The following is a 113,690-nucleotide window of genomic DNA, read 5'->3' on the forward strand; positions in this document are numbered from 1 at the left end:
CTGGAATCCTGCTCTCTCTCTCTCAAAATAAATACACTTTAAAAACTTAAAAAAAAAAAAAAAAGACCTGGGATGGTGTACAATAGCAATCTGCACTAACAGAATAGAGAATTAAAAAACCAAAAATCTCATAGACATGGAAATTTCCTATGTAATTGACATGGCATTCCAAACCGCTGGCAAAAGATAAATGATTTAGTACATGATGCTTGTGGAGACTGACCCAAAAGGTGGCTCAGGTAGGCGTTAGCTCATCCAACACCCAAAATTCTCCATCAGATGTCTCCATTCTTTGATATTCATATTTTCTTAAATTAATATAAAGTGCCATGCCGACTAACACAGAGGCTCACATCTTTTCCAGTAATATTACTACCCTAAGACCCATACATATAGAAATTCTAAAGTCACTGTTGGGTGTTTAGACATGCACATATGTACGTATGTATGTATGTGTCCACAGAAAAAGTATTTGCATATTCACAGTAAAAGATCTGGACTGAACTAGTGGATGACAACCCGAAGGGGCAGAGTAATGAAGGGAGGGTATGGTAGAGGCTGTGAGTTGTCCCATCTCTATTGGTTCTTTGTTATGGCACTGATTCTTAGCTCTGACCCACATCAAAGTCACCATAGAGCTTTTTTTAAATGGGTAATCCCAAGCCCTGCTCCCAAAGATGCAGACTTCATTGATCTTGAGAGAGGGCATGGTTTTTTGTGTGTTTTTAAGTTTCTCAGGTGATTCTATTGCATAGCCAGCTTTGAAAAACACTATTCTATGACAAAGTTTTGTCTGGGAACACTGCTATCCAACTGATATATTTCCCAGTCTCCCTTCTAGTTTGGCTTGGCCACGTGTCTGAGTTCTGATCATGAGCTGTGAGGAAAAGTGATAAATGCAATACCAGGTTGTGCCTTTAAGTTTCTATCTATCTATCTATCATCTTTCTTTTTCTCTCTCTCTCTCACTTTCTTTCTTTCTTTCGTCTCTATTTATTGAGAGAGTGCAAGCAGGGGAGGGGCTGAGAGCAAGGGAGGGAGAGAATCCCAAGCAGGCCTGGCATGGAGTCCAACACTCACGACCATAATCAAGAGTTGAACATTTAACTGACTGAGCCACTCAAGCGCCCCCAGGTTGTGCCTTTAAAAGGAAAGAAACATGTCATTCTCCTCTTCATTTTTCCCTTCTTCTTGTAGGTTGGAATATGGATATGACAGTGTAAATGGAAATAGCCATCTTAGACCAAGATGGAAGCCATGAATTGGGAATGGCAGAGCCACAAGACAGGAGGAACCTGGGCCCGCAACACAACACAGCCACCATATCAGCCCTGGATTGCTTACTAGTAGATTTGGTTGTGAGAGAATTAAGATTCTACCTTTTTTAAGTCTCCGTTGTTTTGACCTTTGCTAAAGCAACTTAATGTTTACACAACCTAATGTTATATAATGTTTATAATGTTTACAAAATGAACTTGTTTCATTTCTTACTTCCTAGGTTTCTGTATTGTTTGAATGTTTTAGAACATGTATAATTACTTTAAAAATTAGAAATGTACATATCTATAGATAGAAAGTACCTGGGTCAAGGAGAGAATAAGAACTGCAGACGTCAGATACTGGTTTTCTGATATCCCAAAATATTCCAAATTATTTATACTTTCATACACAGAAAATTGACAAATATTTATTGAGGACTGGTCATATGAAAGAAACTAAGGTTATATGAATAACTATGTTGCTGTTTTTAAAAGCACCACATTTACTTAATTTACTTATGAGTAACAAATTAATTTCAACAAAATAATACCATCTATACTTTTCAAGTAATATTGTTAATCTAAATTTCATTGGTTTGAAGTTTTGTTTGTATTTAACTTGATAAAATTTGTTTTGCTTCACAGCTGTATACAAGCTATAAGGAAAAAGACTTAGGGTTAGAAAGAGATTAGGGTCTAGACCTTCCCACTAAATGCCTGTGTGACCTTAAGCAAGTCCCTTCCCCTCTCTGGGCTTCAGTTTCTCTACTGGCAAGTGAGAGTGATGGACCCCATGATGTCTACAGAATCCTTCCCTGTCCTGAGATTCTTGATTTTAACATAGGAAAAAAGCCCTCCTGAAGTCCAAGTGTCACATTGCCCCCTTCTGGACCTTTGTAACATTCACCTGAATGAGATTATTAAAAACCCATAAGCCTACATGATGATGCTGAATATATTTTAGTCCAACTCCTTCCCCCTCACAAACAATTTAGAAAACCCAGTTTGAGTATTTTCCAATAGAAGTAATAGAAGACGAGCCAGGAAAGAGATAGGGCAAAAAGCATTAAAGGAGCAGGTGCAGGTGTTGATATGGTGGTGGGGGTGGACTCAGGACACAGTAGTTATCTCCATCTCTTCTCCCAATATAATAAGTGGTATTGGCTGATCTTTATCAAATGCCTACTATGTGCCAAAAACCAATTTTTTAACCGATTAAAAAAATCCTTCCAACAATTCTTCCAGCCAGGCCAAGAACATCTGTGTCCTGAGCGGCTCCTGATTATTCCCACAATTACGCCCTTTTTCCTCTAAGTCTTTCCCATCCTATGAAGATGGTTCCTTTCTTATTTCCTTCTAGAAGCATTCTTGACTACTTCATACGGCCCCACCACTATCCTGGAGCACTTGAGACCTGCATCTCATAATCTGGTCCTTGACTTCATGATTTTTCCATCTCGTGGGAGTCAAGCCTTCCCACAAACTCTCCTTGACAGCAGGGTCCATGTGCAGGGCATCACGTCCACCCTCTCCCATTCCCCATCACCTAGAACAGTGCTGCTCGCATGGGGCTTGACTCACAAGATGACTATCTCTACTGCATCCTCCAACTACTTCCTCTGTAGAGGAAATTGCTTGTACTTTGGGTAGCAATCGCTCATATTTACTCTAAAGTAGAAAGATCAAGCTTCTGATTTTCTTCTCCAAATGTGCTTCTTTCACATCTTGGTAAATTGCAACACATCTTTATAGCTGAAGCCAAAACCCTTGATTCTTCTTTTTACCTTATGTCTTGTGTTCAATTTGTCAGCAAATCTTCTTGGCTCTACCTTCAAAATATATTCAGAACGGGATCATTTTATCCCATTATTACCCAAATCACAGTCATCCCATTATTACCAGAGTCCAAGCCACAGCCGGGTTTAATTTGATTACAGTTGTGGTCTTTACAGCTGGTTTCAGAGCTTCTGTCTTTACCTGCCCCCTGCCGACCCCCAACATGGTCTGTCTTGAACACAACATCTGGGAAGATGCTTCTAAAAGATGTCAGATCAGGGACGCCTGGGTGGCTCAGTCAGTTAAACATCTGGCTCTTGATCTCAGCTCAAGTCATGATCTCATGGTTCGTGAGATTGAGCCGCCCCATGTTGGGCTCTGTGCTGACAGCTCAGAGCCTGCTTGGGATTCTCTCTCCCTCTCTCTCCACCTTGCTCCTCACTGGCATGCACATGCTCTCTCTCTCTTTCTCAAAATAAATCAACTTACAAGTAAATAAATAAAGGATGTCCAATCACTTCTCCATTCCAACCCTTTTGGTGGCTTCCCTTCTTCCTCAGAATAAAAGCCAAGACCCTTAAAATGGCCTTCAAAGCTCTGTCCAAGGTGGTCCTCCCTCCGGCATCATCTCCAGTCTCCCTTTCACCTACTCCACTCCAGCCACACTGGCCTTCTCGCTCTTCCTTGAGGGTATCAGGCCTGCTCCTACCTTCTGCAAACTCCTCCTTACCCTTTAAGGATCACTTTAAGTATTACCTCTTTCAGGAATCTTCCCCCCATCCGCCCACCTTAAACCTGGTGGAGTTCTCGTTTGTACTTCCAACATCTGTGGCTAGTACTGTGATTTTCTCCATCTTTTTGTACTATTATGACTTCTACATCAGACTGTTCATCTCATCAGATTGTAAGCCCATTAAGGGTAGTAATTGTGTTTGACTTATTTAAACTATATTCATAAGAGCTACAGTAATCAAGATGGTGTGTAAGGATAGACCAATAGATCACAATAAAGAGTCCAGAAATTGACCTACACATACATGGTCAGTTGTTTTTCCACCAAGGCACCAAGCCAATTTAATGGGGAGAAGGAAGTCTTTTTTTAACAAATGGTGCTGAATCAACTAGATGTCTGTGTAAATAAAAGTTGAACCTTGACTTTTATCCTATACCATACACAAAAATGAATTTGAGATGGATCATTGACTTAAAACCTAGGACCAAAAAGTTTCCGGAAGCATACACGGGATAATAAATCCATGACGCTGAAGCAGGGCAAGCTTTTTGGACTAGATACAAAAAGCACAAACCATAGAAAAGAAAAAATTTGGTTAGTTCGACATCATCAGACTTAAAATTTTCTGGGTTATCGAAAGATACCATTAAGAAAACCAATAGAGAAATCACAGACTACACTAAAAATCTAGGGCTCTAAACAGCATCTGGCACACAATACATGCTCAATTAAGTATTTGTTGAACACATGTATAAAAGACCTGCCTCCTTCTTGTCACAACATACAGCTATCCTGACAGGTGCAAGAGATGTCAACACTCTGTTGAGTGGGCAGTGCCGGTTAGAGGGAAAATCTATCCTACTGGAGGGAAAGAAAAGTTATCAAGGCTATTTATCAGTTGAGATAAAATGTGTCAAGTCAGCAAACTCAAGAGCTTGTCTACAGGTTACAAGGACCTGTAGTGAATCACACAAAATAAGGAGTCGGTAACTGCAGAACATTCACATGAGTAAATTAGCTAAAAATACAGGTGGAATTTCACCAAATGGAGCAGGAAGCATATACCTCCTTCCTCATTGCCTCAGTAATGCCAATGATGTTATAATGAGAACTAGAGACACTGAAACTAGCACATGATGGTGAAGCTACCAATGTTCTACCTAGAGGAAGTGGAGGAGTTTTATCAACAAAACAAGGGGTCAGGAAGGAAAAAAATTTCATTGGGTAAAAAGGGTTAAATTGATCCTATATGCTTAAGAAACTGCTTCTGGGCATGGCATAGACCGAGGCTAAACATACATTCTGGTTTGCATAAGACTGTCTAAGCGTGTCCTGATGCAATTAACAGCAGCTGCTTTTTCACTCTCAAAAGTGTCCTTGTTTCCATATATAATATGATCATCCTACTTATATGTGGCATTCCTTCCTCTTACTTTGTTTGTTTTCTTCTTCCTCTTATTTGGGTAGTCACTGAGGATAAGAATAATCACGTAGTTGCATATCGGTTGTATTATTTGTTTTACCTGTTAGCATCACTCTCTGGAAGGAACCTCAGGCCAAATGAGAGTGAGTGTTCATTCTGATGACCAGTGTAAGACTGGGTTGAGCAACTATACAAGCTGGTGTTTAAATTGCTTCCCTGCTCCCTACTCTAAACAGGTGAGCTGGGCAGGGGGAGTCTTCAGTGTTATTATATAGTTCTATTTTATTCCGAAAAGCACCAACTTTTTAATCAATATTTTAACCCACAATTTAATTTAAACCACAATATATTATTCATCGGGACTCTCTTTTAAAGACATGGAAATTGAGGCATGGAATGATCTAGTTAAATGACTTGTTTGGGATCATAATCTGGGGTAAAATTATCAGATGAGACTCCTATTTATGATCAATTTATTTTCAGTTCACCCTCACCACCATCATTCATTCAACAAACACGTATTAAACACCTATTATGTGCCATCAACATCTTCTCCACACGATGCGTTATTCAGGACCCTAAGTCCTGGATAGTCACTGCATACGCATGGTCTAACATAGGCAATCTGTTGCTGAGAAAAGAATGTCAGGTGCTAATGTTCAATGTTTGAAGTAAGTTCCATGCTTCTACTAAAAAAAAAAAAAAAAAAAAAAAAAAAAAAAAAAAAAAATTGACCAGAAGGAACCTGCAGTTCTACAGTAAGACAAATCTTTTTTTTTCAAGTTTATTTATTTATTTTTGGAGAGAGTGAGAGAAAGAGAGCACAAGCAGGTGAGGGGCAGAGAGAAGGACAGACGGAATCCCAAGCAGTTTCCGCACCATCAGCGCAGAGCCAATGCAGGGCTTGAACTCATGAACTGTGAGATCATGACCTGAGCTGAGATCAAGATTTGGACACTTGGCCGACTGAACCACCCCGGTGCCCCTGCAGTAAGACAAATCTTACTTGTACTCCCGATTTGTACTTTCGGGGTCCAAGCAATAGTGGGTTATGGAGCACTTTGATGGGCAGAGGGAAGAGGTTCTTACATCCAGTAATGGAAATAACATTCAACCTTTCTACTGTATCTTTGTAATCTAAATATCTTTTGTAAGTCTCAAAACGAATCCTTCAGGGGCACCTGGGTGGCTCAGTCGGGTAAACATCTGACTCTTGGTTTCAGCTCAGGTCATGGTCTCACAGTTCGTGAGTTCGAGCCCCATGTTAGGCTCTGCGCTAAGAGCATGGAACTTACTTGGGATTCTCTCTCCCTCTCTCTCTGCCCCCTCCCTGGCTCTTGGTAGCTCTCTCTCTCTCTCTCTCTCTCTCTCCTTCTCTCTCTTAAAATAAATACATAAACTTTAAAAAAGAATGTTTCATGATGCTGCTCTTTTACATGATAAAACCAACTACAGTCTTTAATTAGTATTTTGAATGGCTCATACATTTACATTAACAGCATCACCTTTGGTGTCTTTGATTCCTGAGCCAATTGATCTGCCACAGCTTTGAAATCTCAGACAGCAATCCATTCATATTAACCTAATTTGAAAATAAATCAACTGCTTTCCAGCCCTCTGAATTATGAGGGCTCCTCTCTGTTCTGGTAACCTCTGGAATGGAGTTGGTTTTTAAAGGTAGAAAACAGCTCTTTGCCATAGTAATCATTTAACAAAATGAATACATAAGAAGAGGGTTGTTTCTTCTTAACAGCTCAAGCTTCAAAATCAATTCATATATACATAAATGGCTGCTACTAAGAAAATTTCTAGGTAGGTAGCTAGGTACTATGGATAATGGGAACTTTAAAATTGCATTGAAATTTACTAGATGATCTCAATTAACTATTGTGGTCTTTGTTTAATAATAATTGTTACAGCAATAATAATAGCTAGCTCTTATATATTACATATTACATGGTAGGCAATATCTTATGTGCTTTATGTGTACTAAAGATTTAATCTAGAAGTCTGGGAGGTAAGTATTAATATCTCTACAGAAAAGGGAGGTTTAATCAGCATAGGGAGGTCATCAGGCAACTCTACCCATCTGGGATTCAAACCCAGTCAGTGAGGCTTCAGTCTTGGGCATCTTAACCACTATAAAGGGCTATATAGTTATTTCCAGAATGTTCTTACAACAGTGAAGTACATTTTTTTGTTTAGGGTTTAACATTTGGCATAAGGAAAGTTGAATACGTTGTTATATCCATCTCTAGTCTAGTACAAAGCAGGCTTTCAATAGGTGTTGTGGGTGAATGAATGAGTTAATTAAGTCTAGAATTATCATAGGCTTCCTCTTAGTTACCTGTCTATTACCAATAGTTTCCTTCTTCCTCTTCTTTTTTTTTTTTTTTAATTTTTTTTTTTCTTCAACGTTTTTATTTATTTTTGGGACAGACAGAGACAGAGCATGAACGGGGGAGGGGCAGAGAGAGAGGGAGACACAGAATCGGAAACAGGCTCCAGGCTCTGAGCCATCAGCCCAGAGCCTGACGCGGGGCTCAAACTCACGGACCGTGAGATCGTGACCTGGCTGAAGTCGGACGCTCAACCGACTGCGCCACCCAGGCGCCCCTCCTTCTTCCTCTTCTTATTGCCCACCCTCCACCCTACCAACTTGGTTAATGATAAATTTATCCTGTCTTCCCTCTGCTAAGTCCTAACCAACAGGCTTGTACTTCTCATCTTTCAGTGATCGGACATCCTGCTGAGAACACACAAAGGCAGCTGACAATCCAGGGGGGTCTGTCAGCCCAGAAGAAGCACCAGGGTCACTGAGAAGAAGCAGAGATTGTCCATTTGGGGAGCACAGGGACTTCTAAGACTGAAACTCTCTTGCCTCATCCCCCAAGATCTGCACCAGCCATAGGATGCTTCACTTATTCATTCAACATTTACTGAGCCTCTCCCAAATGTCAACTGTGCCCGACATCAGACACATCAGACACATAAGACATTGAATGAGAAAGACATTGTCTTACTTTTTACTGTGATCACTACCTCTCCCACAACAGCTCCACAATCATGTAATCTTATTCTCTTAATCTCTTCATTATTGATCTCCATGTCTTTTGGGGATGCTCTCTCTCTCTCTCTCCACTTAGTACCTGCGTGGAGATCATTATTCATTCATTTATGTATTAGGTGAGCACCTACTATGTGACAAAGACTGTTCTAGGTGTAGGGGATATGATAATGAGCAACGTGGAAAGCATTTCTGTACTAACGGGGTTCATAATAACCTCCAAGACTATCTATTCATTCAAGACTATCCTTCATTCTTTCAGTTTCCTTAAAGAACATAAAATTACATAAAGTAACAATTACAACAGTATGTTGCATTTTTAACACATACAGATGTAACAATTATAACAATAATAGCAAAACAAAGGGGAGATGGGAATGGAGCTATAAAGGAGTACAATTTCTAGACCTCACTGCAATTATGTTAGTATAAATTTAAACTAGGTTCTGATAAGTTAAAAATATATTTTAAGCCCTAGAGTAACCTTTCAGAAAATAACTAGAAATATATAGTTAAAAATCATTAAAAGGCAGAAGAATATGCAGAAGAATGAAGTTAGACCTCTACCTCACGCCGTAAACAAAAGTTGTCTCAAAATGCATCAAAGACCCAAATTAAGAGCTAACACTATAAAGCTCTTAGAAGAAAGCATAGGCATAAATCTTCACAACTGTGGGTTAGGCAATCATTTGTCAGCCTGTGACAAAAGTACAAGCAACAAAAACAAAAATAGAAACTGGTCTCATTGATTAAAAACTGTAATGCTTCAAAGGATGCCATCGAGAAAGTGAAATACAACCTGCAGAATGGAGGAAAAAAATTTTTTGCAAATCATGTATCTGGTAAGGGACTTGTATCTAGAATCTAGAAATAGAACGCAATAATAAAAAGATAAATAATCCAATTAAAAACCTGCAAAGGACCTGAATAGACATTTATCTAAGAAGATACATAAATGGTCAATTAACATATGAAAAGATGCTCAACATCATTAGTCACCAGGGAATGCAAAATCATAGTAAGACCTCTTCACACCCACTAGGATGGCTAGAATCAAAAAGACATACTAAAAAGTGTTAGCAAGGATGTGGAGAAACTAGAACCCTTGTATCCTGCTGAGGGGAATGTAAAATGGTTCAGCCCTTTGAAAAACAATTGGTCAGTTTTTAAAAACAGCTGAATATAGTTATCAGCAATTTCACTCCTCGGTATATACCTGTAAGAAATGAAAACATATGTCGACACACAAACTTTTATACAAGTGTTCCTAGCAACATAATTCATAATAGCTAAAAAGTAGAAACACCCAAATATCCATCAACTGATGAAGGGATCAATAAAATGTGGTATATCCAGATGATAGAATATTATTATGCCATCAATAAAAAGAATTGAAGTACTGACATATGCTGTGACATAGACAAACCTTGAAAACATCGTGCTAAGTGAAAGAAACCAGTCACAAAGGACTATATATTGTATGATATGATGTACGTAAACTGTTCAAAATAGGCAAATCTTTAAAAAGAGAAAGCAGATTAGTAGTTGACTGGGGTTTCGGGGAGGGGTTGGGAATGCTGTTAGGCAGAGCAGTGTTTCTTTTTAGGGTAATGAAAATGTCCTAAGATTGATTGTGGTGATGGATGCACAAGTCTGTGAATGTATGAAAAGCCATTGAATCGTATACTTTAAATGAGTAAATTGTATATTTAAAATATATCTCGGGGCGCCTGGGTGGCGCAGTCGGTTAAGCGTCCGACTTCAGCCAGGTCACGATCTCGCGGTCCGTGAGTTCGAGCCCCGCGTCAGGCTCTGGACTGATGGCTCAGAGCCTGGAGCCTGTTTCCGATTCTGTGTCTCCCTCTCTCTCTGCCCCTCCCCCATTCATGCTCTGTCTCTCTCTGTCCCGAAAATAAATAAACGTTGAAAAAAAAATTTAAAATATATCTCAATAAAGCGACTAAAATACACTTAAAATAATGAGAGGAATTAAAATGTTACACTAGGAAATATTCACTTAATGCAGACTACCCAGCCAGCTGCCTCCAAATCTTTTTCCATAACTACCTCGACCATGTTTTGGATTAAATATCCTTCTGCTCCCAGACGATTCGTGTTCTCTTTTCGGCCATTTATATCTCTACCTGTAACTTCCATTCCTGTTCACATTCTTAATAGCTATCTCCCCTTTCTTGCCTACAGGTCTTTGCCCAGACTGTCTAAATGCATAGAATAAAGAATTATGCAATCCTGGAATGTTAGAAATGGAAGACATCTCCATGCTCTTCTCTCCCACCTCTTCATTTCAGAGATGAGAGGACAAAGGCCCAGAGAGGTTATATGACTTGTCCATGGTCTCCAAAATACTTTGTCCTTGCTCACCTTCCCCCAAAAGCCCTCTTTAATTAAGCAAATGTTTCCTTATCTTTCTACCCAACCTCTGATACTTTTCTTTACCGCATTACTCACAGGTATCAAATGCATTGATTACAAGACATCATTCACATTTAAACTCAAATCTTGCATACCAGAGGATAAAAGCAATTCTTTGATCTCTGTAGCCACTACATCTGCTCTCAGCTGCTGCAGCTTTTCATTTGTTGTTACGAGGAACAATTCAAAATTCACGGGAGGCTGGCTCCTATGAGCTCCAAGTTGACTCCTGGCTTGGACAGCCTGGAGAAGACATAGGGATCAACTCCCTGCCTGGTTTCCATAAAGGACACCCCCTCAACTCACCTCACAGAGAACCATTCTTAAGGTCTTCATAAAAGAGCACTTTAGTGCATATAATATATGGCATCTCTACATTTTTAAATGCTCTCAGGAAAGAAAATGGTAACAAAGGGCATTTACATTTCTTTATCCATTTATACCTAGAAGTATACCAGGATCAAAGATTAAGTTGCTTTTTAAAAAACAAATAAGTATTCATCTTGATGGGAAACAGAAAAGCTTCTAGGGGGGCAGGAAATTCATAAATCATGCAGTCATTCTGGACTTTACATGAAGAGAAAATACATCAAAACCCCACTGGCCTTTCATCTGAAGGGAGCCTGATACATAATGATGTAAATCCATTAATGAACATGAGTTGTGGAGTCAAAAATCACACAGGCCTACCTGGCTTGGAAAAGCAAAATAAACTGCTCTGAAAAACAGTATGGAGGTTCCTCAAAAAACTAAAAATAGAATTACCCTATGACCCAGCAATTGCACTACTAGGTATTTATCCAAGGGACACAGGTATGCTGTTTCGAAGGGGCACATGCACCCCAATGTTCATAGCAGCACTATCAACAATAGCCAAAGTATGGAAAGAGCCCAAATGTCCATCGATGGAGGAATGGATAAAGAAGATGTGGTATATATACACAATGGAGGATTACTCACCAATCAAAAAGAATGAAATCTTGCCATTTGCAACTATGTGGATGGAACCGGAGGGTATTATGCTAAGCGAAATTAGTCAGAGAAAGACAAATATCATATGACTTCACTCATATGAGGACTTTAAGATACAAAACAGGTGAACACAAGGGAAAGGAAGCAAAAATGATATAAAAACAGGGAGGGGGACAAAATACAAGAGACTCATAAATATGGAGAACAAACTAAAGGTTACTGGAGGGGTTGTGGGAGGGGGGATGGGCTAAATGAATAAGGGGCACTAAGGAATCTACTCCTGAAATCATTGTTGCACTATATGCGGACTAACTTGACTGTAAATTAAAAAAAATAATAAATTAAAAATAATTAAAAATTTAAATATTAAAAAAAAAAAAGGAGAGTCAGGGCCTTCCCACGTCTGACTGTGCCTCTCCTGCTCCAAGAACTGCTTGGCACAGGCTTCTGCACAGAGGACCTTCGTGATTGAGGAAGAGAAAGGCAAGTGTAATTAGAGACACTTTGTTCCCTAGAGCGGCACCGTTTGGGGGCTGATTGAGGGAGTGATTACACAATGCTGAAGAGGCAGGTTAAGTGCTGCCCACCAGGGAGCCAGGAGGCTTTGGAAGCCAGTTCTGAGAATTACATACTGTTCCATAGTGCTTGCTAATTGACCCGGTATTTCTGGATGAAAAAATTTCCCCAAGGAGAGGTGTTAAAGTAGATAATGAGGATCTCTCATCTCACAGAGCAGTTCAGAGGCAGAGTTTGAGCTCTGGAGACTAGATATTATTTCAGTGCATCAAATGGCAAGAAGATCACCGATTGAACACGAAACGATTCGGTAGGTGCATCAAGGTTTCCACTGTGATTCTCAGCCCACACGCCGCTCTCCCGGCCCTGTACTACCTTAGTTGGAATAATTTTATGAATTATTTATAATTGTAAAGATAAGGCATGTATAGGCGAACAGCCATAAGGCCCACGAAAGGGCACATTTCTGAGAGCTTCATGAAAATAGTCACTCACTATTCACTGAAGCAGGGATCTAGTCATACATAAGGAAAGATATCTGCCAAGTGCAGGAAAAGTTCTGGACCCACGAGTTCCCAACCGTTGACAGTGAAATGAAATTGGGCTGAAGGTGGAGAATCCGAGGAGCTCTATCATATTTTACTCTATATACTTCTGCGTGTGCCGTTTTTACTATGATCACCGCAGAGATTTTCTTGGCCTAGGGGCTAAAAATATACGTTTATCTCTACCAATATCTGGAGGTTGTGGCCTGTCTCTGATGACCATGGATGTAAAAGTGACTCCTCCCCGATATGGTAAACCACTCCCCCCACCACGGACTGAGATGGTCTAGTCCAGTACTCCAAAGTCGCGATTTTTAAAAGTTTGCAATTCAGAAATAAGATGGCTTAGAAAGAAATGAAACCTGGCACCACATTAAATCAAGTGGTTGAAATGGTGACATTGCTTGTACAGAATAGATTCCCAAACAGAAGTAGACACTCAAATATTGGTGATGAACATACATGACACTTAGGGAGCCAGTATCCTGCACAGGGCCTGGAAGACCATGGAGAGGGAGCTAATCCTCTATTCGAGAAGGCATCTGTAAATATTTTGTTGTTTGTTTCTCTTGAAGCTGGGGCTTTGGGAATCCTGAAGAAAACAGTGCAATGAGCCCTGGGCCCAGGATCATGGGGAAAATTCTCTTCTCAGTCCCTGATGCTTTGGTATATTCAGGAACAATCCCAGAGATATATTTAGCTGTTGCCTGGGGCTTTGTTCCCAGACAGATTTGGGGGCTGGGAGTGGGTGGTGCATGACGCTGGGAGAAAGACGAGTCTCTGTCAGGCGGCATCTTCTCTTTTGTGCCACTGAGCAGGAGTCCCAGAGTGAGTAAGGGGACCAGGTTACCTCTGCGTGGAGGAGCACTTGCCAGGGGAGGACAAGCGATGGGTGAGAGGATTGGGAGGCCCAGCTGAGCCCTCCTCTCCTGAGCCAACTTGAGTCAGGAGCCTCATGACAGAGCTGTGCTGAAATGGTGGTTGTGTCGGAGGCTGAATCTGGTCCTGAGGATTTTAAAGTCTGTGAGGGTTCCCAGAGGAGGGCATTTTAAAACACTCTTTGGAGCCTGGACGAAGTGCGAAACATGGAGGGACTCTGCAGGGGGAACAGATGTGAGAGGTGTGCCTGCCTCAGAGGGGCAGTAGCACTCCAAAGGCAGAGCTTGGCCAGTACCCTGTGGGCCCGGTCAGAATCTAAGTGCCATCCCAGGTTTCTCTCTTCCCTTCACCTAGTCCTGTAAGCCCCCCCCACTTCAATACCACCCCAGTCCTTTCACCCATCAGCCTGACTCCTGAACGACTGGATCCCACAGCAGATGGAGAGGCACATGCAGGGACGAGCCAATAAAATCTTAAAATATTTTGAAATTTTATCTTTTTCAAGGCATCTCAATAATCATCATAAGAAAAATCAGAACATGCACTTTATTAGGCATTTTATGGTTATCTTTGCCTAAATTCTAAATTGCATGTTAGGCTGATGAGGGCAATTGCCCCCTAATGGTCTAAATCCTGCCCTGGACCTAGCTGACTGAAACAGCCTCCTGACAGCCTTTCCTGCATGCTGTCTTTCCCAGCTCCACTCTATCCTCCAGGAAACCATCTGCAGGGGCTTTCTAAAATTTAAGTATTACTGCTCTGCTTAAACGAACTTCACTAAAATGAATATGGAACAGGGGCGCCTGGATGGCTCAGTTGATTAAGCATCCAACTCTTGGTTTTGGCTCAGGTCATGATCTCACGGCTTCGTGGGTTCGAGCCCCACATTGGGATCTGTGCTGGCAGTGCGGATCCTGCTTGGGATTCTCTGTTTTCCTTGCTCTCTGCCCCTCCCCTACTTGTGCTGACTCTGTCTTTCTCAAAAGAAATAAGTAGACTTTTAAACAACATTTAAAATGAATATTGGGTGGAATTCAATCTCCATTGCATGGTCTAGAAAGCTCTTCGAGATCTGGCTTTTGACTTTATTTCTAGTCTTATTTCTCATGTCCCCTGCTCCCACTTGCCCCACTCCATATGCCCTGATAGGATTCAGGGCATGCTACCCCAAATGCGGCACCTTGATATATTGAGTATTTTAAGCAGGAGAGTCCGTTTGACTTCCTTCTCCCCTGAAACATGCTATAAAATCTTCAGGTGAGGGGTGCCCTCCCTGTACCTGAAGAAAAGGAGCATCCTTATCTCTGAAGACAAGGGGCACCAGTTAGAATCCTAACAATTAGGCCTTGCTAAGCTTCCCCCAATTTATACACTTACCTCATACAATGGTCTCTCCTTATCCTTGGGGGATGTGTCCCAAGACCCTGAGTGGATGTCTGAAACCACAGAGACTACTGAGCTCTGTGGATACTATGATATTTCTTATATGTGTATATCTATGATAAGGTTTAATTTATAAGTTAGGAACAGTAAGAGATTAACAGCAATAGCTCATAATAAAATAGAACAATTACAACAATATGCTGTCATAAAAGCCATGTGAATGTGGTCTGCCAAAATATCTTATTGGACTGTACTCACCTTTCTTGTGAAGATGTGAAATGATAAAACGCCTGTGTGGTGAGATGAGGTGAATGATGTAGGCGTGGTGACCTAGCGTTAGGCTACCCTTGACCTTCTGCAGATAAGACAGAAGGAGAATCTTCTACTTCGGGGCCCCACTTGACCTCAGGTAACTGAAATCGTGGAAAGCAAACCCGCGGATAAGGGGGGACCACTGTACTCCTTGACTTATCATAGTGTTCCTCCACGACTCTCCACTCCTCATCAAACCCAGCATAAAATACTCAGCTCTGTGGAGAGGATGTGGAGAAACGGGAACCCTCTTGCACTGTTGGTGGGAATGCAAATTGGTGCAGCCGCTCTGGAAAGCAGTGTGGAGGTTCCTCAGAAAATTAAAAATAGACCTACCCTATGACCCAGCAATAGCACTGCTAGGAATCTACCCAAGGGATACAGGAGTACTGATGCATAGGGGCACTTGTACCCCAATGTTCATAGCAGCACTCTCAACAATAGCCAAATTATGGAAAGAGCCTAAATGTCCATCAACTGATGAATGGATAAAGAAATTGTGGTTTATATACACAATGGAATACTACGTGGCAATGAGAAAAAATGAAATATGGCCTTTTGTAGCAACGTGGATGGAACTGGAGAGTGTGATGCTAAGTGAAATAAGCCATACAGAGAAAGACAGATACCATATGGTTTCACTCTTATGTGGATCCTGAGAAACTTAACAGGAACCCATGGGGGAGGGGAAGGAGAAAAAAAAAAAAAAAAAAAAAAAGGACGTTAGAGTGGGAGAGAGCCAAAGCATAAGAGACTGTTAAAAACTGAGAACAAACTGAGGGTTGATGGGGGGTGGGAGGGAGGGGCGGGTGGGTGATGGGTATTGAGGAGGGCACCTTTTGGGATGAGCACTGGGTGTTGTATGGAAACCAATTTGTCAATAAACTTCATATAAAAAAAAAAATACTCAGCTCTGTTTCTGTAGGTCTTCATTTCCTTGTAAAGGCTCCCATGTTGCATCAAACTTAGGTTAAACACTTGTGTACATTCTTCTCCTGTTAATCTTTGTCAATTTACTTTTCAGACCCAGGCAAGGACTCTAGGAAGGTCCAGGAGCACTTTTCCTCCCCTACAGCCCTATATTTGAGAACATCAAAATACTTGAGGTCCCACAAGCATCCCATGCTGCTTCACGCCTCCACGCCTTGGTACATGACGTTCCTTCTACAGGGACTGTTTTCTTTAACCTGTTCCCCCTCGAACCTTCCAAACTCTACCCCACTGTGCAGTCTTCCTCGACTCCTTTAAGTCTGTGGTACTCTCAGAGTATTTCATGTGCCTGTCTGTGCACATCTGTCTCTTGTGTGAACATCTCTATCTGTCTAGACAATAAGGGTACTGAGGGCAGGGAGGATGTTCTATTCACTTCTCTCTCTAAATAGTGCCTGGCACATCATAGGTACTCAATACTTGTTTATGGAATAGATGAATGAGTAAACAAATTAAAACAGAGTTATTTTGTTGGTAAGCACAACAATTATTTTAAATTGTTTTACAAGAGATTAATTCCATCCTTTTTCTTATTTCAATCATCTAATGGTTAAAATTCTACTTATTATTCAAACATCTCTTCTCTTCTCTTCTCTTCTCTTCTTCTCTTCTCTTCCCGATACTTCAGGCAGAACACAGCTCTTCCTCTGGTATTTCCCGCACGAACTCTGTGTTTTCCTTGAACATCTTCACATTCTGTCTAGTGTTTGTGCTACTTGTGCACATATTTGTCCTCCCTACTGGAATGTGGGGTTCCATGGGGCAAGTCCTCAATCTTATTAACTTCAGGATTCTGGACACCGAGTACCCAGGAGGAGTTCATAAATGCCACGTGAATTGATCTGAGTTGTGCAGATATTTTAAAGGGTAGTGTGGATCCCAGAAGATACAGAAATAGATATTTCTTTCATATACTTCTCTGGTGGAAAAACAACAGCAACAGCAACCACAACACTAAAACAACTGTTCTATGATAAAGAAAATATAAAGGCAAAAAAAAAAAAATTGAAAACAACCAAACAAAATCCCAAAACTGTTTGAAGTATCTTCTCTTGAAACAAGGGCACATTTGTTACATGTGCCCCCAGCCGGAATAACTCTGGCTGGAAAATTTCTGAAACATTGTGGGTTTGGTGAGATGCCCTGTTGTTTTTCTAGAACATTCTAAGGTTCCCAGTGAAGCACACCTCAAATGTGGGTAGACATTCCTAAGAAGGCTATTTGAGTTGGAAGCATCAGAATGTTTACAGACCAGCATTTGCTCCAGCCCACAGACAATAAAAACAGCCCAATTATGGCTTCCTTTTGGAAGGTTAAAATGATCACAGTAAGAATAAAAAAGGCTCCATATTCCTTTGTTTTTATTTTTAGGGTGTGATATGTTAGCAGCCTCCAGCAGAATTTGCTTTATTTTAAAGCATGCGGAATAATCCCTGCTCTATTTTCAAGACCTTCTCTGCACGTCTCAATTCCTCCAGAGCAGTTCTGCAAAATACACATCCATGCACTTGCCTTTTGCCCTTCTCCCCACTCCTTTCCTTCTTTATGTTTATACTTCCCCAGGGGAGCCAAAGCCAACACTAATTAGCAGTGAATTAAATCTTACCTCCAGGACACCAGAGGGTCAGTGTTTACCCAGGGTTCCAAGGCATCCCTGCTCTCCTTCCCACAGGCTCAGACTCATAGTTAAATATCCAGCCCTGAAGGGAAGTTCTGAGATCAGAATCAATTATGCAATTTATTCCTAAAGTTTTATCTTTCCTATCATAAAATATCTTTTTCCTGCTGGGGTAGTTTTACCTACCTAGCTTGCTAGGACTGGAACACATTGGCTCCTTACCTCTTTCAGCCTTTAAGACCCTACTGAAATATGACCTTCTTCATGTTTTCTTTGCTCTACTTACCTAGACAATTAGTTGCTTCTTCCTCAGTCCCACTGAGTTCAATCTTGATATTCCCATATCTTATGTTCCATCTTGATATCCCACATCTTACGTTCTATCAGTTCATATTCTAATTGTATTTTGTCTCTCTAGACTGATCTCTGCTGCTTATTTATCTCATATCTTCAATATTCCCCAGCATCTAACCCTAGGATATGAGAGGCACCAAATAAATATTTTTTAAAAGAAAAAGGATTAAGACATAATATATGAAAGGCACTGTAACAGAAACTTGTAAACTGCAAACTAATAGCACCTTTTGAAGGACATTTGAAAGAAGCCACACTTTCAGTTGGTGTTAGCATAGTATTGTTAGCATTTTATTCATTCTAACAGTGAAAAAATAAAGGTACTTCTTTTAAGTGTTTACACTATACCAGATACTGCACTCTGTTATGGATTTAATCATTATAACAAACTCTGTTTGATGATATTAAAATTCCCGTTGCACTGATGAATAACTAACATTTTAGAGAGGTGAAAGAATTTGTCCAAACTCAAAGAGCTGGCAAGTAGCAGGGAGAGCAAGGGACCCAAGCCTACCTGACTCCATTTGCTGCCTCTATTTGCTGTATATTACTGTGGAACTTAATGCTCTAGGGAACCAGCAACCACCACGAAGTCCAGACTTGGGCATGACATGAATCAGCCATAGTAGCGAGGGCAGGCAGGAGAATCAGAAAGGAGTATTCTTTGTTTTTGGATAAACCACTGGGCCCGATCAACATCAGTAACAGTTAATACACAAATTAATTTTTTCTTCATTCCCAGCTTCGTAATGGGCTTATCACCACTGCAAAGTAGCCAAATTGACTTGATGAAACGCTAGATAACTCTGTGCTTTTGAATGACAACCTATAGTGAGAAAGTTCAAAATGGGTCATGATTATTATCATTATTGCTAAATGAGTCCAAATGCCTCAAAGGAGGTTATAAATAAATAAGAGCAATCCTTGCTATACATGTACACGCCATAGAAAAAACAAGCTATACTTTAAGCTACAACCACAACTCAGGTCATTTTGGAATAGAATACCGATTGAAAGTTTGGCAGCCTCTACAAGAAAGTGAAATTATAAGCCAATTTCACTCCCTAACCATAGATATCAAAAATGTAAAATAAAATAGTAGTACTAAATCAAATCCAACAATATATTTATAAAGGCATCTCTCAATAAAATGTCTCCCAAGAATATAAGCCTTGCTTAACAATAGAAGATGTACGAATTTTATTAAGCACATAAATTAATCAAAGGAGAAAAGCGAAAGGGTATCTCAGCAGGTGCAGAAAAAGCATTTGCTAAAACTGTACACTCATTATTAATAAAATATCAGCAAACTAGGTGCAGAGGGGAACTTGCTCAAACAAGTTAAGTCTATCTACCAAAGACCTATAGCAAATATCTTTTTAAGTGGCTCAATATTAGAAGCAGTCTTGGGGTGTCTGGGTGGCTCAGTCAGTTGAATGTCCAAGTCTTGGTTTTGGCTCAGGTCATGATCTCACGGCTTTGTGGGCTCAAGCCCCACACCAGGCTCTGCGCTGGCGGCATGGAACCTGCTTGGGATTCTCTCTCTCTCTCCCTCTCTTTCTCTGCTCTTCCCCCACTCATGCTATCTCTGTCTCTCTCAAAATAAATAAACTTAAAAAAAAAAAAACAACAAGCTGTCTCTTCCTACAAAGTCAGGAAGAAAACAAGGATGCCTTCCAATACTGCTTCTATTCAATGTTTATTGGAACCTCTAGCCAATGAAAGAAGACGATAACTAAATATTGAAAAGAAAGAAATAAAATTATTCTTATTTTCAGACACATATTTTAAACATAGAAAATCCCAGAGTCCCTACTCAGAAACCATTAGAACTAATAAGTAGGTTTAACAGTGTTTCTAGACACAAGATTAGTGTAAATCCAGTAACATTCGTATTCACCATTAATACTCTGGTAACAATAAAGAAATAATATATATTCCATTGACAAGAGGAGCAATAAAATTCCCGAGAAACCTAAGCATAAATCCAATAAAGGAGCTGAGAGAGACATAAATTAGGAAAATTATGAAAGCTTATGGGAGAACATAAAAGAAGTTCTAATAAATGGAAAGACACCATGTTTAGTAAAGGAATGCTCAACATCATAAAGATGTAAACTCTCCCCCAAACGAACCTATAAGCCTAAGGGATTTCAGTCGAAATCTCTACTGTTCTCTGTTTTTGCGTGGTGGTATGCTTAAAACGGTATATTTGGTCTTTTGTTCCATGGCACCCACGTGCAAACAGACCTGTTTGAATTTCACAACACAGACTGGTACTGCAAACATCTAAACCTTCTAAAAGAGGTATGAGCAAAACTATTACATATGGGTGGTTCAGAAGAGCCGCAGAAACCCAGAGTTTTGAGCAATTTTGGACAAGGCAATGAGTTGTACTGGGCATGGAACTGGGGGGAATCTTTTTCAGCATTTCCATGAATTAGCTAAAGCAGGAAATGTTCAGCAGATGATTGTAAACCTGACAAGTTGAAAAGTTGAGATGGGGTGTCTGGGTGGCTCAGTCAGTTAAGCATCCGACTTTGGCTCAGGTCATGATCTCGGTTTGTGGGTTTGAGCCCCATGCTGGGCTCTGTGCTGACAGCTCAGAGCCTGGAGCCTGCTTCAGATTCTGTGTCTGCCTCTTTCTCAATCCTTCCCCCACTCGCACTCTGTCTCTCTGTCAGAATAAATAAACATTTTAAAAAAACTAAAGAAAAAAAAAGTTGAGAAAATCAAAATCCACCTAAGGAAGATTTCATAAAAGTAAATGAGCTTTTAGGAAGGGGGAAGATAAGGTAGGAAAGGAAGTGCCAATGAGGTCTTATAAGGAGAAAAAAAACTCGAAAATAATTGCCAACCACACTGAAGGTGGTCAGGGATGGGAAGCGTGGATATCAAAATCCAGGGTGCAGTTACTCCTAAAAGTGGCAGAAGGACATTGGAATGCTTAATCTCTTCAGCTATTTGATAACATTATTTCCCATGAGAAAATCTAAACAAAAATTGGTTGGGTTGACTGAGCAGGCAAATTATCTAGGTTCTAAATCTTTCATTTCAAAAATAAAAGTAATAAGGACCTAAGGTTGTAGAACATTGGTGGTGTCATTTAGAAAGGAGATACAGTTTTCCCCCACTTTCCAAAAGTAGAGGGTTCGTATGAAACCTTTCATAAGCTGAAATGGCAGAAAAGTGAAGGAGCCATTACCATTCATTTTTATGGGATTTTTTTTTTAGCATTCTCAGACCCCCAAAATACCCTTCTTGGGCTTTTCTAATCCTTTGGGACACGTTTTGCTAGCAGATGCTCAAAATAAATTGCGACAAAGCACAGATGCTCACAGACAACAGCTCAAAGCTCTGTGATGCTCGTGTGCCCAGTGTAGTTCCCGAGGAAGGAGCTCGGTGTGGCCTCTGCCACTGTTCTGGGTGTACTGCCCCCATAGAGGCTCACGGCAAAGCTGATGCTGAATGCATGTTCACTTTTTGCCTTTTTTCATAGAAGCCAAAATCTTCTGCAGATTTCTCTTGGTGAGTGAAAACAGGTACCGATGGAGGTTTTTTGGTTAAAGCGGGATGGTGTAATGTGAACTTAGAAAAGCGGGGGATACCTATAAGAGCAGAATGGGAGTGGGAGGGCTGGAGTTGAACCACCAACAGCACACTGTGTCAAAACTATTAACCTGTGATGTGCTGCTAGAATTTCTCAGAACACAAACCCAGGGACAGGTGAGTTACGCCTCACGGCCACTCTGCTCCTTGGACCAGAGATGTTAGGTCATTGAACGTGTAAAGAATTCAGAACCCGGAATAAAACAAGTCTTTTCCTCCCATGTCTTTCTTTCCTCCAGCCCATCAAGTACCACTGACCTTCCATGCTGTTTAGGAAATGCCTTCCTTCTGCCAAAAATGAACGGCAAGTTGCTTGGCTGGATGGATATTGATGCGCTTTGTGACCTCATGTCAGTTTTCCTCTGCAGTCTTACTTCTTAACACATCCTCAGACCAAAGTGACCTGAGGCCACAAGCAGATTGGCTGTTTCCTGGTTTCCCTTGATAACCCAAACACACTCATGGACTCTTAGGAACACAAAGTAGAGGACCCCCCACGATTATTTCATCTCTCACTTTGTATATGAGAAACAGATCCAGAGAGGAAAGAGACTTACTAACTGGTGGCCAGGGACAAAACAAGAAACAAATTTCTTTAATTTGTTTGTTTCCACATTGTCAGCCCAACAGAATATATGCATTTGTAAAACAAATTGTTAGGATTTTAAAACGGAGCTGAGGGGAAAAAAATAAACAGTTTAGTAAATAGTTTTATTTTAAATCAACTCGAAAGAATATTTGGAAGACACAAATATTTTCTCCTGATTAAGGAGGGCTTTATTACTAAATAGCCCAAGGTCACACTCTACTACATTCTCCACAAGAGAATAATCTAGAAGATAAAATAACGTTTCTTCTCATATGCAAAATTTCTCTGATAAATTTTGTGACGGCAGAAAAGTATATCTGCCTTAATATGTAAGTGGCTTTCTATTCTGCATCATCAGTCCTCAAAACACTCCTAGGCCAAATCAATATCGTAGTATTGTATCCCATATTACGAAGTGGCATCATAGGCATTCGCCACATGTAATCTTGGCTTATTATTTATCGTATGGTTGCCTTCTATCTTATTAATAAGTACCGTTTAATAAGAGCCTACAGTAAATAGCAAGCGCTCAATAAGTGGAATAAACATAGCATTTGTCATTCAAACCAAGACACTTTTGAGCATAGAAAGGGTTGCTATTAATAATCACACTGGGACAACAGGTGCAAACCAGGGCTGTCGCTGGCAAAGTGGGACATATGAGCACCCTATCAATAAGTGACGAGCCACTGCTGGCTGGCTCACTCAACATCTTTACTAACTCTTTTCTCCCTTCCTCGACTTCTGCTATAGAAGCTGGAAGGCCCCCGTGCTCTTTCTCCCCGACAGCTAGGGCTGGCCCGGAGACACAGTTCTGGCAAATGGGACCTTAGTAAGGGATTTTCGATATCTTATGCTTCCCGATAAAATGGCATGGTTGTAAGTGGCCCAGCTCCTTTCCCTTTCTTCCTGTGTGGACCTTGTCTGGAGGTTTCGTAGCCAGCTAAGCACACTGAAATGATAACCATGACAGCGAGACTTCGGAAGAATGGCAGAGCAGAAACTAGGCATAGCAATAAACTAGGTCTCTGATGGCAACTAAAACAAAGCTATCAATGGCTTCTCGCTATATATGAATTGTGTCTTCCCCAGGATTCACACGTTGATGCCCTAAGCCCCGGCGTGTTGGTATTTGGAGACAGGATTTAGGTTTAGATAAGGCCACAAGGGTAGGGCCCCCACGATGGGATTCGTGTCCTTAGGAGATCAGGGAGTTCCCTCTCTCTGCCATGTGAGGACACAGCAAGAACGTGGCCATCTGAAAGCCAGAGGCAGTGCTCATCAGAACCCGAGCGTGCTGGCACCCTGGTATCGGACTTCCCACCTCCAGAACTGTGAGAAAATCAGTTTCTGTTGTTTAAGGCTCCCATTTTATGGTATTTTGTTATGGCAGCCTGAGCAGACCAAGACACCTATCTCGATCTCTTTTTCTACGTGAAAATAAACCTCTCTTAGCCAAGCTAATAAACCTCTTTTTATTCCTTGCAGCCAAAAGCATCCTTAACTTAGAATAGCTACTATTATTTGGTTCCAATTAGTTGATACAGATTTTCTTTAATCCTTACAACCGCCCTGAAAGGTGCCTGCAATTTACCCTCATTTTTACGATGAAGAAACTGAACGCAAGAAGGACTTGATAACTTGTCCAAAGTTGTACAGGCAAGAAATATCAGTTGGATTTCCAGCTCAGGCCTCTCTGACCTCAGAGCCTGTGCCTCACACACAACAGATGCTGCTGCGTTACCTGGTCTCACGAGCAGGAGCCGTGAGTGTCGCAGGCAATCCCCCGAAAAGATGTTGCTAGAAAGAAGAAGGATGAAAGCGAGATGATTCTCCCTGACCTTCTTGCCACCCTAAGCAATGTGAGGTCGCTACCTTCACACTCTATTATGGAAGATTCTGTCAACATCAATGAAATGTTCAGTTGAGCAAACATTATTTTTAAGTGCCTGCCTACTTTATGCCAACCGTCTGAGGTGCTCGCCAAGAGCCATGTGGATGTGAATAAGTCATCCGCTGGCGGGACAAAGTAGATACATAAACAGACCAGTTAAATGTAATGGACAAAGCAGTTGGCTAGAGATGCGCACAGGAGAGTGGGTGCTCAGAGAACAGCTAGTGTGTCGTGAATGTGTAGGGAAAACTTCCTGAAGCAGATGAGGCCTGAAGGCAAGCAAGTACTAAGGTAAGGAAACATAGGTGAGGAAAACAGGGAAACGCGGCATCTAAAAATGTATTGTTGGGGCGCCTGGGTGGCTCGGTTAACCAACGGACTTCGGCTCAGGTCATGATCTCGTGGTTTGTGGGTTCGAGCCCCACATCGGGCTCTGTGCTGACTGCTCAGAGCCTGGAGCCTGTTTCAGATTCTGTGTCTCCCTCGCTCTCTGCCCCTCCCCCGCTTGTGCTCTGTCTCTCTCAAAATTGAATAAACGTTAAAAAAAATTAAAATGTCTTGTTGAATTTGAGGCATTTATATAAAGGGTGAGCAAATCTGTACCTCTTCGCTTTCTACACCAGCTCACGAACTGGTGGTGTTGATTATGTCCGAGGAGTATTTGTCTAAACAAAAAGCTCAGAAAAGTTTAAAAGGCTTTATTATTTTTAAAATATTTATTTATTTTGAGAGAGAGTGTGTGTGAGTGCATGAGCTGGGGGGGAAGCGGGGAGAGAACCCCAAGCAGGCTCCACACTGTAGCACAGAGTCCGATGCGGAGCTCAATTTCACAAACCGTGAGATCATGACCTGAGCTGAAATCATGAGTCAGATGCTTAACCGGCTGAGCCATCTAGGCACCCCAAGTTTAAAGGCTTTAAAAGGAATCCTCATGATTCAATAAGTATGATCAGAGTGTATTTTGTTAACCAAGAATGGAACTAATAGTCTGTATTTGAATCGTTGTCTCCGTGGGCAACGTTCACAAAATAATCTAGCATTTTGCACAAAATCTCGAACAAAAGAATTTTAAGTCACTGATCTGCAACTCACTGAATATTCTAGCAGTGTGACAAACAGGTTTAAGCCAAGAGCATCCTTACTTAGCATTGCTATATAGTAACCTTTGAAAGTGTCATGCCCTGTTTTCTATAGATATTAACCAATGCAATTGTTTTAGAGCTTTGGTAAATCTTTTTGACTTTCCTTGGCAGACAGCAGCCACCAGACCACACAGAATGGTTCTCACGTGGGTGTTATGTGCTACACAGAGTGATTCTTTTTTTTTTTAATTTTTTTAATGTTTATTTATTTTTTAGAGAGAGAGCTAGAGAGACAAAGTGCAAGTGGAGGAGGGCAGAGAGAGAGACAGACACCCAGAATCTGAAGTAGGCTCCAGGCTCTGAGCTGTCAGCACAGAGCCCAACGCGGGGCTCAAACCCACGAACCGCGAGATCATGACCTGAGCTGAAGTCGACACTTAACTGACTGAGCCACCCAAGTGCCCCCAGAAAGGGTGATTCTTAAGGAAGCCTGAGTTTAAGCAAGACAGAAGTACTCCTCTAAATGAACTGTTAAATGTCTCCGGCCACAGCCAGCCACCCAGTCCACACTCTTCTGAATAACATCTTTGCTTCCTGGGATATAGTAACTCTCTGGCATGTGCAACATGACAGAACACAAAAACGCCAACACAAATTTGCCTCCATGCTACATGCAGTGCTCTGAGGAGACACGAATCCTCACTGGGGCTGCTCAAGGTTTAATTCCAAAACCGTGAAAGAGTTGCTAAGTGACTGTTTCTGGCCACACGTGTCCTGTGTGAGGAAAGCAGGCAGGCGACTGTCACGTACTGTGGAAGAGCCAAACTGGGTCAGATCTCTCAGAAGGAGATGGGGAAGATCAAAGCAGGCCGGACTTCTGGAAGTGTCTATACACAGAAGCTTTCTCACTGGCTTCCTAGCCTCAACTAATCACTGAGGCTGCGAGGAAAAACCAAAACATCAGGCCATTTCTCTTGGCCTTTGCTGTGCATGTGCCAAGATCCACACCTCCCAGCTTGGTGGCCCTACTGAGTCATGCCTCGCTACTTCCATTCAGGTTCTTGTCCATGCCACCCCCCACTCCTCCATCATATTTTCACACGAGTATTCCCTCATTCTGCTGAATCCACACTTTTCAGGTGCCATCTCCAGAATGCTTTTATTGCGTAGGAAAAGATAAGACCTGTCTTAGTTGCAGGGGGACTTCTCAAATTCATGATGGGAGGAACTCTCTTTACACCTGCCCCAAGCCTAAAGGGTCCAGAAGAAAGGGCTGGCTTCCCAGACAATTAGTACTTATTGAGGGCCTAATTTGTAAGGCTCTGTGTTAGGATCAATACAGAAAAGAAAACAAATATGTCATACAGAGAATACTGACTATCCAACAACAAGGCAAAAAGCTCAAAACATAAAGATAAATGAAAAGAGCAACAAATAAAATTGTATGTATGGTATCTCAATTTTTTTTCTTCGTTTTTAACTACCAAAAACAACCCTCTGAAATGTTAACCATGATAATCTCTCTAGCTGGGATTATACACAGGATTAGAGAGAGATTTATACATGATTATTTCTTTCATTTTAACATTTATTTCTGTATTTTTGACAATAATACTAGCAACAATGACATTTATTTTGTGCCGGGCACCATTCTAAGAGCTTTACATGAGCCAACTCATTTAAGTCTTACAACAATCCTAGAAGGTACCTGCTGTTATTATGCCCAAAAAAGGGAGGCACAAAGAGATCAAACTATGTGCCCAAGGTCACATTTATAGTAAGTAAGTCACAGAGCCAGGATTCAAATGCAGCAAAGCTATTTCCAGAATTAAGACTTAACCCCTATGCAAATGTATAACTATTAGGACTACATCAAAATAAAGAGCGTCTACACAGTGAAGGAAATAATCAACAAAACTAAAAGGTAACTCACTGAATGGGAAAAGATACTTGCATATGACACGTTCAATAAGGGGTTAATACCCAAAATATATAAAGAACTTACACAACTCAAAAAAACACAAATAATCTGATTAAAAAATGGACAGAAGACATGAATAGGCGTTTCTCCAAAGAAGACATCCAGATAGCCAACAAACACATGAAAAGATGCTCAGCATCACTCATCATCAGGGAAATGCAAATCAAAACTACAATGAGATATCACCTCACACCTGTCAGAATGGCTAAAGTAAAACACAAGAAACAACACGTGTGGGTGAGGATGTGGAGAAAAAGGAACCCTCATGTACTGTTGGTGGGAATGCAAACCAGTACAACCACTGTGGAAAACAGTATGAAGGTTCTTCAAGAAGTTAAAAATAGAACTACTCTACAGTCCAGAAATCACCCTACTGGGTGCTTATGCCAAAAATACAAAAACATTAATTCAAAGGGATACATGCTCCTGTATGTTTGTAGCAGCATTATTTACAATAGCCGAATTATAGAAGCAGCTCAAGTGTCCATCAATAGATGAATGGATAAAGAAATGGCATATGTATATACAATGGAATATTATTCAACCATAAAAAGAACGAAATCTTGTCATTTGCAATGACATGGATAGAGCTAGATAATATACTGCTAAGTGAAGTAAGTCAGTCAGAGAAAGACAAATACCATATGATTTCACTCATGTAGAATTTAGGAAACAAATGAGCAAAGAAAAGAGAGAGAGAGAAACCAGGAAACAGCCTTGGCATAGAGAACAAACTGATGGTTACCAGAGGGGAGGTGGGCAGGGGGATGGGTGAAATAGGTGATGGAGATTAGAGAGAGCACTTGTGGTGAGCACTAGGTAACGCACAGAATTACTGAATCACTATACTGTACCCCTGAAACTAATATTACACTGTATGTTAACTATAAAATTTATTTTTAAAACTAAATAAGACTTAACCACTATTTCTTGCTACCTGTGGAATATATATTGTTTTATAATACATAGTTTATAACAAAGAAGTAGATTATTTCTTTATAATAAAGAAAAAAGGTTTAAAGAAAGGAACAGAGGAGAGCCTGGTTTGCTCAATGAGCTAAGCCTCTGACTCTTGATTTTGGTTCAGGTCATGATCTCATGGTTGGTGGGTTTGAGCCCCACATAAGGGCTCCGTGCTCACAGTGCACAGCCTGCTTGGGGTTCTCTCTCTCTCCTTCTCTCTCTGCCCCTCCCTCCCTCTACCTCTTTCTCTCTCTCAAGATATATAGGTAAACTTTAAAAATGAAAAAAGAATATATGACAAAGTAACCAAGGAGAGAGGAGTCAGGGCAGAACGACTTGAGGCAGGGCAGGTGGGGATCCCGGCGAGCTGGCCTAGGAGGCGGCCGATGACCACACTCTGGGCCTTCATGTGCAACAACCTGTTCCGCTTCGACAACATTAACTTGGATCCACCTACAGAAATGTAACGGATTCCTTTTTACTTACAGTACCTCGCCCACTGGCCAGGGTATTTCATCATTGCAGAGACACCTGGTGGAGAGTTAACGGGTTAGATCACGGGTAAAGCAGAAGGCTCCGAAGCTAGGGAAGGAAGAATGGCACGGGCATGTCATGGCTCTCTCTGTCCCCCCCCCCCCAGAATTTCGACGCCTCGGTTTGGCTCCTAAACTTATGGAGTTATTAGAGGAGACTTCAGAAAGAAAAGGTGGATTTTTTGTTGATCTCTTTGTAAGAGTATCTAACCAAGTTGCAGTCAACATGTACAAGCAGTCGGGCTACAGTGTGTACGGGACAGTCATAGAGTACTATTTGGCCAGCAACAGGGAACATGATGAGGACGCTTATGATATGAGGAAAGCACCTTCCAGAAACACTGAGAAGAAATCCATCATACCATTACCTCATCCTGTGAGGCCTGAAGACGTTGAATAACCATGGGCAGTGGTTCTGAGGCTGATGTTCCAGATATGTTAGGGGCAATATTATTTTCACTGGATGATCCTGCAACTCTATCGGGAGAAAAGTAATCATTTAGGTCTTACTTCAAGAAAATACAGGTTACAAATTTGAGTCTCATTGTTTCCTGTTAGCAACATCGTGCCTACTAAAGCAGTTCAGTGTAATAAAATTCAATCAAAAAGGCAGCTAGGTCAGATGGAAACATTTCACTATTTTGGTTCAGAATATTCACTCTGTGTTAAGGGGAAAAACATGCTCCAGTCTCCTCCTACATTCTGTGCCTGACAACCACTGCTACATATATATATATATATATATATATATATATATATATATGTTTTATATTGTCTGTTAATTGAAGCTTTAAAAGCATATGTGAAATGTACAAATCTAAGATGTATAATAAAATGCATTGTTGACCCTAAAATAAATAAATAAATAAAAGGGACTCCGGAGAAATGACTGCACACTTAATATCTCTGGATTTGTTGCCTCACATGCAAAACAAGAGGGTGAACAAGTCTACATTCTAGAGAAATATTTACCTTGCAGGTCACCAATGGTTGGCATGGAGGATGCCTCATTATTTTAGACTTGGCCATCACATCATTGATTAGTCCACAGCAAATGTACTGTCGCTGTGCTCTAATTTAATTGTAAAACCAACATGTCCCATAAAGCAAATACACAAAGAATATAAAAACTATTTGTAGAGCTAAGGGTATGACCCTAACGAATGAGAGCACTGATCATTGTTAAAAGACAAAAAGTGGTAAGAAAACAGAAATGGAATGCAGGATGGTCTGGCAGCATGCATGATTCCAAAGAGCAGCAACCAAGTATTCAAAACTAAATATCTTGAGTTGATGCAATCAAGAATAATCAATATGTGACAGTGAAAAGTAACCAATAAAATGGAATGATTTTCCAAGTATGTCTATATCATTAATTCCCCAGAAGAGCAGGATACAAGTTCCTCAGGACCAGTAGGTAGATGAACATAATCTGTAGAAAGCAAGTTCATATTTAGTGAAACTTCACAAAACAATGAGAGAATCCTACAAGGTTCCAGACAGAAAAAAAATAGATATCATGACAAGAATCAAGAATCAGAATAGCATTGAACTTTCAGCAACATTGAAAGCTGAAAACAATTAACTGATACCTTCCAAAATTGGCAGGAATTAATTTCAAGTCAATCCTACACCCAAGCAAACCATCAATTAAGTGCAAGAGTAAAATAAGGACATTTTCAGACATGCAAGGTCTCAAAATTTTATTTCCCATAACTCTTTCTTAAGAAGCTACCAAAGTGGGTGCTTCAGAAAATGAAGCAGTAAACTAACACAGAGGAAAACCAGAGAACAGAGAATGGGGACAAAAAGGAAGTGAAGGGAAATCTCAGAATGCTGGTGTATGTCAGGACTAGGAAAGAACTGGTTCAGACTGGGGCTCCATTTTGAAGAGCTGGGTGGGGGTTGGGGGGCCTAGAAGGATCTAAGGACTGTCTGATGCATTTCATTGTATAGAAAATACCAAGGAGAGGTGTTTTACAGAGCCATTAGAATATTTGATAAGAAAGAGCCAGAGGTTCTTAAAAATTAAGCAAGTAAAAAACAATTATTTTCTCCACAAAAACTTTTTATTTTTTTATTTTTTGTTTTCAACGTTTATTTATTTTTGGGACAGAGAGAGACAGAGCATGAATGGGGGAGGGGCAGAGAGAGAGGGAGACACAGAATCGGAAACAGGCTCCAAGCCATCAGCCCAGAGCCTGACGCGGGGCTCAAACTCACGGACCGGACGCTTAACCGACTGCGCCACCCAGGCGCCCCACCACAAAAACTTTTTAAAGAATGATAATAGGAGATGGCAACAATAGAATGAGACTAGTTTTGTAAACAGCTGGTCCTTTCAGCAACCGAACGAAAATCAGCCAATGAATTGAGGTTTTTTTAGTCCTTAGAGAAACACCATAATGAGACTCAAAAAATGAAGGTGGATTTCACGTTATATTTTAATTTTTAAATTCTTCAAAATGAAACTACGTATTTGGCTATAAACATTAACCTACTAAGACGAAGTATTTTTTTTTCTTCTTTTAAAACTGTAAGTCTAGGGGCTTCCAAATTTCCCAATCATGTGCCATCAATGTACAAAATTGATTTTATAGGATTCACTGCTCAGGAATTGTGGATGTACTGTATAAAGGATTATAGTTCTTTGAAGACACCAACATTTGCTACTGAAAAGTATCTGAATGATGCTACTGCTTCCCCCAAATTAATCTATCTTAATTGAAAACCTCAGGCTAAATCAAGAGCATAGAGGGCTCTATGGCCTACATGTAGTTATTACTGGGAAATTTAGATTTCATACAAACCTGCCTTTATTTTAAATGCAATGTAGTTACTAGAAAAAAACACACACCTCAAACTAAATATCCAATCCACATTTTTTCCTAACACAGAAGAAGGCCTCTCTAAAGGTTTTTCCAAGCTCACCACTTAACAGTGGTCAAGCCAAAAATAAACCCAGGAGGCAAATTCAACAGCGCACAAAACAGGAGTCCATGGAGAGCAGGACTTAGCTTTTCCTCCATTCACCTCTTTCTGGGACCCCCACCCACATTCCCCATCTCCTAATTAGAGAGCTGATTAGGACTCCAAATTATAAAACGCTAAATGGGGAGGGAGATGTGGTGCAAGGCCGGGATTCCTTTAACACCAGACACTCCTCCTTCATGCTTCCCCCCCTTATTGCAGCAGCTGTGGGAAGAGAGCTGGGCCAGCGGGGCTGATGGGCTGGAGGGTAGTGTTTACACTCAGTTGTCTAAGAAGGAAGGTCTGTGTCACAAATTGCAAACTCCGGAAAGATACAATTTGAAAACAACATGCTTGGGCTTTAGTATTTTAAGGAAAAGAAACAAGTATCTTATAAGCTCATTTATTATTACCATGGTGACATGAGGGGACGTGAGGAGATCTCACGAACAGTTCCTGGTTCCAGCCAGGCTGCGCATCAACGGCGCGGGGCAACTTCTTCGGTTACCATGGCAACCAAAATTAGAAGTGCTTTTTGCAACACTAACAGAAACCATCTTTTGAAGCGCTTCTGTGAATCACATTGAATACTGATGATGCAAGCTTGAGTGATACATATTTTTCAAACATTAAAACACACACACACAACGTATTGCCATACACAAATACTCCTTTTAGATCCCGCGTTGAAATCTTGACTTAACTTGGAATAGATTTTTCGGTCTGGTTTTGTTTGTTTCCCTTTTGGATTCCCGCGGACTCGAGTGCAAACGCGATTTGTTTAATTTCCAAACTTGTCTGAATTGCACGAGTAAGAGCTTAGAATGTGGTTCATTTGCTCCCATTTTGAAACGGGATGAGAAGTGGGGTGGGGGAGGGTGGGTCTAACAGAGAACCCTCTTGTCTACTAAACTCTGGAGGACGAAAACGCGGGTGGGGGGGGTGAAACGGGGGTAGGGGGTAGGGGGAGGAGAGGCAAGGAGGGAGGAAAGAAGAGGGAGGGAAGGAAGGGAAGGAAAAAATGCGGAAGGCTGAATCTTTGCTGACCCAAGAGCACCTTTATCTGTTACTTTGACCTCTCCATCTGCCCAGGTGTTATGTCGGGAACACAAAAGCTGATCAGAAATGTCATTTTACAGACCCCGTTGCCATTCTTTCCTGGTCATCCTGGAGCTCCTAATACTCCCGAAGGGACATCCGGGAAGAGACGAGGTTCCTCCTTACTCGTACAGTCTTTAAAAAACCACGATTCTTTAGGGAGCGTCGTGGTGTGGGGTGTGGTGGGCCACAGCCGTTCGCTGTCAGCGCCCTCTCTGCCAGTCCGGGTCACGCAGGTCCCCACCTGGGCTCACGTCCTGGGGCTCGGGTCCCCGCGCCAGGTGCGCGCCGGGCCGGGCGCGAAACCGCCCTCCCGGGCTCCCGTGCGGGCGCGCACTCCGACGCGGGGGCCCGCACGGTGCCGGGACGCGGGGACACACGCGCGCGCAGACCCAGGGGCGCCGCACACTGCACGGGCACCGGCTCGCCTGCGCCTCCGGCTACAACGCCCTCTGCTCGCGCTCGCCCCCGGGAGCGCCTGCCCTTCTCCCGCGCCCAGCTCGCGCCCTCGCCCCTCCGGGAGCCGTGCCCCCTTTTCCCCCTCGGCTTGCCGGGGACGGGCGCTGCTCGCAGCCACCCCCCCGCCCCCCGCCACCAGGTCAGCAGCCTGGGGGAGGAGGGGCGGGAGGGGTGGAGGTGCTGGCTGCGAGCCCCGCGGCCCTCGCTTACCTTCGTGGCGAGCCCGGCTCGCGGACTCGGCTGCGCGGGGCCAGGAGCTGGGGGCGGTTGGAGCTGAAGCGGGCGCGGCGCGGGAGGTGCGTGGGTGGCGGGCGCCGCGGCCGCGCGGGAGGCTCCCTGAGCTGTCAGGGACCGCAGACCTGACCGAAGCGGCCCCGGCAAACCCCGCCCGCTGGCCCCGGCCCGGGCTCTGCAGCGGGGACAGAGGCGCCCCGCAGCGTTTCCCCGGAGGACCAATAGGGAGCGGGGGGCTGGCCCGGGGGAGGGGGCCAGGGGCCGGTCAGGCTCCGGGACTCGGGCCCGGACCTCGTAGGCCGGTTTCTATGGCAGCCAGGAAGGAGGGGCTGGAGGGAGGGGGGTGCGCGGCGCGGGGACACCCATCGCAGACACTGGAGGAGGGGGGGAGTTGGCCCTCTCACAGAGAGAGTCCCTCCCACGGGATGGATGAGAACCGGCGACACAGCCAAAAGAGGGTTGACACAGCTCTCGTCCGCTCACGCCTCGTACTGAGCCTCTCGAGCTTCTTGATCAAAGGTTTCCCGTGTCCTTGGTAGACCGGGACCCAGCAAGCTTACCAACAGAACGGGGTTTCCAGCAAACCCACCGTGACAGCTCCTTCGGGTGAGTCTGGAAGGGTTTAGGCTCTGCAGAAAGAAGTGCTAATGCCACCCTCTGCCCGGATCCCTCCCATACAATATATCCAGTTCCTATGGTGTCATTTAGACTGTGAGTCCCTAATCTCTTGCCTACTCCCCAGCTATAACCCTCCGGCTAATGGCAGGTGCCAAATATTTTTACAGTTTACAAACAAGGAAGCCAAGTCACTGAATTGAGTGTTGAGCGGAGAATGCGATTCACAGACTAGCAAAACCCGTAGGATAACTAGAGGTTATCCACTGAAGTTCAAGTCCTTCATTTTACAGAGGAGGAAAGTGAGATCAGAGAGGTCATTTAACAAGGATCACACAGCTTGGTTAATGGCAAAGCCAAGACCAGCACCCTAAGTCACAGCTCAGCAAGCACTCTTTCCACCTCCTCATGCTCCCAGATTCTGTCTTCCTGATTGCCAGGGCAATATTTATGAAAGCAAAAGTGTAGATGAGTGAGTTTTAAATCTATTTATGGTAGAAATTAGGGAACCCAAAGATTCCTTGTTTTGCTATTTGCCAGGCCTTATTATAAATATTTTCAAAAGAGTAACTGATTAAATCCTCACAATAACCTTATTTTAGGTATTATTACCATCTCTTTGGACAGATGAGGAAACAGCTCAGAAAGGTGATTTGACTGCTCAGCTGTCCAGTGCTGGTGCTGGAATTCAAACCTAGGCAGTCTGACTCCAGAGTCAGTGCTTTTCTTCCTCACGCTGATGCCTCTTTGTGTGATTGAAGGGGCCAGGAACAGGAAGAGGAAGAAATAAAACCTTGGACAGCTCCAGGGACTGGCCACTGAGATTGGCGAGAAACCAAAACAACCTGGAATGTTCGCTTCCTTGTTTGATGAGAGTGGTTATCTACTTTACAGGATAAAAGTTCTCTGTGAGAAAGGTTTTTCTTTAAAGGGAGGCCCTTTCCTTAAAAGATAAGAGGCATTTTTTTTTTCTTTTAAGAGCAGTCTTTAGTTGGATGGCTTAGTTGGTTAAGCATCCAACTCCTGATTTTGGCTCAGGTCATGATCTCCCCATTTGTGAGTTCCAGCCCGGCATTGGGCTCCGTGCTGAGTGTTGGAGCCTGCTTGCGATTCTCTCTCTTCCTCTCTCTCTGCCCCTCCCCAACTCATATGCACTCACACTCTCGTTCTCTCTCAAAAATAAACTTATCAAAGAGCAGTCTCTAAGATAGCACATGCCATCAGTTTGTTTTCTTTCTTTCTTTTTTGAAAGATTTTATTTTTATTTTTTAAAAATTTTTTTTCAACGTTTATTTATTTTTGGGACAGAGAGAGACAGAGCATGAACGGGGGAGGGGCAGAGAGAGAGGGAGACACAGAATTGGAAACAGGCTCCAGGCTCTGAGCCATCAGCCCAGAGCCTGACGTGGGGCTCGAACTCACGGACCGCGAGATCGTGACCTGGCTGAAGTCGGACGCTTAACCGACTGCGCCACCCAGGCGCCCCGAAAGATTTTATTTTTAAGTAATCTGTGGTCTGGAACCCAGAACTCGGAGATCAAAAGTCACATGCTCCACTGAATGAGCCAGCCAGGTGCCCCTTGTTTTCTTTCTAAAGCAGGGTAAGAGTTTACATGTTTAAAAATGTCATATAAAATACTCCCTGAATCCTATAACATGACAATACACAGGATAGGAGTTCATAAGGAAACTGCCTGGAAGCCAAGAACTTCAAACTCACAACCGAACATGGACTCTCTCATAGACCCTTGCATCATGCCCCCATGGAGTATCGTAGATACTAGATTCTAGTGGCTTGGAAGGTTACTGAAGACCTGAGGCTATCACAGAAAAGGAAAACTTCAGCATCAGAGACGACTTCTAAAGTCCATTGGCCAGATTCCATTCCAGAAGCCTCCTGCACCCCTATTTCTCCTGCAGCTATTCTGCTGGGGTCTACTCCCTTTCAAATCAGAACTGTTCCTTCACGCTTTCCTTTCCCTTGAAAGTCCTGGGACCCCAGTCATATAGGACTGACTGTTCATTCAGTTCCCTCCACTTGAAAGAAGTGTTGTTTTCTCCTAGAAAGGGCCATTCAGTAGGTTGATTACAATGTAACAGCATATAGAAGTTAAAAATTGTTGTTTTGAAGAGTATGGGGAAATATTTTCAACATATTAAATGAAAGCAAAAGTTACAAAGCAGCATGATACAAATTTGTGATATGTTTGAGTAGAAGGAAATACATTAGATATTGGTAATGTTTTTTGTGAACTGGTGGAATTACAGGTGGTTTAAATAACCTTAATATTTTCAGCATTTTTTCTTTTTTCTACAATGGACGTATATGTCAGAAAAAAATATTTTAATGTCAGAAAAATATTACTTTCCAAAAGAAAATACCTGTAAAGTCCATTTAGTCTCGGTTTTCTAAACCCTGCTCCATTGTGTTGGCAGAAAGTAGTCCTGGATGATTCTAACCCAGGAGGTACTTGTTCTGTGCTTTGAGAGCCTCCTGGCAGTGGCTAAAAGTTTAGACCTTTGAGTCATAAAGTTACACCTTGACTCCCAGCTCTGCCACTCATTAGCTGTATGAACTCTTTAGTTGCAAGCATCTTCTAACCTCAATTTTTTCATCTGTCCTCTGGGAATTGTGAGAATTAATGAGATAAAGTTACTGGCTAACAGTTTAACTAGGTTGTCTTAACCTGGAGTCCATGGGCTTGGAGTGGTTGGCGGGAGGATCCCCCACTGAAAGTGTTTAAAGTATGCTCCTTTCATCACAATCTCTAAGTAGTTGGGGCCCCAAGCAGCTCCGCGCTTCTTCTAATAACTGCTTAATAAGTGGTAGCTACTTTTGCTATTTCAAGTTCTGAGGGATCGTTCCACATTTGGTACTATTCTAGGGCGTATGGGGACAGTCTACTCATTTTCTGGATATTGTTACCTGGTACACTGCATCCCTGCTGAATGTGAACCTGGGCTATTCCTGGGGTTGGACTATTCCTACTCTCCTTCCTCCTTTCCTCTGATAGGGATATTTGACAAATCTTGGGAGAGGAGATAAAACAAAACTTTTCTAAGACTGCATAGCGCTGTAGAGCTGGATCTGCAACTCAAAAGGCATATGTGGTTCCAGAAAAAAAAATGTCTTTATCCTGTTTAGGATCTGTGTGCTACCTAAATCTGATAATTCATGTCTTTCCACAATTCAGAAAAATTCCCAATCTCTTTGAATATGACTCCTCTCCCATGTTTTACCTTTCTTTTAGGATTTCGAGTTGGACATTATGTATGTCAGAGCTCATTCTATCTCATGTCCTTTTTCATGTTTTCCAGATTTCTACCTTCTGTTTAACTTCTTTTACACTCTGGTAATTTCTTCAGATCTGATATTTCACGAATTCTCTCTTGGCTGTAATTGATTAGCTGTTGAACCTGCACACTGATTTTATAAGCCTTGTCAGTGCAAATACAACAAGATCACAAGGTGGAAGCATGAGAATGCCAATTTCATCATTTCACAGCAGGGGGTCAATTGACAGTTTAAAAATGAATCACAATCAGTATTTATTGAAATCCTTTGTCCTTAACTTTATAAGAATCTTTTAAGAACTAATATTTCTTGGGGCGCCTGGGTGGCACAGTTGGTTAAGTGGCCGACTTTGGCTCAGGTCATGAGCTCATGGTCCGTGCGTTCGAGCCCCGCGTCAGGCTCTGTGCTGACAGCTCAGAGCCTGGGGCCTGTTTCAGATTCTGTGTCTCCCTCTCTCTGACCCTCCCCTGTTCATGCTCTGTCTCTCTCTGTCTCAAAAATAAACATTAAAAAAAATTTTAAAAAAAGGAACTAATTTCTTGCAATAAAGATTTTTCTGAGCTTTACCATTTTATTCTGCTTATTTGTTAAATTAAGCAAAATAAAACTGAAAGAATTAAAACTAGCATGGTAATCCTGCTTTAAAAAGTCCTCTCTGCATCTCCCTCTATCCTCTTCCTTTTCCTTCTTCTTTTTCTTCTTCTCCTTTTCCTTCTCTCTCTCTCTCTCTCTTGCTCTCACGTGTGTGTGTGTGTGTGTGTGTGTGTGTGTGTAGAGATAGATATTCATATATTCATGTAATGTTAACAACAGTTATTTCTGGTTAATGGGTCTTAGAGTAGATTTTTTTACTTTCTTATTTCCTAAAATATGTGAATCTTTTACTTGTATAGGTGTAATTTAATATTAATAACAAAATGAAAAAAGAAAGAGGTCACAAATTTCAGTGGCTGAATGAGGGGCCACTGCCCCTGCCTCTGCCAGTCAGCTTAAATTCTATCGATATTCTTGGTACTTTATTTAATTCACTTGAGATCTTCCTGCCTCGTCATTTAGTCTAATGTTCAATATTGAACTTTCTTCCATAGGTAAAATACAACAAATAGAGAAGAAAAAGAAAGAAAAAAAAAACTGTGATCTTGAGAAATTTTCATTAAAATGTAATTTTCACCATGAAATTTGAGTCGCTGAGATTCTCACGGTTGTAGCAATTTTACTCCACACTTTTCTTGACCGTGTAACCACATACAACAATTAGTGTAATATGTTCTTATAATTGGCACTTGGGTATTACTTACTATTGGGCAAGGAAGAATAGTTTAAGAGCCCCGGGCCCATTGATACTTGAGCAAAATTATTTTTTATGAAAATTTATAACAATCAAATTTGAACTATTACCTTTGAGTCTTTAGTTTTAAATAAGCCCCATTTTAATTGGGCCAGGGTTCTGAACCCATAGTATTCCCTCCATAGTGTTTCCTAGCTGTGTCTAATAGATAACTATTATTTTACAGGACAGTTTCTGTCCTCATATAGGCAGTTTACCAGACCGCAAAACCACAGCTAATGATCAGCTATTCTCTTAAGTGAATTCATATATTGGCATTTACTTCTCAACAGATATTAGCTAAGATTTTGTGTCTAAAGTGTATCTGAGTTACCCAGAAGAAGCAAAGTATTCCTAGTCCATTATTCTGACTTTCTGGCTTTTAATTTCTTATTATTCTCTAACATTTCTTGTCTTTGTGGCATTTTCACTTTAGAAACAGAAAAGCAACGATTTATTGAAAATAAGCACAATGTTCTTGCTTGAAATTGTAAAACCTAAGACAACTGCCTTAGTCCAGTCCATCACATGAATGATAAACATGAACAATAGTTAACAGGATATTTTTAGAGTAGCACCTGACTACACCATAAAAAAAAGACTGTCAAAAAGGTCCATTCCACTGGCTACTCATCTGTGCTTTCTTGAAGTGTCCTATGTCTGCTGTTCAACTGATGGTGGTTCCAGGACTGAGGGTATTAGTAGTACCCAGGAACTTGTTAGACATGCAATTTCTTGGGCCCTAACCAGACCAACTGAATCCGCAACTCCAGGTGTGGGATCTATCAATGTGTGTTTTAGCAAGATTCTGACGCACACTAAGTTGGAGAACAATTACCTAGACAGTATGGTCTCAGGGCAAGGAGTCAGCAAGGAGACATCAAAAGACAATTCGCAGGGCGCCTGCGTGGCTCAGTCAGTTGGGCATTCCACTTCGGCTCAGGTCATGATCTCGCAGTTTGTGAGTTCGAGTCCTGCGTCGGGCTCTGTGCTGACAGCTCAGAGCGTGGAGCCTGCTTCGGATTCTGTGTCTCCCTCTCTCTCTCTCTGCCCCTCCCCCACTTGTGCTCTGTCTCTATCAAAAATAAATAAAATGTAAAAAAAAAAAAAAAAAAAAAGACAACTTGCTGCACGTATCTTGCCAGCTTTTCTGATCTCCTGCTCCCTCCACCCCAAAACCTATCAAGGGCTGATGTGGATTCCAAAAAGAAAATGGATATTTAGCTTTTGCTCTGTGCAATCCCATGTTGTCAACCACAAAGAGATCTCATACAAAGGTAACTGTATTTTAGTGATCAAGACTGTGCCTATGGAGTCAATTTCCTTGGTTTCAAATACTGGCTCCATTCTTTACCAGCTGTTTCTCATCTCCTCCTTCTCTTAATTTCCTCCATTTATATTTACCTCATGAAGTCATTGAGATGATTAAGTGTTTGACATATACTAAGTGATTCATAAATGATGCTTTTAGGTTCCAAGATTTTTTTCTATCCTGGCCTATATTTTGGTGCAATGCCCAACAAGGTGGGTGAATAATTATGTGTGATATTAGGTTTTAGGAAAGGTGAGAAGAAGAAAACACTGCATTCACAGCCTGCCTTCCTATTTACTGCGTCAACAGGATTAACGAAGTAATGTTTATACAACACGGAGTAGTTTTAAGATATCCCCATAAGGTCAGAATACATTTATAATGACAGCCTCTGCATTTACCATTTTAAAGCAATACACTTCTGGGCCTCCAGTTAACTACAGAGGATCCTATTGATTGTTGGTGGTGAGGGTTTAATAGTTTTAATTCCTGCTGCTTCTCATTTAGATCTCTTATGACAAATTCTGTAAGAGCCATAGCACAGCTCAGAACATTATATCTGATAAACATTGAGCTTAGGTTCTCCCCTCTCCTGATGCAGCCAACAGTGTTAACCTAATGAAAGCAAAGCTATTTTCTCCAACAGAATCAGGCTAAACTTTTAGGGTCAGGCATTTCCTTTTAATTTTGCATGACGTAGTTATAAAACATTATTTCCACGTGAACACCTTAATGGTCATCTGATCATGTGTTTAAAACAACCCATGCTAGGAGTGCCTGGGTGGCTCAGTTGGCTAGGCAACCGACTTCGGCTCAGGTCATGATCTCAGTTTGTGGGTTCGAGCCCCATGTCGGGCTCTGTGCTGACAGCTCAGGGCCTGGAGCCTGCTTCAGATTCTGTGTCTCCCCCTCTCTCGACCCCTCCCCTGCTCATGCTCTGTGTCTCTCTCTCAATAAATAAACGTTAAAAAAATTTTTAATAAAAAATAAAACAACCCATGCTAAATTGAAGATGTTCATTAAGACGCACTTGATATTCTGGTGTAGACTTTTATCTATATTTAGGCCTCAGTACTGTTGGCTTATTCCAATTATCAAGTGGGTAGTCTATACCTTCAAAAACCCTTTCAATCTTGAAATCTTTAATTCCAAGTTGAATGTAGCAGAAACAGAAGCATTTACATTTCCATGAAAATATTCCTACTTTCAATAGTGTATGGGGATGGTAGCATTTTTAAACTAGTAAGACTATAAGAACCTTCTCTTTTTGTACATATTCAAAAAACCTCTGGGTTTTACATGTATTAGAGTTCTGTTTAGTGTTCCTTTGAATCTCAGATTGGTGTGGTATAATAAAAAATATGTATCCAGTCTTTGACCCTGGTTCTTGGCACAGAGCTCTTAAAACCCTTGGAATTTCCTGATGTCTTTTATCATAAGCTCCCTTTTGCTCATCCCTGAGTTTATGCTAACGAGGTGATCTTGGCAGTGGTCGCCAGAGGAACTAACCACATGATTAGAGGGCTAGAACTACCAGCCACACCCCAAGATATCCAAGATGGAAGGGCTGGACAGGGAATTCAGTAATCAAGGGCTAATGATTTAATCACATCTAGGTAATGAAACCTTAGTAAAGAAAAAGATTAAGGGGTTATGAGAGCTCCCAGGTTGGTGAACACATCCATGTGCAGGGAGGGTGGAGCACCAGGAGGGCCTGGAAGCTCTACCCACTCCACTCACCCAACCCCCTTTGCCCTTTGCAACCATTTGGCTGTTCCTGGATTCCCCCCCCCCCGCCCTTTTTTCTTTTTTAAGAGATTTTAAGTAATCTCTACACCCAACGTGGGGCTCAAACTTACAACTCAGAGATCAAGAGTCGCACACATACTCTTAATCAGCTGAGCCAGCCAGGAGCCCCTGGGTTGTATCCTTTATGATAAAACTATACTCAGAAGTGTGGTGCCTTCCTCAGTACTGAGTTGTTCTAGTGTATTGAATCTGATAAGGGGGCGGGGACCCCTGATATGTAGTCAGCAGGGCAGAAGTGCAGGTATCCTTTGTACCCCATTTTTCACTACCGTCTGAAGCAAGGGCAGTCTTGTGCTACTACTACTGATCACTTAACTTGTGGAGTCTACGCTAACTCTGGCTGTTGTCAAAAGTGACTTGTTGGACACCCAGTTGGTGTTAGAGAATCCAAGCACTGCTGTGTGTTAGATCGGTGGAATAGGGGAGACAGAAGAGGCTCTCCTATCTATCATTCTGCCGTGCACGTGGGATTCCTTTGCTGATCAGTGTCTGGCACTCTAAGGACCAGCTGCCACTGTAGACCTAAAAACCCCACTAGGAGTAAAATGAGAGGAACAAAATATTCAGTTCAGTTCTTAAATACACATCATGGGTTTTCATAGTTGTTTTATTATATGTAAAATGCTTTGCAAACTGCAAAGCCTAATCAACATATGGTTTACCACCAGTGGGTAGTTTTCCTCTCCTTCTGCAATCAAATTTACCGGCATTCAGGATACACTGATAAAGCCTATCTACCTTTTGGGAAAAGTAAAAGGAACTGTATCTGACCCTCAAACCTGTTTTGAAAGGCCTTGCCAAATCTGAACGCTCAAATGTTAAATTTTTAGTATTTTGTTGTGCTTTTCAATACTTTGTTGTGCCTTTGTCCATGATCTCGACGTTGTGGTCAGAGCCTTTTTAAGATTATGTTTAAAAATAAACCTCGCTTCATATCTTGGCTTAAAGGGGACATCATGAACTATTTTCAGCATTCAAAATTCACTAGATACTAACTAGTAACTTACATACCTGAAACCACTATCTGTCAGGAATTTTTTTTTTTTTCTTTTTAACTAACTCAGGAACCTGGATATCTTAAGGCAAACTGAAAATTCCATGTAATATAATTCTATCATTTTCTGACTTTGAAGAAAGAAAACACCTATGTAAGCTTTGTGTAAGTGTCCAATTGCCAAACAGAACAGACTTGGAAATATTCATATACTTTTTTAACCTTAAAATAAAAACTCAATCTCCTCTTCCTGTATTCTCTAAATCTGTGACCTCTCCACTTGTGGGAAGCCATTCCCTTTGAGACAGGTCATAAATGTGATACCACTGAACCACTAGGATTACCAAAGGAGAAGCCGAACTGATCTTTTAAACTAAACACACTAGGTAAGAGGAGAAAGTGTATTAAAAATAGGCTCTTCCTAAAAAATTCCATTGGCTGTTGTGCCCCACCGTGGAAGAACCACAAATGCCAACCTCTTCCTCCTCCCGTTCTTCTGAACTGATTTTTGGGGATTAGAGGTGCATACTGAGAACGGCATATCTTAATTCACGTATCAGTCATGTTAATACAAATGAGTGAAGATCTTGGACCACGAAACCACTTCTATACTAGTAAAGAGAAAAACGAGTCATGAACACATAATTTTAAACTTTACTTTAAAAATGTAAATATCTCCCAATATTTAACAGGTAAAGAAAATAGCATATTGGTTTATTTTATGTGGTTGTTATATTTTATTTTCCAAGTAATACTGATTAAAAATATTTACACACCTACTTTTAAGTCCACAGTTTAGCACTCTTATTTGTATGGCTTTAAAAGTTATAGCACAAGATCTTTACATTAAGGATCGGGGAAAAAGATTCATTCAAAACAAAGCCTGATATATTATATACATGTTTTTCTCTGTACTTTACTTTAAATACATTAATTTTTAAATGATGCTCCTTTTTTTCATCTGGTGGTAAAATATTAGTGCAACTTTTCATTAAAAAAAAAAAAAGTTTACCACAGATATAAATGAATTTTCCCAATCGGAAATGGCCCTTCAGTTGCCATTAAATGCTATTTCTCACCCTACCTTAAGTTACCAAGAAAAAGAATTGCTAGTTGCCATTATAAGCAAAAACAAAGTACTACAGCATCACCTACATCGCTCCTTACAACACAAACTTTGAAAGAACCAGAGATGTTTTATAGAAGTTTAGTTGGCTTTGAAAAGGCACATGGGTGTGTGTGGGTTTTTTTTGTTTTTTGTTTTACATTCTACAAATTTTGCCACCACCACTGTTTCCATTGCAGAGATGACATTTGTGACTATCAGTATAGACAAGAAGTTTGTTCAAACTAAAGAAAGCCAGAAGCTAAAATTTAACTGCACAGTAACAATGTACTTTTCTTCATGCAGCCTTGTGTTTCCTATATATTCAATTTTCTAACATGCATTAGAATACACGAATTTGTATTCTAATGATTTTACTTTTGATTTTACAACATGGAAAAAATCTGAGAAAGGACGTGACCTGGGAAAGAGAGAAGGGAGAACCCTTATCACAATGAAAATAGATACATTCGTACCCAACTATATAATAAGAATATAATCCATTTAAGTTTCCAGAAATAATACTTCTCAAAGCTTCCCATTACTTATGGGAAAGATCCCTCCTGTGTGGCATTAAGTGTGTGGGGGGATGGGGGTGGGCATTGGAATCAGTTTGTTTCAATAGAAACAGTTCACAACAGGAAAGACTTTAACTTTGGTCCACTTGTCTGTTAGCTTAAGGACAGTCACACTGCCCATGATCAGTTCAAAAACCCAACACATTAATTTAAAAATATATTCATTTGTTATTTCACTCTAAAACAGGCATAGGTGTTCTGTTTTCACTCCCTCCCCTTTCAGCTTGGGAATCCACTGTTGTTTTGGTCTCTAAACCCTCAGCATCTTCATGATCTTCTCTGGCAGCTTCAGCAGCATCTGCTTGGGTGGTCTCGCTCTCCTCCTGGTTCATGATTTCAGGGGTCACTTGTTCCAAGTCAGCTTCCAGAAGTTCAGTTTGTACTTCCACTGGCATCTGATTTACCCGTTCAACGTGCAGCTCCTCCACATGTACTTCAGTACCTTCTTCAGTCTGAATCCGACCCACTTCTAGATAACTCACCTGAACCTGCTCTGGAAGCTCGCTCATATGTGAATCATGCACTTGGCTGTCCTGGAGCAGATCTGGATGGACCTGTTCCACAGTCACTTGTGCTGAATCCACTTGAACCTGAAGCAATGGTAACACATGCACTTTCCCAACTTGTTCTATAATAGTCATTGATGTCACAGGTTCAGTTTGCACACGTGTTTCTACTGAAAGAACTTCTTCGGTTACTAGACGCTCTGAAATATTGTGAGTATCACTGAGATGCCTCCTTAATTCATTTCCTTGCATAAACCACAAGTCACATAAAGTACAATGGTTGGGTTTATCACCAGTGTGTATTACCAAATGATCTTTGAACTGGTCCCAGCTGTTAAACACACTGTTACAGACCTGAAATAACCAAACATATGGTTTTAACACTACTAATATTCAAGCCGAAGAAAGCATGAATGCATTTATTCTCTGTTAAGGAAAAATTTGAAGATTTTTCTGAAAAATGTTATGAATATGACATTTATAATGTGATCTAAGAGAGTTCATAATTATGTTGTTTATTTGGTCTTTTAGCTGATGTAGCTAACAACTCAGATGCAATGTAGGAAACATAATACTGCCTTCATTGCTTAAATGTCATATAAATTCAAGGGATATAAAGTACCAATATTATAATTTCCTACATAATATCATTAGCATTTAGAACCATTACATTATTTGGGATACATATACACTAATCATGGAAAAAGAGCTGATCACAGCCAGTGAGCCTTCCACTGCTCCACTCCCTAATTCTATTGTTTGCTCAACGGTGAAGAATAGTTTCAGGTTACCTGTTATTTAGGACATAATTTTATTGACATTGATGAAAAAAAAAAAAAAAAAAGGCAACAACCCAAAAAACCCTATTCTAATCTCCCTTCTAAAATCAAAACGATGATCGGGGCGCCTGGGTGGCGCAGTCGGTTAAGCGTCCGACTTCAGCCAGGTCACGATCTCGCGGTCCTTGAGTTCGAGCCCCGCGTCAGGCTCTGGGCTGATGGCTCGGAGCCTGGAGCCTGTTTCCGATTCTGTGTCTCCCTCTCTCTCTGCCCCTCCCCCGTTCATGCTCTGTCTCTCTCTGTCCCAAAAATAAATAAACGTTGAAAAAAAAAATTTTTTTTAAAAAATAAAAAAATAAATAAAAAAATAAAAAATAAAAAAAAATAAAATCAAAACGATGAAAAAATAAATAAATAAATAAAATCAAAACGATGGATGATGTTCTTTACTCATTCTTTCCAAACTGCCAGCTCTATACTTTTACTCTAGACTCTGCTACCCTTCACTTTTAATGATTTCAAACACCCAACTCCTTTGCTAAGGACAGAATACACCCAACACGTACCTGACATTCATAAAGCTTCTTTCTTCCCTTTTTTGCCCCCACTCCAGTTTGGCACGCAGTCAGGTGACATTTGAGGGTGCTATTTCTAGCAAATCTTTCATGACAATTTGGACATTCAAAAGGTTTTTCACCTATTCGAATAGAAAAAAAATTCTATTGGCAAATCAAGAAAAACAGAAAAAGCAAATAAATTTTTTTCTTTTTGGTTAATTCTAATAGCACTTTCTTGAGAGGAAGGTCTGAATTTGTAATTCAGATGTTTTCTATCACATCCAAAAGACTCTTCTAGAGGTGAAAATAATAAGTTTCCAGTGATTATTATAATTGAATCTGTACTCTGAGGAAGAAATAAAAATTGGATCTGAGTTCTATGTTTTAGCATGTCTTAAAAGTGCACATTTTCCCTTAGGTAAAAATCAAGCTCAGTCTCTATTTTGGGGAAATGCATCACTATCCATTCCACAAGTATTTTTTGAGCACTTACTATGTGCCAGACCATGTGCTAGGTGATGAAGATAAATTGCCCTTCTTTAAAAACTTCGTATCACAGGCCACAGTATCTTATGAACGTGAAATATATACAAATAAACACCTGCAATGTACTGTAGAAAACCTGTTTCAGAATAAAGGGCAATGGAAAATGTAAGGCAGCAGCACAAAAGGAGAGAGATTAATTCTGCCTGGAATGGAATAAGTGAAGGAAAGAAGGAAATGTATTCTAGGCAGAGACACAGAGGTACAGAACAACATGGGTGAGGAGTAAGAGGGAGAAGGTATCAATAATGATTCTCAGACCTCTAGCTTAGAATGCCAATCAGAATCAAGAACACAGAAATCCAAGTAGGTTTGGAATGCAGTGTACTGAGAAAGATTATAAATTTAGTTTTGTATCTGTTGATTTGAAGGTACTCAAGGTGGAAAAGTCTGGTAAATAGTTGAACAGACTCCTCTGAAGTCAAATAGAGGGTGGACTGATATACAGATCAGGAGTTACTTTAGATAGTAATAAAAACCTTTGATGTGGTGAAAACTCTAAGTATGTTATGTGATAACAGAATCAAGGACAGAACTCAATGAAACACCAAGTTAAAACACCAGGTAAATGAAGCAGCAAAGAGAACAGAAACACAACAGCCAGAAGCAGAAGGAAAGAACACTGCGGAAATTAAGAAATTTCAGGAAGATGAGGGCAGTAAACAGTGCTAAACTGAACAGAGATGTCAGGTAGAACAACAACAGGGGATTGTACTAACTCTAGTAGGAATAGTGTAAGTAATATGGTGGGGTTAGAAGCCAGACTACAGTGGGATGAGAGGCAAGCCCATGAAAACAGTACAGTAAAGGGGATGGAGGGTTTTGAAAGATGACAGGTATGTCATCTGCTGGGGTGACGTGTGGGCAGAGTCTTGAGTATCGGACTGAAGGCCCAAAATAGCAATCTGGCAAAGAAAGCTTTAAATCAGACACCAAAAAGGCCTAATTTAAGGTCTGATATGAATTTTTTCCAACAGTGCTCAGCAAGGAGTAGGGGTAATTGACTGCAATAATTCCAGGATTTTTTAGAGGCCTTTTTAGAGCAAGTGGGTTAAAAGCCAAGGGAATGTGCTTAGAGTACAAGAAAAAGTGATTCAAGTTGTATACAAGGAGGACAAGGTAAGATAGAGAAGTCAGAAATAGGGCAATAAGCTAGATGGAAAGAAATATGAAAGGACTGGCAGGCTAACAGGTAGACTCCAGCAGTCTGGAGTAAGGCAAGAAGAGAGAGGATTCAAGGGACAGCATGACGCTTGCAGAGAAACAGGCCCCAGTGATGAGACCCTAGTTGTGACCTTCATACTAGTCAAGTTACTTCGAGCTATAGTTTTTCCCTGACAAAAAAACCCTCTGTTTTTTGTATAATGTTCATGAGATGGGAAAATTAGAAAGACCTAATCACCTAGAATTAGTGCTGGTACAGAAATTCCTTATCATATCCCCCAATGTTGCAAGATACTGCTAAATACAATGGTTACGTTTTGTGGTTTCAGTAGTACATAATTTTTCACTATAAATAAAACCTACAAATATAAATTGGTATAGCTCCTTTAAATAGCAATTTCATAACAATGCCAAGATTTAAAATGTACATATTCTTTGACTTGGCAATTCTGCTCTTGAACATGTACACAATGATATATGCAAAAGTATGCTTACTGAGGCATAGCCTGTAACAGTAAAAGACTAGTAACAACCTAAATGTGTATCAATATAAATAAATTATGGTATACCCATACACTGAAACACCATGCAGCCACAGTGGAAAAAAAAAAAAAAAAGTAGATTCCTGAATTTTCATGTATTAAAAGACTTCAGGGGCACCTGGGTGGTTCAGTTGGTTAGATCAGGTCATAATCTCACGGTTTGTGGGTTCAAGGCCCATGTCAGACTCTGTACTGGGTGTGGAGCCTGTTTGGGATTCTCTCTCCTCTCTCTGCCCCTCTCCCACTCTGTCCCTCTCTCTCTCTCAAAAATGTTAAAAAAAAAAAAATTTAAATAGTGTAAAATGGCATCACACTGTACTACATGCCTCTATTTTTTTCCCAAAAAAACCTCTGTGTGCATGCCTGTGTATGGTTACTCAAAAACGCAAAGAATAGATATGGAAGGATAAGTAAGAAAATGATGGCAGTAACTGCTTTTGGAGAGATCTACTGAAGTAGAAAAGAGATTCATTTTTCATTGTCATTTCAGCTTTTATGTCATTTGAGCTTTTGCATTTTAAAAACTTAGTAAGTCCGATGAAGTCTAGAAATAGCAACAGATTAATTATACTTTAGATGTGTGGACTGTAGCCTGCAAAGTGCTTTTCCCTGTAAAGTAAGTTATTGCCCTTATTTACACAAACAAGGAAAGAGGCCCAGAGATAAAGTGACCATTTAAGTTCATCATACTGTCAAATGTTGGAATTGGAGCTGCAATCCAATCTGATTTTCAGACCCACCCAGGGCCCCTGAGTGGCTCAGTCAGTTAAGCATCTGACTTCGGGTCAGGTCAGGATTTCCAGACCCACATTGTTTCTATAATTCCACATTACTCTCTGGCAAACGAGGTACAATCATTTAAAGACATGATTAAAGGTCACCTTTAGGTTCTCTTTCATATGAGGTGTCCCACTGGTAAATCTGTCAAAAGTTCTGGTATTTCCTCCCACCGCTGAAGTGCTTACCCTTCTATATTTTTCTAAATTAATAATAAACCTCCAACTATGCAGCCACCCAAACCAAAGAGCTAGGATTTACCCCCATATCTCAATGGTCACCAAATCCTGTTGACTCTGCCTCCTTAATGTTCTTCACATTTCCAACCCTCTTCCACTATCACTGCCTTTACTCAGCCCCTCCTTCTTGCATAGATTGCTCCAACAGCTTCTTAATCAGACCTTGTAGGTTTCATCTCGCTCCACTCTATCCTGCCAGTCATCACTCTAAAACAGAAATGTGATCCTGGCTTAAACTTCTTTAAAATGACACAGTTTTCCAAAGTAAAATCTGAATTCATTTACAGCACTTATGAAAAATAACTATATGATCTTGGCTTTATCTCCCATCACTTTCTCATCTCTTGCCCTTGAACCACTGGTAGATTGTCCATGATGCCTAAGTGCATGCCATGTGGGCAGCCCTTCGTAACAGCTACACATGCTGGCATTCCTCAACTTGGACCCAATCCTCCAGCCTCAACCTACCAGCAGCATTCCAAACAAGTTGCTTATGCTCTTTCCTGTGCATGCTTCATTCCTGTGCATGCTTCATTTCTTTTGCCTGGAATGCCCATCTCCTGGCAAACTCCTTTTCCTTTGGGTGTCATTATAGGGTGAATACTCCAGGAAACCATCCTGGTCTCTTCCATCATAAACAAACAGTACAGGCAGGCATTCCCATAAGACTGTGTGCTTACCTCTATTAGCACTTAGCCCGTCACATGTGACTGTGCCTGCTTGTCTCTCCCAACATAACTGTGAGCTCCTTGAAGGCAGAGACTCTAAAAATTCCTTATCTCCACGACCTAGCAGGTTGGCATTACCATTACTATTTTCCAAATGGAAATAAAATAATTCAGAGGACAAGTAACAGCCAAAATTTTGCAATTCAAGTCATAGATTATAGCGCATGCTTTAAGAACACTGAAGAAATCAAACCACTAAACTAATAAAAGTATGCAAAATGTGAAACGGAGGGGGATTTATATATATTTTGAGGGTAGGAAAACAGGAATGGGATTGTTCCTTATCTTTACACTTAGTTTGTTATAAGCAAAAAACGATCCATCCTTCATTAACATAAGCACAATTTAAAGCTGTTTACTTATGCTCCTCTTGAATTCACCAAGTCACTGATCACATCTGCAACTATCTTGTTACTAATTACTAATACAGTTAATTGAGGTTAAATGCCAACAAAAGTTCAGTTTGCTTTATGTGTTAAACTGTTCTTCAAATTGACATCTAGTTCTATAATTTGTAACAACGTAATTATCTCACATAATTTTAAAGATAAAGACATACAACATAATATACTTTAGCTCTATATTCTGTGTTTAATCCAAAATACAACGTATAGGACTTGAAAGGCACATTTTAACTTCCAAAATAGTCTGTGTTGCCTGTTTTCAACAGGCAAGTTATCAGGTTATGTTTTAGGTAAAAGAGACAATTGCTTCTACTTTTACAATGCTAGAAAATAATATGAAAGTGACTGATTATCTGTTGGGACACAGGAAACCCTTATTAAAACACACTAGTTACCAATTAACATTTATTTACTAGTTTAATGGTATAGCGATCATTTTTGCAAAACTACATTAAAATAGATGAATATTTGTTTTAAGGACTAAAAACTATTACTATAGGCAGTTTCTAAATATACAATATACCTCTATGTTTGAAAATCAGAAAGCATTTTCCCAAAAGGTTTCATAAACACCTATTAGTTACCCAAACCAGTACCCTAAAGCTTTTTACATCTATACTAGATGAAATTAAAGTATGAGATTCTCTTGCTATTCATGTAACCACTAAGTATTGATCCTAGGCATTTATTCAGTCCCCGAGTATGGATACTAAACATTTAAGTGAGGGATGCCACATTTATCTGAATCTATCCGCTTCCTCAATTTCAAGTAGTATACAGCAAGCAACTCAGGACAGCAAGGAAATCTATGAAAAAATTGCTTCAAAATTCTCCAAACTCCAGCAAAGAGAAAGATTTTGAATAGTATGGAACGCCTGTGTTGTTTTCACTGTATTAAACAATCTAGATAGCATTAGCCACCAGAGAACTTGGGAACGCGTGTCCAGAGTCTGACACTTGGCACATCTTATCCACTGCTCTCCCCCCACCCGAGATTCAAAGCATTGGCAGAAGCTCCTGTGTGTGGCACAGGAGACTTAGCAAAGAGGCTTGAGAGGCAGAAGGACGGGGTGTCTGACAGGACAAAAACAGGCACAGGAGATGGATGCAGAGCTATAAGGACCAAAGGCCCAGTGGGACACTCCCTGGAATCACTCCTGCATGCCTGAGATGGCTCCCACGAGGAGGGCAGTAAAAGACTTTACCTTTCTCATCCCCTTTGCTGTCCATCAGTGCCAACACTGTGTGCCCTCGGAGAGGGGTGGGAAGATGAACATATGCTGACTACTTCACCACCAGGTCATAACAGGTGACCAAGTGTACACAAATGGATAAACATGCCAGGGATTTTTGTAAACATATTGATCTATGTAACATATAAATGAGATAGGAAATGTAAAAAAAGGAACAGTGAAGTTTCCCTATAATTAGGATTTCATAATTTATCATCCTTGGTAAGTAATCACAAGCTGTGTTATATGTATTTCTTTTAAAAATATAAAAACTGGTCCTGTAAAACAAATAATCCAGTGAAGAAATGGGCAGAAGACATGAAGAGACACTTTCCAAAGAAGACATCCAGATGGCCAACAGGCACATGAAAAGATGCTCAATGTCACTCCTCATCAGGGAAATACAAATCCAAACCACACTGAGATACCACCTCATGCCGGTTAGAGTGGCTAAAATGAACAAATCAGGAGACTATAGATGCTGGAGAGGATGTGGAGAAACGGGAACCCTCTTGCACTGCTGGTGGGAATGCAAACTGGTGCAGCTGCTCTGGAAAACAGTGTGGAGGTTCCTCAAAAAATTAAAAATAGAACTACCCTATGACCCAGCAATAGCACTGCTAGGAATTTACCCAAGGGATACAGGAGTGCTGATGCATAGGGGCACTTGTACCCCAATGTTTGTAGCAGCACTTTTAACAATAGCCAAATTATGGAAAGAGCCTAAATGCCCATCAACTGACGAATGGATAAGGAAGATGTGGTTTACATATACAATGGACTACTACTTGGCAGTGCAAAAGAATGAAATCTGGCCATTTGCAGCAACGTGGATGGAACTGGAGGGTATTATGCTAAGTGCAGTCAGTCTGCTGAGTGCAGATACTGTATGTTTTCACTCATATGTGGATCCTGAGAAACTGAACAGAAGACCATGGGGGAAAGGAAGAGGGGAAAAATAGTTACAAACAGAGAGGGAGGGAGGCAAACCATAAGAGACTCTTAAATACAGAGAACAGAGTTGATGGGGGGTGGGGAAGAGGGGAAAGTGGGTGATGGGCATCGAGGTGGGCACCTTTTGGGATGAGCACTGGGTGTTGTATGTAAGCCAATTTGACAATAAATTGTATTTAAAAAATAAATAAAAATGGACCAGGAAAAAAAAAAAATATATATATATATATATAAAAATTGGCAAGGTGCAAGAGTGACAACTACTTTCAAAGTTGATACTGATTTTGCTTTTAAAGTGTCAATATTTCAACAAACTAATACCAAAAGAACAATGTGAACTCAACCTGCATATTAGAAAAAACAGGAGATGGTTTCTGTGGTAATAAAAAAAAAAAAAAAAAAAGGATTTAGACATTGAGACCTGAAGTGAATGTGGAAAAAATATACTTTTAACATAAAGTATTTGCTAATTACCTGTATGTTTTCGAAGATGCTCTTTAAAATGTCCAAAGTGGTCAAACTGTTTTTCACAGTATTGACATATGTGAATTTTTTTCCCAGTTCTTTGCTTCTTACTGACTCCACCTTCTTCGAGGTGGTAACAGTTGAGGTGCTGTTTCCATGCGCTCTCCCGAAGATACCTTTTATTGCATATTTCACACTTGAAACTCTCAGTGGAGTGTGATTTCATGTGTTCCTTAAAATGGTAAAACAATTTAAATGAACGGTTACATTTCTCACAATGGAACAAGTCCTTCACATGTGACAGCTGAAGTTCCACAATTTCAATACCTTCTACCTGTTTGCTTGTGGGGTCAGATGCACAACCATCTTCTTCCTTAATCTGCCCTTTCCTATCACCTTGACGGTACTTGCTGGTAATATCTGCCAACAGTGCCAGGGCGGAATCATCAGAAGAACCTGTGCTCTGAATGTACTTTATGGACTGCTTGGCAGAAGCCACTTCCTCCAACGTTTCGATGCCTTCATCTTCCACTTCGATGGTGCCTTCGGCAATCTCCACCTCAATCTCAACAGGTTCTGACTCTGCAGATGGCAATGACTCAGTGATAACATTTGAAGTTTCTGCAATCTTTCTTTTTTTTGCCTCGCTTTTTCCTGTGGTATTTTCCTCTAGCGGAGCTGAGTTTTCTTTGTTCCTGAAATAGATAATGTATGGATTTAAAATCTGTAAGGTCAATCAAATTCCTAGCAGGCTTTTGGGAAGAACTGGTAAGCTCAAAGTAAAATTTATATGGAAAGGCAAAACACCAGCTTGGACGACTTATACTACCTGATTTCAAGACTTAATGTAGAATGCAGTGAGTTAAGATGCGACACTGGTGAAAGGACAGACAAGACGTGAAGATTCGTGGGACAGAATGTAGTTCATCAATAGACCCACACTTATTCAGTTAACTGATTTTTGAAAAAAAGGCTCCAAGGTAATTTAATGGAGGAAAGAATGTTTTAACAGTGGTACTGGAACAACTGGTCTTTAAATGGAGAAAATAAATCTCAACCATCACTTTCAGATCATACCCCCCAAAATTAATTAAAATGGATCACAGACTTTAATGGAAGAACTAAAACAATTAAACTTCTAGAAAAAATAGGAGAAAATCTTTGTAACATTGGGTTACTAAAAGATTTCTTAGAGGCGCCTCGGTGGCTCAGTCGGTTGGGTGTCCGACTTCAGCTCAGGTCATGATCTCGCAGTCTGTGAGTTCGAGCCCCGCATCGGGCTCTGGGCTGACAGCTCAGAGCCTGGAGCCTGTTTTGGATTCTGTGTCTCCCTCTGTCTCTGACCCTCCCCTGCTCATGCTCTGTCTCTCTCTGTCTCAAAAATAAATAAATGTTAAAAAAAAAAATTAAAAAGATTTCTTAAATAGCACACAAAAACAGAAACCTTAATAGCAAAAATTAACAAAAGAGATTTTATCAAAATTAAAAACTTCTGCCCTTTGAAATAGTTAACAAAAAGGCAAACCACAAACCAAACAAATGGCAAACCACAGACCAGAACATGGGCACACGTATGTCTGCCAAAGGTCTTATATAGACAGTATAAAAAGAACTGCCACAATCCAATAAACACAGTCAAAGAAGATAACTATTAGGTGACAATTATCCATGAGTCTCATGTTTCTGCACATCTTCTGAACTGACAGCTTTTGTTCTGGACTCTCTTCAAAGATATTTGCAGTAGAGCCAGCAATCTGGAAAGACAGAGAGTATGGCTCCCTCTAGAGCAGAGGGCAGCTGTGCTTACTGTCCGTATAATAATATCCCCCTTTGGGCAACGTCAGTCAGGTTTGCTTGCAGCCCGTTATCTAAGATTGGGCTTCCTAAGCTGGAGTTTCTTCGGCTGTGATGTAAACCAACCACATGCACAGCTTTCACCTGGGCCACTCTATGTCACCCATGTGAGGGAGAAGGAAAAACTGGCACAAATACAAAACTCATGCTGCTTGCTGTGCAAAAAAGAAAATCTTTCTAACCTAAAAGTCTCATACCCTCTATCAGTATCTATGAAAACTGTGCAGGATAAACTGTTGGCTTACAAATAGGGTAACATCTCAGATCTGTCACAGTTCTTGCCAGGTTTTGGCAACAAGGACAAGATGCTGAAAAAGAGCAGGTTTACCAGAAGACAAAGAAATCAGGCCTCACAGAGCAATTAATGGGATCTGAGGAAGTCCATTGGAGCTGGCAATAAACATGTTGACCAAACTGCACTATCAAGTGGGCAATGCATCATCTTCCATTTAGTTGCCGACTGCTTTGAGTTAAACTGTGTCCCTCAAAAAGATATACTGAAGTCCTGACCCCTCATACCTGTGAATGTAACCTTATTTGGGAATCAGTCTTTGTAGATGTAATCAAGGATGAGGTCATTAGAGTGGGCCTCCTCTAATACAACTCTGTCCTTGTAAGTAGAGGTTCATTTGGGCACACACACGAGAAAGCCATACAAAGAGACAGAAGACAGCAACGTGAATGAAGATGTGGGCAAAGACTGCAGTCATACTGCCACAAGCCAAGAACACCTGGGGCTCACAGAAGCTAGAACAGGCAAGGAAGGATCTTCCCCTACAGGCTTTCAAAGGAACATGGCCCTGCCAATACCATGGTTTAAAATTTCTAGCCTCCAGAACTGTGAGACAATAAATTTCTGTTATACCCGGTTTGTGGTACTTTGTTAGGGCAGCCTCAGAAAACTAAAACATCTATTAATGAGGAAAAACTAGGAGGGTGGTTGCAGGATGAATACTAGAGAGTAAGTTCAAGGACAGCTGCTCGAATGGTTCCTGGTTGTTGCAAACTCTCCCAGTGTTGGGAGAGGACCTCTCTGCCAACCTAGTGGTCTGTCATAAGTGCAATCCATCAAAACAACTAAGATCCACAGGTGGGAACAGGGGTGGAGACAGAAGGTTCCACCCCTTTACAGACAAGTTATCTAAACCAAGGGTGACAAGAGGGAGATTTGCAACTGCTACTAACAAAAACAAGTTGAGTCATTAGAACTTTGGCTGGTCCACATGAGAGATGAAGGGCAACACGATGCTTGCCAAGGAAGAATGGCAACACCTGGGCAGGGCTCTCTCTCCTGCAGTGTCACATCTACCTTAGATTCATTTGGAGAGGACAGTAAAAGGTCTCGGGTTTTTTCCTGCAGTGTATCCTGGCTGCCATAAAGGTGCCATGGTGCTCTTGGGGAGATTTCTCGGAGACAAACTCCCGTGATGAAGCACTGTCTAGTAAGTCTTCTTGCCAACTGGATTTTACAATGCTCATGAAGATGAGTCACTGGGGAATAAGAATCCAAAATAATATAAATTCCTGTGGTCAAGCCTCCTGAAAATCCCAACTTTTATGTTAAACCAGGTAAAAACATAAGAGATGTTTTATAACAACAGGGCAGCAAATGTCTAGGATTAAGGTATACTTTTTTTTTTAAGAAACAGAGTGCGAGTTGGGGAGGGAAAGAATCCTAAGCAGGCTCCGTGCTCAGCACAGAGCCTGATGTGAGGCTTGGCCCCCTGACCTGAGCTGAAATCAAGAGTCCAACACTCAACCGACTGAGCCAGCCAGGCACCCTGAACGTACACACTTTAAAGCTCACTGGCATGGAGTTACTTTCTCCCTCCATATCTCTTTCTCTTCTACCTCCCCTCGCCTGATGCCTTGACTTCACCAGCTTGGAGGAAGATAATGAGGGGTGGAGCCAAGGTCTCCCTGTTTCCAAGGGTATAGTGAAGACCCCCATATACCTATCCAAGTATGCTGAGGGAAACTCAGGAATGGAAGAGACTCAAACTTTCATGGCTCCATTAGATTCAGGTGTCCAACTAACCATCCTACCACAGGGAGAGGAGGCACTTACATTCAAGGTTTAGGGGTTTAGGCAAAGTTCACAGCAGGAAAGGGAGGCTGTCTTAACCCTGTGGGTAGAGCCGATTCTACATACTGGTGTTGCCTTGACATCTGAATGTATAGCAGGAATTGGTATGGTATTTACATTGCTCTATTCTGTAAGTACCAGAGATAGACTGTCCCAAACGGAAAAGAGCCACAGGTAGAGAGGAGCTATTGGAAGAAACTCCCCTGACAGATGCCACCAACAGCTGGTCAAGGTTTAGCACAAGTGTCTCTATCTTGTGATGCCTAAAGTTTACACTATACGGATGTCCTGTTGACTTATAAGCTGTAAGTCTGTCTCAAAGGCCTTGATTTCAGTGTTAGCACACCTCCAACAGTAGGTGTTGCTGATAAACCCCCAACAAAATTCAGAGGCCTATTCACCGAGTGAAGTTTCTTGGGAGTGAGTAGATTCACAACACCCAATCCCTCCAGCAGTAAAAGAAAAACTGTTCCTTCACCTCCTTCCTCTCCCTACTAAAAATGATCAGCATCTTATTGTACTTTTTGGGGTTACTGGAGACAGCATGTACCTCACTTGGGCATCCTACTTCTTTGTATCAGCTCACCTGCAAATCAGCATCTTCTAAGTGGGGCTCTAATCAAAAGGCTGCACTGGAAGTTGTCCATCAAGCTGTGGTACATTCTCTACTTCGGAGGTCCTATAACTCTTAATGACCCCTCTGAACTACAAGTCTGACACTGATGCTTTTGCAGAGTAGAGCTTCTGACCAAGGGAGGCAGGCTCCACCCACAAGGTAGACCTTGTAGTTCTGTACTGGTCAATTCCCTGACACATCTGCACGGCACACTCCCTTTGAAAAGAAAGGATCAGTGTGCTGTTGGGCTCTTGTTGAAACTGATGCCTGATTCAGTGAGGCTTTGAGGCTCTGTAGCCTGATATTGCCATTTGGGAGCACGTCAACTAGGACTTTAACAAATAACAAGGTAAAACAAGCCCACTAAGTCTCATTTCTCAAAATAAGGCTCATTTCTCAAAATAAGATACTCAAGAAAGCAATTGACCTCTTGGCTCTACATGGGGAAAAAAAAAAAAAAAAAAAAAAGGTTGCTCCCTCACTCTGATGCCCAAAGAAAGCCACTAGATCAATGGGGTTTTTGATTCACTAATGGTTTGGCTAAACTCACGACTGATGGTATTCCCTGGGCTGCTGCAAATGCTCAGCTTTAGCACCAACTACACAAAACCAAAAGCGGATGCGGTTGCTGTGCTCAGAGGGCAGAACTCAAAAGCTTTCTTCATAGCTCTAGACAACATTCTCCACAATGAACCATGTTATACTGTATTGACTCCTGGGCTGCTGCCAGTGGCCTAGCTGTTTGGAAGACACAGAAATCTTGGCAGATTAAAGACCTCTATCTTCAGGACCACAACTGTGGAAACAAATAGCAGCTGCTGATCAAAACTATCTGGATCACTGATTCATGCCCATGGTAAGGGCCCGCTCTCTACCAACCAGATACCAACCAGAAGGAAGAGGCTGATCAAGGCTGCACTGCCTAGACTTCCATCACGGACTCCTAGGATCCAATATTATTCTGAACATGGTGACATATCCACCATCACAGATTAAGCATAAAGTAGCCTATGTTTCTAATGTGGAAGTTGCCACTGGATGCCAGACTTGTGACACCCACCGAAAGCTGGCCTGTTTGTCTCACCGTGAAGGAGGCCACTGGACCTCTGACCCCATTTTAGAGCCATCAGTACTGCCTCACCAGTGTTGACACTTTTTAAGGTCACAATGCTGCAGTTCCAGACTGATCTGTTGGTTCTGGCCACCCCACTGTGGCCCTTGAGATTAATCTGTGTCTTGTTTAGCTTTCTAGATCATTTGCAGTCTGATAATTTTGTGCCAAAACCTACTCAATAATTGGCTAACAGTCAAGGTATTGAGGAACCCTTTAAGCTCCCCACCATCCAGACACTTGTAATACAGACAGCATTGCAAAGCCTTCTCAAACACTGACTCAGGCAGATTTCTAACTCTACTTCCCTCCCATCCTTTGTCCAAAAATCTGAGTAAGGCACTTTGTGATGACCAGACTCAGCTGTCCCCAGAAAGGGATTATCTCTTCTCATCTGCTTCCTGGGTAATGATCAAGACAAAAATGGGTGGCAAGTTATAGAAGCCTAATTGGAAATTTGAATTCTGCCCTGACCATTCTTAGACACAATCCTTTCCTTTCCCACCACAATGGCAACCCCGGCACAGCCTGGTTGGTATCTCTTCCAGGTGACAGCCCAGTCAAAAGTGGGCATAGGAGATTCAAACTTAATTCTAGTTCAGCCATCTGGAGTCTCTTTTTGAACTGACATCATCTTACATCCTAAAATAATGACCACTTGGCTGAATATACTGGTTGCCAAGTACACTTAAGACTGCCCTTGTGAGCCAAAGTGGAAGACACAATGGGTCTAGAAGCTTTATGAAAATGCCCTTGTGTCCCTGACCTTTCTGGATGAAAGGTCTGGGTAAGAGGAATGGATGACTGGAAAAGAATGAGGTTATAGCTACCAGAATGTAACACAATGATTCTGTGGAGGTGAAGAGAGAGCAATAATCCTGGCACCTGAGGAGACTTGTCCTTCTCTTATCCTTCCTTAGGTAGGAAAATGCTCTGATGCAGTTCTCCCTATCTGTTGCAAGCCAACGTTTAAACGGACTGCTAGATCTGCCCTCCCCTGCCAGATGACTTGGACCATGATTTGACGATCATCTCCCTTAACTTTACCAAGAAGTCTTCTGCAAACAGCAGGGGATGGCCAAGTTCCTGCATGTTCCATGCAAAAACAAGTATTTGCCCCACTACCATTCCCAAAGCTGAGGCTCAGTTTGTGAGATGGATAATTAATTACCACTCAGGTAATTAACTCAGGTGTTGACCACCTTTAGACCCTTCTAAAAACCTTTAGACCAGATTCAATCAGGGAAAGGGTAAAGCCACATTTGAGGCCTGTGCCCCTGACTGATGAAGGTCCTACTGGGCACAAACAACTGTAAACACCACTTTCTTTCCAACCTACCTATAATCCCTTAGGACCATACTTCTCATGTGCAAGCCAGGTACTAACTTCCTTCCCTCTCTAAAGTATGATGACCTGCACTTCAGGAGTGGGTAGAAGAGATCATCGTGTTTAAACAAAACACTACCAGTAGATCAGTTTAGTTCTCAGATGACTGCAGAGATCTCCCCAAAACGAGGCAACTTTTGGTTATTTGGGGGAGCTTCCTGGAGGAATAACTGACTTGTTATTTATGTGTGCTCCACGCATAGTTTTCCCAACAATGCGAATCATCTAAATAAAAAGGTGGCACAAAATTTGTGCCTGACGTAAGCCTATGTAATCAAGGACACCACTTGGGCCCTGGAAGGCATTCATGTCAGCTTCAAGTCACTGGCCAGGGTTATTATGGATAGACTTGCCCTAGACCTCCTCCCTGTGGGCCAATGAGGGACTGTGCAAGTGCTAAAAGATCTTGCTATACTTGGATTAATGCTTAGGGCTAAGTGAAAAAGGTCACTTTTCACTTAGGGCTAAAGAATAAAGCTACCTGGCTTTCTAGGAATTTGTTCAGCTGGCTGAGTCTAGGACCTTAGGAAAATGGGTGGATGGGTAAGCTCAGTGGTGAGGGTGGCCACATCCTGCTGCTTCAAGTTCTGTTTATAGTTGCCTTCATTAAATCCAGTGTGAAAAAAATTCAATGGATTAGGACCCAGTCCCTATTGGTCAGATTAATCAGAGTGGTCACAGAGTAGTGTACTCATGGAACAATTTACCAGAAACTAAAATAATATAGAAACAAGGATATTGTTGGAAGATAGTTATGGATCCCTCATGTTTCTGCATGTCTTGTAAACAGACACTGATAGCCTTTTGTTCTGGATCTTTTCAATGCTGCCTGTATAGCAAATAGCCTTAGAAGAGAGATCTGGTCTTCCCCCAAGCGGGGGACAGGTGCATCTATAGCTCATTACAAAAGATTTGGGTTTCCTACAGCTCAGTGTTCCTCAAATGTGATGCAAACCACTGTGAGTACAGCACACAGCTAGGCCACCCTGTCACCCCCATGGGACTTGCATGTGGGCTAAGGAGGATAAGAAAAATTGATGTGAACGTGAGAGTCCATGCTGCTCCTTATGCTGTGAGAGAAATGAAGCCCTTTTTTCTCTAACTCAGGAGTCTCCTGTCTTCTGCCAGAATTCAAAAAACAGTGGCAGGACAATTTATTAGTTTGCAAATAGGATAAAATCCCAGACCTTTCACAGTTCTTGACAATAAACCCAATTTAAAATGGGCAAAAGATCTGAACAGACACCTTGCCAAAGAAGATAAGATACTGTATTTTTAACTTAAGGGAAATGCCAACTAAAACCACTACACACCTACATCAGCACAGCTAAAATGAAAAGGCCTGATCATATCAAGTATCAGCAGGGCTGTGGAGCAACAGGAACTCTCATACACTTCAATTTGGAATACAAAATGGCACAGCAATTTGGAAAGCAGTTTAGCGGTTTCTTAAAAAAAATTAAAAACATCTATCATACAACCCAGCTATTCCACTCCTAGGTATTTACTGAGAAATGAAAGCATAGCCACTTTATTTGTAAAAGGTGGAAACCTAAATGTCCATCAACAGGTGGTATAGCCATACAAGGGAACACTACTCAGCAATAAAAGGTAATGAAATAGTAATACCCACGACAACACTAACAAATCTCTAAAACATAATGCTAAGTGAAAAAAGTCAACCAGAAACTACACTGTAGGAATCCATTTATATGACATCCCAGATAAAACTACAGTGATAAAAATCAAAGCAGTGGATAACTGAAGCTGGGGATTAGGGCTGACTAGAGAGTCATGAGAAACTCAGAATGATGGAAACATTCCTATGTCTTGATTATGGTGGTGATTACACCACTGTATACAAACGCCAAAATTCAAACTCTATCCTAACTGGGTGAATTGTCTGACATGTAAATTACACTTCAATAGGCTGGCGAGGAAAAATCTATAAGGCAACTGCTGCTCCCTAACAAGTATCAGGAAGCTTCTCATACACAGCTTTAAATACACAATAATGCAATTCTAGCAAAGCAAAATAAGTCCCTAATATTTTCCTCAGTGTCATTCAAAAAGTTGACACCGTATGCCAAAAATACTTGCATAATGCGAATGTGAGAAGAGCACTTATTTCACCTTCTGTATCCACAAAACAATTATACAATAATCTTCTCAGTATAGAATTGCCTTAACCAGTCAATTTAACCACAACTAAATTAACTTTTATTCCTTAATTGCATTATCGTAACAGCCAACATGTAATGCTGCTTGCTGTCTTCTTGTCTTTAAAGAACTCTTCAGAGGACGCTGCATGCCTAACTGCTTCAAGAAACAATTCAGTATGTTACTGTATTTACACTGAAAAGCATTCACTGATGGTTGTAATTACTTATAAAGATCCCACTCTTATAATAATAAATCTTCCCAAAGTTTCTAAATAGGCCTGGGAAAAGAGCCATGCCCAGTTGTTCTTACCTTCATCTCACAGTGACTATACACAATGAACTCAAGTCCTAACTCTCCCGAATCCAACCTAGGCTGTCAGAATGTGTTCCACTGTTCTGCTGCCAAGGACTTTCCCCACAGCTGGATACTAACTTACTAGTATGAGCAGCAAGGAGAACTACACAGATAGAACACTTTTTCAGTAGATTCTCAGCCAGGATTTAACCACATCTGATGTTGCCCTATCCGTATTATATTCCCTTTCTACTTTCATTCTGAAAAGGTATGACATCAGGTACTATCTTCAACATACCTCTATTTTGCTACCCAGGTCTCAGCTCTCTCTGCAGGAGTGCTGACCTGGTTTTAACTGGTATGCACCCACCCATCCATTCACAAATGTGCACACACATACTATGTGCCAGGCACGAGGCATTAGAGAATACATACATACCAAGTTTAATCTTGAACTCTGTCATCAAACTAATTACAAGTTCATTAGGAGAAATGGTACTTATGGATAATTATAATTCAATTATTTCTTAGAATTATTCTAATTTGCATCTTTTGACTAAACCATACCAGTGAGTTGGACTAAATTATTTTGCCCCACGTGCAAATGGATTTTACCAAACTGCACTTTAGTGTTACGCCAATGACATCACAAGAAACACAGCCGGGAGATATTAATAACAATGCCAGTTCACATTCGGAGTACTTTATACCAGACACCATGCTGAGCACTTTACATGCATTAATTCATTTAATGCCCATAAATAATCCTGTGTAGAAAGTACCACTATTACCCCCTTTGACAGATGAGGAAACTGAGGTGCTAACAAGTTGAGTAACTTCATTACGTGGTAGAGAGCTAGGCTATTACCCAGGCAGCCTGACTCCAGAACTCTTGCTCTCAGTCACTGTATTTATTTTTATTTTGTTAACATATGCATTATCTTTATTTTAAAAAGAGACTGTGTGGACACATGTGCATGAGCAGGGGTGGGGCAGAGAACATCCTAAGCAGATTCCACGCTCAGCACGGAGTCCCAAGAGGGGTTTGATCTCCACAAATGCGAGATCACAACCTGACCAGTATCAAGAGCCGGATGCATAACCGTCTAAGCCACTCAGGCACCCTGGTCACTGTTATATTGCCACTGTTTGTTATGCAAGATGTTGAGTCTTTGTTATGTCATTTAATGTTTTCTTAATACTTTCTGAGAAATTTTGTGTCTTAATGCCAGGAATGGCTCCGAAGCAAACTGATTTGTTCTCATAGCCATGAGTAATGTAACTTAAGGTTTTTCTTTCCTTTTTCTTTCCATTAGGTGCTTCAGAATTCAGAGCTAGATTTAGCCCACCTAGCAAGTATCTAGACTTGAATGCCATGCATATTGGCTACTGTATTTTTAACTTCACTGATTATCACCTCATGTGGCCTATTCATCTTCATCCATTTCCTCACTATTTTTAAACAGGACTATGTTAATCTTTGTAAGCCAAATTCTTTTTAGAATAAAGCTTGGTACAATTAACAACTCAAACCCAACAAAACAACTCCTTAAAAGCTGCCTAGTCTTCCTGATTTTATGAGATACAAAAGATGCTACTTTAATTACCCTTAGCAGTTTTTACAGAAGGACAAGAAATCAAGTGTGAGAGAAAGAGCAATCAGTATCCAGAATTTTATAGATCCTTAAATATTCTTAATTTCAAAATGTCAATCCTTTATGGCATAACACATACAATAAATTCTTGACTAATAGGATGTACATGACTGAACAGAACTATCTGTGCATCACTAAGAAAATAAGTAATTACCTGACTTCAAGGGCTTTGATAGCTTCTAGCATTTGTAGAAACTCTGCTGCTTTCCATACATCATTGGCTTCTTCTTCTCCTTGTATCATTAATTTTGCTGTGTATGTGAACTCAATTAAATGACGGAAGGCCATTTTACTAACACCTGTAAAAAAAAGATGTGCATTAGCATGTTTGCCCATTGATTCAAAACTTCTAACATTTAGTAAAGAAAAAAAAAGGCTCAGTGTTCAAAACCTGATTAGTATCTGAATTTCAGAAAATTATTTCCTGGTGGAATTCTCATTAACAGTACAGTAATACTATAGCCAAAGTTCCTACCAAACTACTTTAAGATCTTTCCCAAAGGTTTCCTAATACTCTTATGAATGGTAAATCTATCACTTAAATACATGAATTGGCTATTACATGTCAGACATGCTATGTTTCTTGCCAGGGATCACTACATCAACTCAGCTCCAAATCTTCAAGGGCTTTCCACAGCTCAGCAAAAAAGTTCCAAACCAGTCTGCCTTTATTTCAAGGTACTTCACGTTGTTTTTCTATTTACCACTATTTTCCCTTCCAAATTTTAAACTGTATCAATCCCATACTATATACTGATCTTTAAACAAACCCTTCACTTCTAAAAGTTTCCTTGCCTTAACACTCACCTACCTTAATGAATGCTCAGTTTGTATCTGTATAAGTCCTATCACCCTTGAAGGCCCAATTCTAATGCCACACCCTTAATGAAACTTTCTAATACTTCCCCCAGGCTGAACTCTGTACCTGTTCTGGTAATTAAAACCCATGGGCATCTCTGGACTCTAAGTTACACGAGGGAAATGATTTTTGTCTCCGTACACTCACCTCCCAGTATCTAAAACAATGCTCCCTAAAATGCAGACACACAAAGTAGGAGTGAATAAGGGCTAAAGTCACTTCCAAAATTAAATTTCCATGATTCCAACTTTTCTTTACAAGTTTTATGGTTAGATTTTGGCCCAAAAGGATACTCTATTTCTTTGTTCTCTTCAATGCTATATATTATTGTTTCAGTCTGCTAATGCAAGACTACAAAAATCTATTAAAAGAAACAAATAGAAAACCACTTTTATTTAAGGATTTTAAGTAATCTCTACACTCAAAGTGGGGGGTTGAACCTATAACCCCAAGATCAAAAGTCACATGCTCAGGGGCGCCTGGGTGGCTCAGTTGGTTAAGCGGCCGACTTCGGCTCAGGTCATGATCTCGCGGTCCGTGAGTTCGAGCCCCGCGTCGGGCTCTGTGCTGACCACTCAGAGCCTGGAGCCTGTTTCAGATTCTGTGTCCCCCTCTCTCTCTGACCCTCCCCCGTTCATGCTCTGTCTCTCTCTGTCTCAAAAATAAATAAACGTTAAAAAAAAAAAAAAAAAAATTTCAAAAGTCACATGCTCAACCAACTGAGCCAGCCAGGCACTCCAAGAGAAAGTTACTTTCAACACTGAATTTTTACACTAAGAAATGCCCAAGTCAAAACTGCACACAATTTGCATAACTGCAAATACAAAAATACTTTTATTTTCTTCCTATGCACTTTATATACCTGAATAAGCAATCTAAAAATGACTGGATTCTTTTCAGGTTGCTTTTATTTGGGTCTCCCCTAAATCTTTGTTTTCCTGTTGTCTTTCCACCATGGTATTCATTATTATATGAGAGTAGCCTGAGGTACAGATAAGTAAATTTAAGGAGTTTTGATCAAACGTTTAAAAGTATAACAAAACACCTTTGTTGGGGTGCCTGGGTAGCTCAGTCGTTTAAGTGTCTGACTCTTGATCTCAGCTCAGGATATGATCTCACCGTTCATGAGTTTGAGCCTCACGCTGGGCTATGTGCTGACAGGTCAGAGACTGGAACCTGCTTTGGATTCTGTGTCTCCCTCTCTCTCTGTCCCTCCCCTTCTCAAAAATAAACATTAAAGAAACTTTTTTAAATGTGTATTTTTCTTGAAATGGAATGACACATATAATACTACAAATACCAGGCATGACTCTAAACACGTCACAAGTATTAACTCCATCCTCATATCAATCCTGTGGAGAACTTACTATAATAATCCCCATTTCACAGACAGGAAAACTGAGGCACACAGAAGTTAATAACTGTGACTTTGGCAAGTTACTGAAGAGATGAAACTAGAATCAAACACAGATGGCTCGACTCTTAAGCCCAACATAAGATTTTTTTTTAAAATAATGTTTATTTATTTTTGGGAGAGAGAGCAGAGGCAGAGAGAGAGGGAGACAAAGAATCTGAAGAAGGCTCCAGGCTCTGAGCTGTCAGCACAGAGCCCCACGCAGGGCTCAAACTCACAAACCGTGACATCATGACCTGAGCCGAAGTCAGATGCTTAACCAACTGAGCCACCCACGCGCCCCCAACATAAGATTTTTAAATAAGATGATGGCAGGAAACACTCCTGCTTGGAAGAGTTTGAATATCCACAGCTTAATTCACTACAAGCCCACAATCTCTTATTCACAATTCCAAAGTCCCCCAAATCTCTTAAGACCAGAAGTTTTCCCATTAATTTGGCAGCAATATTTGATCTGAATGGACATTAGGCTATTTTTAGTCTTTATCCCACTTAGAGTAAATATTAATATGCTACTCTGCTGAAGTATTATTTGGTTATAGAATGTCACCCCCCTAGACCCCACTGGGAGTATAATGTACTACACAGACTGCATTATCTTTAGAAAATTTGTAATTTCAAGAAACATCTGGCCTCCAAGGATTTGAATAAGGAATTACAGACTTAGTTCCCAATTTTGGTTAATTAGAATCATTGCAGACTTAAAGCATGGGTCTCCAATCCTTAGAATCAAAACCGGAATAGGAAAACTTTTTTTTTTATAAGCACCTTAGGTGCTTAAGTTGCCGGTCCAGCACTAGTCCTAGGAATAAACTACTGACCTAATTAGCTAACATGGACCAAACGGCTAACATGTGCCCAGGGAAGTGATGTGGTGACAGATGATGCACAGCTGCGAAAACACTTGGTTCTCTATCAGGACTACTTTGGTAACTTCCAAATCTCAGTCTACTTCACTAATCCCTTGCTCCTTTCATAACAGAAGTGGGCAAGAGAATATAGTCTTTCTGAGTTATCTAAGGAAACTGTTAATATGAACACCTTAGCCTGAATCTTCTTTTTTTCCCTTAGGAAGAAGCAAAACAGGGCAGCATTCTAGACATATAGAGGTCATTATTCATATTTTACAGAGGGAGGTTAAAATTATAACTAAGATGGAGAAAGCACACTCCACCCTATCTTGTCCACTGATTACAATTAAAAATCCTGGGCAGAATACATAAAGCAAATACATAAGGACTCTGAAACATAAATAGAAACAAGCAGGCTGGGGACAGAAATCAAAACTCAAAAGAGCAGCAGTGAGTTTCCTGGTTTTTATTTTTCCTCTCACATATCCCAGCTTACACTTGAAGACAGCCCAAATCCTGTAACTGTGTAGCAGGTACAGAAGAAAACTCTGGCTAGAGAATCAGGAAAGGGAACAGAGAGTACATGGGGGGGGGGGGGGGGGGCGCGGTTACTTGGATTTATTCCTCTCAGCCCTGCCTCAAGGCAAGTCCCAGTTCTGATGCTGCACACCTGTGGCTGGTGGCCGCCAAGCAGACACTAATTCTTAGAAAAGGTTCTTCTTTCTGACAGAAAACTAGCAATGATCTCCAAGAACATGGAGAGAATTTTTTTCCCCCCTTTCATCACTTTGTCTAGAAAATGGATCCCACTACGGGAAGTCTATGTCAGCACGGGGAAGCTAAAAATCCCAGTTTTCCAGCCACAGGATCAGGAAAAGTTGCACCGAGGAGCTAAAGTACAGAAGTCAGAAGAGGGAGCTAGAGAAAGGTCCTTGTGAATGCAGCCTAGCACTAGCCACTGAGCTACACATGTGGAACTGACCTGAGGCAGCACAGTAAAGGGTCTGAGACCTGCACTATGATGTGGACCCAGGCTGGCACACCTGGCACCCGAGCAGCACAACAAAGGTTTTGAAAAATAAACTGGCATTGCATCCACAGCCCACATAAGCCCAGACTGAACCTAAACCAGGCTGACTGCCTGCTAAAAACAAAACCAAATCAAAACAACAACAGCAGCATTCTCCGGAGGATTTTAACAGCACAGCATGTCATAACATTAAAATGTCCGTGACACAGTGAAAACTTATTTGACATATCTCACAGATAAGAAAAAGAAAAGCCAACATGTCCAAGGTTATATAACTGACAAAACAGTGAAGCCAGGACTACAAGGCAGGTTGTCTAATGACATGTCCAGGGCTTTCTTTATAGCCAAGTGACCTAGACAGATTGTACAGTGATCCTGAAGTTAAGGGCTTAAGAAAACATTGAGCCAAGGGTGCATGGGTGGGTCAGTCAGTTGAGTGTCCAACTTCGACTCAGGTCATGATCTTGCAGTTTATGAGTTCAAGCCCCACTTTGGGTTCTGTGCTGACAGCTCAGAACCTGGAGCCTGTTTCGTGTTCTGTGTCTCCTCTCTCTGCCCCTCCCATGCTCATGCTCTGTCTCTGTCTCTCAATAATAAATAAATGTTAAAAAAAAATAAAAAAAAAAAAAGAAAGAAAGAAAACACTAAGCCAAGGGGTTCCTGGGTGGCTCAGTTAAGCGTCCAACTCTTGATTTCAGCTTGGGTCACGATCTTGTGGCCCATGAGTTTGAGCCCCACTTCAGGCTCCTCACTGACAGTGTGGAGCCTGCTTGAGATTCTCTCTCTCCTTTTCTCTCTGCCCTTCCTCTGCTCACATGCGCGTGTGCATGTGCTCTCTCTCAAAGATGAATAAAAACATTAAAAACAATTTTTTAATAATAAAAAAAAAACACCAAAAGAAAAACAAAAACACACTGAGCCAAACTGATTCTTTAAACCTGAACCTGGCAAATAACAAAAACAGAAAATGCTCTTACACTTTCTCATTTGTCATGTTAAGTACTGAAGGCTCGTATGTGCTATCCTATAATGAAGGCGGCAGGTCAGAGGTACTAAGAAGTACAAGAGAATCTCAAGGTGATTAGTCTCCAGAAAAGACCCTACTTCTCCAGGTATATTCCTTGTTCCAAAAGCAATGCATATTCTAGACTGGGCCACTTATTTGTTTAAAAAGCAGAAGTCAGCTCCTCTTTGAAATCTTTATCTCACCAAGGTAGACTAAACCACTCGTCCTCCCTCCTCGGCGACACCATTCCACAATAAAAGACTCTGCAACACTCTTTGCTCTCTTTTCTGCATCTGTCGCTCATCTGTGATTAAATTTGCAAATTCTTTAAAGTCTGTCTCATTCATCAATTTTTTACTTCCTGGGTCCAGTACAGTACATAACACATAACAAATATTAATTCTGACAAACAGTCCCAATTTATTAAACTTTGACAATGTACCAAACACTATGCTCAGCGCTCTCCACATGTTATTTCAAGTAATTGTGACAAGCCTATAAAGAAATGAGGAATTTTCAGATGAAAATTTTATTCCTCTCAGCCCTGCCTCAAGGCGAGCTGTCTATGCAACTAAGGTGAAGTAACCTGCCTGGTGTCACAAAGTACCTCAGGTAAATAAATGGATGAAATCTTGCCCTGTAACAGAAACTAATACCATATAGGCAGCTAGATTCTCACTTTAGTAAGCTTCGTAGATTTCCATTATGCCTGTGGCTGTCCATCACAGATAATGAAAAGATTATCTATGGATGTATCAGCCAGAATGCTAAACTGGAATGTAAAGCCACCTCCCCAAAAGGAATATGTTTAAGTTTTCACATTTTCTTTACTCCCCAGGGCACCAAATTTTCCCAAGGGAACAGTGTTTCTAGGCAACTCATTCATAACAAATATACACACACACACACACACACACACACACACACACACACACACACAACACAGTGAAGAAGATACAAAACCAAAGCTCAAGAACACTGGAAAAGCTAAAGTTCTGTATTTATGTAGACAAGTATTTCCTACAGTTTTGGATGGTGGGGAGGGGTAAGTAATGTCATATCAAAAGACAAAAGCATGGTAATTAATACACAAAGTGAATCCCTTACTAGCTGGGCAACACTGAGCAAGTAACCATTTGGAGCCTGTTCCCTGATGTATAAATTGGAAATAATACCACTTACTTCAAAGGATTGCTTTAAACCTCAGAAAATGCACCTAAATAGCACTATAGCTAGCACTTGGGAAGCTATTATCACAAAAGTCAAACAAGTACAAAAATCACTTTCTACTTTAAGGGTGTATCTACTGAATGATTCCTTCCATCCCAGACTCTATATCCACTACAACTTCTGAATGCTGCTTCGGTTCATCTTTCCTAGCCTTTTCCATATTGTGGCAGCACACTTCATCTTGCGCATGTCCTAAGTACCTCTGCTAGTAAAGCAGCTCTACTGTAACCTGCGGCATCCCCAGTCTGAAACATAAGCCCACTGAACAAAAATGGGAATTCACTTCTAATACACGTTTTCAAAAGAGTGAGCACTGGTCTCAGAAGTTGAAAAAGACTCTTTTATGAGATCAACATCTACCATCTAAAGTAAGGGTTTTCCCTGGCGGATCATTTTACCATGCACTTTACGGAAAGCAAGAATTCTCAAGTGTCAAAAGAACAATTTATCCAGTCAAGTAATAGGAACCACTGATACCTATTTCCTACAGTATCTTGCTAAATTAACACTTCTTCATTAATTATAATGTTTGCTAAATATTGTATTTATAACAAGCATTTACCAGGGCACCTGGGTAGCTCGGTTGGTTAAGCGTCTTCAGGTCATGACCTCATGGGTTTGTGAGATCCAGTCCCAAGCCCTGTGTCCCCTGTCCCCTGTGTCGGGCTTGCATTGCCAGCAAGGAGGCTGCCAGGGATTCTCTCCCTCCCCTTTCTCTGCCTCTCCCTCCCCCACTTGCATGTGTGCACACGCATGGGTCCTCTCTCCAAATAAGTAAATTAACTAACAAACAAACAAAAACAAGCATTTACCTTCAATCTCCACCAAAGGTTCCTGAGTAAACTCCTGAAAGAATTTGTAGAAGAACTTACTGCAAGCAGCCAAAACAGCTTTGTGGGCCTTAAAATGGTGTCCTAGATTTAAAAAAAAAAAAAAAAAAGTATCATATGTATTCAAAAATCAAAAGTAAAACCATAAAACAAAGAAGTAAATTATATAAAGATCTTTCTTCATAATACAATCATAAGACTATATAAATTACGAAACTAAAGTCAGAACATTCTAAGCAGCTATCTTGATAAATTTCAATTTCAATTAGACATGAACCCAAATCTTTACCTCAAAGACCTCATAAAGTCAATTTATAAAAGCCAGTTTATAAAACTAAAAGAGATAAGAGAAGCTTCTTACTACTTAAAAAGTGAAAGGCATATCGGATTCAGTTTAAACTGCTAAATATAAACACAACCCAAAAAGTTATACACCATTTGGAAAGAGACAAAAAAAACATAGAATAAACATAATGCTGGATGTATCTGCTATGGAAAACATGTTAATATGCCTAATATTTGGAAGCAGCAGATCTACAGTAAGCAGATCTATAATAAATAGCTTGCCTTGAGGAGTCTATTTTCACTAAATAGAAAAGATACCCAAGCTACGTTTGTCTCCATTATAATGACAACTCCTAACACTGGTAAAGACCCCATTTGATTTGTACCCAAAGAGGGTACAAATGCTGCAAAGGTATGTCTCACGTTCTCCCTCCAAGACCATTTGGGAAGGTAGAAACAATCAACACTTCTCAAATGATTGTTGTGAAAGACTCCTCAAAGAAGTTTATGAGCAGAAAGCTATTCACCAAACATTTAGAGACATCCTCTCTATCTCCACGCCATCATCTTACACTAATGTGTGCAATAGGGAAACTTCAAGAGGCTGCAACAAGTTAAGATGTGATGATTATGTTGAAAGCATGACTAGCCAACTAGCCTTCTGCAACACGGTCTATGTGAGTGGCCACTGACAAGTCCCCCCTCGTCCCAGCGCACACTCAATAGGCACAGTCCACAGAGGGTTGGGTATAAAAGGCGGGCGGGGGAAGGGGAGAGAAGAACGGTAGCCACAAATTCACTGCTCTGCCCACCACCCTACCCACCATCGACAATCAGGGTGATGTCAGTAAACCGATCTTGCTCTCGCTGTTCATTCAATCGGTCCAGGATCATTTTATGATGTTCCGGGAACTCCTGAAGGCATTCCATCGTCTCTTCGGCCTCCATGGCCGTCGGACTGCTCTACAAAAGAGGAGCATGATAATGTACACCCATGAGCTCGGGCCGAGGCACAAAACCCCTAAAGCATAAAACAACAAAACCCAAAACCCCAGCTACGTGAAAAGAAGGGGGGGGAGGGGGAGGCAAGAGGAGAGGAAGGCGAGGGAAGAAAGAAAGGCGAGCCGGGTGGCCGCCGCGCGTTGGGGGCCGGAGCCACGGCCGCGGGACTCCGAGCCTGACCTAATTGGAGTCGGGAGACGCGAGCTGAAGCGGGGTGGGCAGAGCGCCGGAGGCTCCGGGCGCCGGGGCGCGCAAGTCCGGCAGGGGAAGGGACCCGACAGCCGTGGCGGCGCCCTAACGGCCCGCCAAGCCCCTCTGCCCGGCCCTGGCTCCTGCGGCCCCGGACCCGGTCCGGCCCGCGGCCCACAACGACTCCCGGGTCGCCTCTCCCTCCCCCGCCCTCCCTCTTCTCCCCCGCCCCGACCGGGCCGGCACTCACTCAGCGAAGGAGGAGCGGCCCGGGCCTGCGCGTCACTTACGTCGACGTACTGCGTCACCGCGCTGGGCTCGGGCTGACGCGGACGCCGACCAAGGGCCGACCACGGAGCGAAGAGGCCACACCTCCACCGCCCCGCTAGTGGCGGATTTGGCGCTCGGCGAGGGTGAGGCGGCCAACGCTGGGTGGAGGAAGTCGGGCTGTGCTAGGGTAGAGCCAGTTGTGGGCCAGGCTGTACCCGGGGCAGGGATCCTAAATCATAAATCCTAAACCCCGCCCTTCCACCCACCTTCGCAGGACTCCAGGTGTGAGCGCTTCCGACCCGGACCTCGGAATAAACTCACAACTCGTCCCCGGTGCGCTTTTATTCCGCGGCTCCTCCCGCCCCGCCCCCTTCCCTCCCAAGCCTTGGGTGGGCCCGCCTTACCTAGCTCTTGATCCTCCCTCTCTCCTCTCTGGCCCTCGGATCTTCCCCGCTCTCACCTCTCTGGGCGAAATTCAACCCACACTGTTCCCTACCCCTAAATAGCGCCTCTCCCTCCATTTCCTCACGATTGCCCGGGCACTGCCTCTGCTGGGTCCGACCGGCACACGTGCGCTCGCTCCGAGACCCGGGCGGCCGCGGCGCGGGCGGCGGCCACGGGCGCGAGCACGTTCCGGCCGCCTGGGACCTTCCTCCCCGGTGCCCGCCCTCTCCGCGCTCTGCGGGCGGCACGTGCTTGCTAGGCTTGGGACCTGGATCTGCTCGGATTATTTACACATGATGCTATTACTACAGCTCTCCACTCCCAACCCCTGCGCTTAAAGAGACCAGTGACCTACAATCAGCCTCTCTTCCCTGGGTCATTCATTCATTCATCCGAAAAAAATGCTTTTGGAGGGTAACAGTCGAGATTTACTTTTTTCCCTCAGAAGAAAATAGAGTGAGGATTAGGGAAAGACTCAAAATACCTGGCTGTATGCAAGGGTGAGTGTAATCATTGTTTCAACAGACATTTATTGAGAGCCAGCGCTGTGCTAGGCACTGTTTAAGGGACTGAGAAATTAAGTGGTGAATAAGGCGTATGTAGTTTGTTCCTTTCTAATCTTAGTCTGATGGAGTAGATAGATCTTTTGTACAGTTAATTGCCTGGATGCAGATTTCTGAGTGTTATATGAGATGTGAGGAACAAGGTAATCTGGGGCGGGGAGTAGGGCTCCTTGAGGAAAACTAGTGACCTGTAAGAAGCAATATGAAGTCTGAGTGTTTTTACGCAAGGGTACACAGCGCATTCAGAGACAGCGAGATTATAGCATTCGAAGAACTAAAAAAGAATGTTGGTGGGGCAGACCCACCGGGGCCTGGTAAACAGTGTTAAAGATGATAGATTTTCTTATAATCACAAAGGGAAACCTTGAAGGTTGAGCAGGATAGTGACATACGAAGATTTACTTTTTAAAGAGGTAGTTCCAGCCCCAATATGGAGAATAGTCTAATAGGTGAAGATGCAAGTAGAGACCAGAGGGAAGCTGTTAGTAATCTGGATTAAATCATGGTGGTAAATGGGATTAGAGAATTGGATGGAATCTAGAAATAGAATCAACATTGACTGGAAACATGTCATGGGTACTAAATAAATAATGTTGGATATATTCATGGTAAGCGAAAAAACACTCAAGGATGGCTCCTAGATTTCTGGCTTGAGTGGATGGATTTTTGGTACAATTTACCAAAATAGAGAATATAACTGGAAAAAATGGGGAGAAAGGATGGGAAGGGGAGAGATGATTTTAAGGAGACAACTAAATGCAGATGATGTCAACAAGGCATTTTATATATGGACCTGTATAGAATTTAGGGGAGAGAGCTAGCCATAGGGATTTGGAAATTTTTAGCATAAAGTGGATATTAAAGCCATGGAAACATAAGATTTTTTTTTCATCTATCCTAATGCAAATTTTGTTTATTTATTCATTCATTCATTCTTTAGTTCCAATATAGTTAACACACAGTGTATTAGTTTCAGGTGTGCAACATAGTAATTCAGTAATTCCATACATCCCCCAGTGCTCATCAGACAAGTGCACTTCTTAATACCCATCCCCTATTTCACCTGATCCTCCACCCACCTACTCCTGGTAACCATCAGTTTGTTCTGTATAGTTATAGTTAAGAGTCTATTCTTTGGTTTGTCTCTTTTCCTTTGCTCATTTGTTTTGTTTCTTAAATTCTACGTGAGGGAAATCGTCTGATGTTTGTCTTTCTCTCACTTATTTCACTTAGCATTATACTCTGTAGCTCTATCCATGTCATTGTAAATGGCAAGATTTCATTCTTTTTAGGGTTGAATAATATGGCAGTGTGTGTGTGTCACTTCTTTATCCTTTCATCTATCAATGGATACTTGAGCCACTTTCATAATTTGGCTATTGTAAATAATGCTGCTATAAACTTAGAGGTGTATGTATCCCTTTTTAAAAAAATGTTTCTTTATTTTGGGGAGAATGAGTACACAAGTGGGGGAGGGACGGGGGGGGGGGAGGCGGGACAGAGGATCAGAAGCAGGCTCTGCACTGACAGCAAAGAGCCCAATGTGGGGCTTCAACTCAAGAACCCATGAAATTATAACTTGAGCTGAAGTCACTCAACTCAGCCATGCGGTTGTCCTGCATGTATCCCTTTGAATTAGTGTTTTTGTATTCTGTGGGTACTCACTAGTGCAATTACTGGATTGCAGGGTAGTTCTATTTTTAATTTTTTGAGGAATCTCCATATCATTTTCTATAGTGGCTGTACCAGTTTGCACTCCTACCAACAGTGCAGGAGGGTTCCTTTTTCTCCACATCCTCACCAATATTTGTTGTTTCTTCTGTTTTTGATTTTAGCCATCCTGACAGGTGTGAGGTGATAACTCATTGTGGTTTTACTTTGCACTTCCCTGATGATGGGTGATGTTGAGCATATTTTCATGTGTCTGTTGGCCATCTATGTGTCTTCTTTGAAGAAATGTCTCTTCATGTCTTCTGCCCATTTTTAAATTGGATTATTTGGGGTTTTTTGGTGTTGAGTTGTGTAAGTTCTTTATATATTTTGGATACTAACCCTTTATTGGATATGTCATTTGCAAATATCTTCTTCCATTCAGTAAGTTGCCTTTTAGTTTTGTTGATGTTTCCTTCACTGCGCAGAAGTTTTTATTTTGATGTAGTTCCAATAGTTTATTTTTACGTTTATTTCCCTTGTTTCAAGAGACATATCTGGAAAAATGTTGCTATGACCAATGTCAGAGACAGTACTGCCTGTGCTCTCTGTAGGATTTTTATGGTTTCAGGACTCCCATTTAGGTCTTTAATCCATTTTGAGTTTATTTTTGTTTATGATGTGTGAAAGTGGTCCTGTGTTATTCTTTTGCGTTTATCTGACCAGTTTTCCCAAAACCATTTGTTGAAGAGACTGTCCTTTTCCCATTGGGTACTCTGCCCTGCTTTGTCAAAGGTTAATTGACCATATAATTGGGTTTCCTATTCTGTTCCATTGGTCTATATGTCTATTTTTGTGCCAGTACAATACTGTTTTGATTACTACAGCTTTGTAATATAACTTGAAGTCCAGAATCATGAAATCTCCAACTTTCTTCTTCAAAATTATTTTGAATATTGGGGTCTTTTGTGGGTCCATATAAATTTTAGGATTGTTTGTTATCTTTCTGTGAAAAATGCTGTTGGTATTTTGATAGAGATTACATTAAATCTGTAGACTGCTTTGGGTAGTATAGACTTTTTTTTAAAGTTTTCATTTATTTATTTGAGAGAGAGGTGTGTGTGTGAGCTGGGGAGGGGCAGAAAGAGAATTCCAAGCTGGCTGCGCACTGCCAGCACAGAGCCTGATGCAGGGCTTGAACTCACAAAGCATGAGATCATGCCCTGAGCCGAAACGAAGAGCTGGACACAACCGACTGAGCCACCCAGGTGCCCTGGGTAGTATAAACATTTTAACAATACTTGTTCTTCCAATCCATGAGCGTGGAATGTCTTTCCATTTCTTTGTGTTATCTTCAATATCTTTTATCAATATTTTGTAGTTTTTGAAGTATAAGTCTTTCACCTCTTTCGTAAGTTTATTTCTAGGTATGTTATTATTTTTGGTGCAGTTGTAAATGGGATTGTTTTCTTAATCTCTCTTTCTGCTGCTTCATTATTGGTGTATAGAAATTCAACAGATTTCTGTCCAGTGATTTTGTATCCTGAAACTTTACTGAATGCATTTATCAGTTCTAGTAGTTTTTTGGTGGAGTCTTTTGGGTTTTCTATATATAGAGTATCATGTCATCTGCAAATAGTAGCAGTTTTACTTCTTCCTTACCAATTTGAATGTGTACTGTTTTTCTTGTCTGATTGCTGTGGCTAGGATTTCCAGTACTATGTTGAATAAAAGTGGTGACAGTGGGCATCCTTGTCTTCTTCCTAACCGTAAGGGAAGAGCTCTCAGTTTTTCCCCACTGAGTATGATGTTTGTTGTGGGTTTTTCACAGATGGCCTTTATTATGTTGAGGTATGTTCCCTCTAAACTTACTTATTAAAGGCATTTATCATGAATGGATGTTGTACTTTGTCAAATGCTTTTTCTGTGTCTATTGAAATGATCATGTGGTTTTTACCCTTTTTTCTTATTGAGATGATGTATTATGTTGATTGATTTGAGAATATTAAACTACCCTGGCAATCTGGGAATAAATCCCACTTGATCATGGTGAATGATTTTTTTTTAATGTATTGTTGGATTCAGTTTGCTAGTATTTTGTTGAGGATTTTTGCATCTATGTTCATCAGAGATATTGGCCTGTAGTTATTTTTTCCTGTGGTATCTTTATCTGGTTTGGGTGTCAGGATGATACTGACCTCATAGAATGAATTTAGAAGTTTTCCTTCTATTTTTTGGAATAGTTTGAGAATAGGTATTAACTCTTCTTTAAATGTGTTTGGTAGAATTTGCCTCTGAAGCCATCTGGTCCTGGACTTTTGTTTGTTGGGAGTTTTTTGATTACTGGTTCAATATTCTTACTGGTAATCAGTCTGTTCAGACTTTCTATTTGTTCCTGCTTCACTTTCAGTAGGTTATATATTTCTAGGAATTTATCCATTTCTTTTAGGTTGTCCAGTTTGTTGACATATAGGTTTTCATACTATTTTCTTACAATTGTTTGTATTCCTGTGGTGTTGGTTGTTACTTCTCCTCCCTCATTTGTGATTTTGTTTGAATCCTTTCTCTCTCTCTCTCTCTCTCTCTCTCTCTGTCTGAATCTGGCTAGAGGTTTATCAGTTTTGCTGATGTTTTGAAAGAAACAGCTCCTGGTTTCATCGATCTGTTCTATGGTTTTTTTTAGTTTCTATATCATTTATTTCTGTTCTAATCTTTATTATTTCCTTTCTTCTGCTGGTTTTGGGTTTTTTTGTTCTTTTTCTAGCTCCTTTAGATGTAAAGTTAAGGTGTTTATTTGAGATTTTTCTTGCTTCTTCAGGTAGGCCTATATTGCTATGAACTTCCCTCTCAGAACCACCTTTGCTGCATCCCAGAGATTTTGGACCATTTCATGTGTTTTCATTTTCATTTATTTGTATGTACTTTTTGATTTCTTCTTTGATATATTGGTTGACCCATTCATTATTTAGTAGCATGTTACTTAATCTCCATGTATTTGTGGTCTTTCCAGACTTTTTCTTGTGGTTGATTTCTAGTTTCATAGCATTGTGGTCAGAAAAAATGCAGGTATGACTTTGATCTTTTTGAATCTGTTGTGGCTTGTTTTGTGGCCTAATATGTGATCTGTTCTGGAGAACGTTCCATGTACACTTGAAAAGAATGTGTATTCTGCTGTTTTAGGATCAAACATTCTGAATATATCTGTTAAATCCATTTGAGTGTGCCATTCAAAGCCCCAGTTTCTTTGATGGTCTTCTGTTTGGATGATCTATGCATCAATGTAAGTGGGGTGTTAAAGTCCCCTACTATTATTGTATTACTATCAATTAGTCTCATTATGTTTGTTATTAACTGTTTTATGTTGGGTGCTTCCATGTTGGGTGAATAAATTTTTACAATTGTTATATCTTCTTGTTGGATTGTCACCTTTATTATTATATAGTCCTTCTTTGTCTCTTCTTGCAATTTTTGTCTTAAAATCTATTTTGTCTGATATAAGTATTGCTACTCGGGCTTTCTTTTGACATCCATTTGCATTATAAATATTTTTCCGTAGCCTCACTTTCAATCTGCAGGTGTCTTTTAGGTGTGAAATGTGTCTCTCGTAGGCAGCATATAGATAGGTCTTGTTTTTTTTTTTTTATCCTATGTCTTTTGATTGGAACATTTAGTCTATTTACATTCAAAGTAATTATTGATAGATATGTATTTATTGCTATTTTGTTACTTGTTATGTGGTTGTTTTGTAGTTTTTCTCTGATCCTTTTGGTTTGCTCTTTTTCTTTAGTGATATACTTTGATTCCTTTCTCTTTATTCTTTGCATATCTGTTAGTGGTTTTTGATTTGTGGTTACCATTAGGTTTGTATATAACCTCTTCTGCATATAGCAGTCTATATTAAGTTGATGGTCGCTTAAGTTTGAACACATTCTTTACTACTCTTTCCCCAATATTTTATGTATTTGTATTTCATATTTTACATCCTTTTATTTTGTGAATCCTTTGAGTTTTTACAGAAATACTTATTTTTACTGCTTTTGTGTTTCCTTTTTTTTATACTCTCTTTTCTTACTGTAAAGTATGGCCTTTAGTTTCCACCACAGAGTCTTTAATATTTCTTGTAGGGATAGTTTAGTGGTCATGAACTCCTTTAGTTTTTGTTTGTCTGAAAAACTCTTTATCTCTCCTATTCTGAATAATAGCCTTGCTGGAAAGAGTATTCTTGGCTGTTGTTTAAAATTATCATCATTATTCACATGGTGTTTTTCAAGGCGAAGAAACTGCACACAGAAATAGGCTTTTGAAAATTCTAGTCTATAGGACTACTTTCCTATACAACAATTGGGTTAGGATAAATAGAAACTCTCTCTCTATTTGGGATTCAAACTATCTAGTTCACAGTCTTCATCACTTTCTAAGGTCTTAAATCTAGTTCATATCATTCATTTTTACTTGCCTTGTTTTTAGAGCATATGAGTTTGGACTCTTGGTACACACAATCACAATGGAAGAGGGTGTAGAATTTTATCCCTGCTAAGTATCGATGTTTATGGGTTGAGTACAAAAGAAGAACCTCAAAGGACAATACGGCAGCTGGAGAAAGGAGGAAGAACAGGTCAATGTTTCAAAAGAGAGGTTGTGGTCAGCAGTGCCAGATGCTGCCAAGTGGTCAAGCTAACTAAATAAAGATTAGCAAGGGTTGGTCCATTAGATTTAGTATCATGATGTGTTTGGTAGAAGACCTTAGCAAGAACAGTTTTTAGTTAACTTCTCTGGAAGGTGGTAGTGGTGGTGAGAAGCCTGTATCCAAGTAGGTTAAGGAATAACTAGAAAAATAAAATGAAAGGATAATGATAGAATTCTCATTAAAAAATGAGGGAGGAAAGAGAGGGGTACATGTGGGTCAAGCTAGTTTTGTGTTTGGGGATGGGAGAAACTTAAGCAATTTAAAAGCTGATGGAAAAGGATCCAGTAGAGGAAGATGATGAAAATACATAAGGAAAAGGGGCTAATTGTGTAAGAGAAGAAGAAACTAGAGAAAGTGATGTTGAGAGGATATGTGAATGAATCAGCCTTAGACAGAAGGAAGGACATGTCTTATCATTGAAAAGATTAATAGAGTGAATGCTCTTAGGAGTGTAGATTTGCTTTCAAGAGGTTGAGATTCCTCTATAACTGAAAACATTTACTTTTTCCATGAAATAGGTGGCTGTTATCTACTAAAAGCCAAGATTAGGAGGTGTGTGTGTGTGTGTGTGTGCACGCGCGCACATACGCACACTAGTGCGCACGTGCTGGGGAGAAGAAGTTTGAGATTGGAAGATGTTTTAGTTATTTAAGACTGTGTAACAAATTGCCCCCAAATGTAGTGGCTTAAAACATTATTATTTCACAGTTTCTGTGAGTCAGGAGTGTGGATGTTACTAAGGTGGGTTTTCAGGGTCTCTTAACAAGGTTCCAGTCAAGATGTCAGCTGCTGTGACCTCAAGGGTTGGCTAGGGGAGGATCTGCTTCCAAGGTCACTTGGAACAACAAGTGGTTATTGACAGAATTCAGTTTCTCCTGGGCTATTAGACTGAAGACTTCAGTTTTCTTTGCAAGGCCTCCCTCCATGTGGGGCTCACCATAGGGAATGACAGCTAGATTCCATCAAAGAGCAAGAGAAAGTGAGCAAGACAGAAGCCAAAGTCTTTTTGTAACCTAATCTGAGAAGTGGCATTCCACGACTGTTGCTGTATCTTTTTTGTTAAAAGCAAGTCACTGTGTGCAGCCCATAGCCAAAGGAAGGCACATTCTGGGAGATATAATCATTGTAAGCAATCTTTGAAGCTGCCTATCACAGAACAAAATGGAAAAGATTTGAAATGGATCTTGGGCATAGTAATATCACAGTAGCATTGATAGGATCAGTAGAAGTTGGTGAGCAGCCCTCAACACTGCAATTTAAGATCTGTTTCTGACCCACTCGTCTTTGTTGTTGCTATTGGTTTTTCTTGAAAGATTTGTGCATAGGGCTTAAGAAAGAACCCTATTTGTGCATAGGGTTCACACAATACTGAAATGACCCATTATATGTCTGTCCCCGAGATTGGAATTTTCTTGAGGATTGATAATATGTCTGATCTGTGGTCTCTCAGAAGTCAACAGGGCATGACCACTTTCACCTTTGGAGGTTCCAGGTATATTAAAAAAATTAAGAAATCTCAAAACAACTTTCTAAAAACTGTGACCTGTTTAAAATATTTAACAGATTTCTACTTTTTCACAAATCAAAATATAATACAATGTAGTTATGCTTTTCGAAAGATAAATGACAGGATTTTCGGAAAGAAGATATTAATTCATAGTGCCAAGCAGGCACGAAAATGTAAAGTTGTAGAATTACCATATATCATTCTTGTCACTGCAGCTCTGTGGTTGAGGCCTTTCAGGTAGATGAAGCCTCGCTTCAGAGGGGCCTCCCACCTCCTCTGGCACCAACTCTCAAGCCTAGGATAGTGGTTGGTTCATAGCAGACATTTAACAAATGTTTGTTGACATTTTTTCTGAAACCAAATCTTTCAAGAATGATTCAATTCATTTGACTTCTGAAAGTCAAGGTAGCAGAATATGAGTTTTCTATTAGGACTCTTAAAATTCCATTTTACACATGATTTTGAGACTTTGAAGTGCTTTTACTATAGTTCCAGTGCATGACTTTCCCTCAGGCTTTCCTAGCATGATTCATAATTCTCCTTTGGAAAAATCTAAGCTGAATTCAAGGATTGTATGTGTAATGAGAAAGGGGCAGGGGAACAAATAAACACAGAAAATCTCTACCTCAACTTTTGACCCCATGAGCCCATGTTATTATGGATAAATCCAAGGGATGACTGAATCAGGGAACTCTAGAGCCATCTTATGTGTATGTTAGGGTAGATAAAGACTCTGGAATGTACTAGATACATCCTAGCCATCCCAGGCTCCCCCAGACTAGGAAGACCAACACCAAGTCTTTGGGACAGTGGGAATTCCCTGAAACTCAGCTTCTATCATCTTATTCCATACACTTTTGCCTGGTAAGCTCATTCTTGGTCTTGCTGAATATATAATCCACACCTATATCTCCAGCTTCGACATTAATATTCAGCCCCAGGCTGGTGGCTCTGTTGGGATGCCCCTAGGGTACCTCAAAACCACATCTGATGTACATTAAGATTCATTACCCTCATTAAAATTATATTCTTGGTTATTGATACCTGCATCTACCCATTAGTAGAATAATTCAGAAACCTGAAACTTTCTTTTTTTCCCTACTTCTCTCCCACACAAACATCTAATTGATATATTACCCAGTCCTGTTTATTTTAAACCTTAATAACTCTCAGGCAACTGATTAACGGTATTTCTGGAAAGATGTTTGGCCATTTTTATGGAGGAAGTTTGACAGTTTCATATCCTTCCACAAGTTGTATAATATTTTTTAAAATTTTATTTATTTTGAGAGAGACAGCACCTGTGAGCACATGGGGGAGGGGGGGAGAGAGAGAGAGAATCCTAAGTAGGCTCTATTGTCAGCACAGAGCCCAATGCAGTGCTTCAATCCACGAACCTGTGAGATCGTGACTTGCGTCAAAATCCAGAGTCAGATGCTTAACTGACTGAACCATCCAGGTGCCCCACAATTTGTACAATGTTATGTAAGTCAAGGGTACAGTAAAATCCCCAATTTTAAAGTATATAGATGTGAGTATGGGCATGGCAAGAGTGGGCATTAAGAAAATGCAACAATATGGGGCGCCTGGGTAGCGCAGTGGGTTAAGCGTCCGACTTCAGCCAGGTCACGATCTCGCGGTCCGTGAGTTCGAGCCCCGCATCAGGCTCTGGGCTGATGGCTCAGAGCCTGGAGCCTGGTTCCGATTCTGTGTCTCCCTCTCTCTCTGCCCCTCCCCCGTTCATGCTCTGTCTCTCTCTGTCCCAAAAATAAGTAAACGTTGAAAAAAAAAATTAAAAAAAAAAAAAGAAAATGCAACAATATATCAACACTGGCTGTCTTTTGGGGCGCCTGGGTGGCTCAGTCGGTTAAGCGTCCGACTTCGGCTCAGGTCATGATCTCACGGTCCATGGGTTTGAGCCCTGCGTTGGGCTCTGTGCTGACAGCTCAGAGCCTGGAGCCTGTGTCAGATTCTGTGTCTCCCTCTTTTTCTGACCCTCCCCTGTTCATGCTCTCTCTCTCTCTGTCTCAAAAATAAATAAATGTTAAAAAAAATTGAAAAAAAAATACTGGCTGTCTTTTGATGGTAGAATAAGAGAATATTTTTCTTTCTACAAGGTTCAGTATTTTCTAAATGTTTTACACCAAGTATGTGTAAAATGTGAGTCCCATGAAGTCAGATACAATTTTTTTGTTCACTTACGTATTTGAAGTTCTGGAACAGTATCTTATATATGGCAAGTGCTTAATAAATATTTGTTTGTTGAATGAATGAATCTTTTTTTTTATGTTTCTCAGTCTATGTGTTCATGATTGCTATTGAGAGAGACAGACAGACAGAAAGTGAGCAGGGAGGAGCAGAGAGAAAGGGAGACAGAATCTGAAGCAGACTTCAGGCTCTGAAGTGTCAGCACAGAGCCTGACATGGGGATCGAACTCACAGGCCACGAGATCATTACCTGAGCCGAAGTCAGATGCTTTAACTGACTGAGCCACCCAGATGCCCCGAATGAATGTATCTTTATCATGTAAAAAGTCATATGAAAATTATTAAATGTACTAAAATTCCATTTCATCCTCTTCTTGGATTGTATCTTATTTTAATAAATTTTTCATCCTTTCCTTTAGATCACCTGTGGCTGAAATGGTCAGCAGTGGCCATGCCTGCAGAAGTGGTTCCTGGCTCTTGGTGTTTTTTTTTTTTTTTTTTTCTGCCCAACCTTACAAGTATTTGCCCTCTATTCTTTCCTTTCAAGTTCTTCTGCAGGCATTGCTAAGCAGATTGGTTCAAAATGAGTTTTCAGAGAAGTGACATTAGCATCATGGTGGAATAAGAGATTTTCCTTTGTTTTTTGGCTGCCCTCTCAACAACGTTGATTCAACATCCATCCACAGACAAAAGTGGTTTGTGGGAGCTGTGGAAGGCAGCACCATACACCAAGGGACCCAGGCGAAGTCTTGCCCACCTATATGTGAGGTAATAGGCATACATACCTTGGTCCTGACTGTGGACCCTGCAGTGGTCCATGAACCAGCTCCAGCCCCTCTCAGCTGTGGTCCTGGAGACCCTGGAGAACACTGTCTTACACAATCACCAACAGACAAAAAGCTTTTGTGGAAATCTAGGTTTCTGAAGAAGTTCTACCATGACGTTGGAGAAGAAAAAAAAAAGTTTGGATGCATTGGAGAGAGTAAGAAAACAGCTTGATTTTATCTTCATCATCCCTCCCCTAAGCGAGCACAGCTTGGGGCCAAGATCTTGGCCTGTGATTTCTCTGGAGTGGGGGCAGGGAATGCGCATGTGAGTGAGCCCTGCCTGCCACACCACCCCAGCTATGCAGGATGCCCAGAAGGAGGCACTCTCCCTACTGTGGCAGCAAGAACAAGTTTTGGTTGGTGGCTAGTGAGCATTCACAGAAAGCCAGTTCAAGTCAGCAAGCCAGAGACCATAAACTTGAGCTTTAGTGCCACCTTTGGGAAAACAAAAGAGAAACTCTCAGCACTAGGTCAGCACTAGGCGAGGTTCACTGTAGGATCCAGAGAAGACATACTAACTTAAGAATTCTGCCACAATAGGGAGCAAAAAGCATGAAGCAGGTGTACCTTTAGCAGGTCTAAGAGAGATTAAGAATCTCTAGCACAGCTGACAAGGCACTTCTCTCCCAAAAACAGTTCGTAAAGACTGGAGAAAGTGATTGCCATTTCAATTGGGAAGACAGCAATGCAAAACTTCAAGGAACATGAAAAATCAAGAAAACATGACACCACCAAAGGATCACACTAATCTTCCAGTAACAAATCCCATAGGCATGGAAATCTGTGATTTACCTGATTAAGAACTCAAAATTTTAAGGAAGGTCACTGAGCTATAAGAAAATAGACAATTCAAGGAAATCAGGAAAACAGTGTGTTATCAAATGAGAAGTTTAATAAAGAGATAAAAAACATAAAATGGAACAAAACAAATTCTGGAGGTAAAGAGTACAGGGAATAAAATTTTAAAAAATGCAACAGAGAGCAGCACCAACAGCAGAATGAATCAAGCAGAATAAAGAATCTGTGAGGTAGGAAACAGGAGGAGAAATTCAGAGGAGAACAAAAAAGAACAAAGGAAGAATGAAGGTGTGAAGAAAGCTTTCTCTTGATAGAAGAGAAGCAATCTGCAAATTATTGGAGAATCAGAAGAAGGGGAAGAAAGTTAATTGAAAGAAATAATGATTGGACTCCCAAATCTGAAGGAGGGATTTGTCCATCCAAGTTCAGGTAGTTCATAGGACCCCAAACAAATTCAACCTAAAAAGTTGTTCTCCAAGATGCATTTGAATAAAGATGTCAAAAATCAAAGAGAGAATCATAAAAGTAGTAAGGGAAATAAAACATCACTTACAAGAGAAGCCTGGTAGGCTATCAGCAGATTTCCCAGCAGAAATGTTAGAGGTTAGGAGAGAGTGAAATGATACTATTCAAGGTTCTGAAAGAAAAATCTGCCAATCAAGAATACTCCATCTGGTAAAGTTAACCTTCAGAAATGAGAGAGAAAGATATTCCCAGATAAACAAAAGCTGAGACCAGACTCATGGCAGTTCATTGCCATGAGACCTGCTTTACAAGAAATGCTGAAAGGAGTTCTGTAAACTGAAATGCAAGGGCACTGATGAATAACATGAAAAATATGAAAGTATACACAAATACATGGTCAAATTCAGAATACTCTAAAACTGTAATATGGTGGTATGTTAACCCCTTACTCTAGTATAAAGGCTAAGCATATTAAAAATAGCTATAGCGGGGCGCCTGGGTGGCGCAGTTGGTTAAGCGTCCGACTTCAGCCAGGTCATGATCTTGTGGTCCGTGAGTTCAAGCCCCGTGTCGGGCTCTGGGCTGATGGCTCAGAGCCTGGAGCCTGGTTCCGATTCTGTGTCTCCCTCTCTCTCTGCCCCTCCCCCGTTCATGCTCTGTCTCTCTCTGTCCCAAAAATAAATAAACGTTGAAAAAAAAATTAAAAATAGCTATAGCTACGATACAGGTATGCCTCAGAGATATTGCAGGTTTAGGTCCAGACCACCATGATAAGGCAAATATCACAAAGTGACTCAAATGAATTTTTTGGTTTCCCAGTGCATATATAAACTTATGTTTACACTATACTGTAGTCTATTAACTATGCAATAGCATTCTAATATATATATCTTAATTTAAAAATACTTTATTGGAGGGGGAACCAGGATGGCTCAGTTGGTTAAGTGTCCAACTTAAGCTCAGGTCATGATCTCATGGTTCCTGAGTTCAAGCTCCACATTGGGCTCCACCCTGGTGGTGAGGAGCCTGTTTAGGATTCTCTCTCTCCCTCTCTCTCAGCCCCTCCCCTTCCCTCAAAATAAATAAGTAGACTTAAAAAATACTTTATTAGTGCGCCTGGGTGGCTCAGTCAGTTAAGCATCTGACTCTTGATTTCAGCTCAGGTTATGATCTCTTGGTTCATGGGATGGAGCCCTGCGTTGGGCTCTGCACTGACAGTGTGGAACCTGCTTTGGATTCTGTCTGTCTGTCTGTCTCTCTCTCTCTCTCGTCCTTCCCCCACTTGTGCTCTATCTCAAGCTAAAAAAAAAACAAAAAACAAAAAAAAAACCTTCATTGTTAAAAAATGCTAACCATCATCTGAACTTTCAGCAAGTCATAATAACTGATCATAGGTCACCATAACAAATAATAATGAAAAAGTTTGGAATATTGTGAAGATTACCAAAATATGACAGGGGCAAATGTTGTTGGAAAAATGGCACCAATTAGACTCGCTCAAGGCAGGGTTGCCACAAATCTTCAATTTGTAAAAAACACAGTATCCGTGGGGCGCCTGGGTGGCGCAGTCGGTTAAGCGTCCGACTTCAGCCAGGTCACGATCTCGCGGTCCGTGAGTTCGAGCCCCGCGTCAGGCTCTGGGCTGAGGGCTCAGAGCCTGGAGCCTGTTTCCGATTCTGTGTCTCCCTCTCTCTCTGCCCCTCCCCCGTTCATGCTCTGTCTCTCTCTCTGTCCCAAAAATAAATAAACGTTGAAAAAAACAAACAAACAAACAAAAAAAACCCACAGTATCCGTGAAGTACAATAAAGCGAAGTGCAACAAAATGAGGCATGGCTGTAATTTGTTAATGAATACACAGCATACAAAGTGGTAAGTTGTGACCTCAAAAACATAAAACAGGGAAGTAAGTGGGTAGGGTTTTTGTATGTGAATAAAGTTCACTTGTTCTCAGCATAAAATATGGATATAGCTATAAGATGTCTTACATAAGTCTCATGGTAACCAGAAAGCAAAAATCCATAGTAGATTTCACAAAAGAGGAAGAAAAAGGAATCAAAGCATACCACTACAGAAGGTCATCAATTCATGAAGGAAGGCAGCAAGCAAGAAAGATGGGAACAAGGGAAATACAAGAAAGCCAGAAAGCAATGAGTAAGATTGCTTTAGTAAGTCCTTCCCTATCAATAATTACTTATGTAAATGGATTAAATTCTCCAATCAAAAGGTATAGAGGGGTACCTGGGTGGCTCAATCTGTTAAGCATCTGATGTCGGCTCAGCAAATCATCTCGAGGCTCCTGAGTTTGAGCCCCACATAGGACTCTTTGCTGTCAGCACAGAGCTTGCTTCAGATTTTCTGTCTCCTCCTCTCTCTGACCCTCCACCACTAGTGTGTGCGCGCTTTCACTCTCTCTCAAAAATAAATATACATTAAAAAAAAAAGGTATAGAGAGGTTGGATGAATAAAAATATAAGACCCAACTCTGTACTGCCTGCCAAAGAGTCTCTTCAACTTTAAAGACACACATAAGCTCAAAGTGCAGGCTAGAAAAAGATACTCCATGCAAGTGGAACCAGAAGAGAGCAGGACTAGCTATGCTTACATCAGACGAAATAGACTTTGAGCTAAGTGGTAACAAGAGACAAAGAGGGTCAATATATAATCATAAAGGGTCAATTCATCAGGAAGATACAATTGTATGTTATATATATATATATATATATATATATATATATATACACATATATATATATATATATCTCCAACATCAAGCACCTAAATATATTAATCAAATACTAACAGATCTGAAGAGAGATAGACAGCAATTCAGTGAGAGTAGGGGACTTAAATACTCCATTTTTAACAATGGATAGATCATCCATACTGAAAATCACTACAGAAACATTAGACTTGAACTACATTGTAGACCAAATAGACCTTATTGACATATGCAGAATATTCAATCCAACACATTCTTCTCAAGCACATGTGATGTATTTTGGATACACCAAAATACAAGATCTATACCAAGCATAGACCATATGATAGGTTACAAAACAAGTCTTAGCAAATTTAAGAAGATTGAAGTCATACTAAATATCTTTCCCAACCACATGCTATGAAACTAGAAATCAATAACAGGATGAAAACGGGAAACTTACCAAATATGTGGAAATTAAACATTCCACAGCTAAACAACCAACACATCAAAGAAGATATTAAAAGGGAAATTAAAAAAAAATCTTGAAACAAAAATTAAACACAGCACACCAAAATTTGTAGGATGCAGCAAAAGCAGTTCTGAGGGAAGTTTTTTCTTTTTCTTTTTTTTTTTTTAATTTATAAAGAGATGGAAACCAAGAAACAGACTCTCTCTTTTTGTTAAGTTTATTTATTTATTCTGAGAGAGAGAGATTGCGCATGCCTGAGTGCAAGCTGGGAAGGAGCAGAGGGAGGGAGAGAGAGAATCCTAAGCAGACTCCATACTCAGTGCAGAGCCTGATGCAGGGCTCAATCCCAGGAACCACCTGAGCCGAAATCAAGAGTCAGACACTTAATCAACTGAGCCACCCAGACATCCCATATTAGGGGAAGTTTACAGTGACAAACTTATACATTAAGAAAAAATAAATCTAGGGGCGCCTGGGTGGCGCAGTCGGTTAAGCGTCCGACTTCAGCCAGGTCACGATCTCGCGGTCCCTGAGTTCGAGCCCCGCGTCAGGCTCTGGGCTGAGGGCTCAGAGCCTGGAGCCTGTTTCCGATTCTGTGTCTCCCTCTCTCTCTGCCCCTCCCCCGTTCATGCTCTGTCTCTCTCTGTCCCAAAAATAAATAAACATTGAAAAAAAAATTTAAAAAAAAAAGAAAAAATAAATCTATCAAATAAGCAATCTAACTCATATCTTAAGGAACTCGAAGAACAAACTAAGCCCATGCTAGCAAAGGAAGGAAGTAACAAACAGAGCAGAAAGAATGAAATAGAGACCAGAAAAACAACAAAAGGAATCAACAAAATTGAGAGCAGATTTTGTTTTTAACTTTTTATTTATTTTTGAGAGACAGCATGAATAGGAGAGGGGCAGAGAGAGAGGGAGACACAGAACCTGAAGCAGACTCCAGGCTCTGCACTTTCAGCACAGAGCCCGACACTGGGCTCAAACCCACAAGCTCTGAATCATGACCTGAGCCTAAGTCGGATGCCCAACCGAATGAGCCACCCAGGTGCCCGATGAGAGCAGATTTTGTTTTTAAAGTTAAACAAAATTGACAAACTTTTAGCTAGATTGACCAAGAAAAAAAGAACACTCAAATAAATAAAACCAGAAATGAAAAAGAAACATTATAATGAATACCACAGAAATACAAAGGATCATAAAAAATCACTGTGAAGAGTTGTATGCCAATATATTGGATAAACTAGAAGAAATGGATAAATTCCTAGACACATAAAGTTTACCAAGACTGAATTAGGAAGTTAAAAATTTGAACAAATAATGAGTAGGGAGATGGAATCAGTAATCAAAAACCTCTCAACAAAGAAAAGCCCAAGACCAGATGGTTCACTGGTGAATTCTACCAAATGTTTAAGAAGATTTAACATAAATCTTTCTCACTCTTTCAAAAAAAAAAAAAAATTTGAAAAGGAGGGAACATTCCCAAACTCACTTTAAGAGGTCAGTATTGGGGCGCCTGGGTGGCGCAGTCGGTTGGGCGTCCGACTTCAGCCAGGTCACGATCTCGCGGTCCACGAGTTCGAGCCCCGCGTCAGGCTCTGGGCTGATGGCTCAGAGCCTGGAGCCTGTTTCCGATTCTGTGTCTCCCTCTCTCTCTGCCCCCCCCCCCGTTCATGCTCTGTCTCTCTGTGTCCCCAAAAAATAAATAAACGTTGAAAAAAAAGAGGTCAGTATTACCCTGACACCAAAGCCAGATAAGAACAATATGAGAAAACTACAGGCCAATATTCCTGATAAATCGGATGCAAAAATTCTCAACAAAATTCTAGCAAACGGAATTCAACAGCACATTAAGAGGATCATACACCATGATCAAGTGGGATTTATCCCTGGGATACAAGGATGGCTCAATATACACAAATTAATAAATGTAATATACCACATTAATTGAATGGAAGGTAAAAATTATTATAATCTTAGTAGATTCAGAAAAAGCATGTGAGAAAAATACTTTCATGATAAAAACTGCTAACAAATTGGGTGTAGAAGGAACATACCTCAACATAAAGGCCACATATGACAAGCCCATGCCAATATGATAATGGTGAAAGTTTGAAACCTTTTACTGTAAGATCAGGAAGAAGACAGGGTGCTCACTCCTACCACTCATATTAACATAGTAGTGGAAGTCCTAGCCAGAATAATCAGGCAAGAGAAAGAAATAAAGGGCATCTACGTATGAAAGGAAGAATAAAACTGTCTTTGTTTACAGATGATTATATATATGTGTGTGTATATATACATATATATGTAATGTTATAAACATATATAAAATAAATATATAAATATTATATATGTGTTATGTCTAAAGAAAAGCACGTTCAGAAGAATGAAATGGGATCCCTATCTTACACCCCTCACAAAAATTAACTCGAAATGGATGAAAGACTTAAACATAAGACCTGAAACCTTAAAACTTCCAGAAGAAAATAGGAAAAGCTATAGGGGAAAATCTTAACTTTGGTCTTGTCAATGATTTTTTGGATATGGCACCAGAAGCACAAGTAACAAAAGCAAAAATTAGTAAGTAGGAGTATATCTGATAAAAGGCTTCTGCATAGCCAAGGAAACAACCAACAAAATGAAAGGTAACCTACAGAATCTAAGAAAATATTAGCAAATTATAGGTCTTATAAGGGGATAATATCCAAGTATATAAAGAACTCTTACAACACAATGGAAAAAAAAAACTCATTAAAAAATGTTCATAGGAACTGAACAAGACATACAAATGGCCAATAGGTGCACGAAAAGATACTCCATTATTAATCGTCAGGGAAATGCAAACCAAACCACAATGAGATACTGCCTTACAGCTCTTAGAGTGGCTGTCATCAGAAAACAAGAGATAAGTGTTACTAAGGATGTGGATGTGCACTCGTGGTGGGAATGTAAATTAGTACAGCCATTATAAAAAATGGTATGGAGATTTCTAAAAAAATTAGAACTAGAACTATCATATGATTTATCAATCTCACTTCCGGGTATACATCCAAAGCAAATGAAATCAGGACCTCAAAAAGATATCCGCACTCCCATGTTCATTGCAGCATTGTTCACAATAGCCAAGATATGGAAATAACTTAAGTATCCTTCAAAAGGTAAGTGGATAAGATATGGTGTGTGCGTGTCATATATGAATCAGCCATGAAAAAGAAGGAAATCCTGCCATTTGCAACAACATAGATGGAACTTAAGGGCATTATATTATTTCTAAAGTATTTTTTAATGTTTATTTTTGAGACAGAGAGGGCGCAAGTGGGGGAAGGGAAGGGAGAGAGGGAGGGAGAGAGAGAGAGAATATGAGAAGTAGGTTCCCAGTCAACAGGAAGCAGACAGCCCAATGCTGGGCCCAAACTCCTGAACCGTGAGATCATGACTTGAGCCAAAGTTGGACCCTTAACCGACTGAGCCACTCAGGAGCCCCATGAGGACATTATATAAGAGAAATAAGTCAGGTGGAGAAGATAAATATTGTTTGGTAGATTCTACATGTAGAATCTAAAAAAGATAGACACAGAGTAGAATGGTGGTTGCTAGGGCCTGGGGGGGGGGGGCAGGGAGAAATACAGAGATGTCAGTGAAAAGGTACAAGTGTCCAGTTAGAAATGAAAAAGTTCTGGGAATCTAATCTACAGCATGGTGACTATAGTTAACAACACTACATTGTGTACTGAAAGTTGCTAAGAGAGTAAATCTTAAATGTTCTCACCACGAAAAAGAAATGGTAATCATACAAGGTAATGGAACTGTTAATTGAGGCTATGGTAATAATCATTTTGCAATATATGTCAAATCAATACCTTGTACACCTTAAACTGACACAATGTTATATGTCAATTACAGCTCAGTAAAGCTGGAAAAACCCAAACAAAATGAGTTTTCAATTCCACTTTTTTGGGGGGAAGGCAGCATCGCCTCCTAGTGGCTGTATCAAGAATGGCAATGTTGGGGCGCCTGGGTGCCGCAGTCGGTTAAGCGTCCGACTTCAGCCAGGTCACGATCTCGCGGTCTGTGAGTTCGAGCCCCGCGTCGGGCTCTGGGCTGATGGCTCAGAGCCTGGAGCCTGTTTCTGATACTGTGTCTCCCTCTCTCTCTGCCCCTCCCCTGTTCATGCTCTGTCTCTCTCTGTCCCAAAAATAAATACACGTTGAAAAAAAAAAAAAAAAAAAAAAAAAGAATGGCAACGTTGATCAATCTTCAAGACTGAGTAGCATTAGGCCCCTGCAAGTCCCAGGTTCTCCAGTGAACCAGGAGGTCCTGCTTGAAGCCCTGCGTGCTGCTGCCCCCTAGTGGTGAGTGAGCAGGCACAGGCCTCACAGCTTTTCTCTAAGGCTGGAGGGGATGCGAAACTTCAGGCAGAAAGTTAGCAAACGTTGAAATTGGCTGGGCTATTGAAACCAGCCACAGTCCACCATCCTCTCTTCAAGCCTCGGGAGATGTTGGAGTCAGGCAGGAGGAATCGTCAGGGCCTGCACTGGGAAGAGGGCTAAGATGTGGTTCTTCGGTGGAGCTGCAGGATCTGTCGGTGCCATTCCCCTACTTGTGTGTATGCAAAATGAACACGACTCGGAAAGAGGACGGAGCGCATCTGCTGGCAGTGACCCAGGGCCAAATGGTCTTTTTCTTTTTTTTCCAAATGAATTCAGGTGACTGTTGGTTTGCGGGGGCGGGTGTCTCTAACGGATCAAAAGTGACACGTGCGTCACACTCTAGTTCGCCTTTCAATTCTACAGGTGTTTTGGTTGTTTTAGTTTGGGGTTGTTTGTTTGTTTTTGCTTCCCAGCCCTAGGTTTTGAAAGAGGACTTCCACTACCCCCATTTTGACCCCAGTCTGTACTTTCTAATTGATTAAGTTCTTCTTTCCAGCGTATCTCTTAACTTAGACAAAAGACCCTGTGGACAGAGCATCCTGTGATGGGAACCGAAATTACCCCTTCAAGCAATAAGCACTGCCCTGTGTCAGCAAGACCCTGTGATCGATCCCAAGATGATGACCGATCTGACCTTTACTGCCCACCTGCACATACCCAGCAACTTTGTCTCACATTTTCCTTATATAAACCTAGAAGTATTTCCAGCACTTTGGACAGGCTGTGTGACATTAGTCCACTGTTGTCCCAGTGCTGGCCTCACTGAAATACATTCCTTTCTTGTTTTACCACTGCTGGTCTCTCTGCCTTTGGATTTTGTCAGTGTGGCCAAACCTGGTCTGTTTGGGGCCCCCGAGCCAGGTGCTCTTGCACCCCTGTACCCCGCTTACGGTTTCCTTCTCTCCCATTTTTTTTTCACCTTATTTTTCTCCCGTGATTCACCTGCTCTGATAGCTCTAAGCCTCGGTGCCATCTTCTTTTCCAAGTCTAGAACCAAGACTCGTGCAGCCTTGAAGGGTTGTGGCATAAATGCAGGTGTATTCAAGATGAGCCCATGGAGGCACCTGGGTGGCTCAGTCAGTTAAGTGTCTGACTCTTGATTTTGGCTCAGGTCATGATCTATCTTATGGAGCCCCCCCTCACCCCCCCCATCATGCTCCATGCTAACAGCACAAAACCTGCTTAGGATTCTCTCTCTCTCTCTCTCTCTCTTTCTCCTGCCCCACTTGTGCATGCACACTTCCTCTCTCTCAAAATAAATAAACTTTAAATATTTAAAAAAATAATAAAATGAGCCCATATTCTTCCCTGTTCTCTTTGTCATTTCTCTCTGCCCCTCACAGATACACCTGAGTCCACTGTTATGGAAAAGAATAGATTCCATGATATAAATGCCATTTACAGTGATGTAAATGGAGAGACAGGACCAACAGACCAATGGAACATAATATTGAGCCTAAAAACAGCTCTGCACAATCTGGACACCACATGTCTCATAGACTAGAAACAGCACTATTTGTGAGACATATCCTGATTCCCAATATGTTAAAATAAGAAAAATTTTAGAGTTCCTCTGCATATAATCAATGCCTGATCTATGGCACTCCCAGTCCCTCCCAGTTCCTACCCCCCCCCCCACCTTCACACCCTAATTGCTTTCATGAATGGATGTTCTTTTCACACCACTTGAGCTCAGAACCTCTCCCAGTGGGCAGGTAGCCTCTAAGCCAGGCCTTAATGATCACTATCTCCTAATATTCATGTCTGTCTTTTCATCTTCTGTTGAGGTGGGCTGGACCTGGTGATTTTCTTCCAAATATAGCTGGGTAGATTCAAAAGCTGAGTCAGTCTCTGCTGAAGCTGAGAGCTGGAGGTTTGTCAGATAGCTATGCTCCTCACAGCTGGGCATCGAGTCTTTTTATTCAGGGGAGAACTGAACAGTAAGTATCAAACTCATCAAATATACCAGAAAACCAGTGTTCATACTGATACTTAAAACTTACCAAACTGGGCGCCCTGGTGGCTCAGTCAGTTAAGCATCCGACTTTAACTCAGGTCATGATCTCACACTCCGTGAGTTCGAGCCCCGTGTCGGGCTCTGTGCTGACAGCTCACAGCCTGGAACCTGCTTTGGATTCTGTGTCTCCCTCTCTCTCTGCCTCTCCCCTGCTCATGCTCTTTCTCTGTCTCAAAAATAAATAAAAACATTAAAAACTAATAGAACTATAAACTATATAAACTATATATAAACTAACAGAACATTTACTAATCACCATTGGATGTTGCTATGACATACCTTTTCTCTGCAAATTGATAAAGAACATTTACTAATCACCATTGGATGTTGCTATGACATACCTTTTCTCTGCAAATTAATTGAATTAAGCATTTATTCAGTCATTGCCATATGAATTGCATCTTAGTCTAAGAAAACAATTAGTAAGAGAAAGTACATATTTATAGTAGACATCTATTAATACATGAAGGTGAAAGATAGGATGAAGTAATCATCATTTTGTAACACATCCCCAACCCCCGTGATATAATGGATCTAGGTAATAATCATTAACAGATGCTAATGCCACTAATTAACACATTAATGGGAGAATATGTAACTGAGGGATCAAACATATATCGCCTAAATCCAGCTCTAATTCTTAATCTCACTGTAAGATATTATGTACCTTTTAATTAACAGGTAAACGGCATCACTTATGAAGTATTTTTGCCTATAAAATTCAAACTAAATCTAACAAATATCAAGATCTTATGTTCTTATAGTTATGAATAATAAAAGAACAATTAACACCGGAAGAGATCAGTCAAATCCAGGAAGTGGAAAATTCTACAGGATAAATTACCTACATTTTCAACAATAAAAGGCAAGAAAAAAGGCCTTGGTAAATTGCCACAAATAAAAAATATTTATGAGGCAAATCAACTACATGTGTTGTAATGTGTGGATCTTCTTTGAATCCCAATTTAAAGAAATCAGGTGAAAAAAGGACATTTTTAAGACTGGGGGCAATTTGAACACATACTGATTATATAATACTAAAATTATTGTTAGAACTATAAAATGTAATAGTAGCAACACGATTATGAAGAAAGTCCTGGTGTATTTTAGATAGATGCCGTAGTAGTGACAGAGTGAATGATACGATGTCTATTATTTGCTTTAGAATACTCTGGGGGAAAAATGTGAGGGACAGGTGAAATAAGATTGCCAAACGTTGAAAAATAGGTAAAACCTGGTTGACGGATACATTAAGGTTCATTAAACTATTTTTCTCCATGGGTATATTTGGATTTCTCCATAATAAACATTTAAAATGAAATTTTTAAACTTAGAACCATATCAAAAGGTGTCCCAGATATATAAATATAAGTAATTCAAAACTTGATGACACAGTTTATCTGTGTGTATGTAAAAGATACATTCCAAATATGTTTAAAAATTGGTTGACCTCCCAATGTCAGATTCAGCAAATCTCTAACATGAGATGCACGTACTATTCATCTGAATTTGAAAGGGAGGTCAATGTTTACAACCCAGTATGAGAGCCCAGATACCTCTTTGTTCCGGCCTTGAGATATTATCATGCATTTTGCCATTGTACCTTGTTGGTAATGGATGCGGAGCAGACGGACGCCATTGCTGGTTCTCTCTGTAGCGACTTCTTTCTGGTGCACCCGTAACACGGGCCAGCTATGCCTTCCTTCTCCCTTGGATTTCAGCAGTCACTGGGTTCAGACAATTCTGACTTGGCCTCCCCCTTCTAAGAACCCAGGCTGAGCTCTCCTATTCTGTGTATCTTTGTTCTGATCTTCACCTCAGCTATGAGAATCCGAAATTGCTCCCATAAACCTTTCAACTAGCTACAGCTTTCAATCTGCCATCTTCACTGTCTATTGTTCGATTTTTCTGTTTTGTTATTTCTCATTTATTATTCTACTGTAGCCTATTTTTTCCCCCTGCAATTAAACAAACAATACAAGTCTCACTTTAAAGGGAGGTATCATGTTTGGAATATACGTCTGGTGATGCTCACAGCATTGGCTGTGTTTTCTTGACTGTGTCTTTGCTCTCTCCCTAGAATGTAGGGTCTGAAAGCTACAGCCGGTTGTCTTTGTGTTGGGTGGCTCCCCTTACAGCACCCGGAACACAGAAGGATATCAAAATTTGCTACCTAAGTGTTGGGGATAACTAGACTTTATTACAGTAAGATGAATATCTAGTTGAGGAAACCTATAATGTATTCACAGATGCTTTTGTCAACAGGTTGTTAGACACAGATGAAGAGGAATGTATTACAATGCAATACACCATAGACATGATATACTAAGGAAAAACATAATCCATTTAGAGAAAGACAATTCCCCCAGAGGCAGTATTTAACATTTGTTCTCATTAAGATTATAATTCTACCCATGATAATATTGAGAATGATGATAATCACAGTAATAATTGAGCAAATTAAATTCATGGACGTGCACGCTTGCACTGCTCCAGCTACCTTGTAAGGAGAGGTGATTTGTCCCCATTTCACAGATGACAAAAGGAGGCCTAGAGAGGTGAGATAATTTGCTGAGGAGAACTTCCCCTTCACCCAAGCCATCCAGTTTCTGCAGCTTCTGGGAGAAACACTGGTCCAAACACAGTCTGAGGTCCTTGGAATTGAGCAATCACCAGGAGAAGGCAACACTGGGAAGTGAAAGTCCAATGTAAGAACTGGGTCACCACCCTTGCAACCTCCTTCACGTCACAAATTCCCTTGTCACTCCCCCCATTCAGAGTGTTCAGCCTGGAAACCTAGGTTTCTGTGTCCATTCCAACACTACAAACCAATGTCCCCCCCAGTTTTCTTTTCTCAGGTGCACTAGTCCTTTTTATTGTCAAACCCAATTCAATCTATCACGAAGAGAATTTGACCCTGGATAATTTCATCCAAGGTGATTGGGTTTTGTATGAATATCATCAGGTCTTTTGATGCAATTATCTGGTGTGAGCTGAGTGCACCACCACCCTGAGCTCAGCCGCTCCCTTCTCTCGGGACCTGGGAGGGCTCTCATGGGACCGCCAAGACTTCCCCTGGGAAAAACGCTTTCCAGTCCCCGTGGGCTTCTGCGCTGGCGCTGCTCCGGTAACCGACACTTGCAGAGCCTGGAAGACATGACCCAGGACGTCCGCCCCCCCCACCAGGAAACCCCCTAGGAGCCAGAGGCGCCCCGCGTCAGCCGGACGCCAGCCAGGAGCCAGGCCGCCGCCCGCCCCCGCAACCTCCCGCGGCGCGATCGCCTCTCTCCGGGACCCACGAGAGGAGCCCGAGGCCTCTGACGGTGGGGACCCTTCAGAGGGTCGCCCTGTTCCTGACCCCAGGAGCCACCACCGCACGTCCCAAGGCACTGGATCCGAAGCGCTGTGGCCAGACGCCCCTGACCACCAAGGAGCCCTGAGATTTCTGCGGAGACCCTTCTCCGCTCACCATCCTTCGCGCACGGAAGGCGTTACGGTGACACCTGTGCGTTTGCAGGATAACCACGGAAGCAGTCTTGTCTTCGGAGTCCGCAGACAATTTTCTTTCCGCTACTCACTGACCAAGAACAACGCCAAAGTCTTTATTTCTCCCGCGTGTCCCCGGTTCGTCTGCCAGGGAGCGACGAGGCTCAGGGGTGCGGGTGGCCGGTGACGGTTCCCGCGCCGGACCCTCGGCCGGCGGGCTCTGCTGCGCGCGGGGAAGGCGGTGGGGTCTGCGGTGCATTGGGGTGCAGCGGGGGCGGCCAGGAGTACAGCGTGGCGCTTGGTGGGTCCAGCAAACGATGGCTCCTGGAACAGCAGGCAGGCGGCCGGCGGCCTCCAGGACTCCGCTCAGCCGGGGAACGCCCCCGCCGCAGGGCCCTGGCCGCTCGGAGCTGGGATTTGTCTCAGAAGCCCTCGGGGCATCCGCACGTGTCTCTGCCCCAGCCACCACCGCACTCCCCCACCCCCCTCTCCAAACTCCCCCAGAAGTTCAGGGGCCCTCAGGCGCCGGCCAGAGCCCAACGAGTGCCCCTTATCCCTCGACTCTCTGCTGCCTTTTTGCCCAGCGCCTGCCAGCGTCCCCCGAGCTGACCTGCCTCAAGGTCGCTGAGGTGCAAGGTGATGGACGTCGTGACCTGGACACGTGACCTGAGAAACCGGCCTCCCTGGTTTGAGGTCGCGGAGGGTTTGAGGTCGCGGAGCGGGCGTGCTCATTTGCAATCTGCATCTCTGCGAGGTGACTTTCTCAAGGTGCCTTAACCCCCAACACCGAAGGGACTCCATCCTGGAGGTGGGAGGGAACTCTCCCTTGAGAACAATACCGAACAATAAGGCAAGAGTGTCGGGCTCAGCAGGTGCGGCCACTTTAGAATTCCCCAACTAGATGAATTCTAACACGCATCTGCCCCACCCCCAAGGTTTCTGAGAAGCTATTGTGAACCTGTCAATTTTCTAGTTACAGTATATCTGTGTGTAAGTATGTAGAACAGAAATTGAACAATAATATACATACCTTTATGTAGCCAGCTTTGCCTACACAATGAACTTTCTCAATTTCATTTACCCTAGATACATTTCTTTGGGGGTTTACAACGACTTAATTCGTACTTCCTATTGCTTTTCCCAGTTCTTAGTTTTGACTATAAACATGCCGATCTTGTGGGCGGATTGTGTGTGTGCTAGGGGGAGATGTGTGCTTGTTCGTGCACCGTGTGTAACAGACTGCCACTTAAGTTTTGTTTTTCGAGAATATGTGTGAGAATATGTGCTTTGTAAATTTCATCACTGTGTTACTCTACCAAATACAGTCCTAACTGCAGTGTAAGAAATATGTATTACCCTACAATGTGACAGTCATTGGTAATATCAATGGGTAATAAATATCTTTTCAATTTGGTAGGCGAAAGAAACGTGCTCTTGTTTCAATGTCTGTGTTTTTTGTTTTTAGGAGTTTGAACCTGGTTTAACAAACTTTTTTTAAAATAAGAGAATTATGTAATATGAATGGTATTTTGCTTTCAACAAAACCGAGGAACTAAATTTTACTTGTTTGAGATGAAGTTTAAGTTCCCTGAGCGATATTGGCTGGAAACTGCCCTGAGTTCCTTGCCAAGTGGGCTCCTGCAGAGGTCGGCTGGTCACAAGAGATCCTGCCCCAGCAGAGCAAGCCCCAGAGAGAAGTCCGGGAGAGGCCGTGTGAGCAGGCTGAGGCAGGAGTCAGGTTAAGCATGGAGTCTTTCTCCTGGATAATTTTCTTGCTTGCTCTAGCTAGGGAGCTACACTTTGGTCTTTAGTTTCAGGGTCCTCTCAACCCTCCACCCTTACCAGCAGCACCAGTCTAAGCTTCTAACCACATCAGACTGCATGATTCCATCTTTGGACTACTTTGTGCCAACGGGGATTGGAGAAGCTCCTTGTTCCTGTCCCAGGACCCCTATGCTAAGAAAATTAACACATAAAGAAGGGATTCAAATTCTTGATTAAAATGACTTCTTTTTTTTTAATGTTTATTTATTTATTTTTGAGAGAAAGAGAGAGCACGAGCGTGCACAAGCTGGGGAGGGAGGGAAGGAGAGAGGGAGACACATTCTGAAGCAGGCTCCAAGCTGTCAGTGCAGATCCCAATGAGGGGCTTGAACTCACGAACCAGGAGATCATCACCTCAGCTGAGGTCGGATGCTTAACCAACTGAGCCACCCAGGCACCCCGAAAATGGCTTATTTCATTCTTGATGGAAGGATGTGTAAGAAAGGAAAGATGTCAGGTTTCAAGATGAAATATTGAGAGAAATTTTTCTTCTTTAAAGTTTATGGTTTCATCTAAAAAATCACGATCAATATAAAACAAATATTCTTAAAATATCCTGAAAACAGAAAGAAAAACTTCCAATATCTACACATTATTAAGGAAGTCTAAATCATTCTTCTAAGATGGTTAAAAGGAAAAGATTATAATAAGTAAATATAATGTTGAATGTGATATCACTGTTGTATTCTTTTTATGCTTTTTAGGAACAGAAATGAAATATGCTCAAATAGTTGAAGCATCAAATAACTTATTAGGGGATAATTTTTTTTTTAATTTAATGGAATAATGAGGACATAGTTTAGACTGAACAACAGTAATGGCTTTTAGAACCACAGAGCAAAGTGGGTCCCAAAGAGTAATCAGAAAACACGAATCCACAACTACTACCACTGTTGATCTGTTCAGAATCACCAAATCCCTGGCAAGTGTTAGCATACTGGGTCATTCCAAGTGTTTGTGCGGAATGTATGCATGGAGTAATCCTCAGGCATTATTGTTGGAGGGTACGTGTTGCCTGTCTCCTGAAGAATATGGCATTACTCAACGAATTTAGGTTTTTGCACTTTTTCATGGCATAACTCTGTTCCTGGGTATATATTTTAGAGAAATTCTCTCACAAGGACTATCATATGTGGTGAAGTTGGGTAATTGACGTTCTGAGTGTCTACTGTGGGGCAGCAGATAGGTAAAATGTGGCAGGGGCTCATGGGAGGTTAGTATGTCAGCAGTGGAAACCACAGATGAAATGTACATGTAACAGAGGTGTCTAGCTGGGTCAGTCCAAAGAGCATGTGACTCTTGATCGTGGGGTAATGAGTTCAAGCCCCATGCTGGGTGTAGAGATTACTAAAAATAAATAAATAAATAAATAAATAAATAAATAAATAAACAAACAAACTTAAAAACATTTTTATTTAAAAAATTTTTTTAACGTTTATTTATTTTTGAGACAGAGAGAGACAGAGCATGAATGGGGGGAGGGTCAGAGAGAGAGGGAGACACAGAATCGGAAGCAGGCTCCAGGCTCTGAGCCATCAGCCCAGAGCCCGACGCGGGGCTCGAACTCACGGACCGCGAGATCGTGACCTGAGCCGAAGTTGGACACTTAACCGACTAAGCCACTCAGGCGCCCCTAAAAACATTTTTAAAAAGAGAAATGTAGGGCACCTGGGTGGCTCAGTCGGTTACGTGTGTCCAACTCTTGATCTAGCCTCAGGTCTAGATCTTGACGGTGTGGTTTCAAGCCCTGCACTGGGCTCTGCTCTGTGCGTGAAGCCTACTTACAAAGAAAAAATAAGACAGAAATGTACATGTCACAACTTTATAAACTTGCAAATGAATGGAAAATACTAAAAAATTACAATTTTAAGGAAGGCATGGGATTTTCCTTTTCCCACCTCTACGAATTACTTCTTTACCCGTTGACCTACATATACTCTCAGTTCAGCTCCAGCATAAACTACGTTTATGATCCTGTTTTCATCTAACGCTCAGGGTCTCATCTCTAACACCAGGCAATCGTCTCTGATACTCTAAAAGAAGGGACATGAGAAGTGTGATTTGTCTACGTGTGCCTGACAAGGAGAGAGGCTTTCTACAGCGACTGTAAACAGCCAGGAACTTGACTTCTCTCCCCAAAGACCTTCCTTCTCCCTGCTCCTCCCTTAAGTCCATCACTGAAACCCTTCAAACTCTCAAAAGCGCCGCCCACAATGATGCAGTTTTCTCCTTAATCTTATCCGGCTCCGAGGTAATTTGCAAGGCTAATGAGGGTCAGCCCCAAGTATCAGGACAGTCCTTTCTGAGATCCTACACACGACCGAGCGCTATAAAAGGGCACACCCAGCGCTGGATGCATCTTCTTTCTCCCAGGCTGGCTGCACGTCTCGGCCTGGTCAGAGGTTGAAGCCATGGACCCCCATCTGCCCACGCTGGAAGGGCCGTCTTGCAGGTGGGCACGTCCGGAGCCCCTCATGCCCCCGGGCCTGAACCGAGAACAGGCCTGGGCCTGGGCGCTGGATAACTTCCCGGCGCTGAGCCGCCCCTCCTGCCAACGCCCCCAGTTGTGCGGGGACTGGAACCCCGGTGCGTGCGGGAGGCTGCGCCACGCTGGCCCTTGGCACGGAGATGGTCCCTGGCTTGAGAGGGGCCAGAAACGCTGCCGAGACCCTCACGTCCCGGCTGAGACCGCGATGGAGCTACAGTCACCTCCACGAGAGGCACATGCGACAGACCGTGTTGCCCGATGGACCCTGAACCGGCCAGGAGATGCCAGCGCCAGCGGAGGTGGACAGACCCACGGCCAGACCGCCTCCAGGAGCCCAGGCCGTCCCCGGAAGCTGCTGAAAACCGTGGCTCAAAGCAAGGTGGAAGCCGGAGAGGGAAAGAATTCCAGCATCGTCGTCGGGGCCCACAGCGCCCCTTCAACCTATGCGCTGGAAGGAGCCCGACACACCCTATGGGGCCCTCATTCTGTCTGTGTGGACTTCTCCTCGCTGGACTGGCCGGACCGAGATGAACCTTGAGGTCTCTGGTGGAGAACCTTCCTTATTTACTTTACCTGTCCTCAATTACCTACAGGTTTTTACATTAGAAAACATTCTTCATGGAGTCAGTATCTTGAAAAACTTCTTCTAGAACCACTGAGAATCGACACAAATTCTAATCTTACTCGAGTTCCACACGACAATTAAAGCCTTTTCTCCTTATTCTCAGCCTGTGGATTTAATTTTGGGCGGGTGTGGTCAGGACCCGACGGAAGTGGTGGGTTCGGGGCTGAAAGGCTGGTGGGAGCTCATTAAAATCAAAGAAATGCAAATTAAAACAATGAATACCAGAGGGGAGGAGGGATAATGGGTGAAATAGGTGAAGGAGATTGAGTTCATTTATAGCGAGGAGCACTGAGTAATGTGTAGAATTTATCCAATGTTGGTAAACATACAGAAAGAAGTAATTCTCAGTTACTCACTTTGGGAATGAATTTGAAAAGCTCTTTGGGAAGGCAATCTGGCAAATTTATATTAAACATCTCAATGAGCATTAATTGGGCCCAGAAATTCTACTTCTTACAAGCAAGAAATTATAAAGACAAGCCTGCTGGAGAAGTTAAGATGGGGGGGAGGGGGGGGAGCGCCTGGGTGGCTTGTCGGTTGAGCGTCGACTTCGGCTCGACTTCGGCTCAGGTCACGATCTCACGGTCCGTGAGTTCGAGCCCCGCGTCGGGCTCTGTGCTGACCGCTCAGAGCCTGGAGCCTGCTTCAGATTCTGTGTCTCCCTCTCTCTCTGCCCCTCGCCCGTTCATGCTCTGTCTCTCTCTGTCCCAAAAATAAATAAACGTTGAAAAAAAATTAAAAAAAAAAAGATGGTGGAGGGGGACCCTAAGCTTGTCTCCTTCCTTGAAGACAGCTGGATGGTTATCAAATCATTCAGAAGACCCAAGAAACCAACCAGAGGTCTGAGAGAACAAAAACTGCAAGTCTACCAGTAGAAAAGGGTCCTTGGTTTGGAAGGGACGAGGTGGAGAGGGTTGCTTGGTGGAGACAGCAGTGGGTGTGACCGCAGGAAAGGAGGGAAGCCACCGCCAACCATCACAAGCAGTGGAACACAAAATCTCAACTTTGGGAAGTCGGTTCCTGTGAGGACATGCCTGGCTCAAACGTGCTCAGGTGGCAAAGCGGCATGGAGTCCCAGGAGTGCCAGCATGGCCTGAGGATCCCCTGGGTCGCTAGAAGAAAGGGTGGCTCCAATGTGCGGCACTGTTCCAAGGCATCGGAGCAGGGACTCGGGCCGAGAGCAGTGAGCTGGGGTGTCTGCTCTCTGCTCTGTTTTGCCGTAAGTTCCGAACTGCTGCTTGGTCGTGGGACCGTCTTCCTTGCACACCCAGCAAGCAGCAAAAACAGGGTGATACCGTCCTCCAGGGGAACAACGCAGGTCACACAGGTCGAGGCTGGGCCGTCCCTAAGATGGGGTGTTTTGAAACCCAGTCCCGCGCCTGAGATAAAAAAAGCTCAGAACATAGGCAGGGTGAATGCAGGGTTCTGACCGAAATCAGGGACACAAGAGGGGTGATTGGTTGCTTTTCTGTGAGGGTTTCCCGAAACGTTGGGGGTGCGGAAACTTTGAGCTCTGGGGCTAGAGAGCAGTCCCGCCACGTTCATCCCACCCCTCGGCGCTGAAACCTTCAGGAAGCAAAACAGCGGCACCTAGTGGAGGCCAGAGCCGCTTACACCAAACTCCCCACCCCACAGGTGAATCTCCACTAGGGCAAGTCCACCTGAGAAGGAGTGCAACAGGCCCCTCCTCTAGAGACCAGCACAAACAACGTGCTGGCACCGAGTCTACTGATCACAGAGTGCTGCAAAACCTTCGCTCTAGGGTAAATAGGATCTAGCTTCCTTTTCACTTTTATTCTGTGATTTTTTATTATGGGTTGTTTATTTCCTTTCTTTTTTCAATCCCTTTTTTTATTTTCTTTATTATTTTTAATTCTTATATATATATATATTTATTTATTTTATTTCAGATCTAGATTCATTTAACACACAGACCACACACATCCAAGATCTAGGTTTTTTAAAATTTTTCTTTTTTCCTTTTTGTTTTTTTCCCTTCTTCTTTTCTGGACAAAAGGAGGAGACGTACAAATTCACCTCAAAAGAAAGAACAGGAAGTTAATCTCACAGCCAGGGATTTAATCAGTACAGATATAAGTATGATGTCTGAACTAGAATAGAAAACAATGATTGTGAAGATACTAGCTGGGCTTGAAAAAAGCATAGAAGACACTAGAGAATCCCTTTATGCAGAGATAAAAGAACTAAAATCTAGTCAGGTTGAAATTAAAAATACTAAAACTGAGATGTAAACCTAAATGGAGGCCATACAAAAGAGGATAGATAAGAAGATTTGCATAGGAGAGAATCAGTAAAAAAGAAGATACAATTATGTGGGGGGGGGGGAGATGAAGCTGAAAAAAAAAAAAAAAAAGAAAGAAAGAAAGGTAATAAATCCCCAAGGCAGACTTAAGGAACTAAGTGACTTATTAAAATGGAATAACATTCCTATCATAGGAGTCTCAGAAGAGAAGAGAGAGAAAAAGGGGCAGAAGGTTTATTCAAACAAAGTATAGTTGAAAACTTCCCTAACTTGGGGAAGGACACAGATATCAAATTAAAAAAAGCACAGAGAACTCCCATTAGATTCAATAAAAGTTGACCATCACCAAGGCATATCATAGTCAAATTCACAAAATACACAGACAAGGAAAGAATCTTGAAAGCAGCAAGGGAAAAAAGTCCTTAAGCTACAAGGGAAGACAGATCAGGTTTACAGGAGATCTGTCCACAGAAACTTGGCAGGCCAGACAGGAGTGGCAGGATATATTCAACGTACTGAATGGGAAAAATATGCAGCCAAGAATTCTTTATCCAGCAAGGCTGTCATTCAGAATAGAAGAAGAGATAAACAGTTTCCCAGACAAACAAAAACTGAAGGAGTGAGTGACCACTAAACCAGCCCTGCAAGAAATCTTAAGAGGACTCCTTGAGGGGAGAAAAAAAGACCAAAAGCAATAAGGACAAGAAAGGAACAGAGAACATCACCAGAAGCACCAAATCTACAGGTAACACAATGGCACTAAATTCATATCTTTTAATAATCACTCTGAATGTAAATGAACTAAATGTTCCAATCAAAAGACATAGGGTATCAGAATGGATAAAAAAACAAGATCTGTCTGTATGCTGCCTGCAAGAGACTCATTTTAGAACTACAGACACCTGCAGATTGGAAGTGAGGAGATGGAGAACCATCTATCATGTTAATGGATATCAAGGATATCCATTATAATGGATATCATTATCCATTATATCATTTTGTATAATGGATACCAAAGAAAGCCAAAATATCCATATTTATATAAGACAAACTAGATTTTCAAGAAACTGTAACAAGAGATGAAGAAGAACCTTGTATCATAATTAAGGGGTCTATCCATCAAGATTCTAACAATTGTAAATATGTATTTCCCCAACTTGGAGCACCCAAATATATAAATCAATTAATAACAAACGAAAAGAAACTCAATGATAATAATACAACAGTAGTGGGGATGTTAATACCCCACTTACAACAATGGACAGAGTATTTAAGCAGAAAATGGCTTTGAATGACACACTGGACCAGATGGACTTAACAGATATATTCAGAATACTTCATCCTAAAGCACAGAATACACACTTTTCTCCAGTGCACATGGAACATTCTCCAGAAGAGATCACACATCTGGTCACTAATCAGTCCTCAACAAGGACAAAAGGACTGAGATCATACCATGCGTATTTTCAGAACACAACACTATGAAACCTGAAGTCAACCACAAGAAAAAACTTGGAAAGTGTTCAAATACATGGAGGTTACAGAACATCCTACTAAAGAATGAATGGGTTAACCACAAAAGTAAAGAAGAAATAAAAATATACATGGAAGCAAATGAAAATTAAAACACAACAGTCCAAAACTTTTGGGATGCAGCAAAGGCAATCCTAAGAGGGAAGTGTATTGCGATTCGGGCCTATCTCAAGAAGCAAGAAAGGTTCCCAATACACAACCTAACCTTACACCTTAAGCTGGGAGAAAAGGAACAGGAAATAAAGCCTAAAGAAGGCCAGCAGAAGAAGGGAAGTAATAAAGATTAGAACAGAAATAAATGATATAGAAACAAACAAACAAAAAGGAGTAGAACAGATCAATGAAACTAAAAGCTGGTTCTTTGAAAGTATTGATAAAATGGATAACCCCTAGCCAGACCCATCAGAAAGAAGAGAGAAAGAGCCCACATAGATAAAATCATGAATGAAAGAGGGGAGATCACAACCAGCATTACAGAAATAAAAGCAATTAGAATACTATGAAAAATTACATGCGAACATACTGGGCGATCTGGAAGAAATGGACAAATTTCTAGAAGCTTACAAACTGCCAAAACTGAAACAGGAAGAAAAATAAAAATTGAACAGACACATAACCAGCAAAGAAATTGAAATAGCAATAAAAAATCTACTAACAAACAACAGTCCTCAGCCAGATGGCTTCTCAGGGGAATTCTATTAGAAGTTTAAAGAAGAATGAATACCCATTCTTCTCTATCTGTCCAAAAAATAGAAATGGAAGGAAAACTTCCAAATTCATTCTATGAAGCCAGCATTACCTTGATTCCAAAACCAAAGACCGCACTAAAAAGGAGAATAACAAGCCTAAGTCCCTGATGAACATGGATGCAAGAATTCTCAATAAAACACTAGCAAATAAAATTCAATACTATATTAAAAGAATTATTCACCTTGGTCAAGTGGGATTTATTTCTCAGATGCAGGGTTGATTCAATATTTGCAAATCAATTAACATGATACAGCACATTAACAAAAGAAAGAATGAGGACCAGATGATCCTGTCAATAGATGCAGAAAAAGCATTTGACAAAACACAGCATCCATTCTTGATAAAAACCCTTAACTAAGTATAGGGATAGATGGAACATATCTTAACATTATAAAGGCCATATACAAAAGGCCGACAACTAATGTCATCTCCAATGGGGAAAAACTTTCCCCATAGTCAGAAACAAAACAAGGATGACCACTCTCACAATTCCTATTCAACATATACTGGAAGTCTTAGCCTCAACAATCAGACAACAAAAAGAAATAAAAGGTATCCAAACTGGCAAGGAAGAAGCCAAGCTTTCACTATTTTCACACAACCTGATACTCTATGCAGAAAACGTGAAAGACTCCACCAAAAAATTGCCAGAACTAATACATGAATTCAGCAAAGTCACAGGATATAATATCAGTGTGGAGAAATCTTTTGCATTTCTATACACCAATAATGAAGCAAGCAGAAAAAGAAATTAAAAAATCGATCCCATTTGCAATTGCATGAAAAACAATTAGATACATAAGAATAAACCTAACCAAAGAGGTAAAAGATCTGTACTCTGAAAACTACAGAGCATGTATGAAAGAAATTGAAGTGGATACAAAGAAATGGAAAAGCATTCCATGCCCATGGATTGGAAGAACAAACATTGTTAAAATGTCGATACTACCCAAAGCAATCTACACACTTAATGTAATCCCTATCAAAATAACACCAGCATTTTTTGCAGAGCTAGAAGAAACAATTCTAAAATTTGTATGAAACCACAAAAGACCCTGAATAGCCAAAGCAATTCTGAAAAAGAAAAAACCAACTGAAGGCATCCTGAGTCCAGAATTCAAGCTATATTACAAAGCTGTAGTCATCAAGATAATATGGTTCTGGCACAAAAACAGACACAGAGATCAATGGAATAGAATAGAAAACCCAGAACTGGACCAACAACTATATGGTCAACTATTCTTTGACAAAGCAGGAAAGAGGACCCAATAGAAAAAGACAGTTTCTTCAATAAATGGTGTTGGGAAAATTGGACAGCAACAAGCAGAAGAATGAAACCGGACCACTTTCTTACACCATACACAAAAATAAATTCCAAATGGATGAACGACCTAAATACGAGACAGGAAATCATCAGAGTCCTAGAGGAGAACACAGGCAGCAATGTCTTTGACCTCGGCTGCAGCAACTTCTTACTAGACATGTCTCTGGAGGCAAGGGAAATAAAAGCAAAGATGAACCATTGGGACCTCATCAAGATATAAAGTTTCTACACAGTGAAGGAAACAACCGACACAACTAAAAGGCAACCGATGGAATGGGAAAAGATATTTGCAAATTACATATCAGATGAAGGAAGGGTTAGTATCCAAAATCTATAAAGAACTTACCAAACTCAACACCTGAAAAACAAAGAATCCAATGAAGAAATGCGCAGAAGACATGAATAGACACTTTTCCAAAGAAGACATCTGGATGGCTAACAGACACATGAAAAGGTGCTCAACGTCAGTCATCATCAGGCAAATACAAATCAAAACCATAATGAGATACCAACTCACACCTGTCAGAATGGCTAAAATTAACAATACAGGAAACAACAGGTGTAGGCGAGGATTCAGAAGAAGGGGAACCCTTTTGCACTGTTGGAGGGAATGCAAACTGGTGTAGCCACTCTGGAGAACAGTATGGAAGTTCCTTGAAAAAGTAAAATTAGACTACCCTATGATCCAATAATTGCACTACTAGAGTTACCCAAAGGACATAAAAATAGAGATTTGAAGGGGTAAATGCACCCCAATGTTTACAGAAGCACTATCAACAATAGCCAAACTATGGAAAGAGCCCAAATGAAGATATGACATATATACACGCAATGGAATATTACTCAGCCATCAAAAAGAATGAAATCTTGCCATTTGCAATGACATGGATGGAGCTAGAATGTTATGCTAAGCAAAATAAGTCAACCAGAGAAAGACAAATACCATATGATTTCACTCATATGTGGAATTTAAGAAACAAAACAGATGAACATATGGGAAGGGGGAAAAAAGAGAAGAGAGGAAAACAAACCACAAAGACTCTTAACCATAGAGAACAAACTGAGGATTGACAGAGGGAGATGGGATGTGCTAGATGGGTGATGGGCATTAAAGAGGGCACTTGTTATGATAAGCACAGAGTGTTGTATGTAAGTGAAGAATCACTGAAGTCTACTCATGAAACCAATATTGCACTGTATGCTAACTAAAATTTAAATTAAAAAAAGAATAAAAACAAGGATGCTTTGCAGTAAAAGATTAGAAAAAAAAAATCATCATACATCTGTACAATCCCAAACTATGCAGCCCTTAGAAATACAATGGAAGGCATGATTTTGAAAAGCCATCTTAGAGGCTAAATAGGCTCCGGGCCTCTGAATCCTGGGAAGGCAGTGACTAGCAATGGGGCTAAGCGGGTATTATTCTAACCCAGGTGGGGAGGGAAGCACTGAGGCTCAGCCACCCAGGTAGGCTTAGAGAAGGGCAAAGTCTGGGGACTCTTCCCTATGTGGATACCCTCTTGCAGTTCTCTCCACAACCACCTGCCCTGGTGTTTTCTGGGTCTAATTCAGCCCCTGACCTCCAGTATTAGGCTCCATGAGGCTAATGCTGGAACAGAGGAACCCAAGTATCAGCTCTAAGGCAGACCAGTCTGGTAGCTTTCCAGCTTCTCACTGCACAAAATCTCTGAGTCCCCATCATTTCCCCCCCTGTCCCGGCAGTTCTCATTGCAGGAGGTGTGCCACTCCCCCGAGCCTCCTCTCAGCTGCTGGAGGTGGCCCAGTCCCAGGCTTCTGTGGTGTGCAGGGCAGGCAGTAGGCAGGGCTCCTGCCTCCTGCAGGCAGACAGCCAAACCCTTGCAGCACGACGACAGATGAAGCTCCAATCCCTCAGGCTTGTAGATGGTAAAACAATATGTCGGGGCCAAGAGGCCAAGAGAGATGAGAAGGAGGCAGCAGTCTTCTAGCCTAGGACATTTAGTCATTAGAAAACAAGGTGCTGAAAACAGATGTTGGTGTTAACCTTCAGTGCAGATTGTTTCAGGAAGCCTGGCTTGGTGAGAGGAGATACATAAACATGCTCTTCCTGAATGACATTAATCAGAACTGCGTTGAGTGCGGTTTTGGTTGAGTCCGCTGATTGGGTCGTGCTAGCATTTAGGTGGTCATAGCAAGCTTACTAGTGTTTTCAGAGAAGCAAAATGGAAAAAAAAAATCTTCCAGGAAAGGTATTTTTCTCTTTTTTTCAGTGACATCTACTTTTCCTCTGTTCGAAGGAACAGATAGTAAGCATGCCAGCAAATAAATGCATTAGACTATTTTAGTATAATAAGTGCTATCAAGAATGTTCTACAAATCCATTGAAAAGAAGGTAACAGGGAGGGTGCCATGTTACCTTGGAGAGTCAAAATAGAATTATTAGAGATATGGGAGTGTCTTTTCAAGTTAAATCAGAATAATGTGATGAAAACGCGACACAAAATCTGAGGGAGCAGTTATCAAAAGAGAACATCAAATTTAAGGACTCTGAGTCTAGAACAAGATTAATAAAGTCATGGACAGAGGGCAGGCAAATGGTGACTTTCTGTGGCCCAAATAGGATCTATACAGACCATAACAATCTCAGAGTCCTCTATCCAAGAGGACCTACTTGCATAGTCATACTTGATAGATAATTTAAAAGAAGGATCAAATTTTTGAGTTCATTTTGATTGAAAGATTTAATTACTGATAATAACACTGCTCAAATATATGATCTTGACCTAATAAATTATGAAATTGATCAGAAATATAACCAAGGGATTGATAAGAGAGATCTGATAGTGTTGGAAAGTGTGTTCACATTTTTTTTTTCTTCATTTGGTCAGATTATATGACCCCTCCCCCCCCCCCCACACA

General features: G+C 41.3%; 1 protein-coding gene and 1 pseudogene across 5 annotated transcripts; one reads left to right on the top strand and one right to left on the bottom strand.

The window, feature by feature from the left end:
* The first annotated feature begins 28,764 nt into the window (after window positions 1-28,764).
* Window positions 28,765-29,315, top strand: LOC124507425 (N-alpha-acetyltransferase 20-like; annotated as a pseudogene).
* Window positions 29,316-43,655: 14,340 nt separating this feature from the next.
* On the bottom strand, window positions 43,656-74,284 carry ZNF131 (zinc finger protein 131). Of its 5 annotated transcripts, none has more exons than XM_047093001.1 (7): window positions 74,134-74,284; window positions 73,093-73,231; window positions 71,966-72,067; window positions 64,918-65,062; window positions 53,607-54,292; window positions 46,559-46,689; window positions 43,656-45,567 (listed from the first exon to the last, which is right to left on the bottom strand). In XM_047093001.1, exons 2-7 carry the CDS (start codon window positions 73,214-73,216, stop codon window positions 44,881-44,883), a joined length of 1,875 nt encoding a protein of 624 aa, XP_046948957.1. In that variant the 5' UTR covers window positions 73,217-73,231; window positions 74,134-74,284; the 3' UTR covers window positions 43,656-44,880. The 5 variants fall into 5 exon arrangements, with proteins under 5 accessions (XP_046948957.1, XP_046948941.1, XP_046948950.1 ...); XM_047092985.1 differs by lacking the exon at window positions 74,134-74,284 and adding an exon at window positions 73,750-74,001; XM_047092994.1 differs by lacking the exon at window positions 74,134-74,284 and adding an exon at window positions 73,451-73,647.
* Between the last annotated feature and the right edge of the window lie 39,406 nt (window positions 74,285-113,690).

The sequence above is a fragment of the Lynx rufus genome, unplaced genomic scaffold (assembly GCF_022079265.1).
Source record: "Lynx rufus isolate CCGP_SWC_20201006 ecotype Redwood Valley unplaced genomic scaffold, mLynRuf1.p SCAF_1, whole genome shotgun sequence".
Taxonomy (NCBI): domain Eukaryota; kingdom Metazoa; phylum Chordata; class Mammalia; order Carnivora; family Felidae; genus Lynx; species Lynx rufus.

Excerpts from the sequence above, each read along its gene's own strand:
- ZNF131 (XM_047093001.1), bottom strand. The coding sequence starts at position 73,216 with ATGGAGGCCGAAGAGACGATGGAATGCCTTCAGGAGTTCCCGGAACAT. Across the intron at positions 54,293-64,917 it reads ATCAAAGCCCTTGAAGTCAG|GAACAAAGAAAACTCAGCTC; the intron begins GTAATTACTTAT and ends TATCTATTTCAG. Across the intron at positions 46,690-53,606 it reads GCATCTTCGAAAACATACAG|GTGAAAAACCTTTTGAATGT; the intron begins GTAATTAGCAAA and ends CTATTCGAATAG.